General features: G+C 40.9%; 2 protein-coding genes across 3 annotated transcripts; both read right to left on the bottom strand.

The window, feature by feature from the left end:
* Positions 1 to 11560: 11560 nt before the first annotated feature.
* Positions 11561 to 46817, bottom strand: NDNF (neuron derived neurotrophic factor). 2 transcript variants are annotated; one of them, XM_081208118.1, is made up of 4 exons: positions 46330 to 46817; positions 17257 to 17451; positions 14933 to 15057; positions 11561 to 14101 (listed from the first exon to the last, which is right to left on the bottom strand). In XM_081208118.1, the coding sequence occupies exons 2-4, from the start codon at positions 17448 to 17450 to the stop codon at positions 12708 to 12710; spliced, it is 1713 nt and encodes a 570-aa protein (XP_081064244.1). In that variant the 5' UTR covers position 17451; positions 46330 to 46817; the 3' UTR covers positions 11561 to 12707. The 2 variants fall into 2 exon arrangements, with proteins under 2 accessions (XP_081064244.1, XP_081064243.1); XM_081208117.1 differs by lacking the exon at positions 46330 to 46817 and adding an exon at positions 45010 to 45089.
* A 15844-nt stretch (positions 46818 to 62661) lies between these two features.
* On the bottom strand, positions 62662 to 127449 carry TNIP3 (TNFAIP3 interacting protein 3). Its single transcript, XM_081208153.1, has 13 exons — positions 127390 to 127449; positions 112270 to 112372; positions 103199 to 103276; positions 102655 to 102729; positions 101070 to 101135; positions 99018 to 99149; positions 95346 to 95453; positions 89966 to 90085; positions 85083 to 85208; positions 80039 to 80092; positions 79219 to 79377; positions 75363 to 75423; positions 62662 to 64057 (listed from the first exon to the last, which is right to left on the bottom strand). Exons 1-13 carry the CDS (start codon positions 127419 to 127421, stop codon positions 63978 to 63980), a joined length of 1194 nt encoding a protein of 397 aa, XP_081064279.1. The 5' UTR covers positions 127422 to 127449; the 3' UTR covers positions 62662 to 63977.
* Positions 127450 to 135858: the final 8409 nt, after the last annotated feature.

Below are 135858 nucleotides of genomic sequence, written 5' to 3'. Positions count from 1 at the left end.
TAAAAAATAATCTATGGCTGGCTTAAAGAAGGAAATATAAAGATTCTTTTGTGGCAGATTGGCACTCTTTTACTGTTTATGCAAACAAAGATGAAATACAAAGACCTCTCCTAGCAGCACACAACACTTTCTGGCTGCTATGAATATTGTGGACTTAATTCTGATACTTCCTGGTGGGTTGTACTGACAGATTAATGGTTTTTACTTTAGACTTTCCTTGCCTCATCTACAAGATGAAGAGAGGGTTGTTCTGTACTGTGAAACGTGTGTTAATAATAATAAAATCTTTTAAAAATAAAAAACCATAACCAAAAGGCAACAATGGGACTGCAAAAAAGAAAGAGACAATGAATTGATTGGATATATAGGAGGGAAAGCCAAGAGAGGTTGGGGGGGGGGGAGAGAAGAGAAAAAGAGAAGGAGAGGGGGCCAAGTGTGAGAAAAAGAAGTACCAGAAAGAAAGAGAAGTTGGTTCCAGTAAATGGATTTTGTTGAAACTACATAGTTTTCCCCCAGGATTACCCTCTCCCCTCAAAAACCAAGAGCAAGACTACATCTGTCTCCATTGACTGAACCATAAAAATCAGAAATCCAGTAGCACAAAAACATGAATGGGGGACATGAATCCTTTTGGATCCTCATGAGGATCCTTTTGGACCCTGAAGAGATCTCCTCAAAATCACCAACAACACATAAGTCAGCTCTCTGTCTACAGATGTATCCTGGGACTTGTTGGTGGCTTTTTTGTCAACTTATGTAAAAATTATGAAGGTCTGTGCCTTGGATCAATGTTTTTGTGGTTTGGGAGCCCAGCCGGCCTGGCCAATGGTCAAGGATGATGGGAGCTGTTGTCCAAACCATCTGGTTGGCACTAGATTGGGAAAGGGGATGAGGAGTAGCAGCTTGAACAAAACATATCACTTATCAAGTCTAAAATGATGCAATTATGTTAGATCTAAATTTAAAACATGCCTATTTGCAATGCTTCTTGAGAAAATGTTGGCCTCATGAAGAGAATGTGGACTGATGCACTGGAAAATCTGGCAGAGTCTTCTTTGGAAGGGGAAATGTAATTGTGCCAAATGTAACTGTCTGCTAGAGTTATTAATATTTCACTCCTCCTATTAGCATGAGTGCTACATCCAGGTGTGTGCCATGAATTAAACATTTACCTTTAGGAGCAATTGGCCTCATCTTTATTGTTAATAGCTCATGCAGACATATGGCTTATAGCTTGAGCAAAAACACTCAAGACATGGTGTTCAAAATCTACCCCAAAGCGAAAGTCTGCTTTGGCAACTTTCACAGCAGCTACATCACGTTTGTTGAGACCTTTATGAAAATCACTGTTCATGCTCTGATTTATGAAAACTCACCATTTCACCTCACCAAGGCCAAATGAAAGGAAGTGTTAGCCTGTCGGCCGAATAATCCATTTAACCCATTGCTGGCTTCCCGTTCTTATTAATAAACGACAAATTCCTTAACTGTTCTTAAATTCCTTTGCAGCAGTGCAGACCACATGGACACAGCTACTTGCAAAGTTTTTGGCTAAGGGCTTCTCTTGGTCACTGTGCAATGCCGAGGAGTAATGATGAATGCCAAATAGGATCAATTTCATGAAGATTATTTCAGAATGGCAAGCTTTTGAAGCAAAGTTTATAGGCTTCAAACTCCAAAGAAGATGAGTTGCATAGTCAAAAATTAATCTGCGTACTAATAAAACACACACATACACACCCTTTCAGACATATGTACTGTTACAGGATTTAATAGGGTTGTAGGCAGATGCCTGTGGCCTCTTTGAAAGGGGAGTTTCTGCTTATTTCATTTGCAGGAGAAGAAACAGTTTTTGGCATCGAGGTTTCTTTTCAAACAGTTAAAGAGAACACTTGAAGAAAGTAACCATCAAAGCAGCCACAACACTGCAAGGAAAGGAACATTGCATGTGCTACCCATGCCCTGTTCAATGCTATGAAAGACTCCAGCAGCAGTGATTCTAAGACTGAGAGTCTACTTGTTACATTTAATATGTAGCCTGTATGTGAGGGGTTTTTAAACTCAAAAGAAAGCAGTGGGGTCCCCCACTCTGGATCATAAGAATATAAGGAGATGGGCTGTATCAGAGCCCAAGCCCATGACTGTATTTTTCACACTAAAAGATGCACCAGACCATAAGGCACACCTAGTTTTTGGAGGAGGAAAACAAGGAAAAAAATATTCTGAATCCCAGAAGCCAGAACTGCAAGAGGGATCTGGCTTCTGGGATAGCCTCTTGCTGTCCTGGCTTCTGGGATAGCCGTGCGAAGCCTCTTCAGGGCAGCGGGATGAAGGCTCCCCCTGCCTGGAAGAGGCTGTGTACGGCTAAGGCAGAAGCCAGGACAGCAAGCGGGGCTCGTTCCTCCTCCCGCTTTGCAGGAGAGGTGCTTTGCTGAAGGGGCGCTGGGCAGCGCCATTTGTTCCATAAGACACACTCACATTTCCCCTTACTTTTTAGGAGAAATAAAGTGCGTCTTATGGAGTGAAAAATACGGTAAGCACATTCTTACAGTGGCCAAACAGAGGCTCATAGGAAGTCCAAAAGCAGGATATGACCACAAAAGTACACAGCCTCCCCATCCCACATTGGTGGTGGGTTGCAGGAGGCTGACCAGTGACAGTGCTAAGGAACACATTTTGAGACATGGCTGGGGCATCCCATTTCGCCCCTTGATGTGAAACAGGAAGTGAAGCCTTGCTCTGCCGCTGTCACTACTTCTGCCACCACCTATCTGCTGCCGCTGCATGCCCTGCCACATCCACTGCTAGCAGAGAAGCACCACCACCACTGGCACCAATTATGGGCAAGATTATGCCGATTTAGGGTGAGATCTCACCCAAAATGGACACCGTCTTGCACAAAATTGGTGCTGAAGGCAGAGGTGCTTCTCTGCTGATGGTGGAGGCAGCAGGTCAGGCAGGGTACCTGGGGACATGCTACCTGCGGCAACAGCCTCACCTTGCCTACCGGCTGGGAGGGATCTGATCTGAGGCTCTTTTGAGGGTTTGTGAACAGCATAGTAAGTTTGCCAGCATAGTAAGTTTCTGGGTCAAACTCTGTTGTGATCAACCATCACCATTCTTTTTAAATATTTTTGTAATTACAAAATTACACAAAACCCATTAAAATATGCAAATAGTGAACGAGCACCTTTGACACATGTGTAATAAATCAGTATATATTAGTTGAATTAATATTACTACACAGAAAAGGCTTAATTTCATCTTGAAATGTGTTGTTATTAACAACAATATTAATTTTATTAATAATAATGTCTTGCCATTGAGAGGTATTTCAAACATTACTTAGATGCAGTAGAAAAATCTCCATTTAAAAAAATTAATTAAAGGGGATTTTCTAACGTCAATCTTTAAGTGACTCTTACCATTTTTAGAAATACAATGTATGGTTCTTGAACATTCAAGCTTGGGGATTTGAACTCAATTGCATAACTTAATGCCCTGCTAAGTAGCGACTCCTTAAAAGAAGCATGACTGAATGTTTAAGACCCAGAAATAACATCTCCCCAGACTCATTACAATGCAGTTGAGAGAGGCTGGAAACAGATGGTATTTGTGTTTATTCTATTGTTTTCTCAATTGCCCATTACAAGCTTCTAAAAAGCAGAAGAAAAGTGAAATCCAGTCATTTTGTTTCACAAGAAGGGGTGCGGAGAGAGGCTGAATGACACACCCATTGGCCTATAACACATATGACCCAAAGGAGAAAGAGGTGTGGCTTATAATAACAGCGTCTTAATTCCCAAATAGCCATAGGTATAAATCTTTCCCATATCTATTTATTATTTTTTGTCATGGAAAGAAAAAGAGCACTCATGTGAAAGAATAGCAAAAGCAGAAGAAATAGGAATGTATCCCTATCATCACCAGGGCTAACCCAAAATAATTTTGCTGCCTCAGGAGTAGCAGAACATTGTTCCTCCCTTTCCTCATCTCAAGGTGCCCAGTTACCAAAGCCTGTCAAGTTATTTTGGCACTTGGGACAGAAAATCTTCCAAGCGCCTCTTCCCCTTCCCCTGCAGACAAAAATACACTAATCATAAATCAAATAGTTAGCAATTTGCTCTATTCTTGTGATATAATCAGATGCCTGAGGAGGTTGCCTTGCTCTGTCCCAGGGCCTGTCCAAGACATTTTGCGGCCTGAAGCAAAGGAGGATGGCCATTCCTATTCCATGAATCGAAGCTGACTCACACAACTAGCAGTTGAATTTTATTCAACATTGGTGATGCAATCAGAGGTGTATGAAGTGGGGGGTGGAGGGGGCGGGCTGCCCCGGATGCCACTCTGGGGTGTGTGTGACAAGATGGCCCCCGCCTCCCCCCAGCTGTGCAGTCAGTATGGGCGCCTCTTGCATGGCGACCGTACAGGCTGCCGCACATGCGCACTCCGTACGGGATGCCGCGCGTGCGTCACTGGGTGGTTAACTCCCCTTGGCATCCCGCCCCAGGTGCTGGAGAGGGTTCCTCCATCACTGGATGCAATAACATCTTCTATCATACCTAAGGCAGCAAGTTGGTTTGTGGCCTTGGCCCAGTATACCTGAAGGAGCATCTCCACCCCCATTGCTCAGCCAGGACACTGAGGTCTTTCTCTGAGGGTCTTCTGCTGGTTTTCTCACTGTGAGAAGCAAAGTTACAGGGAACCAGGCAGAGGGTATTTTCGGTAGTGGCGCCCACCTTGTGGAATACTCTCCCTTCAGATGTCAAGGAGATAAAGAATTACACAACTTTTAGAAGATACCTGAAGGCAGCTCTGTATCAGGAGGTTTTTAATGCTTGATGTTTCTATTATGTTTTTAGATATGCTGTAAGCCACCCAGAGTGGCTGGGAATTATTATTATTATTATTAGGCCAGTAATGCCATGTGGCTTACATAGCTGCACCTTCCAACAGAGGGAAATGGCCAGGGGACCTTAGGAAGAGCAGTCAGGGGGATGGCAGCTGTTGACCCCCCCCCCCAGCATTTGCCAGTCCATCTGGGCAGTGTCACCTCACTTTGCCTCAAGGAAAAGCCTGCTCTGTCCAGTCAAAGGGAAGCCCTGTCCTCCATGAGTGGTGATTATAGCCATTAGGGATATTGGGGGGAATTGTTCATTACTTAATATCAACGAGCCACTATATTTAGTGGCAGTCCCATAGCTGAGTAACACATGCTGTAGCTCTAATACATGCTAGAATTCCACTTCCTTTCTTGCAGCACGTAAATGGTTTATAGTTATCTATAAAGTCCCACAAAGTTTGGCTATCTCCTTCCTCCTCTGTCTTTTTCAATTGGTGAGTCCTTAAGCAGATTGCAAAAGTGCTTCATGGACTTACACAGTTTCTTAAATCCATCTATTTCTCTCATTCGAGTTCTTTGTATGACTATCAGTCCTTTGCACCAGATGCATTAAAGTCAAGTCTTCAGAATTTGTTTGACATTATTGGAGTTTTATAAAAGCAATGGTTTTTTCCTCGAATCCTGGACGTCAAAAGGACGTCAATACAAGTTGCTTGCGCAACTCTGGGCTAAATGCAGCCATACACATAGCCGTGGATAGATGATGCATACTTGAAATGTGGAATGACAATCTGGGACCAAAATATTTTATTATTTCATGCAAAGCATGAATTTGCAACACAAGCTGGACTGACACTGGATGTTTATAAACCACTTTAAAGACTGCTTTGTGGAGGAAGCTGAATAGTTTCCAAGTTGTCCCACTTGTTAACCGAAGCAGACATTTGCTTTTGTCCCAAGCTATTAAATGTCCTGTAAAATCTGTGTTGTAGCCAAAGAAGAGTAATGAAAGGCTTTTCGCAAGAACAATAATAAACATTAGAATACTTGGGGGGGGGGGAATTGTAGGAATAGGAGGAAAAATAGTAAGAATCACTAGAATTAAAATGCATAGCCAAAATTGGTTGATGGTGTTGTTTACATACTAGAGCACAGAATGAAACAATAGCTAGAGAGAACAAGTAAACAGAATGAAATGTTATAGAAACAAACTTTAAAAAAATAATAATCTAAGCACTTTCTATCTATTTTTTCCTATGTTCAAATGCTGACAAACTTTTGTTCTGTATGCATGCATTCAAATGATCTAAAATAATCCCAAGCTCAATAGCCAGTTATCCTGGGGAAACCATCCCTGCCATTGACCTCCACTCTTTTGCTGTTGCTGTTCTTATGCCTTGAAAGGTCCAGGAGATGCAGCAACTGCAAAATGTAGTGGCTTGACTGCTCAATGGGGCAGAATTGCCATCACTTGCACTGGCTGCTGTTGAGCTGCAAGATGAAGTTAAAGGTACTCAAGTATTGTTTCACCTTTTATATACCCAACTGAATAAGATTGGAAAAGTGAGAAAACTGATAGAAACAGGAACTGACAAATTCATCCATCCCTACTTGGGACTTGGGATTTCATTTTATACTCAGGAATCATATTCATTTTAAACAAAGGTATTGGAATTCTAGTCAAATTGCTCAAATGGCATGCTAACCGCAAAGAGATTTCACATTCCCCAGCCCTATTTCAATATTAGCCAAAGCCTAGAAACAATATTTGAAGCAATAGCAAACATTGTGAAATTGAAGAAGTTATAAAAGAAGTTAATCCCTCAGAGGTACTCTTGTCCTTCTTAACTTTCCATAGTGGTAGATGAACCTTCTGTAAACAGCAGCACCCTGAGGCTTATCAAATATTTTCTTTGCAAGCCCCGGGAATGTCTGTATGCATTTTAACTGTGACCTCCAAGAATGCTTCCACTGTAAAACTTGGAAGAAGGAGGAAATTGAGAAGACAAATGGTGTTCAGTGGTTGTTTTGGTCACCCAGAAAGCAAATGATGGCTAGAAATAATATTTAAGAATCCAGCACATTCACAGAGATCTGCTGTTGTTGTTAAAAGCCGTGCATCTGAATAGAATGAGTAAAATATACTCATACACAATTCCGAAAGCTTTCAATGTTCTTATATAAAACTATTTATTGGAATTGAATTCCTAGATGAAATATGCGCAAATTGGGACTCACAGATCTTTTGTGACTCCCCTGCAAGCCCCACAAATGTCCCCCCACTATTGCCACAGGCCAAGCAGTGGGACCAATGACAATGCCAACATCCCCTGATGCTGCTCCACCTCCTTATGGGTCTCACTCTTGCTAACTTTCCCCCTCCAAGTGAGTAAGCAGTGGCAGGGGTGAGGAGGAGAAGCAGCGGTCTCTAGTCACCATTCCCTCGCCTTCTGGGTGGAGCTGCATATTGGGCACCAAACAGCAAGGGCAAGTGAATGGAGAGCAGCAACAGTGAGGAGAAGGAGGTGCAGATACATGGAGAGGGGGACCCGAAGAGCATTTTCTTAAGGGCACACCAATACCTACTGGGATTTGACACTTAACCATGTCCTGCACGTTTACGCAGCCACAACACGCTTGGTAATAACATCCGAGTTCTTGGTAACCTAATTTGGTAGAGAAATTGCATTATTTTAGGGAGGACCTTGGCAAAAACACATACTTTCATTGCCAAATGTTGCTATCAGCATATTTTGATGTAGAAGAAGTGCTGTTTGGGATTACTCTTATTAAATAGTGATGAATTATACACAGATGAAATATATTGACTCCTGCTGTTTGTGATGCTCACTGTATAAGGATGCTTAAGATATATTAATTATGGAATTGCTTACAGTTTTTTCTGTGATGACTCATTGTGACAGGATTACTTATTGATTGATGTTCATGGAGATGTTACTTACAATACAGCAACTAAAAAAATGGGGACAGATAAATTAATGGGTGATTAGTTGCATTAGTATATTAAGAATGATTCCAATATATTTGATTTACAGGTTAATTTGAACTATACATCTTCAAATAGGGTACTGAATCACACCTGAATTTCATTTTTCCATATTAATAGTCCCTCCCTTTTAATGACTGCCTTGCATTTTAACAAATAAAATATTAATTGACAGATTTTCCCAGAAATGAAATATTGCGCTGGAAAATCAGGGCTGGAAAAATGTGATTGCTCAACAGTAGAAACTGGATTAAGATTATTGCCTTGTTCTCCCTTAACAAATTAAAGTTATCATGATATTGAGGCTAAAGTGTTGGGTGTAGATCAAGGAAGTGGGTCTAGATTTTTGTTTAACCATGAAGTTTACCATGTAACTTTGGGTCAGTAATTCTTTATCAGCTTAACGTACGTAATAAGAGTACTATGAGGATTAAATGAAATGAACTTTTAAGGACTTGTCCAGGCAACCTGTTCATTCAACATTTACAGTATCTGGATTTGCTTGCACAAAGCTTACACAATAGTTAGACTATGTCCAGTCTTTATTGAGCATTCATTCTGATTTGTTTGCTGGGAGGCTGGGAGACAATTAGCATTCATCTTGCTTGGGTTGTGAGATGTTTATAAGCCTTCCATTAATCATTTGCTTATCCCACACTTTTAAATGCATTTCCCTGTCACTTTCTAAGCTGCAAAAATTCTACACTTTTTTTTTTTAGTGGATTTCTTGTGCTAGGACAACAAAACACTTCAATTGACTTTGTGCAAACCTAAAGTTCTGGTATGCAAGTGAGCCCTTCCCACAAAATAGTAAGTCTAGAGGCAACCTCAGGCAAAGATTGCAACATAAATGAGATTGAGTGCGACCCCATGCATGTCTGCTCAGACATATGTCCTATTGACACACACACACACACACACACACACACACACACGATAGCAACCTAAATATGCACACAAAAGGGAACTGCCTTGAAAGACCCTTTTTATTGCCAAAAAGGTGCATACTTCACCACTGCTAGTTCCATCAGAGCCAAGCGTTCATGATTCTTGGTCAATTGTCCAACCTTCACACTATCTCATCACTAAATAACTACAGATATGAAGAAAAAGCAGACATTTGCACTACTGCGCTATGGTCAGCTATAAATATTAGAAGTTCTGCCAAGTTATATAAAAGGAAACTCAGAGAAAACTTGGAGGATCTCCCATCACATGTGTTGGATTCAGTACAAATATTTGCTGTGGGGAAAACAACCTATTGATCTATGGTAATGATTTTTGAACTACAACAAATGAAGTAATGATGCCATTATTAATCTATATATGATCAAAACTGCTTTCATAACCATCCTTATGCTTTTCTAATTCATGGGCCGTTTTCTCTTATACACATAAAACTTGAAAATGTAAGGCTGCAGATAAGCTTTTCTCAACCCAGTGCCCTCAGTGTTTTGGCAATAGCAGATGCAAGGTTGGGTGTTCTGGCACTCACCTGAACTTAAGCTGGTCATGTCACTGCTGCTTACGGGGAGGTGGCAAGGTCAGTGCGGACCACTGCGTTGGTTCTGCCAGGTTGTTTGCACTGTACCAACCTTGCCAACTGGAGCTGCTCATAGTCTCTATTCTTTTCATTTGCAGTAATTGCTACTGGTTTCATTTCATTTGCAGTAATTGATATTAGCTGGGGAGGGCAATGCTGTTCACTCATGCCTTGGAAGCTGGAATGTGCATATGAATAGGTGCATGTAGCCCCCTCCATTAGTCATAACACCACCAAGACATGGGCACTAAGCCGTGAACAAGGTGGAGCGGTGGAGAGGACATTGGCTGAACCATACTGTACCTGAGGAACAGACTCAAGCAACTAACAGACAGGAACTAACTGTGTAGACCTATATTTGTCAATGGAAACCACTGTGACTTCTGAATTCATCTAAGTTTGTGGCTATCATTGCATCTTGCGCTAGGGAAGTCCATCGTTTGATTATGTGTGTTTGTCAAGTCAAAGGTAACCAAATGTGAAACCGACCTGTTCCTGCCTTATGTGCTGTGGATTGTAGAAACTGATTCATTTTAACCACACCAGTCCGAACCCCACAGCACATGTTGTAAGCCATGTGAAACCATCCTCCCAAGAAAATTGTAGTGCCTTGAAACTCTCAGCAGCAAGATTGCTTAATAAAAACTGTTTAAACGTCACAGTCATTTCCCTTTTATTTGAAAAGTGCCCTATTGACCATTATAAGCTTTATAGAAACAGCATGTCACATCCTGGCTGCAGTGTGTATGTTCGAACGCTGAACTCATTCCCGAAGACGAACTGGAGCATGTTCAGATACTGAGCTCATTCCCAGTGATGAAATCCATGGGTAAGACTTTGGCGCTATTAAAGTTAATGGGAAATTTGCCACCGACTTCAAGGGACTGGAATTCCATTTACATGATTCTAGTATTTACACCAGATGTCACACATGATAACCACAGCAGTCAGATATGATATCAACGTGATAAAGTGAAGCGCTTGCTACTTTGGCAGCAAGGGGCGATTCTAAAAACCAATATATCCTTCCTTCCCAGCAATTCATAACTGCAGCTGGAATCTAAGTTATAAGAAGGAGGCCAGCAAGGAGAAAACTCCATGCCTACTACACTTTTGAGATGTACAGTTTCAGATGACTGAAGACCACTTGTAATGGCTTGACATAACCTAGCTAGACAAGGTTTATGGTTCCCAGTGACTACAAAGTATTTATTTATTTATTTTGTATAACACCCTTCATCCGCAGATCTCAGGACGGTTCAAGAATTGCACCTTTACTTAAGTTTAGAAAGGACATTAACTATTAGGAAAAATGGTAGCGGCTCACCTTAGTCAAGATTTCTAAATTTATTTATTTCATATAATTTATACACTGCTTGATTGTGGGTGGGTGGAGGGAGGAACCCTCAGAATGGTTTACAAAGATTTTGATTTTTGCAATTTGGTATGTGGGGATGTGTTCAAGTTGCTTTGATATTTTTCTTGACTTTATGAATTTGTACCTACTCTTCTTTCCAGAACTACTTTTTGAACCCCACAATACTCAATAAAATCCCCACACTAAACCCTCCTGGATCCAAATCATAATTCATGTTATATGTCGATAAGAAATGGCGTATTTCAGCCACAGTGGAGTGCATTTAAACCAATGGAAAATAATATATAAGGTGAGCTTAATTGTCTCACTGAAATAAATGGGATTTAAAAGTGCCCAACTTTGGCACATCAAGCTCAAGTTAATTATGAAATTGTAATTGGTATGACTGAAATCTAATTAACGAGGAAACACTTGAAGGATTACAGCCCCCAAATTTGTATCTAATTTTAACTTAAATATTTCATTACTAAGAAATATATAACACATAATAGCTCCAAACTCTATTGCATTTAAGGGAAACCCGCGTATCTGAATCACAAAAGTTTGAATTAAGGTAAAGTCATCTAATTTACAAAACACACACAAAATACTCAGAAGTGCAACTTATTGAATCCAGACAATTTTTCTGCCATGTAAATGCTCCCAGGCGTCAGTCTGCAATCCTATACTCACTTACCTGGGAGTACGGTAAGTCCCAATGAGACTTAATTCTAAGTCATTTATTCTAAAATGTTTCAAAAAGCAGATGTTGGAACTATTTTTTAGAAAAATAAATGAAACCAAAAAGGGTTATGTTCCACAAACATGTTAATTTTAATCAAACTGATTTCTGTGGAAATGCAAAAAAATAAAACAGTTATAAAATGCATTTTTGCCTAACCTTCACTTGTGTATTGCATCTACAAATTGACCTTCAGAGTATAAGCCACTAGGTACAATCCAAAATTGAAAATAAAAAGACATAAATTGAATTGTGTTCAATCAAAATTGAGTTGATTATATACTCTGGATTTTGCCCAGTGTATAAGGGCAAGTAATTGTTGTGTTATTGTTGTAAGTTAAAGAAAAAAGGAATCTACCAACCCCAAACACTTTAAGCATTACTAGATTATTTTACTCCTAATACTTATACAAAATGATTGATCCTATTATTTGTAAAAGCCTCCATTTGTAAAAGCTTCCATTTTCAGGATGCTAGTAGCTGAAATAGATTTTCAGATATAAAAGTTTTACAAATTTATTAATTAATGATGCTCAAAATGCATTGGAATGGATGAGAAGGAACATATAATCTAATATTTAAATTTTATGTACAGGAATATAATGTCTGACAATTTTGTACATGAAATACATACAGTATTTAAACATTTAAAATTTACGAGATAGGAATTTACATTAGCAATAAAACTGACTTCTGCGTAGTCCAGTTAATACTTAGTTTAGATCTGTGTTTTAAGAGGGGGAAGATATTTTAATAGTTTACAATCATGGAAACATAGACATTTCAAACAAGACTTTATAAAATAATTTACATGACCCTATAGCCTACTAAGAGATAGAGGTTGTGTGGGAGTTTTGTTTCTGTGTCTGTGCATAAGAATAAGATAACTGAATGACTTTTCTTAGCCTTTGAAGTAATAAAATAATTTAGAAGCACTTCATGCAATATGGAAGCGAAAAAGGCAGTTCCTTCAATATTTCCTGCTACTTTCGTTATCTACTGAGCACTGAACTTGGACCACCAGACGCATGATAATGCAGCTGTCCGATACCAACGAAGAGCACCAGCCTCAGTCCCTTCATTTGCTCTTGTAAACATAAATATAGATGTTAATATCTTCTCTATATAGTACCAATACAGTTCACAACTCCTCTGCTGTGTAAGTAGTCAGTCCATATGCTTAATGTTCTGCTAATTTCAACATGAGAAGTGCCACTAACAGAATTTCCTTGTTTTCACAATTTTACTTTGATACTTGACGGAGTGCCCTCCATGTCCTATGACATAAACATCCAGAAGGTAGGATTTGCCAGGCTGTAGACCTTTAATTGTCTCTGTGGTAACTGCTTTTTGTAAGTTTTGGCTGTGGAAATATTTACAGAGGACTTTTTCTGATTTCTTCCTCAAGTCTGGCCCCAGGCACTGATTTTGTTCTCTTTTCTTTTGTTCCTCATTATAGTTGTCATCTACTTCCTTTCTGTATATGCAAAATTTGTTCCTTTCCTGTGTACCTAGCCATGCAACTGTGACTGAAGAACACGTGCGAAGTTTATCAAAGGCTTTAATTCGCGTGTCCTCAGGAAGAGATGGAAATGACTGTTTATTGGGCCTTGTAGTAGCCAAAATCTTCAGCATGGAAGCACCTCTTTTATTTCCTTTCAGTCGAATGAGGTATTTAGCTTTTGGCTTTCCTCTAAGTTGGAACTGACGGACGCCTTCAACATTTTGAGACAACAGAAGTTTACCATCTCTTCTGACTTGGATCTGTACAGCATCGAGGCATGAATGGACAAAAAATGTAACCTTTTGGTGTGATGAAACAGGAGCAAACCGCAAAAATTTAGAGCCTTTTCTCTTGACAAACACATCTGTAACTTTCCCATCTTTGAGATCAACTGTTTTCTGCTTAGCCTCTTCTTTGGTTCTTTCGAAAGTGCCAACATAGGCAGTACTCATATTGGTGTTGACATTCACAGCAAATATGTCAAAGTAGTACTGCGTATCAGGTTTCAGGTCAGACACAGTAAAGATGTTCTTGTTCCCAATGCATATCTTTTCAAGGTCAACTCTAGGCTTTGAATAGACCTGTCGCCCAAACTTTGATGATGACTTTAAGAAGCTGCGCTCTTTCCCAGAATTACTGTTGGATGAAAACCCAAAATGGGCAAAGTCAAAGGGGCTGAAGTCCAGACCAGGCTTGGGAGCTCTCATAAAGGCATCATCAGCACTCTGCTTAGCTTCAACAGCACAGAGGCTTTTGAAATTGTGCTCTTTATTAATGACCACACAATATTGCATAGGTTGTTTCAGTAACGAAGCTGTAGGGCTTGGTTTCCATGCCAAAGTGACAGTTGTGCGGCCAAGAGAAGTGACATCAACTCTTGGGTCGTAAGGTAGTTCAGGATATGGTTGATCTGACTCTGGAGTTGTTGTGGCGTACACTTTAAAGTGTGTGTCTTTCTCTGTTGACAGGAGTTCCAGCTGGTACAACCCAGAAGGTGAACTGGAGGACACAAAATACTCAACATCGTTTCCTCTGTAGGAGAACAGCTCTGTACCTTCTTCATTGAGAATCTGTTGTTTCTGCTGTTCAAGTGGCTCAGGTTCACCTAGAAGACACACAAAGGGATTTTTTAGGAAAGGTGGTCTCAGAGGAAACATATATGTTTAAGTACTAAAATAAATGATTGCTTGGTGGAAATTTAATCACAAAACAATATGGTTTATGGTTTGCAATCCATGCAACTTTTGAATAAGTAACACTGCAATTTTATTGCTATATTGCATTCATATATAGAAGAATAAATTACTATATTCTGCTGCTTTAGTAAGAAGACTTAAGGGCATTTAAGACTAAAGCTGAGGCTCCAATACTTTGGCCACCTCATGAGAAGAGAAGACTCCCTGGAAAAGACCCTGATGTTGGGAAAGATGGAGGGCACAAGGAGAAGGGGACAACAGAGGACGAGATGGTTGGACAGTGTTCTTGAAGCTACAAGCATGAGTTTGACCAAACTGCGGGAGGCAGTGGAAGACAGGAGTGCCTGGCGTGCTCTGGTCCATGGGGTCACGAAGAGTCGGACACGACTAAACGACTAAACAACAACAAACTTTCCTTTATTGAAGCTTAGTTCTAGGCTGGATTCATATTTAACCATCTCTCAACATTCCCATCCTTGTTCTTTTTATAAACTGCATGATGTGTGTGAGAAAGAGAGTTAGAGAGGGAGTGTGATAATCTTAATGCATTATTTTGCTATTACAAGCCCTTCTTCATATAAGCAACCATTCTATGTAGCAGAGTCTAATTTATCAAACTAATTCTAACACACAACTGGTCAGGATTCCCTTAAGGCAGTCACTGTAGATGGAAAGTAAACATTAATCACTCCAGCTGATTCATATCTCCCATAAAAACTTGAATTTTATCTGAAATTTACCTGAGCCATCTCCACTGGACTCTTCTGGAAGCTCCTGCAAACTCAGCTTCCATTCCAAAGGAGCATCACAAGGTGTTACTGTAACTGCTAAGGGTGTGTTATCTTCCTCAACTACAAAAAAAAACCTAGGGAAAGATTAACAAATCCATTAAATTTTTCACAGTGTACTTTCAGTACCTTCCAATCAAAATAAATGGATGTATATTTCACATCCTTCCATAAAGACAATCAATTAGCAAACCCTAGCATTTCATAGTTTCCTTAGGGCTTTTATTTAAAGTTTATGTTACATATCTGAGTGGGGTTGCTGAGGTTTTGGGTTGTGTTGTCAGCAGTATACTGAAGACACACAGCTCTATTTCTCCTCTACATCTGCAGTTATGGCAGTAGATGTGCTGGACTGGTGTCTGGCCTCAATAATGGCCTGGATGAGAGTCAATAAACTGAAACTCCATCCATATAAGACTCAGCCACTGTTAGTGGGTGGTTCCCTAGACTGGATGAATGGGAGACTGCTGGTTCTTGAGGGGGTTATGTTCCCTCTAAAGGAGCAGATACGTAGCTTGGGGGTGCTCCTGGACCCATTTCTGTTGCTTGAGGCCCAGGTGGCCTTGGTGGCACCAAGCGCCTTCTGTCAGATTCAGCTGGTGGCCCAACTATAGCCCTATCTGGACATGGATAGCCTAACTTCTGTGGCCTATGCTCTGGTAACTTCTAGGTTAGATTACTGCAATGCTATACACGTGGGGCTGCCTCTGAAGATGGTTTAGAACCTTCAGCTGGTGCAAAATTTGACAGCCAGGTTGCTCACTGGGGCAAGCCAAGTTGAGTATATAACATTGATCCTGGCCCAACTACACTGGCTGCCAATTAGTTTCCAGACCCAATTCAAAGCTGGTGCTGAACTATAAAGCCTTAGGCGGCCCAAGACCTCAATACCTTAATGACTGCCTCTCCCCAACCGAACCAACCTAAACCCTGCGCTTGTCACCCAAGGTCCTCCTTTGGGCCTAATTCTCAAGAAAAGGCTGTTTCTATGGTGGCTCCCCATCTGTGGAATGCCCAGTACTATCTTTACAAGTTTTTAGGCACCAGGAAAAAACATTCCTCTTTACCCAGGCCTTTTGCCATTAAACAATGACCTTTTAAAAGTGGGGTGAATGTTATAAGGATTTTTTGTATAATTGTTTTATTGTTGTTTTTTTAAAATGTGATGTAAATAATCTTTTTAATGTTGTACACTGGGTTATTTGGAGAAAGCGCAGTATATAAATTGAATAAATATGAATAAAGAAATACATATCTGGCCATACATCCGTTTCCTCAGTAGGAATTCTCTAGCTATATACACCTCATTATCATCTGACTGAGCAACTTGATATTTTCACATATCATAGTAAGCATTTATCAATATTTTGCTTTGTTCTGAAGACAACATTTCAGATTAGCAGAACCTAGTGGTATATTCATCAATAATATATTTTACTACTGAGCCAGGTTCAAAGTTGTTATATCAATTTACAAAGTCCTGAACAACTTAGGTCCAGGCACTTCAGGGATTTCTGGAACCCATATATCCCACTGAGATCATCTGCAGGAGCATTGCTGGTCATTCCCCAAGCTGGTGAGGCTCATTTGACATTTTGAGTCATCAGCCCAGGCCTATGGAATAATCTGCCAATAAAGATTCAGCAGGTGCCCTGAATCTTTTCAACTCTTAAGCACCTGCTGAAAACTTCTATTCTGCCAAGCCTGCACACAGGCAATTGAGAATACATATTTCCACAATGGTTAATTGATGCCTGCTTTTAACTTTCTATGTTTTATTGCATGTTTTATGTAGTATTGCTATAAACCACGTCAATATTTTTCTCATTATGATATAGTGGTTTATAAATATTTAAATAAATAAATAAGAAAGAAGGCCTGGAAAGGAAAAGGTCATTTCAGGCAGGACTATTGGAAAGAAACATTTGTTTAAAAAGATATTTTCCTTCAAAACTCAACACTTACTAATGGGAATCTGATTACATCTTTTGCTAGTCATTGAAATATTTGTACTTAAGTGTGGTACCTTAATAGCACCAATGTCCTTTACAATAATATTAAAACGAGATATTGCTCATATTGTGACTCTGTTTTAAAGCATATGATGTCTTTCTCCACACTATTCTTTTGAAGTTTAAGCACAGTTTCATTTCTAAGTAGAGAACTAATATTTCTATTCTCCATGCATAAACCCAAATTAAATTTAATTACAAATCCATATAGCATCTCCACCTGTAACTTCTGTCTCTCTCTGAAAATTTCATTGACCCAAATACCTTTTGGGTGTTTCTCTGAAGAGATAGCTGCTGATTTCAGCTCCATCTGGGAGAACTGATGTATCGTGGAAAAATGTTTTGTCCTGGATCTGCATCTGAAAAAGCTCTTCATCTCTAGTTGGCAGCTTCTGTGTCCAGGAGCTAAATGGTAGCAGCAGCAGAAGGTAGGACATGGAACAGTGCAGCAAGAGCATCCTAAAGCAAAATGAAAGGGATTCATTGTAAATGACAGGGCTAGTAAATATAGTTGTTGCTGTAAAAAAAGGGGGGGAGTGTTATCTCTTATGCCATAATTCAATTACGTTCAATATTTTTCTAAGTGATCCATCAAGTCAATAGTCTTTACTTGAAACTCATGTTGTTGTCGTCATATGATTGAATGAATAAAGCATTTTAAAATTTCCTGCTAGTGGTTTTCCCAACTGAGACATCTAAGGTTTAGGGTCTTAAGGAAAAGGGCTATAGAGGGGAGCACTTTGCCAGCGCCACCCGTTCCCACTGACAACAAGTTTCAGTTACTTTCTCCTGCCAGCCAGTTTTCAAGCAGGGCTGTTCAGAAGAATGGAAAGACAAGCTCATTTACAGACATGTGCAACAATATTACAGAAGATCAGAAGACGGCTAGTCTGTTGTCTATTGAGTCTTGTAATTAAACTCTATAGGAAGCCGAGAGAGAGAGAGAGAGAGAGAGAGAGAGAGAGAGAGAGAGAGAGAGAGAGAGAGAACATGTAGCTTAATTTGTACTTCATTTGCTTTGATACTATAAAAGGAGTAGTTTACAACATTCTGGTACTCTACAGTGTGTCCTCATTACAAAGTCTTTTTCCTTTGATCGTATTTCACGAAGTGTGCATTTTTCTTTCCTCAGTCACTGAATTATTCTGTATAGAACAATGATCACCGCAGGACTAGGAGCAGCAGTGTAATGTAATCTATTTTTGCTTTCTTTCAGCTATATAAACACTCATCTCTTTCTCAGAGTATCAGAAGCATCTTCTTTCCCAAGATCAGGGTTGCATGTGGTAGACATTAGGGAGTTGATTTACCATTGGTGCTAATAATGGAGGACCAAGCCCTCCATGTCTCATGTTAGAGAATTCCAGTAGAATCCCCTTATTCAATTGGACTTTCTCTGATGTAGGAAGGATTGCTGCCTCAGACATCTGTTCATAGATAATCAGCGTACTGTTTATAAGCCCAAAATAGGTTCGAGGTGTCTGAAGGATTGCTTGTTTCCATATCAGTGAATGCCAACCTATCAAGATACTTGGAGAAGGCTGTGCTCTGTGTCCCACTATTAACTGAAAATAGGCTGGTGAGTACACAGGACAGTGGCTTCTGGGTGGTGTTACTTACATGTAGATCCAGTGTGGTGTAGTGGTTCAAGTGTTGGAGTAGGACCTGGGAGGCCAGAGTTCAAATCTCCACTCAGCATGAAGTCCACTGGGTGACCTTGGGCCAGTGGCTATCTCTCAGCTTAACCTACCACACAGGGTTGTTGTGAGGGTAAATGCAGAGGGGGAGAAAATGTATGCCACTTTCAGCTCCTTGGAGGACAAGTGGGATATACTGTACAGTATATGCAATAATAAAATAAATGAAATCCTGATACAGCAACACAGTTGAAAATAAAGAACTAAAGGAAATTTGAGCATAGAGATCACAAGTCAAAATATTTGATAATTTGATTTACAAAACTCATTGAAATATGTTTTAAGTATCATTTAGGATAAATTATGACTAAAACAAGATACTTTGTTCATTAATTTTTCAGTCAGAATTTGTCTATGAATTAATCAGAACTATAGCAAATTCTCTGGTGTTCTGAATGCTTATGATGATAGTGTCCTTTCAATGAACCACTATAAGATCTTAATACAGTAATGGATATTCTGAGTCCTGGATTCCAGTGCAATTTTGTTTTAAAAATAAAGGTTACTGTATAGGGTTCTCCAGATTAAGCTTTGTTTCTCAATTTTGTTTTTTAGCCAGATCACCCACTTTATAGGCCGGCTTTTGAATCAAATTAACAACTATAAATAAGGTAGGTAGGATCTTGTTTTAATTTACTATAGCTAATTATCAGGTTATTCCTTCAGACAATAATAGCATAAGTCTTATATTAAGTCCAGTCTTGCCTGCTTATTTAGGCATAACACATAAGAAGTCACTTGGGATTTTGTTGAGTAAGTAAGCATACGCCATAGAGTGTTTATTAGGTTCTTCACTTTCTCTCACTAACATTACACATGTAAACCTGTGTATTAGTGAGTAGCCATCAGATAGAACACATTTTAAGAGTTTCCACTTTAAAGTATTACCCCCCCTTTTTTGCTGATCCCTAATTCAAAACTGCTCACTCCAATACAAAAATACTCATTATTTGATTCTAAAGTCCAGTCTCCTGTTGTTACACAATTTTTTCATGCTGAATTTCTTTTATTTTTTTTACAGCCCTTAATAATTTGCTGGCATGTACATTTCACCTAACTTTTTAAAAGAAAGTTCCTGGTTTGCAAGAAAACCAAGCTCTGAAACTTAGCCTGTGGTGTGAGAATTGGCACTTGGTCCATCATTGCAAAAAAATTGGTGGGACAGGTTTGGCCTTTTGTTTTAATTCCAATTAATCTCAGCTCTTCTTTCTTTTTAAAGCCAATGCTTAGCCCTGAAAGTTGGAAGACAACTAGGAAAATATTACCATAGAGTCTGCTTTTTGTTGTTTCTGCCTAAGCTGAAAACAAGCATGATGTTGGAGATCCTTGATCGAAACTCCCATGTGTGTCTGTGAAGGTTTAAAGCTGCTGTGGTTGTGATGGTGGTTAGGGCTCAGTAATCAAATTATTTTATGCAAATGTATTTAATTAAAACATTTATACCATTCTTCTTCCACACTCACTACACTGCAGTTCACAAGATTTAAAAACAATACAACCACATGCACTTAAAACCAGATATAAAATATGAGACCAAGTGGGAGAAACAGTAGAGGATTGTGAACAAAATCCACAGCTCCCAGCTACCACGTCCCCTTCTTTTAGTCACATTATGGGGCCCTCAATAGCCTTCTTAAAAAAATTATTCAGTGGATTCTACAGAAAAGTAAGGGGCCTGGTGTTCTTGGACCCTGTAATTCAACATCATCAGAGGGAGAGAAGAGGTAATGACACAAAAGCTCATTCATGTAACACCAAACCATATTTTAGTGTTAAAGTACAGACTGGGAGAGATACACAGCCTTTGACTCCTCCAGAATGGGAATGCTAGAATAACAAAACCATTACAGGGAATAAAATTCCCCTCTTGTACCAAGAAAGCAAAGGTAAAAGTAAAAGGTAAAGGACCCAATGCGGCAGCTTACTGCAGCTTTGTTTTTGCTTTTCCTTCTATATGTGCCAAGATTTGTATTTATTATTTTGGTGGATACAAGCCCTTACCTTGGCTGCCACCTTGCATTGGTATCCAGTAAAGATGTGAGGTCTCCTTGACTATGCTTAGTAATGATCCTTAGGCACTGGGAAGAACCTTATGAAAATAAGAGCTCTTTGACAGTTGACCAGACTTCCATGAGCAGTGGTGGAGGTTTTTAAGCAGAGGTTGGATAGCCATCTGTCAAGTATGATCCAACTGAGATTTCTGCATTGCAGGGTATTGGATTAGATGACCCCTGAGGACCCTTCCAAGGCTACAATTCCATGGTTCTATAATCCTGGCAGCTTTAAAGTGAATTTAGTTTGCTGTGGCTCTGGCAACCATATATGTTGACAGGTAACAATATCCTGATTCAAGAACACCAGTCACAAACTGATGACAGTGCCTCGTTCTCATTCTTGTACATATAATGACGATATCCTCACAGATAGCCTCATCTGCCCCAGCTGCCAGTTGCCTACTAGATTTCAGTGTGGTCTACGCTAGGAACAAAGAAAGCTGCTTATACTGACTCAGATCACTGGTCCATCTATGTCAGAATCCTCTGCACCTACTACCAGCAGCTGGCCATGATTTAAGGACCAGGGCCTCTTCTGGCCCTACCTGGAGATGCCAGGGACTAAACCTGGGATGTTCTGCATACAAAGCAGAATCGCTAAATAACATTTTACTCTCTTCTAGATGTTCAGCTTGTTTCATCATTAGAAATTTTAAATGTGCAGGGGGAGTAAAGAATTTGTTGGAACGTCATCACTGACTTGAAAGACTTGCACGTTGTTGATCCTGACTAAGTGAGAGCCAAAACAAACAGTCCAAAGTGAAAGAACAAACATCTATCTTATTTTTTTTAGGATTACAAAAGTGCCCTCTAATGGCCTTTTCTCTCTCTTTCTCACCCCGCCCCCACAAACTATTGCTTTCTAGTCGTTGTCTGTCTAATAGTACAGTATAAATCTGAGCATGAATTTGAATGTCTGGTCACACTCTGTGGTTCTGGTCTATAGGTTTTGGACAAATAGAACTGTAAGAAAAAACTGAGTAGAAAACAAAGCACATTCTCTTGATCCTGGCTAGGTGAAGCTGCAAATTTCCTACTAATGTCGGAAAGAAAGAAATCCCATGGCCACCTTTGCAAAATTCTCATTGCAATCTGCCTCATTTGCACCAAAGGACCAAAAGAAAAAAATAAAGAAAGCAGAAAAAAGCCACAAAAGTTTTACTTGACAATCTAGACAGAATACACACAGAAGCACAAACCCTGCCAGATGTAGCTCTTTCGTAAGTACAGAGTAATGCATTGCATTTATGTTTTGCATGCTACTAAGCATAGCTACATAGAAAACATAAACACACAGCAACCATTGACAGAAAATAGCAGCTAACTTCCTCCTTATAACTTTCTTATACCACACAAAGTGAATATGAACCTGCAGGGACTGCTACTTCTAGGCTTGCAATAGCAACTCTTGCTTATAAATCACCATCAGCAATCCAAAATTAGGAGCAAGCATGTTTGACTATAGCAGAAAAGACAATGATTCCATACCAGTAATCTTGGGTTTATTTTTATTTACAATACAGTGGTACCTCGGGTTACATACGCTTCAGGTTACAGACTCCACTAACCCAGAAATATTACCTCAGGTTAAGAACTTTGCTTCAGGGTGTGAACAGAAATCGTGCAGTGGCAGAAGGAGGCCCCATTAGCTAAAGTGGTGCTTCAGGTTAAGAACACTTTCAGGTTAAGAACAGACCTCCGGAACGAATTAAGTTCTTAACCCGAGGTACCACTGTATGTCCAAGTTGCATTTTAGGGTAAACATGCTCACAAGGCAGCTTCTGTACAATATTAAAATACATGAAATCAAATAACAGCAATACAAGAATCATCATACCATGGCAGGAGATAAAAGCCTAATATTAATACCAGAATAACACAGTTTAAAACCAGCAAAGCCTTAAAGACCTTATAGCTGGTGATGATTACAGCATCTTTAAGCCATCTATTAATGAAGCCAGGTTTCATAATTGAGTACCAGAAAAGACAGCTCTGAAGCCTAATGTTTTTGAGACGTGTGTAAAGCAAATATGGTCATTTGGTAGTAAACTGATGAGTGATGATCACTAGTACATATTTTTAAAATGTGCAGCTGAAAATATCCAGTGTTTTCTTTTATAGCATCTATTTACTGAAAACACAGTTTTAGTACTTTATACTTCAAACATTGTCCACAAAGCATTCCCAGTTATCTATTAGTAGGTGGAAGCACTAAAGCAAAAACATCTTGCACTATATTTTCACAAAACACAAATCCACTACTTTTTAAAGTTAACAGTTGCATCAGCCATTTTGTTCCCGAAGGAATCACGATACACACCACCTTCCAAAATTCCATAAGAAGCAGTCACCAGTGGATATGTTGCAATCCAAACCTAAGGAAACAATTCACTTTTATTTTCTGTCAATTTTTAAGTCCCTGAGACCTGTAAAAGATCTACTACAACAGCAGCAAAAGGTCTGGATTTACTTGAAGCAAATACATCTGGAATAAATAAAACTAAATGTTTAATTACAGAGAGTTGAAAGTGCATGATTGTAATTTAGTGAGGTTAATTTCAAAGAATGGCCTGCCACAGGCATTTGTATGTTGTATTTCTATAACTGGGTGGAGGGGTGTGTGCAATTTTGTATCCCTCAAATCTTATTTTTAAAATCAAAAGCACTGACTTTTATTTGAGTTACTCAGTCCCCCATTTGATAATAAATCTGCAGGATACTATTTAACTTTTGACTGTAGCCTTGAAGAAATCAAAGGGGATCATGTGAAGGTGGCAAATAATTGTTCAGACTAGACTTTAGGGACTAGGTCTTATTCCATTAAGCAACCTCTGGCTTGACAGTCTTAAACTTAATGACTTTATCTGTACAGATGCAAACTTAGACATCATTACTATAATTTAAAAGAAATACAGTTCATCTCACCATAGAGAACAAGAGTGTCACTTGTGTGTCTGCTTAGTCTGCTGTTCAGGTTACTCGCTGTTGATGGGCAAAGTAAGGTGATTAAGGCTAATCTGAGATTAAGCCCCATTAACGTCAGTGGGACTTACTTCTTATTACATATGCATAGGATTTCTTCATAAATTTGATTTAATTTTGTGTATATATTAGAACACAGGGAAGAAAGGGGAAAAAATGACTTTTAAAAAAAGTTTGACCATGTGTATAAATTATTATTACATCAAGCAATACAGTATAACTTTCTCTTTGCCCAGGACACACCTGGGACTTCTGACTCCTCACCCAGATGTGAAACATCCTTATATGTGGTGGTTATCTTTTTTTTAATTAACCAAAAAAAGTATATAATGTCTGCCCTTCCATCTGCCACTTGTATCCTGCAGAGGTGTTTGGCATGCCAACTCTAATTACTTAACTTGGTGTTCCAAAGCAGTTCTCGGTGTGCACTGGAAACATGTTGTGAGCATAAGTGCTGCATTACACACACACACACACACACACACACACACACACACACGTGTAACAGCAAGCAACTAGCTCAATTCTAAAGAGAGTTAAATTCATCCATGTGCCAAAGAAAAAAAGGACTTTTAAAGTTCAAGACTTCAGTTGACTTCAGTGCCATGTAAGCAATAAAAATATTCTACAGCTAGATGGTGAACCTGTGGCCTCCAGATGTTGCTGAACTTCCAATCAGAACATCCCTGATGACTGGCCATGATGTTCCAACATCTGGAGGGCCACAGGTTAGCCTGCCTGTAGTACAGTCCCATACGCTGTGCTTTGTACAACTTAACCTCCATTTACCCTACACTTTATTTGGTTGTTTATTCCCAACCTTGTTCCTCAGTGGGTCAGGGGCAATAACAAAGCTGGAGCCAAAAGTACACATGATTTTAAATTTGAAACTAAATGTTGACAGCCAGCCTCTTATGTTGAATCAAAAGTAAAACCAGAAAATTAATTATTCAAGCCTGTTTCTGATTTTAAGTTGTGTTATTTTTATGGGATTGCTTTGTTTTTAATTGTAAGCTGCCTTGAATGAAGCTAACATATTGGAGAGGCAAGGTATAAACTTTTGAACTAAATAGTAAATCAGAACATTGGTTCTGCAGGCCAGCACTACTGCGCTGATAAACTCTAAATTGCTCATTAATTCTTTTCACTGAAATCCAACTTGTTTCAAATTTATTAATGTATTTATTAACTAATTTTATACAGCCAACCCACAATATAAGTGGCCCGCAAAACAAATATAAAAATTAAAATACAACAGAAAATGGTTGATATCATTTGACATTAAAAACACAACTGAAACACAATTTTTAAACTAAGAGGACCATATCCTCTTAAATAACATGTTATTTAAAAGGCCTGGATAAACAAAGAAATCTTCACTTGGGACTGAAAAGGCCAGAACGATGGTGTCAGGTGAACCTCCTTTAGAAGGATGCTCCATAACTGGGGCCCTGTCTCCAGTGGTTGCCCCATACCCCTCAACTGTCCCGCTTTGAGTGGGGCATCCTGGAATTACAGAAACCATCCTGGCTTCCCACTGCATCCCAGGCACAGCCCCCAAAGACACCAGTTTTGGGGGTCATGCTCTCAAGCGAGTTACCTGGCTTCCATGAGAATGCAGCCCCCAAAAGACACACGTCCCAATTTTCCTCTGCAGCATGTTGGAGGGTATGTTACCCATCTCATGTTGTTTGGCAAGGGCATTTGGAGCAAGGATTCAGACCAGCTCCAGGTAGGGTGCAATGAAGAGTACGGTATCAGTGCAGAGCTCAGGGATGTCTCCAACTAAGTTCCTTCCGAGTAGACCCATTGAAATTAATATAGCTTAGTCATGCTCATTTGTTTCAGTGGGTCTGCTCTGAGTAGGGCTAGCATTGAATATAATGCAATTCCCCCCCCCCCAAAAATAAATAAATAAATTTCTAGATTGACATATTATAAATGTGGATGGGTGTATATTTATGTGCTACACTGTGCAATAAAATAACTGAAATTTAAGGAGTAACAATGGATACTTTGACGATTTTAGAATCTTAATATGTTCAAATACAGTATGGGTTAAATAGGACTTATTTTACAGTTTATTTCAGAACGTGTTTTCTCCTTTTGTTGAACATATTATTGCAACAACGGAAATCACATCAGCATTTCAAAGAAATATTGTAAAATAAAATACCTTAACAATTGGATTTATTTTTCTAATCCATCCATAAGTAATACCATGGGGACCTGTGCTATAGCTACTAAGAAGTTTTGTTAAGACCACTTCTGGGAACACTCAGTTTAGTTATACTGAACAAGCCAAAGGTCAAAGAAAACACCATCTGATCATCTTGAAAAGGAATAGTTAGGTTCTGAAAGGCTTTCCCCCTTTTCTTTTGATGGCAATGTGTGTTGTGTTTTCAGTTTTAGCACTATATTAGAGCACCCCATTTACCTCACTAGCCAGGTGGCACAGGTGCATTTTATCTCAAAGTAGATTCAACAGCCAGTCTTTTTATTTAAACTTAGATTTGTCTCATTCATTTAATAAGTGGTGTGTGTGCCTCTGGATGATCCAATTTCAAGAGCAGAGCGGGGATATGGGTAATGATTTCTAAACCCTCCCTCGCCAACCACTCATTTCCTTGAAGCCACTCTTCACAAGTCTTGTCCCATCAGAATAACTTCCAGGATTGGGCCTCTGTTGAAGGAAAAGTGAATGACATGAGGTACTCTGGGGAAGTGATATGTGAGTTGGGGAAGGGATCCAGTACCTCTCACCCTTTCCATCTCCTGTCTTCTACATGACCGTGTAGTTTAAACATGCAGAGCTGCCACCATCTAGGTTTGATCCTATCTTAAATGACACAGATTCAGCATTATTTTCGTGTTAGAAGCACTTAAAAGAATTTACAATTTAAATATGAACAAGAAACACATTGTGGCTAAAGCTATACTTTTTGGTCTTTTTGGTTACCTTGATTACCACCAGCCTCTTATCTTACTTCAACTGATCTGTTTACACAATCAATTCTGTAAACAAACTGAGTTTGTTTACCCAATTAAAGGGGTTAATCAAAGGCTGAAGTAAGATGGAAATGAGCCCTTGGATAAGCAGCTACAAAGGCACTGAAAAAGTAACAGTGGTTGTTTTTTTAAGCTGCCTACTTGTGTGTAGGTATTGCATCAGAATGCAAGGATGGATCTGGGGCACAATTTTTTTTTTTAAAATGGCTGAAATATGCAGAGGGAAAAACAACAACTAAATAATATCTCAGTGATTGCCTGCTAGCATATGATCAGGAATTCAACTATGGATGTTTTGCTGCTAAATTCTAGCACATTTTAAAAGAGTTGCTCTGTTTTCTATATATTTTCTCAAACATTTTATTTAATCTCCCAGAAAGGAAGAAGCAGAAAGATTACAAATTTTCTCCTTTATGGTTCCTACTAATAAAAGGAGTTTCAACATAACTGACTTAAAATCTCATTTTCCCTTGAGTTCCCTTTAGGTTACAGATAGACAAATCTTACAGCTTCCATTTTTGTCCTCCAGAAAAGAAAGCACATGTGAAAAAGTTTCAGAAATATGAAAAATTAAAAGTAGATTTTGCAGAAAAGATATGTGAATAGAATACTAAATTCCTGCCAGCTACTATTCATTGATTTTCTCTGAAAGTTCCTATAGGATTTCATTACAAACTATCCCCCCCCCTTAGGAGTAATGTAAGATCATGCATCAATTCCCCTATCTGCACACAGCTGGAGACCGAGAAAGAACTTCCCTGCTGAGTACCTAATAAAATGATCAAATACTATAATGTATCCTGTTATAATATACCATTGAGCACTCCCTATGTTTTGAATGTATTTTACGCAATTGTAATTAATTACAAAAAAAAATTATGTATGGAATAGAAAAAAGCTACATTTCTTTCTACACGGTAATTTAACTAAAATTTCAGAACAAATAGAACTAGAAGTGATTAAATTGTATTTAAATGGACACATATAAAACACCAAGAAAACATAAGCAGCTACAGTACCTAAAGCCTACAAATAAATAGCAAAAATGTTCAACAGCATTAAAACCATAAAACAGCATTTGTCAGCCCAAGGTAAAGGTAAAGGACCCCTGACAGTTAAGTCCAATCGCGAATGACTCTGGGGTTGCGGCACTCATCTCGCTTTATTGGCCGAGGGAGCCAATAGTCATGTGGCCAGCATGACTAAGCCGCTTCTGGCAAAAGCAGAGCAGCGCATGGAAACGGTTTTACCTTTCCGCCAGAGCGGTACCTCTTTATCTACTTGCATTTTGACGTGCTTTCAAACTGCTAGGTTGGCAGGAGCAGGGACCGAGCAATGGGAGCTCACCCCGTCACGGGGATTCGAACTGCTGACCTTCTGATCAGCAAGCCTTAGGCTCAGTGGTTTAGACCACAGCACCACCTGCATCCAAAGCCTTGCTAAAAAGGAAAGTTTTAACCTGGTGGTTAAAGGTCGTTACTGAAGATGCCTTTATAGGTTTGTTTAGGGTAGTTATTTCAATGCACAGGCAACAGCCCCCCCCCCCCATTTACGTGTGTTTCCCATGTGTGTGACCACGCATACGCACATTGCGCTGAACACAGATGTGAATTTTAAAATTGCAAAAACGGCCCGAGAAGAGCCCAGGACGGGCAAAAGGTGCCAAAACAGCGCCTAGCAATCCCGGGAGCCCTTGCATTGATGGTTGAGGCTTGTGGAGAGTCGGATTTTGAGCAATGAGGTTTGGAGGGAGTGATAATGGTGAAGTTTAGTAAATGTTGCTGGCTTTTTAAAGGGTTTTTCAAGAGTTTCCATAGTTTTTGGGATGTTTGCAGGATTTTCCTATGGTGTATCAAATCTACACAATTTCACATATGTGCGTGGTGCCTCCAAACATAACCTCCATGTAAATTGGCTGTAAGTTGCCTGTGCATTGAAAGTTGCTTCCAAGGAAATATGCTCTGAATTACAGAATCAATTAGCAACTACATTTCATATTCCAGGGTCAAAGGTCCGGAAGCAAACAATTCTCTAGACCTCGCCAAACAAATATGCACATATCAGATCTGAGTTTCTCCTATCCCAAATCCAACCTCACCAAATCAATGTCAGAGGAATTCCTAAAAGACACATTCAAACAGGACTGGGGAAAATATTGTTACAGTGCAAGATTAAGAAGTGTGCTGGCTGTATTTAGTCTGTATGCTGGCTTACTCAATCAAGTGTGCTGCTTTTATTTATTATATTAGCTCTAACCAAGCATCTCAGATTTCCTTAAATTTCTTCACCCTTTCACATCTTTCCTCATGAGGGTCTTTCAATTACAACACAATTTCTGTATAGGCTAAGTAGGCGGCTTCTGCACGCAGTGTTTCAACTGCAGTTCTTTCAAGGTATGTACCCTTCTGTTCATTTCTTGCCTGCTGTTTGATATGATGCAAGTCTTCACCTTTTTTAAAAAAATAATTTTTTATACAGTACAGTTCCTCTGCTAAATATTTGAAAGGGACAGTACATCATAGCTGCCATTATCACATGCAGATTAGGGGTGAAATCCTAACCCTGGGCTTGCTAGGATTGGTTTGATGTGGCAGATCTCTAGCTGAGTTGTATGTTTTCCTCATAGAGGAGTTTTCTTGTTTTGTACATATGTGAAATTAGGCCCCTTTTGCCCCAGTGCACATGACTTTACATTAACATAGAAGCATATTTGTCATTTTACTTCCCATTCACTCATTTTGGAGAGATCCTTCTGGAGCTCTTCACAAACCCTTTTTGTTTTAATTTTGTATAGTCCACTAACGTGGCTACTTCACTACTCGCCCCTAACTCTAGAACATTTATGAAATAAGTTGAGAAATACAAGTCCTTGGAGGACTCAATTTTTACACCCCTCAATTGGGAAAACAGTTTCCTGTTCCTTAATCCATAAAACCGCCTGTCTAATCCATAAAACAAACTGCTAAACTTTACTGAGGGGCTTTCTCAAAAGATTTTTCCAAGGCTAAGTACACAATTATTATTATGTGCATTTGATCAAATGAAAGGTTTTAAAAGTTTAGAAGCAAGCTGGAATTCTGGACAGGAAGCTGTAAGTGGCAACCATGTTACTGTGCTTTTTGATCTAATCTGAAGGCCCTTCTTTGGTGCTCCAGTTTGAGCCAGTCTAAACTTGTTTTGAACTAATCAGGGTATAATTTCACTTCACCTCCATCTGTCATTCTCTAGAACCAACCTAGCTATTAACTCTCTGAGATGTTATGGTTTCTAAACATTTCTTCTAATCATGTACAGAAAACAGTCTTATCTTGACCAAGAAATCATTTTTTGCAATGGTTTTTGTTTTTCAAAAATAATGTGTCTTGGCTATGCATAAAACGGTGCGATTAAGAGCTATCAAAATCAAATGATCAAAGGCTTTATACTTGCTTAGCTGCTTGTTCTCTGTTTATTTGTCCATGGCAGGGGAAAGGTTAGTCCTTTAGCTAGCTACTCGTGAAAAAAAGAAAGGGGGCATATAAACAGGCACATAGGTCAGCGTACCACAGATGAGTGACCATGACAACAATCTGGAAACCTTCAAATCCCCCAAACTTTTTAACGATGACTTTAAGAAAGAAGTACTAAAAGAAAACAATGTTTTGGCAGGGAGGGGGGTAATTAGTTCAAAGTTCAGGATCTTCATGCTTCTGGAGCTGTTGGGGGATTTGGAGGACATATGTAGAGACTAGGAGGTGGGAAGCCTGCTTGAGTTGCTTTCCTGTTCTTCATTATTATTTCCAGATTAAGTGGGGGTTGGAATGTACGTCAAGGGAATTCTATTTTTCAAAGGTAGAAGATAGACTGAGTTGTGTTGGGGGCCCAATTATCTGCTTCTGAGAAGCATCACGAGGCTTAGCAAAGGTTTCTCAACCATCCTTAGATGAACATTACTCATAAAGAGAAAGCACTATTACCGAAGGCATTGCACCAACAAGATGATAAAGAGGACACATATTTATTACTATTACTTTCCATGATTTTATCCAGAGGCCTTAAGCATGTCAATGGCATGTTTTCAGGTTTTTAAATATCATGCACTATATTATATAACTGATACCTTGCCAAGTAGGAATTATCTTTAGTCAAATGATTTTTCGGATTTACTTTAGAAATGTAATTAGAAAGGAATATGAGGAGACATGGGGCTCAATTAAGACATGGTGTAATCGCTGACCTCAGAGAATTTGCTTTTTACTTAAAGTAGAACGCATGAATTTATTATTGGTTCTGTTTGTCCTCAGAGCTACAAGGTACTTTTTTCTCATGGAAGAATTTGAAAGTTAAATTAAATTAAATACTATTCTGACCAAAGAGGAAGCAGTTGACACAGAAGTTTCATTAAAGACTATTAAAAACAAAAATAGAATTTTCCACTGACCTAACCATTTGTCAGAATTCCGTGTAATAAATGACATTTCAACACAGACTATGGGTTGAATCTAACATTTTAGTGGAGTTTATACAGTTCTAAGTGGGTTAAGGAGTGTATCTAATGCTGTCCATCTGTGAAAAGAATGGACTTCCACTTATGGGAAGGGATTTCATGTTCCTCTCTCCCCATTGCAGCCCCCTCCCATGCAACCCCAAAATATGCTCTGGGGGGCCTTCAATCCACAGAGCAGATTTTGAGGCTGCATGGAGGGCTACAGGAGAAAGACAGGAATGTGAAATTCCATTAACTGAGTGGAAGTCCATTTTGCTCATGCATGGACAGCTATGGATATATTGCTTAACACATTTATTCCCATGTACCGTATTTTTCGCTCTATAACACGCACCCGACCATAACACGCACGTAGTTTTTAGAGGAGGAAAATCCGTAGGCATGCCACCCGTAGGCATTCCCTCCATAACACGCACAGACATTTCCCCTTACTTTTTAGGAGGAAAAAAGTGAGTGTTATGGTGCAAAAAATACGGTAAATTCTGCCAAATTTGTCTTGATTATCTGTATCTATGTTACACAAATGTGTGCCAAGAAGTCGTGCTATAATTAATTAAGAGGAAACTTTTCTTGTTGTTTTAATGTAGTTCAGAGGCTTTGCCTCAAGTGGTACATAAATTTATTATGAGATCTTATTACCGTGTTATGAGATTTGTAAATTGAATAGATGAATGTGGATTAAGTGAATTGGCTGTATTGTTTACACAAAGAGCAGCATGGTTTCATTTTATGTTCTGTGCCAAAATAAAGGTGGAATGCGTTTCACCAACTTTTAATGCCCCGCAAAAATGAACCCACCCCTTTCAGCACCTGCTTATGAGGGGACCAGGCTAACCAGGCTGAAGCCCAATCACACTAGGATGCAAATCCAAATCTTATTTCAACTAAAACAGTCCAGGGCAATAAATCTAAATTGTGCATGTGCACAATTAGTAGAATGTAGCGGGTTTTCTACAACCATGGTTCCCCCCCCCTTTCTGATCAAATGAGTCTAAACTTACATGGCTTAAAATGGTTCCTACCATGTTTTAGGGTTATCCTTCTTTGGAGAGTCACTCATGGTTGCTCTTTACAGCCTGATGGTTTGTCTCAACAAAATGCAATCTAATTCCACAAAACTAGAGAGGTTTCTGCCTCCTTATACAAAGCTGAATGAAAAGGGGGCTCTGATTTCCAAGGAAGATCTCCTGGTTTTTACAATCCTATCACCACTGTAATTACATTCATCATTACATTCCATCCAAGGAGCTCATGCTGACATACATGGTTTTCTTCCTCCCAATTTAACCTAACAACAACCTTGTGAGGTAGGCTAAGCTAAGATACTTTGACTGCTCCAAGATGCAGCTATTCACGCACCACTTACATCTCCACCTGCTGGCAATTCCTAAGCATCGTAAGAATTCCACACCATGTATTTAAAACAGCAACTGGTGTGGGAGAAAGACTAATATTTGTGGGTACATGTCCTAACACAGGGACTTGGATTGTAAATGTGCCTTTCATAAAGAGATGGGTTTCTTCTGTTCATGGAAGGCTAGTGGATGATCCCAGGGACAGGGGTAAAAAGGTAAAGGGTAAAGGGACCCCTGACCATTAGGTCCAGTTGTGACCGACTCTGGGGTTGCGGCGCTCATCTCGCTTTACTGGCCGAGGGAGCCGGCGTACAGCTTCCGGGTCATGTGGCCAGCATGACTAAGCCGTTTCTGGTGAAGCAGAGCAGCGCATGGAAACGCCGTTTACCTTCCCACCAGAACGGTACCTATTTATCTACTTGCACTTTTACGTGCTTTTGAACTGCTAGGTTGGCAGGAGCAGGGACCGAGCAACGGGAGCTCACCCCGTCACGGGGATTTGAACCGCCGACCTTCTGATAGGCAAGTCCTAGGCTCTGTGGTTTAACTCACAGCGCCACGCGCACCCCTAAGGACAGGGGTGGAGGAGGTTAATTTTTGCTGACTGTCCCACTTCCTGCAGCCTCCTCATTGGTTGGATATTCAGAACTCTACCCACAGGATGTTCCAGCCAATGGAAGAAAACTCAGCATTATCACCACCTCAAGTCTGTAAACAGTTTAATTTGCATCAGGTTTCTAGATTTCAACAAGTCAATTTAGACAGTCTGGATGCAAACAGATTAGTGTATCTGAATTAAATAGGAAACAACAAAGCACTTTCATATTCATAACAGCATGGACATTTTGCAAAATGATTGCATAACTTAAGCCTCTATTCTAGTCTATAGTGACCTGAAACCCTGTTATTCTCAGTTATTAGAGTAGCTTATAGTGCAATACTAACTATGCCCTATTAAATTCAGTGGGGCTTACTCCCAGCTTGGTGGATTTAGAATTGAAGCTTTAGCTAATTTCAAGGGGTTTACTTGTAGCATGACTAACTAAAGTCCCACTGATTTCATTGGCCGTATTCTAAGCATTACTAAGTCTGGATCTAAACCATTCTGTTCAATTAAGGTACAGACCCTGACAATTGGAGTTTGTGGAAAGAGGAAAAAGGTTGTATTGAGTATTCAATTTTTGGCTTAATTCATAGTACTGCATTTATTTATTTATTTATTTATTTATTTATTTTTGTTGTTCATTATTATTATTTATTCTTATTGTTTTCCAAAATTTATAGGAATGCAATAATTTTCTCTTTAAATCAAATGCAAATGTAAATCAAGAAGAAGAATGCTAAATGTACATACCTGAGAACAGCTAGGCTAAGATAAAGCCGCTGAGAAGTTGGGGCTACTATGAATATCATCATTATAATGATGATGACTCGATGGCCCTTGTGGTCTCTTCCAACTCTGTGATTCTATGATGATGATGATGATCTGATAAAAAAAATGTTCCTAAACTGTTCTCAATGTTCTACTATTTAAAAATTCCAGATGGTTTAGAACACCATGCCTGTTCTTTTATTATATGACACAAAAGCGGCGGCCATACTCCCTGTTGCAGGGAAATTTCAAACATTGTTAGTTTACACAGCATGAGGAACATTCACCTATGATGTATGGCAGGGGCAGCTTAGCAGTGCAAACGGAATAGAACCTGCCTGCGTGTTTGTAAGTCTCATACTATGTGTCTGCCAGGAGCAAACAAGGGTAACCTAGAAATTGTATCCAACTCTATCACAAAGACTCAGGATAAATTATAACACAGTAAACGTGATTAAGAAGGCTATTCCTACATAGCTACCTCCTCATTTGTTTAGCTGTCTAAAAGCTTTTTTGCATAAAAAATACACAAGGCCAAACAGTCAAATTTAACTGAAAATGATAATCTATGGGACAGGCATTTCTTATCCATATTAATCTTATCAATAGCTCAGGTAGTTTAACCAAAACGACCTCATTATTATCACAAACTAACAGCAATCACAGCGCCCCTGTTCACTGTTCAGGAAGCCTAATCTATCTAATAACACACTACAGCTTTTCTTCTTCTTCATATTCATATTTGTTAGGAACAGCAGAACTTGGGAGAATGTTGACCAAAAACACTATTTTTGTTCATTTATGTTTCACTTATCTCTACTACTTATCACTACATCTTGTGTATTAAGGCCCTATCAGTTATTAGATTTTATTCACAATATGGTACGGTACTACGGTAATTCGATTAGGATAAACAGAGGTTACCACAATGCCCTTTAACTAGCAATTATCATCAATTAGCTGAATTTATTTTGAGTCCCCTGTGGGACACAGATAATCAAGGATGAGTGTGTAAGCTCCGTTAACAATTCTTCGTTAGCCATAGTGTATCCAAACACAACAAAATGAGATTCCCTGGGGAAGGAGGGCAACCTGGGTATTTTGAAACATACCATCAGCGGCTGTGTGCTCCACAGAGAAAGAAACCACACTGCCTCCAAACTGAGGCAGGAGGGAGAAAGATTAACGAGTCACACCATCTGGTAGGTGCCCAGCCATGGTCACCATCCAGGATCCATTTTCATGTAATAGCTTGTGGTTGGTGGGCACATTTTTCTAGCAACTCAGTTCTGCATGTTTATTCCCCCACAAACCTAGCAAACCTACTGTACTCCAAAAAGCTCCTTTTATTTTTCTTCAACACAAACCAAGCGCTTGCTGTTGATTACCAAACACAACTGTCCCAATCTGTACCCTACTTTGCCATCATAATGGCTTTTTTACCCCAGTTGCTCACTTGCTGTAACAATTTCATGGTAAGTACTGGCACCATTTTTTCTGTAAAAAAAGCACTGGTAATAATCCTTAGTAATAAACTCATCTGCACTTACTCATTATGGTGCATCAGGGCACTGTACTTCCTTGCACAATTGCATACTTTATGCACCTGTAGTTTGTGGTACAAGCCGGCATTTGTGTAAGAAGTTGAAAAAACTTCTGTGTAAGTTGAAAAAACTCTACCTAACAGAGTAAAAAAGCTATCTATCACCACCTTTTAGAAAAATTGAGGTGAAGTAGAAGTATCTAGATTCTTAGGAAACTTATCAATGGATAGCAAGGATTGCTGTGACCTCATTAATGAGGGATAAATAGTTAAGGATTAATAATAAATTGCTCCTGGAATTCAGCTTAAACTCAGGGAGAGACTGCCTCTTCATTGGCAAGCCAGAAGCTTCAACAAACCATACAAGTATTAAACTACCCATTGCTAATGTTTTGTTGTTGTTGTTGTTGTTTTGTACTAATGTTTGAGTACCTGAGTACATGACATTTATTTTGCCACACTTTTTAATCACTGCATTATTGTGCATGCCATTTCATTAAAAGGTAAAGGTAAAGGTACCCCTGCCCATACGGGCCAGTCTTGCCAGACTCTAGGGTTGTGCGCTCATCTCACTCTATAGGCCGGGAGTCAGCGCTGTCCGCAGAAACTTCCGGGTCATGTGGCCAGCGTGACAAGCTGCATCTGGCGAGCCAGCACAGCACACGGAATGCCGTTTACCTTCCCGCTGGTAAGCGGTCCCTATTTATCTACTTGCACCCGGAGGTGCTTTTGAACTGCTAGGTTGGCAGGCGCTGGGACCGAACGATGGATTCGAACCGCCGACCATGCGATCGGCAAGTCCTAGGCACTGAGGTTTTACCCACAGCGCCACCCGCATCCCATTTCATTAGCTGAATTAAATTGAGGCAAACCATTTACTCCAAGCGCAGGGCAAATTTATTAGTTTGTAGGACACAAGATGTTACAGTGCAAAATGGCAACGTAAAATTGAAAAACATATTCAAAGCTGTCATGTTCAATATAGAATAGTTGTACATAAGCCTGTTCTTATACAGTGTTAATCTTCTAGAGTATTATTATTATATTTATTTATATCCTGCCTTTTCCTCAGATAATATTTTTTTAGTTTAATTTTTTTAAATAATTTATGCAATAAATGTTAGGTTTTATTCTTTGTTGCCTTCTGTAAGGATGCAATATCTGAATTCCTCTGAAAGCAAGGCATCCCCATTCTTTGGTTTTGATTTCCTCCCCTGGGCAGTTCATCAATTTCAAGAGCAAATACTTCTCCCTGCAGTGAGATACCCCACTGAAGTTTTCTAAAATAATAAATCATCTTTTCTTGTTCCGTGCTACTTTCTAGTATCCTTTAGCTTACTTTGATTCCTGCCTATTACCAGAAACTAGGAGTTTAAAACTCATTAAATAGCTCTATCTGTGCATACAAAACATTCTCGTCTCAAAAAAATGCTGAAAGCAAGGAACTTCCTCCTATTCATTAAAATCTATTGGCAAAAGGTGAAAGCATCCCTTTTACTTCATCAAGACAAACGTGAAGCTTATGTGTTCTCTACACTATCAATCGCTGCTCCCGTAAATGTCCTCCAGATAATGTGGCAGGCATATTTTTCTCTTATGGCTGCAATCCTTAACTCACATTTATTCTGGTTCTATGCACATTACATTCAGAAAAAACTCCCACTGAGTTCAGTGGAGCTTTCTTCCACACTGTGTGCATACAGCTGTACTCCCAAAGCCAAACTACACGTGCCATTAAAACAAGGACTTCACTTATTCATTAGTCCTCTGTAGAATTCTTTGGGAGTTCAGGTGGCTCCACTACCTTCTGGGATTTACTGGAGTGTCTTAGTAGATAGTTATCTCCCACAGTGCCTTGTGCCCCCTGCAAATTTTGCTTATGCATTGAGATTACTTTCATGTCCATTTGACTCCTCTGATGTAAGTATTATGGATAGAAGAGGACCCTAATACATATTGTCAAAAATCACTTTTGCTTATCTCAAGTGCTCTATGAGATGTTTTGCCTCCCAGTTTCATTAAGAGCGAAAGTAATCAGACCCAACTATTCTTCCTTCTAGGTGTATGAAGGCCAAAGTACACATAACATTAGTCACATGTTTAAGCAAGCATGCTTAATCTGGCTGCCTTTATTTTGGTGGGAAAGCAGACATTGGGCCCTGGAATGTGTTCCTGACCTGGAATGTGTACCTGATGTCTCCTTCCTGGCTGGTTTTTGCCATCAAATACACTGTTTACTTCAAACAGCATCTATGAGAAAAAATAGCAGAGCGGCAGAATGCATTTTGAATATAAAAACTGGTGTGGGACCCCAATCTGAATCAGGATCGTATCCTGGATTTGGCCCTGAATCGCTTTTCCTCACTTATTCCACTCTTGGTAATAAGATGATACAGGCTAGACCCATTAAAATCAATGGGATTTGTTAATCATGGCTAACTTAAGTTCCATTGATTTCAATGTGTTTGCTTCATGATTAACAGTCAGCATCCTAACCATGTCCACTCAGAAGTAAGTCCTATTAAAAACTTACTGCCAGGCAAGTGGCATTAGGATGGTAGGCTACTTAAATGCAGAGCTTTATGAAACCTTTGACATCAATTACCCATGACAGTGTACAAGGCAGGTAAGTGTTAACTTAAGTGTAATACATGATAGGCTACATTGCAAAGTTCATCTAAACTTTTAGCGTTTTAAAAAACCAAGTAATAAAAATAATGCTCCTCAAGAGCAGGCTTGAACTTATATGTTCAACAGATAATGTATGAAAAGTATGAATTATTTCTACTTCTATATGTATCAGTAACCAATCCCATCAGCAATGACATAAAAGATAACATACAAAACAAATATAAACACATGTTTTTCAAAAAGTAGCTCCATAATAGTTTTCTGTTCATGAGATAAGTTAGAGCATACTGTTTCTATTACCTTTAGTTTTAAAACCACACACATAAAAGTTGCAAAAAGAGTGTGAACTGCTAAATATAAATTTGTTAATGAATAGATTAATTAGTAAATTCACCCTTAAAAAAAAAAAAAGCTGAGGAACGGCATGATAAATTCCTGCTTAGTAACCAAATTAAATTCAGCATCCACCAAAGTGGCAAAATTCAAGGAGAATGCTGAAAATAGCCCCTTGAAAAAGGTGGCAGAAACTTTTTTAATCTTTAAAAACTAGTGCAAAAGCTTAATGGCTCAAAATGAATGCACAGTCAAACAAGGCATGCTTTCCCCTTAAAAAACTCTACTGTAACAGAAGCTAGGGCCCAGATGTTCTGTGGTTAAAGCTGTCGCTTCATTGCATGAAGGCACCGCAGGAGTGAAACATAGCCCTAGCATTCCTTCATCTAAAATTCATTTTTTGGCTTGTTTTTCTAACAGTTTCTTAAACTGACAAGCGAAGCCTAAAAGTTTGTCTTTTATATCATCATGAAGTGTATCCTTTTACAAAATAAGATTTCTGATGATGTGTTTATTCACTATTTTTCATAACATATTTGACACATTAAAAAAAATGTAGGGGGTAGAGAATAGAGCTTTCAGAAGTCAAGGGTAAATGCTTCGACACCTTTCACATTCAAGAAGCTTCCGTGTCCAGGATCCAAACATGTTTTGCAGGGATCATGTTTAATATAACTTGTAACCGTAAGAATGTGGCAGCTTGTCCGATTGTATTTTTAAAGACAAGACTGAAAGCGTACTCTTCTATTGTCTCCCTAGACAGACGGATGCCAACAGTAACAACAACAATATCTAAAACTATATTTGATTCAGAGATATTCATCAGCCTACGGAAGATTTCCAGGGTGCCTCTAAAGTTGCCTAACAAATAAATCCAAACGTATATGTAAACTTGCCCCTTTAAATTAATGAATTTCTGTTTCCAACCACCAGACTAAAAAACCTCTGTTAACTCAACATTATTTGGAATTACTTTTAATTTAAATTTTTCACAACCTAATTTTCCAAATTAAATATTAACTTTTCAATGGTAATGCCAAGAACAACAAAAATTAGGTACTAAAATTAATTAGCAATGTCAAGTTGCCAACACCAAATCCTGAGATACACTACCGTATATAGTGCTTACATTCAAAATTGCTCTTTTCTAGTCAGTTTTCTGCATGGAACAATGTTCAAGTGTCTCCAGACACACAGTGATATGGATAAACATAATGTACATACCAAGAGTATACATAGACATACCAATCAGCAATATTATCATTATGGCAACATTTTTGGAGCCATTGTCATCAGAGGAATCGCACGCTAAACTTATCCGTGTATTATGGCAAGAATGGGCATGTTCAGAACTGGAGAAAAGCAACCAAGAAAATGCTTGCCCTAAATGATGAGCAACCCATTTCACAATGCAGTTGACACAAAGCACTAGAATTTAACCCCCTTTCGATCCTGTTCATAATCAATAGAATTTACAGAAGTTTAAATTCCCACATTCCAGTTTAACTGTGTCTGGTCATTATTATCAAAGCAGCATACAATAAGAAAAACAAAGGAAGAGATATAGATTCTAAAAACAATAAAACCTTTCCTACTATTATCATGAGATAAATTATGTGTTTCCAAGTGGTTTGGGTACTAACAGTTTGCTCTTATGTTTGTATGCTCCAGTAATAACATGTTGAGGCTGAACAAGAGCTATACCAATGCATCACAAAAATAATGTTATGCAATTGGCTTGGCAGGCAAATAGGCCTGCGTAAAATTTTAGGATGCATTTGACCTGGAGCCCTCAATGTGACCTCCATGAGCGCTGCAGCAACCTCATACATAATACTTAACACTCAACTAAGGTTTCCCTGTCCCTACCAATTTCTATTTTATTTTACAAATACTAGGTTTAGTGGGTTTGGTTCAGGGTGTATCCTTCTTTTTTTGTCTGTTTTATTTCTTGTGTGGTATGTGCAGGTGTTTTGCTTTTGCATTTTTGGAGGAGGCATGGTTCTGAGCATCCCCAGTTTTTCTTCTGCGAAACTGGCATGCTGTGGTACATACAACAGTTGCTTAGATTTCCAGCTGTGTCCCCAGGTGCCCAAAAGCTGGAGAGCTCTGATCTACACCCCCACATTGGGTCATACCAGAGTTGTAGCTCTGCGCCTTCGAACTGCCAAGCAGGGCTTACTTGTATGTAATTCTTCTTGAGTTATTTCACCAGCTCCTATTGAAAGTTGTACCTTTTCACAAGCACAATAGCATTTAGAATAGTGTTCAAAGGTCCATAGATTCTAGACCCTAAATTTGCCAAGTGCATGTCTGAACAACGAACAAGCATGCAAAAAGCACCTCTGGGGAACATGTGAAAAATTTGTTTGCACAAAAGGTCATTGTCAGCTGTACTGGCATGCAACAGACATAATGGCCATGTCCTGGATTAAAAACCTGTGTTTTTGTTTTTCCGGAAATGTAAGTGGCATAATTTAACTCAACTTCAATTTGGGACATTTTCTAATATAGTATATGCCTTATGTTGAATCAGCCCATTGGCCCATCTAGCCCAGTACTCATTACAGTGGTACCTCAGGCTACAGATGCTTCAAGTTACAGACGCTTCAGGTTACAGACTCCGCTAACCCAGAAATAGTACCTCGGGTAAAGAACTTTGCTTCAGGATGAGAATAGAAAGGCGGCAGCGCAGCAGCAGGCCCCATTAGCTAAAGTGGTACCTCAGGTTAAGAACAGTTTCAGGTTAAGAACGGACCTCCAGAATTAATTAAGTTCTTAACCCCAGGTACCACTGTACACTGACCAGCATCAGCTCCCCAAAGTTTCAGACGGGTGTCCTTCAGAGCCCTATTTACAGAAGTCAAGGACTGAACCTTAGGTCTTGTACATGCTAAAAAATGAGCTACAGCTGATAGCCCAGGAGTTATGCTGATTAGCCACTATACCTTCAACAGATGTTGTGGGACAGATTTACATCAAACCCTCATTAAATCGAAAGTAATATGGTGCATGATGCACCAGGGCAATCAAACCCTGAGGTCCATAGGGCAGAAATGCTTATCGGACTTGTTTGTTGTGTCTTGAGTTTCATTTATATCGTAATAGCTACTTACTGCATTCATCTGACTCGTGTCAGGTTTTTAAAGCATGTACACATAATTAGCTGTGCATCTTAAACAAGTTTACAGAACACCAACTTCAAGAACTGTGTGTCTGAGACTCATATCTGACTAGCTGGGAGTATTAAGAGAGAATGCAGCTCTGAGTGTGTTTAGAATCGCCTAGACACATAGTGTTATATATATAGAATAGCTGAGAGGTTTAAGATATACAAAAGGGGGAACTTCATTCAACATCATGTTGCTTGTGTGCACTCGGAGCATCTGTTACATAGCACCTAAGTCATTAAATGCTACTTCTGTGCTGCCATAAAGCTCTGGGGGGTTTTTGTGTGTGTGTTTTTAAACTCCTGTCATCTACAAACTAACATCTGCCTAACATGCATGTGACAAATTTAAACCCTCAAATTAGAAAAATATGTCTTATTATGTTGTATGCTTTACTAAGTGTACTTTTTACCCCAAACCAGTGATGAAAACACTACAGCCATCATGTTCTTCACAGAAAGCTGACATATCTATAGATGATGCCAACTATTTTCTCATATATATTTTGGAATTTGTTCAGTGTGAGAAACCATTATCTTTTGAAATATCAGAATGTCAGAATTAAGGAAAAATTGGTACGCCTCAGTATTTTAAAAACAACAGGACATACAGAAACAAAAATCTGCAAATGGTATTTCCCGTTTTAAGTTTCTGTTGGTTTTGAAATCAAAACACAAAGCAGAAAAGAGTAGCAAACATGTGCCAGCTTTTAACAATCTTACTTGCTTTGCAATCACAGAAAAACCTAGTAAGTTTCAAATCTATAAACCAGCTGTTTAACGTGTATATTTCACATCTATCTTAAGTAGACAAGAGGAGAGGAGTTAATCTTGTCAACTCTTCTGTAACTTGAATTTTTTTATTCTTTCCTATTCTGAAAATTGCTTTCCTCTTACACTGGACACACTGGTTCAAAATACTGCCTCCTCATACAATAAGAGCCTGGTAAAATCAATTCTTAGTCATTTTTACACACGGGGGGGGGGCAGTGGGGAGGGGGGAAGAGATTAGGTTTCTCCCAGTACATGAAAAGGCTGGTAGGAACTACAAATGGTAGAGTTCAATACACTACCACAAGGTGAAGTTGAGGAGGATTCCTACAGAAATTAGTGGGTGTAGGTGTAAAAGATGGAAGCAATAATCAAAAATGTTTTTGGGGGGGGCTGGACCCAGGATCCCTGATATGTCCAGATCCAGGTCCCATGAACACCTTTGAGAAAGTTGTACTTCATATTCAGCAAGGCTTGAAATGTTTCTACACCATGTACTCCAAAAGCTATTCTTTGGATGTAAAACGTTGTGTCATATACGGTCATAAACAGACTAAGAATTATTTATATTGTTGTTTGTTTATTTATTCAATTTATCTCCCACCCTTCTTCCTCAAGGAGTCCAGGGAGGCAATTACCATATACTTTATATATTTTATAGCATCCATCATTTTGACTAAGCACATCACTGAAAAGTTATTTTATGTAGTGCAAAGATCAAACTGGCAACCCAATCCTATATATGTTTATTCAGAATGGATCGTAGGATTGCAGCCTAAAACCTATGCAGACTTACATGGGAAGGAAGCACAACATCAACATACTTCTGAGTAGACATGCACTGGACTGAGCAAGACATGTGAAGATGATGTATACATAAAATCATCTATATGAGATAAAGAATCTGATACTATCAGCCTGCTGCAAATTTTTATTGCAGGTTCCCCACCAAGTTAAATTTCTGAAAATGTGAAACAACTCAGGAGAGATTAGTTTCATTAGATCTGAAATCTGTGGCACATAGCTGGATGTATGTACTAGTGAATCAGGTCCCTGGTGGAGATTCTCTGACTTGATCCCATTAGTATTACAACCCCTTTGTCTGGGGACTGACTCATAAACAAGCAAGTTCTGTACTGAGCAGAAATTATGCCATTTTGGTCCCGCCTTCCTTCTTACTGAGCATCTCAACAAAGCACAGTAAACAAATCATACAAGAGCTGTGATTTTGCAGGATCATTTCAAATGACTGTCTCATTTGTAAACATATACTTTACTCGCAGTTGCCACATGCTACTATATACTTTACTTTTGGGGGATTTTTTTTTTAAAAAAAATGGCATCGCAGGGAAGTGGCGATACCAAGAAGGGTCCCTTGACTCAATAGTCAGCTCCCTTTTTCCAGGGTGACCCACAGTGGTTGATTCAAAAGCAGCATTCTCTTTCTGTGGCATTGGCAAGGATATTGCATTTATATATAACAATAAGCTAACCAGCTTGAGGAAGGCATAATACTTTCCCACAGGAGTGTTAAATGGGTCCAGAACAAATAAACTTGTGGTGAGGGCTTTTTTTTTAGAGCAGGGATACCCTTCAATTATATGCTCTTTGAATGATAAAAAGCTGTATCTGTAAGTGATTAAGAGTTACTTTATAGTCACAGTTTCAGCTCTGTTGAAATAAATGTGTAATACAAGCCACACATATTTCATATCCATTCCACCCAGTAACATCTTTCTTGTTTTGTTCCTTTAATTGCTGTGAACTGCCAGACCCCATTGCTAGACTAATCCACTGAATTTTCCAAAAGGTGCAGTAATAAAAACAAATAAAACCATCTGGAAACACACATTTGTTTCGCTAGAATATTTTGTTAAAAATATTACTAGTTTTAGAGACTTGTGAAGAGTTTAAAAGAAACTTGCTAAGAATAATATAACATCGATCATGAGCAGTTCTTAAAGAAGGAAATCGTTCAATTACTCCCTCCCCTTTCTGATCCTCTAAACTCATCTCTAACTCCAATTGTCACTACAAAATAAAAAATAATAAAATTCCTTCCAGTAGCACCTTAGAGACCAACTAAGTTTGTTATTGGTATGAACTTTCGTGTGCATGCACACTTCTTCAGATACACTGAAACAGAAGTCACCAATTGTCACTGAAACTGGAAAAGGAAACCAAATCAATGAAGTCAATTAGGATCTTTAAGTCCTTGCAAACAACAGTTTAAACTTCAGCTAGAAAGAGCTTGCTTGAGTTTTGCTTCGGTGAAAATGTGGTGGTGATGTGGGTGGAGACAAATGCCAGAGCCCCATATCCTGCAAGTGGTTAAGCTGCAGGAAAACTTTGGAAGAGACTACAGGATCACAAGCTGGAAGAGGGAGAAAAGAAGCTATTTTTAAGTAATAGGCAGCCTCTGGGTTATTTCCAGACTTCCTCCTTTTCCTGGTCTCCCTCAGCCTCTCCCACAATTACCGTCTTCCAGAAGATCACAAGGAGAGGTTTCAGGGGTGCTGCGGCAGCAGGTAGAATAACCTAATGCTCCTTCTTTGGAGTAATGAGAGGGTCCATAACTTTGGACAGAAGGGGAGGAAAAGAGAAGGGGAACCCACGTAAGAGCCAAACTGTCATGCCATGCGAGAACAGACTTCCAACAGGAGCGCTCCTGAAAACTCATCGCGGGTGGGGAACTTCTCCTGACGCGGTTCCGCCAGCCAGGGGAGCTTTGCTCAGCCCCTCAGACGCTGCCCCTTTGGAGGGGCGACGGGGGCGAAAGGAAACCTGGTATGCAAGTCTTGTGAAGCTGCGCCGCTCCCCCGCCCTCACCCCGGCGCAAAAAAGGAAAAGAAAGAAAGTTGGCTTGATCTCAGGTTCATGCCTCTCTTTCCGCTCCAACAGCACGAAGAACCCTTCCCAAAGTAAAGAGGATAATGGGAAGATCAGACACGGGATGAAGCAGACTGGCAGCAGGCAGATTTGCCTCATCAGATGACGAGAGAGAGAGAGAGAGAGAGAGAGAGAGAGAGAGAGAGAGAGAGAGAGAGAGAGAGAGAGAGACGGGGGTGCAGAATAGTATTTGGCCAACCTGAACTTTGAAAAATCAAGGTCAAAACGCCCAGATTTTAATGGCTGGGATTGCCTTAGACATTCTTCACCTCAGATTCAGCGCGCGTGCGTGTGTGAACCAACGATCAACTCTGCTAACTGTCCCAACATTTAATATCACCATTTTAATCAATCCGGCATGAGGAGTTCTCTCGATCACTTTCATAGCAGCTACTAACTTGCATCGGATCTTGCGTTGAAATTGGGGCTCTGGGCTGTGTGTGTGTGTTAAATAGGAGAGCTGGATTTAAAAGGTGCCGAGAGGTAACTAATCCGCTTTAACTGATCTGACATCAGACAGCAAAGCAGATTCGAGGCTACTGCGCTCCAAGCATCTCTCCCCCACCTCCCGCGCGCTTTTTTCTCTGGTACGAATGCTCGACCTGGGTGCATTTTAGAGCCAAGGAGTTGGACTGTCTGGCTCCACAAACAGGTGGAGAGGGAAGTGAAGACGGGGCGGGGAAGGCAGCTTTCCAAGAGCCAGCCTGTCCCAGGATCTCTCGCAGAGGGCGCTGGATCGTAAGGCTGGGCTTGCGCGCGCAGCCTCTCCGCGAAAGAGCCCCGGGCGGCGCACAGCTGAGCTCGGCTTGTGTGGGGCAGGCTGCCCTTACCCGCTGCTCTCCTCTCTCCGAGTGTCCCCCCTCAAGTGTCCGTAGCCCGCCATCCCCCAAACCTGCTCTGCTCCCACTTAGGCTGCTCCTGTCTGAGCTCCTCAGCCCGGCGAGAGCCGAGAGCCCAGGGCGCCCCTCCATGGTGCGAAGCAGCCTCAAGCAGCGCAACGCGGAAAGCCGCGCGCGCCAACCTCTCCGCTCTCGGCTTCTGCTTACCTGAACGGCCAGCCTTGATTGGCCCGCGCCGACTTTGCTCCAAGTTCTTCGCGCGCGCTTCTGAGGCGAAGAGGCGAGGCGGGCTCTGAGGAGAACCGAGCGCGACCGGGGCTCCTCGTTGCCCGCGAAAGAGCGCGAGGAGAGGGATTTAAACTTCCCTCGAAGTCGCAGTGCTAAGAGTTCCTTCGTCCGTTCCCTTTTCCCGTTTTTCAGCGGGAAGGAGAACGGCAGGCAAAGCCCGGGCAGGTCCTTCCCATTCTTCAGGAGGAGGAGAGGAGACCAAGTCAAGAGGGGCGAGAGGCGAAATTGCCTGGCTGGAGGCTCCCTTCGCTTCTCGCACAGTTGTCTTTCTCGCGCAATGTTTTAAAAAGGAGCGAACAGCCCAGCGCCGAGAAGCTGAGGGGGATGGTGCCTGTGTGCGACTCCCTCGCTGCCTGCCCGCCTGAGTTAGGAGTGTGTTGTTCGCGCTGAATGTCACTTGAGTGCAGCCTGGGAGAGCCGCTCCCCCCATACACCCCGCCCGCTACTTTCCCTCCCTGGCCCTGCCGCCGCCGCCACACACGCGCTCTCGCGCACACACAGCGCGCGCGGGGCCACCAAGCACCAACCAGGCGCCTGGGCAACGCCAGGCAAAAGCCTATCGCGCGGCCGCCTCCCCTCCCCTCCTTCCCTAAGCCTCGCCGATTGTCCCGGAGGGAGCGCACGCGGCAGCCCACCCCTCGCGCGCGCGCTCGCTCGCTCGCTCCTCGGCGGGCTTTGCCCTCAGCCGGGGGAAAGCGGGCAGGCGGCGCAAGCGGCGGAGGGGATTCGTGATTCCTTCTCGTCTGCTGCCTGGGCTTAAACTCTCTCGGGGACGACGGTTCCCTCAGAACTGGAGAGTGGCCGGAGTCACACAGGCTGAGGCAGGTGCGGCAGAGACACACAGCCACAACCGGTCCCACACAACTCGGGGGCAGAACTTGAAAGCTGCCCTAGAGAGAAACAGGCCATTAGTCACAGGACGGCCTGCTGAGGGCAGCAGTAGCAGCAGCAGCAGCAGCTCCCTAAGTGTATCTTCATCCCCTGTTAGGGTACCTGATCCTTTTAAGGTGAGATTCCAGGGAGGAGCTTGGTGTGCATTATCGGATCTTCTACAAGTATAAAAAGTGTTCCAGTTACAGATAGGTAGCCGTGTTGGTCTGCCATAGTCAAAATAAAAAAATTCCTTCCAGTAGCACCTTAAAGACCAACTAAGTTAGTTCTTGGTATGAGCTTTCGTGTGCATGCACACTTCTTCAGATACCTATCTTTAAGGTGCTACTGGAAGGAATTTTTTTATTATAAAAAGTGTGTTTGAGCTGCTTCACGCGCTTTGGGCCACGTGGGAGTGTGGCTAATGTCAGAATGTAGAAGAGAACGTCAGGTACGTTCTAAGACTGACGTATACATTATAGTTACAGATAGGTAGCCGTGTTGGTCTGCCATAGTCAAAATAAAAAAATTCCTTCCAGTAGCACCTTAAAGACCAACTAAGTTAGTTCTTGGTATGAGCTTTCGTGTGCATGCACACTTCTTCAGATACACATTATAGATAGACATATACACACAAACCAATTAGCCACGTATATGATATCTGGACGTGTCTACAAAGATAAGAGTTCGGTCTGGTTCTGCCTCACAGTAGACTTCAGTTTCTTTCACAGCATGAGGGTTTTTGTTGTTGTTAATTACGTTCTAAACAACCATCTCAAAGCGATTTACCCATAAGATAATTTAAAACAATTTAAAACCCCAAAACAACAAATATACCTGTATGCTTAGGGTGTATATAAAGATATAAAAGCAGCATGTTAATATAATTTGAGATTTGCATTTTATATTAAGGAATAACAACTCCCAGCTTTTTTCCCAACGGTTTGTGAAAATAGCATGTTAATATAGGGGCAGATAATGGTGTCAAGGTGATTGAAAGTGGTTTGAGAGAGGCTCTGTTTTCCATGATGTTCACACTTTTTGGGGGCTTCAGACTGTGACATAAACTCCAGTCAAACCAACTTTTCTCGATTTTGAAATTATACAATAACCCACAGATCTGTTTACCAGAGGCACAGATTGCCACTCCCTTCTTAAAACAACCCTCATGTATCTGGTGATGGGGTCAGTTTTCCAAAAGACAGTACATTAAAATTTAAGTTTCATATGTGCTGGTTGGATTGTGCTGAAACCACTCTCACAGTTTCACTTATTCTCCCCTCCCCACACAGTGTGCACACTACTGGCATTATATGTTCCTAGCTTTACTACATTTTGAAATCCACTTGGAGAAGTAGCTAGGAAATTAGCATGTCGTCTAATTCTTGACACAACTGCATTGTGTGATGCAATTTTATTGTTTTCTGCTTCAGTACTACTGTGGTGTTTTCTGCCCTGGGAAGAAGGGCTGATGTAAATTTAATAATTAATAATAATAATAATTTTCAGCATTCCTCCCCATGACAATTTATAGACCAAATCTTATGATTCAAAGCATTAAAATGCCACTCTGATTCTGAAAGTTAAAAAAGAAGAGTTAAAACATAAAAAGAAATATGGTGTAAAACATGTTTTTAAAATTACATATCTGTATATATTTATCAATATGTTAAGCACCATCTATGTCTTAACATAGGCCACTGTACCTTTGGGCTTATTCTTGAGTTTCTTGAATAATCTTCTAGCATATCTGCAGCCCTGCTTTTTTCATGAAGTAGAGAAGGGTGAACAGCGGTAGTGGGGTAGTAAGTAGAATGAGATGTAGAGCGAAAAAAGTTCTTGCCTCATTTACAGTTGTGCATAATCTCCATGTGGCAACCTGGCAACCACCCAAAAGCAACAGCCCTCAATATTCATACATACCTGAAAGCGATGGAACTTCCTTCTAAGTAAAGGATCAGGCTGCAAGTCTTGCAGGACTGACCACCAGCTTTAGCATTAAATTACACTTACTAAGGCAGAATCTATTGTGAAGCATGCAGGTCCTTGTGAAACACAAGCGCAGGAGAATTTCCAGATGGATTTTGCCTGATGTCTTGATACCATGCCTCTTGGTTTACATGCAAAACATGAAAGCCAGTTTTTGTTGTTGTTTAGTTGTTTAGTCGATTAGTTGTGTCCGACTCTTCGTGACCCCATGGACCAGAGCACGCCAGGCACTTCTGTCTTCCACTGCCTCCCGCAGTTTAGTAAATAATAAAAGGTTGTGGGGGTGCAGTTTAAAATTTGGTTACTTTTTTGTTTTTACAGTAAATTTTCAGGGGGTCAGTTTTTGTTGGGACAAATTTTGACAAAAGGAGATAATTCAAGCACATGCACAAGTTTTGGAGTGCACATCCATTCAAACAAGGAATAGTATGTAGAAATTATGTCCCAAGGCCCATGTCTAAAATCAAAACCACTTTACACACAGCTCTTTCATGTCTCTTCTCACGTCCCCCAGATGAATATCTTGCTTAGCAAACAAGGTTGGTCTCTGTGTTATAGCAAATCAGATGGTACCACGGCTCAGGCTATGTGTGTCTTGGTCATTGTATCACATTTGTTTTGTTTTATTCATGCTATCATTTATAATGACAAGGAGAGTAAAAGTTCTGAGTGTCCTAACAACAATATCAATTAAATAAAAAGAAATAGTAATCTGTTTTGGCTTTTTAGAAGCAGGGAAAAGGCACTATTCATTAAAAACCCAATTCACTGTGAAGTATTTGATCCAATGCACCTTTAATGAATGTTCCAGATTTTTGTTGTGTACATATAGCACAGCACAAGTGTCACTGTCTATAACATTCAAAATGCACCAAGGCTCATTTGGAACCTAAACAAGTATTTGCAAGTTTAAGTATGAGAAAAAGCCACAGATGGGGAATTCCTCAAGATGTCTCTTACCAGAAAAGAACCAGTCTGTTGTTGCTCCTGTGGAAAATAAAATCAAACAAGCCACCACAGTAAGAGCAGCCTGAAACAATTTAAGAACACTGGCTAATTAGAAGATTATAATCTTGGGAACTCTTCCTTCTGAAGAACTGTTAATTGAAAATATCCACAACACCATCTCATCCGTGTCACACATAAAATTCCTCCTCAGAACTAAATTTTGCTGCAGTACATACAAACATATCAGAAAAGGCAGTTGGTACCTTCATCTGAGATCATGCCCACTGGTTATTGGTGTGCAAACAAACCCTTCGTGCATCCAGAATTTCACTCTCACCTGTTTCTTTCCCACCTACTTCTTTACATTTAAACCCACTTTATAACCACAACCCCCCCTGTATGAGCCTCTTGGGCTTGCCGATCAGAAGGTTGGCGGTTTGAATCCCCATGAGGGGGTGAGCTCCCGTTGCTCTGTCCCAGCTCCTGCCAACCTAGCAGTTCGAGAGCACACCAGCGCAAGTATATAAATAGGTATCACTGTGGTGGGAAGGTAAATGGTGTTTCCATGTGCTCTGGTTTCTGTCACGGTGTTCCATTGCACCAGAAATGGTTTAGTCATGCTAGCCACATGACCCGGAAAGCTGTCTGTGGACAAACACTGGCTCCCTTGACCTGAAAGTGAGATGAGTGCCACAACCCCATAGTTGCCTTTGACTGGACTTAACCATCCAGGGATCCTTTACTTTTACCTTACTTTCTGGGGCTGATGGGAGTGGTGATCCAAAACACCAAGAGAGCTATGGCTAGGTGAATGATGAGCTACAGACAGTTGACTGTAACCTGGGCAAAAGCAAATTGTGGAGAGGAACAGAATGCCCTCCCCCTTAGCAGCTTCTAGCGCATGACTGGTTGCCAGGAAGGGACCCTGAGTAAGGAGCGCTCTTGCAAAGAGGTGAGTATATGCTACCACATTTTGTTGCAGGTTCCATTTGTCTTTCCTAATCCTAAATGTAATTAATAACTTATTTATTTGCAGCCAATCTGTATTAATACTTAATAAATGCAGGCTTTGCATGGTAAACACTCCTTTTTGTTGGACACAAGGCCAGCCCTTGCTGTAGTGAAATCATAGTCTTGTAACCTTGATGATTTTTGATTGAATCAGAGCTTTAAACAGGAGAGTTTGTCGCATTACTATTGAAAAGTGCTAGCATTTGTTTTAGTGTGCCAAATCTGATTATGATGTTATAAAATTAGATCAAAGATGAATGGCTGTACAGTAAAAATCCAAAAACTGCATGTGCAAAATAATGAGAAACAGGGTTCCGTTTCCTTGCTACAAACACAATTTCTGAAGTTCTAATTATACTCTGTTGTGGGGAGAAAGGGGGAGGGGGAAAGAGTAAAACTGTGTTGTTTGGGGTTATTTAAAGATGGCTTGAAACCACTTTCACAGCCAGAACCTACACATGCTTACGCAGAAATAGACCCCACTGATTTCAGTGGGACATTTCCAAGTATGTGCATATAGGGAGGGCTGCAGCTGTGCTGTAGGACCTCTATATGTCCATTAAGAAGTTTCACTGAATTCATAGAGACTAATTCCCAGTAACCCGGGTACATGTGGATAGGGCAACAGCTTGTTTATCTGAGACTGAAATGGCTTAAGAGTTAAGCTCCTCCCAGAGGAATTGCAAGTAGGAATGTCTCTTAAAAAAATAAGAGAGTTTGTCAGATATAAGATGGGCTCCCTAGTCATATTGGGTTGAAAGGTGTACCAGTACTTTTGAAAGTGGCACATGTGCCTCCCACACACACTTAATCTGATCTGGCATGAGTGAAATTGTCACATGATCTTTACAAAAAAAGAAAAAACAAAAATCCGACATCACTTGTTTCTGAAAATGTACATAATACCTCAAATTGAATCTTTTCCCTAAAGAAATCTGAAAGCAAAGTGCCCCTGAATATATGGCTTCCTTGTGGACTTCACTTCCCCGTTAGTAACCTGCAAAATTATTTGGACATCCTGGTAGTCCCATCAGTTTTTGGAATTAAATAGAATGTCTCATGGATGGAGCTTTTCCTCGCAGTGTCATGTGGCCTTTGAGTTTTGTTTTCATGTTGGGGCTGCCCTGAAATATATACCATATTGGCCCGAATATAAGCCACACTTTCCCCCCAAATTCTGCGAAAAGTTAAAGTGTGGCTTATATTCGCGACCTTACGCCACCGGCAAAGCTTCCCTTCAGGAAGCAGCCTGGGTATTGTCTTTTTTACCCCCCCCCCCTCAATTTTAAAGGTGTGGCTTATTTGTGGGTGTGGCTTATATTCGGGCCAATACAGTAAACCAAATATTGTCAAATATCCGTCAAAATGTTTTGCCTGAATAGAACCCTCCAGATTTGCTTCCATTTTATCTTTCAGGGACAGCTACTTCACCTAACAACACTTCTTTCCAGGCGCTCACTTGCCTGCAGTTCAAACAAGCCTGCTTAACCTGGCTGCTTTTATTTTGGAGAAAAAGTAGCCATGGTGGTCCTGTTTGGAATGCATCCAGATCAGGGCTCTGTGCTGGTTTTCTTGTGGAAATTGCTCCCTTCTGGCTCCTTTCTTGAATGTGCTATTTACTGGGTGCAAGCATGGTTGTTTAAACACCTGACAAATGTCCTCATGAAAGGGAAAGAGGCTCTGTTTCTGTTCTGGGCTGGTTGGTTCATCTGCACAGCAGCTGTGAGGAGATCAACACACGCACACATTTCATAAATGCACACTGCAATGTGGCATTGGCGCCTGTGTCCCTCTTCAAGGAAGAAGGGATCTACAAGGAACGGCAGGAGGCAAGCGTTTTTGTTCGTAGTACACACTATTCACAGAGGAAACATCTGCTCTACATGACACATGAGGTCACCACAAACACATGAAGACTCAATATGCATGTATGCGCTGACATAGTTTACTTGTGTGCAATAGCAACAGCTTTGGCTGGGAATTGTTCTATACAATTCTGGCTGGCTAGCCAGTGCTCTTGGGAAAGAAGCAGCATTGCCTAGGTCAAGGACAGGGCACTGTTTTCAGCCTGACGAGTGAAAAGACTTGGTTCACATATAATAATACTTAGCTTAGGGCTGGCCCTAACCTAAGCCGACGCTCAGTCGGCTTCTAGCAGTGGACTTGAGAGAGGGTGCCACCTTGTCCTTATCAAGCAGCAAAATGTATTGGGCTGGCCCTGGCTAAGCCATGTTTAGCAAGTGACAAATTAGGTTGTTCCACGGATGATCAAGCTAACCATGGGGTGAGATGGCCAAATAAACCATGGTTAAATTTGAGTTCTGGGTTCACACATAACACTAATCCACATAGGCACCAACTCCTAGCGGCCGAGGCAGTGATTTATGTGCTCCCCTAGTATAGGGACAGCCACCAGTTATTTAATGATGAGAGAAATACTTTCTGCAAATGCCTTTATTGCTGCAGGCTTAGAACCAAGTCCTGAAAAGCAAAATCATTCCTGGTGTTCAGAGCTTCAATGGCACAGTGAAATAGTCAAGGTAAGTTGAATTTAAAACACATATATTTCTTTTTGTGTATGTGCACATGTATAATAGCATTGTGCTAGATTCTGTTCTCTTATAGGAATTCCTTATGTGGATCACCTTTGTGTGAATAAAATTACAAGCAGGAAGCTTCATTTTGCACACCTAAGCAATCTGGCAAAGTAAGGCGTTAAGAACTAATTTTATGTGGTGCAAATTCATGTATGCAGAGTGCAGAACTGACAAAAAGGCACAGGGAACAAAAGTATGACATAGTACTTGTTAGCAAATAATAAAAATACATTTTTGAGTTTGCATTTATCCAGATTCATTTCAAGCTGCTGCAATGTTATAGCTCTTTTATGTTATTTTAGCATGTATGAGGTGAGCTACCCCACTTTCTATGAGCAAAACCAGATTCTTTTTACTACTGCTGATTCACCAAGTGTGTGGAGGAGTTTCTGTTTGAATCCCACTTCCACCATGGTACATTTATTTCGAAATCTTTTTACTGCTCCCACCATATATCTATACCATCTCTTAAACTATAACCCAGTAGCTGTGGTACTGTGGTACTGTGGCCAGACAGGCCTTTATTGTTTCTTTTGGGGTTTTATACGTTTACTGTTGTTACAAATATACATTAAGTTCAACAGACAGGCTCCTGTTTCTATCCCCTGGCCCTACCTGTCTGCTGTGCCCAAGGGAAGCTTGCTACAATTAATATATTGTTGCACACCACCCCAATCTCCAAGCGGTGTGAGATTCCAGGGGTTCCAGGTGCTTACTCCTGGAACTTCTTTATCTGTGTTGTTTTAAAGGAAACCATCTTGGCTGTGAGCCCTGGAAGGCCTGCACCCTGCCTTACTGGCCCTTTCCCATCTGGCCTGGGAGTTTGGAGTGCTGACTGACTCCAGCTACAAAAGCTGACGCTGTTGAACAGATTCTTGGGCCGGAGTATTGTTTATGGGGGGTTGAGAGAGCTGTTGCTATTATTGATATTATTGTTGTATCTTTCATTATGATTTACGTGGAAATTGTTTCCATTTGGTTGTGTACTTTTTGATGTGTTTTATTTATTGTTTATGTTATGTTTGTAATTATGTAAATCTCGTCATGTTGTAAACTGCCTTGAGCGTAGTTTCAACTATGGAAAGGCGGTGTACAATTGTAAAATGATGATGATGATGATACTCAGGGTTTGTTTTTCCTTCAGAATGAGGCACAGTGGAGAATGTAGTGTCTTCATGATATGTGGCTTATTTACACATATATACAACCTGAGCCTGTGATGGAGGGGTTCACAGCATTAACATGCCAAGAGAGCCTTGTTTCTTCCATAGCCACAGCCTTGCATCTGAACAGAAACCAAACAGCATTCTGTCTCACTTGGTTTTCAGTGTGCTGCTTTGCCTCTAGCTTACATCACTGCAAACTCTCTGCTCTCAACTCCAGCTTTGTCCTTCTATCTGTTTGTGAGTTGAGGGAGTGGGCCATGCACATTTACCATTCCCCTTAATGGTCCATCTCCACTGGCGATCACCTCACTAGGAAACTAACCTGTCATATATTTTCACACTGGCTGGATCCTGGGGTTAGAAGGATCTGGGCATGTAGCTGACTTCCTTCCCTTATCTTACAACAATATAAAACTGGGTTATACTGGTGTTGGACCACTGGTCCATCTAGCCCTCACACCTATATTTTGAATGGGGGGGTGAGCGAATTCCTATGCCCCACAAATAACCCAGAGATGCATTTTAAATAAAAGCACACATTCTACTCATGTAAAAACACGCTGATTCCTGGACCATCTGCGGGCCAGATTGAGAAGGTGATTGGGCCGGATCCAGCCCCCAGGGCTTAGTTTGCCTACCCATGATCTAGCCAGTATTGTCTATTCTGATAGGCACTAGGTCTTCAAAGTATTAGGCAGAGATTTTTCTTCCCAGAACTTTTCTGGGGTGTTCTGCATGGAAAGCATAGTGCTGTCTATCTGCCACAGAGTTGTGGTTCCTCCTGTAGTTCTCCCAGATTGTTTGTTTCATACTTAGTCTGTCTACAAAGATGCAGCTTCTGATATACTGGGAACCATGTGTGTAAAAGGGCACCTGTGCACCTGATTCCTAAGGCTCAGTTTTTGCATCTAACACTTTTGAGGGGAAATGTCTAATTCCCAGCATTGGATCTGGAACTGCATGACAGGCACAGAACATTGGATAATGCTGCCAACTTGGACACCGTATGGAAAGTGGGATAATTAATGCTGCCCCTTGTTACCCTTGACAGGGTGAAAGAGTAGCCTGGAGTTAGGTTTCACACCCGTCCAAATCAGAGACCTGCATTTTCAAAGCTGACAGCATTAACAGACTTCTGAGTGGGCAGGAATGTTCAAATACATATACATTTAGCCTTGTTGAAAGGCCATTGCATATCACGGGATGAAAGAAAAGTGCAGCTGAGCCGAATAGTGACCTTAGGTTTTGTTAGGAGGGCGAATAAACAAAGCCAGGCTTCCAAATAAAAATTTTTTGCAAGATACATTTTAACATTTTCACTGTGAAAATTGGCATTTCCTTAAGAAAGAGGCCATACCTTAACTGAGTAGGTTTTCACAGAAAGTCTGTAGATCCTGAGAACAAAATACAGCCTTAATTATGGATAACATGCAATGTGAACTTCTTGACAAGCTAAAGTTAGCAAGAAACATACAAATGAAAAACAGAGCGTCGCACGCACAATGGGTGACCAGCAAGACCCTTTGAAGCCCTTGTGTTTGTTACTGAGTTTACCAGATGGCAGCACCCTTTAATATCTCTCCGAGGTGCTGACTTGCATTGCATCATTCCATCAGGGAACTGAAGCAACTGTTATTTTGATTTCTTTTTGCAGATTTTTCACATGATAATTTCACTTTTGTGTCAAAATGCCACAAACACTGAGATTGCCTGTAACGGCTGAAAGAAACTTAGAAGAGTTTGTTTTTAGGAAAAGAAACTTTTATAATATTTGTGTTTTCAGCTTTGTATTTAATGTGGTATACAGGCATTTGTTAATAAGTACTTAAGAGAAGGGCCAGGCTGTTTACTGGTAATATTCTCTGATCTGCACTGAGTGGGATTTTTCCAGCCATACCACCCATGTTGATAATTGCAGTTATCTTGGGTAAACTGTTATAAGAATAATTATGAATCACCAATTCACTCACAAGTATCATGGTGGTGTGCAATGAAATAATGAAAACATAGTAAAATTATAAGTTCCCAAAATACAGAAGAAATGACGAACACTGAATCAAGTTAATTCTGTAAAAACACTTGTGGAAATGACCATGAGAATTGTAGGTGCCTCTCTGATTTCAATAGCAACAGGGGCCCCAAAGCCTTAGATAGCATAGAGATTAAATGGATATTATCAGGTAAGTTTAGATAAATTTATGATACATTAACATGTTTGTATAGTTACATAGGCTACGAATGGGGTCTGAAATAGGAGTTTCAGAGGAGGCAAAAAATAGTTGTAAGAGAAAGTATACACCACCAGGGAACTTGGAAAGATATATGGTGTCCGTGGTGTGTCAGCATCTGTGGAAAAAGCTGACAGGCAGGCCTAAAAGTCATTCAGCTCTAAACCTTGTTTTCTTTGCCACACTTGAAGGTTTTATTAGCTTTCTGTCAGACGCTGCAGGTTTAAGGCTGAGGGCTTTGCCCTCCCTGCAAATTATACATTTTCCTCTCTCACCCATTAAGCAAGCGGTCTGACTTCTGTCAACTTTCATAATTAAGGTGTTTTTAACTCCTTTACATCTGTGATGCATAAAGAAGGGGGGGACTTTCAATGAAAAAAAAATGACCTCTGGAAACGTTCAGCAAAACTGAAACCCATACAAAATAGAGATTAAAGAATCAAGAAAGTTTGAAAATGTCACTTAAGAGTGTGACAAATTATTTATTTTTTCAGACCCTAAACTTTAAAGTAAGCAGCGCTGGCTGCAGAAAACCGACATCACAGACATGTGATCAAAAACTGCTCAGTTCCATATAGGAGAGGGACATGTTCTTTGAGAACCCAACCTGAAAATTTCAGCAGTTGATTTAGACAGCATCATTTAAAACAACACCTCCATCTAGTGGCTTTATAACAAAAAAAAGTTAATAAATTCTTACATAGGCTTTCCTGAGTGTTTTCACCCATGGACCTCCCTCATACATAGTGTCCTATCACCTGATCATTGTTCACTAGAAAATAAAAAGTAGAAGAGAGGCTTTTGTAATGCAGTGTTCTGGTCAGTGTAGTTTGCAGTCCTGTTACAAACTAAGGCAAAGTTACACATAATGTTAAATGTGGGTCCTTGCATCTAATGTAGGAATGGGCAAATCTTCCAATTACTGTTTCTCTCAGTTTTGAATTTCTTTTTTGTCTTAAGTTCAATTTTCCATATTTGCACTTTTTTAAAAAATCAGCATTTATAGTGGAAATATATGCGAATATACATGTTAGTATGCAGTTTTGCCTGATATTTTCCTAATATCTGTACACTTGCCCCAATGTATGCATTTCTCTACACATTACTCAACGTTGCAAAATTCAGAGAAGGTCCATGTCTCATGTTCCATTACCTCCAGATATAATTCAGATCAATAAGGTTTTCATGACTGTTTGGTTTTGGAGAACCTTTATCTTTACACTCAACAGCCACATCACCAAAAGGGAGGCCACTGGTGCCTGATTTTCAAAAAATATTATAATTTCTAACCTATCTTTTATGAAAAACTCCCTGATTTTATAAATAAAAAAGCAATGACAAACCTAGACAGCATCTTAAAAAGCAAAGACATCACCTTGCCAACAAAGGTCCATATACTTAAAGCTATGGTTTTCCCAGCAGTGATGCATGGAAGTCAGAGCTGGACCATAAAGAAGGCTGATCGCCAAAGAATTGATGCTTTTGAATTATGGTGCTGGAGGAGACTCTTGAGAGTCCCATGGACTGCAAGAAGATCAAACCTCTCCATTCTTAAGGAAATCAGCCCTGAGTGCTCACTGGAAGGACAGATCCTGAAGCTGAGGCTCCAATACTTTGGCCACCTCATGAGAAGAGAAGACTCCCTGGAAAAGACCCTGATGTTGGGAAAGATGGAGGGCACAAGGAGAAGGGGATGACAGAGGACGAGATGGTTGGACAGTCTTCTTGAAGCTACTAACATGAGTTTGACCAAATTGCGGGAGGCAGTGGAAGACAGGAGTGCCTGGCGTGTTCTGGTCCATGGGGTCACGAAGAGTCAGACACGACTAAACGACTAAATAACACAGATCTGGGCCCTTGAAGGTAACCACTGTATAGGCAAACAACAACAACTGAACTTTTTGGATTTAACATAAGACATCAGGAATTGGGGGGGGGGGGTCTGTTTCTGCAATAGGCCACTAGCCCAGACATTTTTATAGACACCACTGGAATTGCTACTTTTAGTTTATATCGTTATAGTTTGGGTGTTGATTTTTAAAAAAATATACACTCCTTTCAACAATATTATCTGCCATATTAGCAGGTTATTCTAATGTCAGAGCAAAATGCACACCAGCATGCTTCCAAAATGGCCCTCCCCTACTAGCTGGAGAAAATTACACCAGCACAATCGCTTTTTACAATACTTAGTAAGAGAGCAATTGGAAGTGTTTGAGAAACCTGGTCCATATTTTCAGTACCTCATAACTTTATTTCATATTGCAACAGACAGCTTTCATAAAGAAAAGGTGCTTTGCCACAAATTATACTTGTTCACACCCTTAAGCCAGGAGCAAATATAAAAACAGCTAGAATCACTTCATTCCCCACCCCCTCCCTTACTGATTCCATGTTTCACAATGTGGTCTCTTGGCCAGATATACAGCCCTGAAAGCAGGAGCACCTGTGGGTTCCCTGTTTATAGAGCAGGTGAAAGCAGCCCAGAGCAGGCAATGGATGCTGTGAAGGGGAAAAGTTGACCAGCAAGCCATTGGTTCATATTGGGAAAATGATTTACTGTAATTATTAAGAAGACTTTGTGATGCTAGTGACGTTTGTTGAATTAAGGTCACGTCCTCACCATACCATTGGAAACCATACCTGGCCTTTTCCAAAGTATCCTGGGAAATGTAGTTTAAGGGTGCTGAGAATTGTAGCTCTGCTGAGGGGTAAACTACAGTTCCCAGGCTTACTTGGTGGTAGAAGCCATGATTGTTAAAGTGCTCTAAATGCATGGTGTGGGTGTGGCCAAGGAGTCTGGTGACTAAAGTTGTCCCTCCACTGACACAAGGCACTTTGATCCTCCAAAGGGTTCCATCAGTGAAATTGGGAAGGAGGCAGTTTTTGCTGATGCCCATCTCTCCTGAACCCCGCATCTCTAGGGGTTTAGAGGACCTCTCAGCACAAGGTAAGAGGTGGTGTGGGAGACGGCTAGATCAAAAATTATTCCAGCAGTGGAGAGACACCACTGGATGCAACCATATAGATGGAGTTGCTATAAATTTATAAACGAAGGTAAAAACTGGATCCTTAATTGCTAAAAGTGTTCCTGCAGCAACTAGAAATGACCTATTATGTTTGGTGTACAGTTACTTTAAAAAAGAGAGTATGTTGTCTTGAAAAACAAACAAACACAAATATGGCAAACTGTGTTCATTAATGCAACCTAGTGCCCTCCAGATGTTGTGGACAGAAACTCCCACCAGTTGTAGTCTGGAGGGTACCAGGATTGGCAAATATAGGAAAGTAGGAAGCCACCTTCTGTGGAGTCAGACCATTGGTTCACCTTGCTCAGTATTATACACACTGACTTGGCATCAGCTCTCTAAGGTTTTAGGCAGATGTCCTTCCCAGCCCACCTTGGAGATGCCAGGGGTTGAATTTGGGAGATGCTGTGCCACTAAGCTATACCTTTCCCCTAAGAAGTCCTTAAACATGTTCTGCCATGGCTACATTACTTTAGCTGTAGAGCTAAAACTAAATATACTTAATGCATTATTCCTTAATGGAGGGTTGTGTTTGTGTGTGTGTGTGCGCGTGTGTAGCTCTCCCCTCCCACCCCCACTGATGACTCCAATCTCACCAGTTTCTCACAATTTGTCTCACTAGGATTTAGGTGACTAAATATTTGCGGGTCAGATGTTTGGCAGCAAAACATTAAAAGGCAGGTGCTGACACTAAGAAAAGAAAAGCACCCTGAGGCTGCAAAAATGCCTGCATTTCTCCTCCCCTCCCCTTTTTACTCCAAGTAGCTGGCATATATTCATCTCTGTTTTCATGAACTCTAATGATAATGAGTTAAGCTTCACAAATGGAAGACGAAACCCTCATAATTAGTTGAGCTGAAGTGTTGAAAGGAATGAAATGGGGTTTGTTGGCTCTAACATTGGATACACAGAGGCCTGTCTGTTTGGTGCATTCACGACAATCCTGAGTCTGGGGTGCTCTTCCCACAAACACTGGTCACCTGCTGAGAGCCTGAATTGAATTAGGTTACATTATAATTGGATTTTCCTAAGGCTCTGCATTAGCATTTTCCATGATCTCACCCTTATTAGCCAAATCACTAATCAGGAATAGCACAGTTACACTGCCTGCTAGTTAAATTATCTGCTGCTATAGTAGCTATTTAAGCCAACTTCCAACCCATGCATAGAGACCAATCTTTCCCATCTTCCTTTAGAGGGAATTCACATTATTCTCTCACGGCTGAAAATGCAATGTGGTTTTGACTTCCACAAATATATTTTAAATATATATATATACTTTGGAGAATTGTAAGTTTTAAGGCTTGTTGTACAGGTTCCATTATACGGTGTGATAGGGTCAGGGTGATTTGTCTCCTTGATATATGAATGTAAAAATGAAGCTGTTCAGGGAATTGGTTTAATTGCAAAAAAATCCATAACCATGAATTGTATTCCATTGTGGCTCAAATACTTAACACACCTAATCCTTTAAGATTATTCTTTTAATGCTACCATCTCCATCCATTAACTGGAAATCAAATGACTTTTTAAAAAAATATTAAAGCGGCAATTATGTCAGTACATAATACACAGGGAAAGTAGATGTGTCTTCCACAACTGACTGACAAGTCTACTATAGGGCGCTTGGTGTGTAGTGGTTACACTGAGAGCCAGTGTGGTGTAGTGGTTAAGAGCGGTAGTCTTGTAATCTGGGGAACCGGGTTCGCGTCTCCGCTCCTCCACATGCAGCTGCTGGGTGACCTTGGGCCAGTCACACTTCTCTGAAGTCTCTCAGCCCCACTCACCTCACAGAGTGTTTGTTGTGGGGGAGGAAGGGAAAGGAGATTGTTAGCCGCTTTGAGACTCCTGAAGCGTAGTGAAAGGCGGGATATCAAATCCAAACTCTTCTTCTTCTTCTTCTTGGTGGAGTCTAGAAGGATATTGCTGTATAAAGTTAGATACAGACATACAGAAATTCCTGATTTGATAAGATGGTCCAATGGCTATCTGGCCAATACAGTGTCTGAGACCAACTAAGCTCTGATAGAATCCTGCAAGGACTACCCCAGTAGGAGAAGGAAAGGTAATGCTCTAAGCAGGTTAAAATCTGAAGTATTTTCTCAAACATCTGCCATGCTTATTTCTTTCACATTTTAAAATGCAATTACATTTAGGGGCATTACATTTGTTCTCAAATTGTATGTCAGGGGAAGTTATGTTTAATGTTATTAAAATGGGTAAAGCAAAGCCAAGCCACAATCGCAGCACCCAGTTTTGTATGCTTAAGTCACATTTAAACCATTGCAGGGGTTAAACTTGCCAAACTCTGTTCTGGCCTTAATCTTCAGCTCAAAATATTACAGTAATTCTAGAAATATTTCATTTACACATATGTGCATATACACATATCACCGATATGGTTTTAATTCTGTATCATACATTCAGATTTCCATCTGTATTCAGTGTAAATGCAAGCAAGTTCAGGATGCATGTGCTTTCGTGTGTTCTCTTTTTTTTTACCATAGATTTTAATTCTGGCAATAGAAGACAAGTTATTATTGAGTATTTAGATTGCAATATTGAACCTTACAAGTAGCTATACTGATATGGATGAGACTGTTCGGAATAATTGGCTTGAGGACACAGCAAGTATTGTCACAATCAATACAGCCCAACACGACTACTGACCAATATAAACGGTTGATGGATTGCTACTGACCCACCAAATCAATTGCTGCCCAATAGCCCTCTAAGGTGGCCCAGCAGGACTTCTATGAAACACATTTGTTCTTCTGTCTGCAAAGGGTTGCCTAAGTACAGAGACTGTTAATCCTCCAAAGCAAAGCAACAGTGCGTGTCTGGTTGGCTACGCTTGAAGTGGTGGATCACACACTGTGCAAGCCAGTTTAGCAGACTAATGTACTCAAAGAGATGCACTGTAGAATTCAGAATGGCAACGAGATGATTCTTAAACTAAAAATGGGGATTGAGACGCAGCCTGACCGAATAGTAGTAAAACCAAATAGAAACACTTGCTGCTGCAGCCAGTGAGGCAGGTTGCTCACAAAAATGCTGGATTGCCATGTGGTGGCCGTAGAATCTTACAGTGAGTAGGAAGTTTAAGGGTCATCTGCTCTGATTCCCTAGCTCAGGGCAGGAATCGGACTATTAAAGCAGATCTACAACATAGAGGGCGACATAGAAAAAAGAACCGCCACTTGCTTTACTTTTAGGCACTGAGTGACAGTGAAGTGGGGGGGGGGGGTACTACAGTCAACCCTGACCAAATACAGGGTTATAGACCACACAGTAAGCTCCATGTGGATGGGACAAACATCCTATTAGCCACATTTTATATGCACAACTCTGCTTGCAATACCTCACAGCTCCTCTGGTGCCCAGAGGTAAGGTCAGAATTGCCCTCTCCTAGATCCGCATACAGACGTTTTGCCTTGCAAACCACCATAACACCACTCACTTGCACATTTCCTAAAACCCTTCAGACATTTATTTATAATTGAACAGTTGCAACTGGTTTGGTACAGTCTATTTTAAAAGAAAGGTGTGGGGGCGGGGCGGGGCGGGGCGGGGAGAAAGTCTTTCCACGACAACAACTATAGCTGGAAGTGAATCTGTCTCTTTGCCACAGTCATAGAAATCTCCCATTGTGTGTATGTTATATAATGGTATATCATATAAAACAGAGTGCAATAGGACAAGAAAATGTAACGGCAGTTACAGGCGATGTCAGGATGGCTCTTTGTCTTTGCTTTGGTTCATTCTCTTCGTATAGTACAAGTGGGGACCTTCGTTTTCTGAGGAGGCATCTATGAATAAATGGATACAAATGTGAAAGAAAATTAGACATCTTCAGTTCTCCAGCTTCACTGTCTTAATAAGTATACCCTGAGCTGAAATTTTTTTCCCAGGACTAAAAAATATTTAAAAACTAATATTATGCTATAACAACAATAGGAATCATTAATATTCTAAAATAAACCAAAAAGAGAAACAAGGGCACATTGGCTCGAATCCAGACTAAGTCAATCATGAAATGAAAAAGCAAAGTCTCAAAATGGAGCATATTGGTTAGTTTAAAGCCCAAAGCATCTTGGGTCAAGAGACCAGTTTCTTCAGAAAAACGCCAACAGCCTTACATGCTAAATAGGCTTCTTGTACTGGTGCCTTCACCCCCTCCTCTTCTCAGTATGTGATACATTAGACAGTTGGGAGCAGAGTTAATCCTGTGCTAGAAACTCAGAAATCTCTTTTATAATCCTGGTTGGATTGTCCATTTATTTCACATATTGTGGCTGCTTATATCAGCCAAGGATGAGGAAACACTGCCATAAAGGAATAATATCCCACAGCCATGTCACACAAGCAAAATGGATCTGTGCAATGCAAGCCATTGGTGGCAGTTTGCCAGGCTTCTATTGACAGAGGCGGAAAAGGAAACACTAAATAACCTATGGCATTTTTAAGGTGAATAACAGTTACAAAAGTACAGTGCCAGGTTAGCATACAAACAAAACCTATGGCCTATCCAAACCACATTCAAAGCGAGAATTGGAATGGGATAATTAGTGAATCAATACTGTACATTCACATTGCTCCTCCTGTCCAGAGGTATTTAACTAATTCCTCTGGGCTGTTGCAGACAGACCACTAGTCACATTGCATGACTTGCTCACTTGCATTCTGGAGACTTCAATCATTGTGTAGATGGTTAAGTAGACACCTTACGTGCCATTGCTGCTGAACTTGTAAAAGAGCAGTACAAATGCAGGGGGCAGACACAAAAGAGACAAGGAACGGAAAGGTAGAGCTGAAAAGGGGGTTCTATGGGATATAGAAGTAAAGTATGGGATACAGAAAGAGAAAACAGAGGGGCAATGTAGACTGAGGTGCAGAGAGAAGCATGGTGCTGCAGAGACAGAAAGTGATTGAGGGGAGGGGAGCAGATGGGGGAGGGAGGAAACACAAGCACAACACATGGGAGAGATAAATAACACTTCCAGGCTGTCACTATTTTGGCATTTGATTCAAAAAACATACCAGGAAAATTTAGGTTGCATAATTGAAGTTGATTAGGCACTCTTGTGCAAAAACCCTCCCACTTTCCCCCAGAATCGAACTTTTTGCAGTGAGGAATGAGGTCGTGGGAGAGCATTGAAAAATGTGGGATAACAATGGCTTGATGCAACAACGTATACACTCCCCACAAACAAATGGTAACAAATGCTCAATAAACATGACATCTGGATGTGACCAAAGACATGGTGAGCTCTATGGAGTACAGAGGAAGAAGAAAGATAGTGATCACGTCTTTTAAGAAAGGGAGAGCACAGAAGAGGAAAGGTTAAAAGAGAAATGGGTACAGAGAATCCAGTAGTGACACAGAGACAGAAGGGGAAGCAAACTGTGAGGAAAGAACCAGGAGGATTGAAAAATGGCTTTTCATCTAAAGTAGTGATGCAACCTTCCTGAGTTAATAGAAATGTAAAAGTGATTGAGTTGTGTGTGCCCCTAGTATAGAGAGAGTTATCAGTTATTTAATGATGAGAGAAATACATTTTGCAAATACTCAAGAGACCCTCTTGCATTTATTGCTTCAGGCTTAGAACCAAGTCCTGAAAAGCAAAATTATTCCTAGGGCTGTATTCAGAGCTTTAACAGCACAGCTCTCATTTAGTTAAAGACAGTTGAAGACTTTGTTGTTGTTTAGTCGTTTAGTCATGTCCAACTCTTCGTGACCCCATGGACCAGAGCACGCCAGGCACTCCTGTCTTCCACTGCCTCCCGCAGTTTGGTCAAACTCATGCCGGTAGCTTCGAGAACACTATCCAACCATCTCGTCCTCTGTCGTCCCCTTCTCCTTGTGCCCTCAATCTTTCCCAACATCAGGGTCTTTTCCAGGGAGTCTTCTCTTCTCATGAGGTGGCCAAAGTATTGGAGCCTCAGCTTCATGACCTGTCCTTCCAGTGAGTTGAAGACTAGAGTACTGCATATATGGATTCCTTGGCCCTCAGAGTATCTGGTTTCACTTGAACCCAGTTGGTACTGGCTTATTTTGAAGTATCTTTTTAAGAGAGTAGGACTGGGAAGGGAGGATTGGCACAGGATCACAGCTGCAAGTGAAGGTACAGCTCCCATGCTAAAAACATCTACCATGAATTAGGGCTCATTGAATTCAGTGGGACTTGCTTGAAAAAAATGTTTAGGATATTAGGATCAGGCTTCAACTGTGGAGGGGAGAAGAATTTAAATATTCAGTTCAATTCACATTTAAAAGTGATCCTACCAAAAAACTGGAAAAAAAACCAAAATTGACATTCGATCTACAGTATCCCTAGCTGCAACAAATCTTTGTTGCTGTCCTCAGATCCAGATACATTTGGAACACTAGCAAAGTGAGAAACAGATGAGAGAACAATGGGGAAAAGGCTAGTCTTTACTTAAGCAGCAATTGCAACTGTTTCAATTTAAAAGGTTAAGCAAATCAAACACTCACAACTTCAACTCTTTCAAGGTTGTGGCATCTATATTAGTGAACAAATAGCATGGAACTAATTTTGTATCCCCTCTCCAGATAATGGATGAGAAGGCAAAGATTTTCCATATGTTAAATGAATGCCTCATGAAATCAACGGGGGAAAATACAGCCCATTAACATCTGGGAATTTGAAGTATATTACTAGAATACCAGGATTACCAATGCCATATGCAATTTCAATGCAAACCAGAGAAAGACGTGTTCGTATAAAGATGCTTTGATATCTTCCCTAGGCATCCTCATACCAGATAATCATTATACTTGAAACTTTTTACAGTCACCTTGACCATTAACTGTTAAACAGGAAATTAATAAATCTTAGCACATTCAACTCCGAAGGCTGCTTTTCTGAAACCATACTACTGTTTAAACTGGGGGTGCTGTTGTTATTTTTTATTGTTGAGCTTCCTTTTTGAGGCACTTCCATCAGCAAAACTATGACTCTTACATCAAGGCTATTTCTGAATGAAAAAAAGTGTGGTATTCAAGGAAGTACAGTTTTAAACACATAGGTGGAATAAAAGTAGATTTAGCAGTGGAAAAGATAATGGATTTAAGTATCAAGCAAGCCTTTTTGTGTTGTTTACTCATTCACTAATGGTTGTTTTTAAACTATTTTGATTCAAAGGGTCTGATCATGGGTTTCTTGTCTCTGGAATAGTATCTAGGAGGAGATAAGGTGTGAGATCAGGGCATGTGCAATTCCTCTCTGGCTCTGGATGGCCACCTCAGGCAGAAATGGATACCTGAGCTGGGAGATAGTTCCTGAGTTTATCTGAAAATCTACTTACCCCATTACATTGAACTATCTTTGGTTTTACTTATTTATATTTATATCTCACCTCTTTTTCCATAATGATATTAAAGGTAGTGCACCTAGGATTCCCAGGTGGTCTCTCATCCAGGTATGGACCAGACCAAGACTTGCTTTAGCTTCAAGGAAGCAGACAACGTCACATGCCCTCATGACCTGGGGACTTCCAAAGTCAAGGATATCCCACAGACAGCTGTCTTTGCCCCCAACACCATGAGGAGAGTGATGGTCAAGAAAAGCAGTGTGCAAAGCTAAGGCCAAAGCCTAATCTTCCTTTGGATTAAAACCTGGTGGCTAAGCAAGAATTGTGTCTACCCTTTGTACGGGGGGTACATACAATCCAAGTCATTTTGCTGCCCAGAAGAACAACAAGGTGGCACCTTCTTTCCATTCCACATACAGAAAACTGATCACACTGGCAGCTCAGTCTTTCTTTGACAGTGGTGATGAGACAGCAGCACCTGACAGCAGCAAGCAAGCTGAGTGAGTTCAAGGCAAGCCACACAGAGCTGTGTGTCCTATCTTCTAACACCTTCTAGCATCTGCTGCCTGAGGCAGTGGCCTCTCTCTGCCTAACAAGAATGCCATCCCTGGGTGCTACCAAGTAAGAGACTGTTTTGAAACCACAGTGACTTGAAGCATATGCCCCTGAAATTTGGTGTTGGCTCTTCTTCGAGGTACCTTTCACCCACTTCTGGTTCAAAGTACAGCAATAAATCAGTATGGAGTACGTAGCTCTACTATGGCCACAGCATAATGAAAGCTGCCATCATAACTAATGATGTCAAGGGATAGATCAAGTCTCCCTCCACTGTCTATTAGGAGCTTGGCATTCATCTTGATTCTTTTTACAGAAGCTGCTGGGAGGCTGTGCCTAATGAGACTAGAAAACTAATTAGTCCCAGCTAAGTTTAATGAAAATCAGGAGGGTAAGATAGGAGTGCATTGCAACTCTATTGTTGTAGGTTAGATAATGTACAAAGAGCCTCATCAGCTTTCCTGCAACCTAACTTCAATAGCAGATGTGCTGGAAGGGGATGCTTGTGCTTTATCAGAGGCATCCAATGTGGCCTTTGAAATCTCTTTAATCCCTGCCACAAATTTGCACCAACCCTATGATAATCTATGGGCAATCCTCCCACCCCTTCTTTTTGCTTTCACATCCTGAATATCCTTCCTATACTGCATTGTGACTTTTCTCTTGCACCAATACATCAGTGGCAGTATCTGCTGTTGCCCTAGGACACATGTAGACCCTATCTCTGGAACTAGGAAGAGAAGTGTTTTTATTGCTTACAACACCAGGAATTGTATTTTCCTGCCATGGCTCAACAATAAAATATGTGACCAGATTTGGTGCCCTGTGATCAAACTTTATTGGCTCTTCTTGGATGCACTATATTTATTTTGAAGGAAGATCCTGTTGGATTATGTTGATCTTCCATTCTTCACCTCAACTTAACAAAAGAAAAATCAAAATTCTTTTACTGAACTTTGAATCAGAATTCACGTGTGGAAATAAATATGTGCACATGTATATTATATTATGCAATCCAGCTATGGAACCAAAGTTTTCTGGTAAGAGGACAGCTGGAGTGAACTTTAAAGGTCCCGCTACACACTTGAAATAATACATTTGCAATGTCAGAACTGCTCCTTAGCTCTTCTGATTTCCCCCATTTGTATTCCCACTCCTAACTCACTAGGCTTGTATAGGCAAAATAAGTCACAAACGCCCTTGAAAAGATGTGTTTAGAGGAGAGATTAGTGGTATCCCTTCATCTGCGCACTGTGAGCTATATACTAGCCTTAAATAATAAAAAAATGACACATAGTCAAATATTTAGCAATAAGACACCCAGTCATTGAATTAAGGTTTTCATGGAATAACTGTGGTTCCCAAATACAAGTGCTGGGGGAACCAATCTTATTGTATGCCCCCCACTAAATGGACTTTTGGAAGCAAAACTGACATTGCTTGCCAGAATCACAAGTATGCAAAGAAAGCCCTGAGCAATAAAACCTCTTTCCCAGAGAATTATTATTTTTTTTATTAAAAGTAGGTTCAGGGAAAAGCTCCAGCCCAATTTTTAAGCTGTCTCGTCAATTTTGCACAGTTGGAAAAGGAAGGAAATCATACTATCCCACCTGCCAAAATAAGCTGACACTCATAACACTAGTTGGAATTCTCTTGTCCTTTGTTCCTGAATCCTTTGCCTCCTCCCCCAAAAAGGAAGCCATTGTCAAGGAAGGGTGATCACTAGCTAGACTAAAAGAAAGCCAGTTAACTTTTAGATCTGGTACCCAGCAAAATATATGTGCAGAAAGGATAATACAGGCTAAGGAAAGAGTGGGTGAGAGGTATAAGTAAGCATGAATCAATAGAAACCACACTTATGATACCAGTATCCTCTTGCCCTTTGTTTGAACCCACCTCTCTCACCCACAAACAGATCCCATAGATCTTTCTCCACATTTCTCTATTTTTCAGCTGCATAGGCAGCACACATTTAAAACACAATACTTCCCCCAGAGAATCCTGGGAACCATAGCTTGTCAAGGGTGCTGAGAACTGTAGCTTTGTGGGTCCCAGAATTATTGGGGGGAAGCCATGTACTTCAGATGTGTAGCATGTAAGGTAAAGGTAAAGGGACCCCTGACCATTAGGTCCAGTCGTGACCGACGCTGGGGTTGCGGCGCTCATCTCGCTTTATTAGCCGAGGGAGCTGGCGTACAGCTTCCGGGTCATGTGGCCAGCATGACTAAGCCGCTTCTGGCGAACCAGAGCAGCACATGGAAACGCCGTTTACCTTCCTGCCGGAGCGGTACCTATTTATCTACTTGCACTTTGACGTGCTTTCGAACTGCTAGGTGGGCATGAGATGGACCGAACAAAGGGAGCTCACTCTGCCATGGGGATTCGAACCGCCAACCTTCTGATCGGCAAGTCCTAGGCTCTGTGGTTTAACCCACAGCGCCACCCACGTCCCTGAGTGTAGCATGTATGCGGCCTTTATTTCACACACCGTTGCAGGAAAGATGGAAGACAACAAGTAGGGAAACCTCTTTCAACATATCTAGATTTCCTGTTCAAAATCTCCCCCCTAACCCTGCCTGGTGAATAAGAACACCCTACTATTTGCTAATAAAATAAATAGTAAAAGAATGGAAAAATATACAATGTCCAGACACTCCCATGATTGCTATGGAAGGCAGCCAGTTCCTAGCAGCTGTGTGCAAAGTCTGTCTAGGCTGTAGGGATCAGAAGGGAGTGACACAGACACCCTGTCCACCCCATCCTAGCCACCAGGATGTGCCTGGGGTTGTCTCTTTATGATGCAGTAGCCTAAAGTAGGAAGGCAGGAGGAAGATGAAGGGAATGGACCAGGGAGAGCACTTTTATGGCTTGCATTCATCAGCATGCCTTAAAAGAGCCCCCATAGCATGACACTGTCTGCTACCCAAAGCCATGGAAATGCCTTTGAGTTAATATCCTGCATATGTGTAGGGCAGCAAGTGGATAGCATGCATCATTAGAGAAGAGGAGGAAATAATGGTGCTTAAAAAAAAGAACTTTTAAGTGGTTGTTAAATTGCCTCCATAGCCTAAAGCTGGAGACAGCTAATGCTCACTCCTACACTTTCTGCTGGGAGGATGTGTACTGTATTTAATTTCTGGATTTTATTAAAACACTTGTTTCGAGTGGGCCATGAGCTGAGTACATGGATAACTACTGATAATATCTTAACATGAAACCTTAGCTTGACTGTTCCTGCCTCGCTAGCCACCATCCTGATCCGAGTTTTGCTGCCTCTCCCTGCCCAAATGAGTAGTGCAGAGAGTCAAAATACCTCTTTAGCCACAGCAATTGTCACTGTGGAACAGTAATAAACCTTGATACATGCATGTATAACACACACACACACACACACACACACACACACACACACACTTCTTTCAAATCATGTTCCTCATATTCCTAGCATTTTTTTGAAGTCTGCCCCCTTGTGTGCTTCTGATAAGAAAACAGAATATGCATCAAAACCTGAGTTTAGACGCCTCAGTGATTATACTGCTCAAGGAGAGCAGTAGAGATGAAGATTAAATTTGATTTAAACTGTTGTGTAGAGGGGAAAGAACTGCTGCCTTATTCACTCAGGCAGCATTTACCACCAATATGCTGCATATGAGCATTCAGGTGTTTCTTTCAAAAAGGATTTAAGAACAAACTTTTGGAAATCATGCAAAATTAATGACTGACAGTAGGCAGCACATGTTGCCTCTTTTCATACATTGTGATCAGCTGCTGGCTTCGTGCTGTAGTTTGTAGTCCATTATTAAACAGTTTCCAAGATCAGTTGCAACAGGAAACTGTGGTTTGCCAAATGCAATTAGTTTTCTCTTGCATTGCATAAGAGGAGTGTGTGAGGAGGGGTGCAAATGCACGAGACCTTGTGGGGTTAAACCTTTCCTTCCCAACTTATTCCCAGTGAAATTCACCTCCCCCAAAGCTGATAATACTGCAAGAATCACCTCATCTTGTATACATTAACCTGGACTCTGCAATCGTAATAGAATAATAAAACTGTAGAGCTGGAAGGGACCACAAGGGTCATCTAGTCCAACCCCCTGAAATTCAGGAATCTTTGGCACAATTTAGGGCTCGAACCCACGACCCTGAGATTAAGAGTCTCATGCTCTACCAGCTGAGCTATCCCAGGATAATAATAGCCACCTGAGATTCCTCCATGAGAGATCCAGAGAGTGGTAACACAAGAACAGGCCTTTTCTGCAGTTGCTCCCCATTTGTGGAATGTTCTCTCTAGGGAGATTCAGCTGGAACCTTCATTATACATCTTTAGATACCCAGTGAAAACTTTCCTCTTCTATGCCCTTTTAAATGTGTCTGGGGGGCGGGGTTATTGTTTTGTTTTGTTTTGTTCTTGCTCTTGTTTTTATTATGTATTTTCTGGTTTTATTTTGTATTTTTATGCTGTGAACTGCCCTGATATCCTCGGATGAAGGATGGTATAAAAATTTAATAAGTAATAATAAATAAATAATAGTAGTACCTCCAGGAGGAAAATTCAAATGGTACCAGTGAAACCATCCTCTCAGAAACTAATAGCAGCGTCGAGAGGTAGGGAGTGAGACTACAGTAGGGGAGAAAAGGAAAGTTCTGATCCTGTTCATCCTCTGCACCTGCTAATGTAATTTCCAATGAACTATTTTAAATACTAAGTGAAACGTTTAGTGTATTGTGGCCCTGAAAAGTTGCTGAATCTAGGTTGTTCCCTTTTCCAAATCAGAACTCCTTGTTTACTTCTAACTAAGCCCTTTTCCTCACCCCTTTGGATTGTTCACAACTTGGTTCATCTCTGTATGCCAGAGATAACAATTCTAAGGGGGCTTTCAAAGGGAGGCTTAATATTGCAAATGGATTGTTCGTGTATTGCGAATGGCTTTTTGGCAACAGAGTGTTATTGTTTTAAAATGCTGGGTTTTTAATGGACAGGGCAAATCTGGATTAAATTGGGGGAGGGAGGATATACAAGTTGCCATTTTGCTGTCAATGTTGTGAAAAACTTGCATGCATTAGGATCACAGATTCCACAATAACTACCCTTCTATAAGTACACCTTTTTACTTTGTCACTTATTCCAAGATTTTCTCCCCTTTCTTCAGGCTCTCATTTGCAGATTGAACATGTAAACAAATCAAAACATCGAAGGAAATTTCATGCACTTTCCAAATGCCTTTTCCCAAAGCTGAAGATTGCTTTTCCTTGTCAAAGTCATGTGTTTCCCCGGGGACAGCTGGCCCCCCAAACCACAACAACTTTATAAACTGAAGCTTTTAAGCACTTAAAGGCTTCAATGCATGCAGCCAGCCAACTTGATCTCCTAGGTTAGCTGGCTCAGCAAGGCTAAGCTTTACGCTCTCAAGTTATTAAGTACTTATAAGGGCTGCAGAGTTTTCATATGGAGAGCTTACCAAGCAATCTTATGGCTAACCAATTCATGGCTTGTAAGGAGCTTTAGTTCTAAGAACAACAGGCAGTTTTCTGGATATCTCATGCTTCATTTGTGAAACGATCTGCAAGGGACTGTTGTAAAATTCTGAGCAAGTGGGACTCATCAAAATACATTTGCACAAGGTCACAGAAGGGTTTGGAAGTGCATAAAATTTCACTTTCCACACATTGGGGTATTGCACCGACATCCTTTCCATGACAGTCTGTGCCCCTATAAGGAATCGCGCTCCAGTATGTTTTAGCCATGCAGTCTTCACAATTGGATTTCCATTATCAAAGTGAGAGATCTGGCAAACCTAAGGCTATCTAATGTCTGCAGTACAAAATTGTGCATGGCTCTAATCCCATCTTCTCTCCCCATTTGCTGTCCTATAAGCAACTCAAAATAAATGCCTCTTGCGCCTTCTAGTAAGGAACCTACTTTTGCAATTCTCAGACCGGAAGTCCACCGGAGTCCACCGGAAGAATCTTGCTCATGGTGAGCATGTTCAATCTGCAAATGGTGAGCACGTTCAATCTGCAAATGAGACCCACTCCATCTGAACCTGGAATCCATGCTGATTAGGATTTTTTTTATCAGTTAATGCGCAACTAGCCCATGTTAACTGTTAATATTCCATGTTGAAAGAGCCTGAATTCTTGTTTAAGAATGTAAGTGGTTCCTGTATAAGATCGAACTCCACCTAATTCAGTATTCCTTGCAAGCATCCCAGCAACCACCAAGCATTAGCTGGCCCACCATAAAGTGGCCAAGGGTTTATTGGTGGACCAAATTCTACTTCTGTCCACCTCTACCATACAGCCTCTGAAACAAAAACATTTTCCTTCTCCAGGGGTGCTTACAACAAACAGGAAAGAATAGGAAAGGAATGTGCAAACAGAGAGGAAAATGTATTAAGATAGTGTGCAAATGCTTCAGAACTAATTGTACTGTTACTTGACAGACAAACAAACAAACAAACAAATTAAGTTGCCCAGCAGCTTCAGGTTAGCCTAAGAGAAGCCAGAGTTTTCTAGGGAAAACATATTCCTATTCTATAAGGTTGAGCTGAGGCTGAACCAGCTACGCACTTGAAAATGTGGCAAATAGAATTGGGTAAGATATATTGGAAAGTGTTTTGGAGGACCCTCAGATATGACATCATCCGTGGGTCCCTTAAACCTGAAGAGTTGAGGTGTGTGGACTAATAATTATCTTGCATGGCCTTTGAACGTATTTGGTGTGAAGACAGAATGGTGGCAGTGTTAAGGTAGCAAAGTCTTAGCTAGATTTGACGTCAGCCACTGTCCTCTCTACTGGCTGTAGGAGAGGCCCACAGTGGCTAGACTGAGCTCCTTAGAGACCATATATTAGATGCATCATTTGCTCAACTGTCAACCAAGTTATGAATGGAGGACTGCAATTCCAATGTCCTTCATTTTTCTTAGGTGTTCAGTAAGGGATTTATATGATTCTTTAAGGCATGTTAGATGTTTTAAAGTAGCTTGGCAATACCAAAAGCTTACACAAATGCATTATATTTAGAATTCACAGCCTTGGCTGCATGCATGTATTGTAGTTGTACAAAATAGAGCTGTATACAAATCACACACTGGGTACTTATGAAAGTTTACTACTGATCAACGAGAGAGAGAGAGAGAGAGAGAGAGAGAGAGAGAGAGAGAGAGAGAGAGACCCCATTAAAAAGAAACTCTTAAAAAGTGTGTTCAGTACAGCTGTTGCCTTACCATTTGCCTTGTGCGGCACATCTGGCGGAAACCGGTCGGGAACATACCATTGATAGTCTGGCTGCGCAGAACAATAAAACATTATTACAGCAATATGGACTTCATAGACACTTCAAACAAAAGCATAGCAGCATGGTAAATATAATTATACTGTGAAGCCTTTCATTAGTCATACCAAAGTAATTTACCCCCAAAATCTCCTTCTTATTTTGATCAAATAATTTTTTTCCTGATTAAGTTCTTCAGCTGTTTTTTTTCTTTTTCTTTTTATTGCTGTGTCTTTTGGATGGTGAGCACAATATTAAAGAGTTGTGTGAAACCTCCTAGATCCCACAAATCAAAACAAACTTTATTAACATTAACAAACCAGATTTCCGAGAGCCTCATGAACCTTGAAAAAGAGCAGGAGAAGACAGGGTGAGATGGAATGCACCTGATTCTATCATAAACAGTTAGGTCTCTAACTACAGTCAATGTCAGCTGTTAAGAGGCTAAGAGAAACCTGGCGTGCATCAACATGACAGGTGAATGTGTTCCAAAGGGAACTTGTTCGCAGTTTGCTAGGATTCTTTTAAAACCCTGGTGACCTCACAAAACAGAATTCTAATCTCCCACTCTAATGGCAGCAGGTCAGCATTTGAACTTTAAAATGATATTTTGGGGTGGAGGAAATATTATTATAAGGGAAAAAATAGCTTTTTACAAAAACATGCAACATTTCAATCAAATTCTTATAGATTTTGACAGTCAGCTCCTAATTACAAAACTGGAATAATTTTCGTAAGGCAGATTTTCAAAATTAAAAATAAGAATAATACAACATGCCAGTTGAAATGTCACCTTAGTGCTCCAGTAGTTCAAGGGTTGGGGGACCTGCAGCCCTCTAGATGCTGCTGAATAAATTACTCTCATCCCAATGGCCATGCTGACTAGGGCTGATGGCCTGTGGGTAAAGGGCGGTATATAAGTTCAATAATTTTTTATTTATTTTTAAAATGAGAGTTGGTGGTCCCACAATATCTGGAGGGACACAAGTTCCCTACTCCTGCTATACTGAGCATCTGAAAAAAGAATGGAAAACTGATGTTATTGGGATTATATTTTTAATATTCTGTTTACAGAAGAAAGTCATTATTGCAGTTGATCCTTCCTCTACACTTCCTTATCCAAATCATTTAATCCAAATTGTAAATCACCCTGCTCTTCTTTAGTTCACAGGCCAGGGAAACCCTGTGTTGATGCTTATGTCTCCAAAGCTTGATGTAGGCCTTGATGCATCTCACACACAAAGTTTCTCCTATGCAGAAAACTTCTTTTGAGATGGGGTAGGCAGAATGATCCTGGTTGCTTAACCATGGTTAGGCAATCAAGAGCAGGCCACAAAAGGCCCACCTCTCTCTCTTATGGAACACCAGTTTCCTCTCAGGTTCTAACTATTGTAAACTATTACACCTGAAGTGGTGTTACTTTTGTGGTTATGGAAGGCGAGAGCTCCAGAACATGAAACAATGGTTTAAATGTGGTTTCAGTTCCCGGATGGAGAAGCAACCACAATTAGGTAACACTGCTGCAGATATAATGGTTAATGTAACTGGGTTGTTGATGTAATACTTAAGTGACTGGGAGTTTTATGACCTGGTTCAAATGCAATACCATAGTATTATGTGCATAAGCCTTCTCCCCATTTCTCCAGCACACTCACAATAGGGAGATCAGAAGCATCCGCTTCCATGTTTAGATACCTGCAGGTTGTCATTTCATCTGGGAACTGGGAAGGAATCACAGTTAATTTTAACTATGGATATCTAAACAAGCCAGAAACCAGGGTTTGATATTTCTTTGGACAAGCCATAATTTAAACAAATCACTGCTTTTCCCAGAACGAATGCTCCATAAACAGGTTGTCTGGAGGAGACCTTATTGAGATGTTTTACAAGGAGAAAAAATGGAGTCAAATCCAACCTTGCTTTTTGGATCTTTGCACGGGCATGGAGAAGTGGTCACACCTACATGGCGAACCACTGAATTCCAGCAGCTTGCTATCAAATAAACCATGTTACACAAGCACCTTAAACTTAATTTTAAAAAGGGTATTATATAACAGGGCTAGATGGCCCAATTGTCTAACTTGGTTTGTACTATAAATTATATTAAATATCTTATCTCTTAACTTTTTATTTTAAGCCTCTACCCAAAGACGTCAGGGCATGGATGGGATAAATATTCAATGAAACATGCAAAACACTCCCTAGTAAAATAAGCCATACTCAACTACAAACATATGATGTATTCTCAGAGACCCAAACAACAACATGTGAACACTACTGCAAGGCAGTTAACATAATTTTCACAATTATGATCTTGAAAGTATTCCAAAGGATAAAGAGACATGATTCAAAATCAGACTAAACAAAAGATTTCTCGGATGATTGAAAAGTAAACAGCAAGTGTGAGTTAGGGGAGAAAAGGAGTAGAAAGTAAAAATATAACGAAGTATCTGTACTATATTCCATACGCTGAGCCTACACACTCACTCAATTCTAACACTTTTCACATTTGATGACAAATAGCTTGGGAATTATTATTTTTTAAAAAACAAAAACCTGCTGGAGCCAGCTACACTTATATAAGAAAACAATCACAAAAGAACTTGGGAATAGATTTCAAAACAACCAATCAGGAAAGGACTCCACCCTTCCAGCAGTCTTCTAAAGGAAGGCAAAATTTATAAACCCCCAGGATGCATTGCACAGCTAGAAACCCAGATGGTGAAAGCTCTAGGACAGCGGCCAAAATTAATTGGGCCTCAGTTTTAAACTTTAGTGAGAAACTCCTTCCCCCCCACAAGCTCATATAAGAGAAGAGAAACAGAAGGAAAAATACTTAAACAAAAGCTCTGCTTATCTATGGCTCTTTCCTTGTTTTATCTAAGCTTAAGTATGTGTGGTCCTTGGCAGGTTCCATTCACTTCCATAGTGGCTTATGCAAGAGATTGTCCTGGAGAAATAAGATAATGACAACTCCATCCACGTTGCGTTCTTCACCATAATGTGAAGGAATGCAATTGTGGCAACCCGCTTGATCAACCATTATTCCCCTAGCAGGAGCCTCAGTCTCAGCACAGTGTAGCAGTCAAATCTAATGTGTGTCTTGCCCTTGCAAGGCAAGGTGGTGTACAACTGCTAGGGTTATTATACACTGACAGCTTATGTGCAACTGTATGAGTTACAATGCTACTTTTGCCAACATCACTTTAGGTACTAGCCTATAAAAATAATTAAAACTATTTCCGGCAAAACCCAGTTATCAGTCCAACTCAAAGCAAAGTTATTCAGAGCCCATATGAAGACCTGAACTGATGGGGTCTCAGGATAGAATTCCACAAATTGATGTGGGGTCAACCCTATAGCTCTCACTGAAGGACACACAATCAGGTCCTCAGGAGCTGAACTCAAAGGAGAGGCAGGTTTGTATTCAACCAGTGTGGCCCCAACTCATTAATGGTTTTAAAGATTATTACTTGGATGTGGGCCCTAAAGCATACCAAGAATGGAGTAAAATATATTTTGTTCTGGTCAGAGAGAGAAAATAGAGGGTGCTTTTTTAAAAAAAAATACTCTGCAGGAGATGTGAGCTATTTGAAAGATGATGGGAATATGTACATTATGAGTTACAAAAACAATTATTTGAGGAAAAAGAGAAAGAGAAAAATTGAAATGACAAGGCAAGAAAGAGAGGCGAGTGTTTACATTTCACAGTGCACACATTATTCTACTCCTGCAGAATCCTTGCATTTGTAATTGTACAATGTTGGTTTCCACTTTGTGAAACAAAGGCAGGCAGAAGTATTACTTACTGGGCACCGCTGCTTTCTGTGAATGCTGCACGAGGCCAATTTTATTTGAGGTTCAGGGTAAGGGTGAAGTAACCCACAGTTCCTGCAACTAAAACATGCAGGAACAAACATCTGGTGTGGGAAGCCATGTTTTTCTGTAAGTGCTTGGAGGTCTCTTGCCTATACAAAAATTGAAATAATAAATAAATACATAAATACATAAATAAATAAACTTCCCAATTAAAGTAGCAACATCTTAGTATTTCCTGTACTCCTGGTTTGATACTGCAATGTACAGCTGGTGCCTTTCTATTCAGGTAGTTGCATCCTTAGTTCTAAGTAAGCAACACAAAACTGATAACAAGTTTGCCAGTAGTGGAACTACAGCCTTCTGCACAATGAAACATTAAAATTCAGCAGAAGAAAAGACAGAAATTATCTAACCTGGATGCATTAAGCACAAAAAACCCTATTTGCCTAAATTTGCTTAATCAACATAATCTGTTTTGGATGGTCATAGTGAGGGATAAGGCCATTCCCTGTACTGGAAATTGTATGGAGTCCACCTTTAGCTTAGAGATTTCACCAGATATTGTCCACTTAACATGCAACTCTGTCAAAGCAGCCAAAATAGTTGGAACCTTTAAACTTCAACAAAAAATTAGCTTCAACTTAGGGCCATATTTTGCACTTTGCCTCTATTTGCACAAAATCATGGCATGCACTGAGTCCTATAGACAAATTATTTGTTCATCACAGTAGCAAAATTAGTTCGGTTGGATTGCAACTGTGTGTCATTTGAGCCTCCTAGAAAAAAGAATATCTGAAGTACAACACACACCTGTTGCTTTACTTGCTTCTCAAGTAGTTCCCTTTCTTCCTGGCAGTCTTTAACCTGTGTAGGGGAAATTAATTTCATATTGAAAAAGTGCATGCATGCATGCCTAGAAGTATGTTATCAAAAAGCAATTGCTGAAATCAAGAACTCTCATGCCCCCTTGTGGAAGCTTGGTGAGCTAAGTTAACAGGTTAATCAGGCGACAATTGTTTTATGCTCCAAAGTCAAAGGCGAGGGAAACAGTGAGGGAAATTGTTTTGGGTCATGCCAACAGAACATCTCTTGCTTGTTAAGGCCAAAGCCCTCATTCATGAGAAGGCACGGGGGGGGGGGGGCGGCGGCACAAATTATGCCAGCCATTGCCAGCAACTGGACTTGTTGACAACATATTTATTTTTACAGTCCGGTCTGAATTCACTTGATGAAGATTAGGCTAAATTATATATATATATATATATATATATATATATATATATATATATATATATATATATATATATGTAGGTTTTGGTGTCTTCGGGTGTCTTCCCGTGTAAGAGTTGGGGTGTCTAGGCGACGTTTCGACGAGGTCTCACTCGTCATCTTCAGGCTGGTGCTTTCGGCTTCTTGTTACTGGAACAGAGCAGGATCTCAGTGTTTGGGTTCCTATAAATACTGTTGAGGGGGTGTGGTGTATAGCCTCCAACGTTCTGGGCAGAGAGGAAGTTCCCAGGTTAGTGTGCCTTTTCTTCTTTTGTTCATTAATTACTTGAGGGATATCTTGAGAGATTTCTTGAGTGATATTTTGGTTACCATTTAGGAGGGTCATTAGGTGTGAATTAGTTGCTAAAGCTTTCGTGTCTTGACCTCTTGAGCTTGTGAAGAGTTTTTCTGAGAAGATGGCTGTACTGCACTTAGTTGTGCTCTGGCTTGGCTTCGTGTATAGGGGCGAGCTGTGGTTTTGTATATATATGGGGGATCTAAACCTAAAGGGCAGTTAAATCATAGTGCAAGTTGCCCCAGAATGCCATGGGTCTCCTTTACAAATAGTTCTAGGAAATAGTTGCACAAGGATTGGTTGGGTATCCTGTATTAGTTCACAGAACTGGCCAATAACATTTTGTTGTTCGCTCTATGGTCCCATATTAAGCTTCCTCGCATCATTACAACCCGTTTCACTTGCCACTCCCTCTTCATTTGAGACACCTGACAAGTGAGGAATTACATTTTGATCTTTCCTTTCCAATTCCTGCAAGAAAAGTTGACCCGAAAAGCCCCAAACAAACCTGATAACTGCATTTATGTATTACTTATATAACAGTTAAGCATGTCAAATCACACTATATGATCTCTACAACGATAATATAAGGCACCATGGCTGCAGAAGGATAAAATGCTTAATGAGCAAGGATGCAAGATGGAGGTAGAAAATAACAGAGTGGAACCACAAGGCGACATCGACTTAGTGATTGGCACAAGCACACTTTTGATTTATTTAACCAAATTAACATACCACTTGATTGCTAGAAAACCCTTAAGCCATTTACAAAAATAAAAATAACATAATTGATTAAAAATATATATTTATAAACAAGTATTTAAAAATATTCAAAAGATGATGAAAATCAACACAGACAAATCATATGCAACTTCTGCATGTCTTGGTAGGCTTGTCATTGAAATTCTACTCAATATTGATCCAGCATAGATTCCAATGTATAGTTAGCAAAGTAAAAACTTAGCAGAGTAAAAACCAGAGACTATTGTATTTAATCCAGCAGAGCTTTATTGCTACTGAAGGCAAATGAACATAATGGTCACAAATGCAATACATTCAGGATTGGCACTGTCTATAAGAAATCCAGTTGCAGCAGACTTAACTTAAACTTACAATAACTTATAATAAGTCTAAACCTTAACACTATACATACTATGTACAGAACTCCACACCAGAAGGAAAGAGAGGCAGACAGGCAAAGTGAAACCCAGGCTCCTTCTGGCCCTACTTTTATAGTCAGCATGACCATGACAGAAAAGATAACAAAGCCAGTCTAAGCCAGCGTTTCTGAAGGTATAACCTAAACATCATAAACCTTCTGCTTATCTCTTTCACACAGAGAAGCTTCCAGAACCCTCTTGAATCAAGTAGAATAGGAAAGATCTCTACACATCAGATCAATACTTTCTGTGCTAAGAAATGTAAACTGACAAGGCTTACCTAAACAAAAATGTTTAAAGAAGGCACCAAAAAGAATACTGGGAAGGTGGCCGTCTTATGTCAATAGATAGGGAGTTCCAAAGGATATGGTGATGCCACATTAAAGGTATTGTGTGGCACTTGTAACAGTGACAGTTATGCAGACTGTAGTGACTGAGCAGGCGCCTATGGGTAAGGTGATCCTGCAAGTAAGCTGCTCCCCAGCTGTCAAGGGATTTATATACTAATAGTAACACCTTGAACTTGGCCCAGTAGCCAATGGGCAACCAGTGCTGATCTCTGAGCAGAGGTGTAATATGCAGACTGGGTCTCACTCCTGCCAGCAGCTGTGCTGCGGCATTCGGCACTAACGGCACTAACTTCCAGAGTTCCGGCAAGGGAAGCCCCACAGAAAATACGTTGCAGTACAGTGGTGCCTCGCAAGACGAAATTAATTCGTTCCGCAAATCTCTTCGTCTAGCGGTTTTTTCGTCTTGCGATGCACGGTTTCCCATAGGAATGCATTGAAAATCAATTAATGCGTTCCTAGGGAAACCGCCTTCAGACCAGGTCCAGGGACAGTCTGTCCCCGGACCTCTTCTGAAGGCTGGGGGGGGGACAAGGGCTTTTCTTCCCACCCCCAGCATTTTAAAAAACCCCGGGACAGCGGAGGACTTCTCCACTGTCCGGGCGATCTTAAAATGCTGGCGGGCGGCATTTTAAAATCGCCCCGGACAGCGGAGGCGATTTAAAGCGATTTAAAAGCCCCTGGGAAGGCAGGCAGGGGGGACAAAGACTTTTGCCCCCGCCAGCCTTCAGAAGAGGTCCTGGACCTCTTCTGAAGGCGGGCGGGGGGCGAAAGTCTTTGCTCCCCCCCCCCGCCTGCCTTCAAAAGGTGTCCCCGCGGCGGCAGGAGGTGTCCCCTGCCCCCCGCCCGGCTTCGGAGCACCGCGAGAAGCGATCTCCCCACAGCCCCTTGCTGCAAAAGACGTCTGGGGGAAGCGGGGAAGAAGCGCTTCGCTTCCCGCTGCCCCCGGACGTCTTTTGCAGCAAGGGGCTGCAGGGAGATCACTATCTCCCTGCAGCCCCTTGCTTCAGAAGAGGTTCGGGGGCAGCGGGAAGCGAAGCACTTCGCTTCCCGCTTCCCCCGGACGTCTTTTGCAGCAAGGGGCTGCAGGGAGATCGCTATCTCCCCCCAGCCCCTTGCTTCAGAAGAGGTTCGGGGGCAGCGGGAAGCGAAGCGCTTCGCTTCCCCGCTTCCCCCGGACGTCTTTTGCAGCAAGGGGCTGCAGGGAGATCGCTATCTCCCCCCAGCCCCTTGCTTCAGAAGAGGTCCGGGGGCAGCGGGAAGCGAAGCGCTTCGCTTCCCCGCTTCCCCCGGACGTCTTTTGCAGCAAGGGGCTGCAGGGAGATCGCTATCTCCCCCCAGCCCCTTGCTTCAAAAGAGAAGACCTGCTGTCCCCGGGGCAAGCTTCGTTTTGCGAAGCAAGCCCATAGGGAAATTCGTCTTGCGAGGCAACTCGAAAACCAAAAAACCTTTCGTTTTGCGAGTTTTTCGTCTCGCGAGGCGTTCGTCTTGCGGGGTACCACTGTAATCCTATTTTGTCAACAATGCCTAGACCGATGTGGTCAAGCTCTCCTGGTCCAGGAACAGTTGTAGCTGCCACATAAGTCAGAGCTGGTAAAGGGCACTTCTAGCCACTGATACTACCTGGCCCTCCAGCAACAGAGCTGGATCCAGAAGCACACTCAACCTTCATACCTGCTCCTTCAGGAGGAGTGCAATCCTGTCGGGTGCAGGCAGTTGACTGATTTCTTGGGCACAGAGACCACTCATCCACAGTGCCCCCATCTTGCCAGGATTCAAATTCAGCTTATCATGTTTCCTCGCTAGCACTTCAAGGATACAAGGGCCTAACCTAATGAGATCCTAGCAGTACAAGGATTTCAACTTAGTCTTCCGAAATCTATTCATGGGTTGACTGTCACTTATAGCTCTTTAGGTGCAGATGATTAGCGGAGCAATCCTATGCGATATTTATATAGTAAATTGCTTCAGGATACCTTCTGGGACTTGGGTGGCGCTGTGGGTTAAACCACAGAGCCTAGGGCTTGCCGATCAGAAGGTTGGCAGTTCAAATCCCCATGACGGGGTGAGCTCCCATTGCTCAGTCTCTGCTTCTGCCCACCTAGCAGTTCGAAAGCACATCAAAATGCAAGTAAATAAATAGGTACCACTCTGGCAGGAAGGTAAACGGCGTTTCCATGCACTACTCTGGTTCGCCAGAAGCAGCTTAGTCATGCTGGCCACATGACCCGGAAGCTGTACGCCAGCTCCCTTGGCCAATAAAGTGAGATGAGCGCCGCAACCCCAGAGTCGTCCGCGACTGGACCTAATGGTCAGGGGTCCCTTTACTCTGTTTACTCTGTTGTATGCAAATAGAGCTTAGGCAAGCATATATAAGATGCAGCCTTAGTTGCGCAAATCATACAGAATAGCCAGAAAATGTTATTCTGCTTAATTCCCTTGAAACTATCTGGGATCAGAAACAAGAGATCAAAAAAAAACAACTTTGGTGCTTGTTACAAAATATTTCATGAGGCACTGCATTTTTCACAAGTCACTCCATTTAGTTAGTGTGTGTGTACAGTATTTGTGTGTGTTCAGGGTGTGGGTTTCAAATTATTCCTCATTTCATCACCAACATTACTCCAGAATGATTTCATCCCAGATGGTGACCTCATATAAAATCTGTGTCAATTAACGTAAGCCAGAATAGAACGGAAGCCAGAATTGGGTTGAATGGAAAGCGAGAAAATAAGGAGGAAATGCACATGTTTTGGCAATGATACATTTGTTTTTATTCATACCTGAGAATTTAGGGTGTCCAACTGAGACTGTATTCTCTCATTAATTCTCAGCAGTGCTTCTTTTTCTTCGTTAAGTCTCTCTCTATCAGATCTTTCCTTTTTAAAGTCTTCTTCATATATCTGAACCTACAAATGAGGATAATGTAATATATATTCAGTAGAGGTAATGCCCCAAATCTTAATTTTATAAAAGGTACAAAATAGGCAAGTCTATCCATTTACATGAAAAATGCTTTAAAAGGAAATGTCATGGTGGGTTCTGACATTTTAGTAATTAAAAAAAGTTATTTGTTCTCACAAACCTTCCCCTCTAATTTATTTATTGAATTTATATACCGCCCTATACCCAGAGATCTCACAGAATTTTACATGATTTTTATATTCGGTGTGGATATAAGAATTAATATTCAAAGAATCCATAATCACATAATTAATAACAATTAACAATCACAGAAAGATTATAGGGATTTCTGGCTTCAATTTGGTATTTTCCTATAAATTCCCTCTACTTACACAGGCTTTTAGTTCCATCCATCAAACAAAATTAAATGGTAATATACAAAGCAATCATGTACTTTTACTCAGAAGTAAGCCTCAGTGTGTTCAATGGAGCTTACTCCCAGGTAAACATGCATACAACTACAGGCTAATTCTCAGCTCTGGAGAGAGAGAAAAAGCTACTTTCCAGGACAAAGGGTTTTGGCAACTTCAAGCAGGCATGATTAGAAAATGTTTAGCAATTCAAATGACTATATTCCATTGATAAGTAATTAGTGTAAAATTTCAACTCATTTGGTGCAATTTGAATTCCATTTATGTCAATAGTAAATCACCCTTTAATTTTAGTATTCCAGGACTACACTTATTGTTTCATATATCAAGAGCAGAAAGGCTTTGATTTTTTTAAAAAGGAAAAACACAACACATCTTTAAATAACTCTGGATGGAACAAGAACAACAGCACATTGGAGAATGAGATTCTATTAAAAAAACTATCTATGCCCAACTGTGGCAAATATTTTACAAAATGTATGATTATAAGAGAGACAACTGTGGCTTGAGACAATTGCTGTCAATTTATCAGATTACACACTCACTTGCTATATATACACACTGTGTTAAGCTACACCAACTTAGGTGGCAATCTCTGAGACAGTCCAGGGCAGAGGTGGGCAAAAGATAGATTGGAACTAGATTGTTTTATCTTTGGGTTATTTGCAGTAGATTGACAAGGGTTTCCAACACCTAATTATTTAACAAGAAATTTACTTTTCCCACTCAAATAAGGTTGCTGGAATGAAGAAAGCTAGCCAGATGTGGATTTGTTTGTTAGAGGAGTGTGGGTTCAGCTCATTTCTGGTACTGAAAACAAAGTCCTATGCTTAGACTTCACTAGGAGTCGCCCTGTTCTTTTATTCTGTCTGTTGCATCTTTCCCACATAGCTATTGCTGAAGTTCCAGTAAAAAAAGAAAGCAGATTCAACAAGTCTGAAGACAGCCATGCCTGGCCCAGCACCCTCCTTTCTCCTCCCTCAAAAAACTTTCTTAGAGCAGCTGCTCTGTTTGTGCCAAGAACTGGTGGCAGAGAAGAATACACGGGGGGGGGGGGGGAGTAGGCTATATGCTGAGACCCTTCAAACCCCTGGACCCAGCAAGTGTTAAAATATAAGCCAAGGCTACTTTCCTGGTGAGGTGATCGCCTGGGAGATGGGCCATTAAGGGGAACAAAGGAAGTGGATCTGTGTGAGATGGTAAATGGGTGTGGTCCCCCAGGTCCAGGTAGTTAGAAGGACAGAGTTGAGAGCAGAGTTTGGAGAGGTGTGAACTAGAAGCAAAGCAACAAACTAGGAACAGAGAGAGATGGGGAGACAGAGCAATGTTTCATTTCTGGTTGAATCCAAGGTTACAGCTATGGGAGAAACGGGTGCTAATGCTATGAATCTCTCCATCATAGACTCAGGTTGTATATGTGTAAATGAATCATATATCCTAAAGATACATTCTCCACTGTGCCTCATTCTGAAGGAAACACAAACCCTGGAAAAGCGCCCGGATCGCCTGGAATCTTGCACTGCTCAAAGATAGGTCTACTGTTTACTTCGCTTCAGACTGTGGCTGAAAATGGGCTTCCTCACCCCTCCAAACCTGTGTTTCTTGTAAAGTGTTCCATTATGCAATGAAGGGTTCTGTCTCCTTGTAGTTGAAAGCAGAGGTTTTCAACTTTTTTTGAGTCCATGGCTCCCTTGACCAACTACATTTTTTCTGTGAGAGGGCATCATAGGAGGGAGGGAAAGAAAGAGGGACAGAGGCAAGTATTGCCCTGACCATCATTCAAGGCACCCCAGGGTACACTGGTTGAAAATCACTGGTTTAAAGGATTACAGGGGACTTGCCATTTCCCGCATTATTGGCAGGGCTGGGTGGGTGTTGGTGTTGGTTGACACAATTCCTCCTGCTATTTATTTAATGGAAGTTATATGCTACTTGATTGTAATAAAACTTCCAAACCGTTTACCAGAAATATTCAATACAATAGTTAAAACCAAGTTATTAAAAATTTTAAATAATAATAATAATAAAAATCATCAGTAAACCAAAAAGAGATTAAAAGATGACGATGTCTATGCATCTGGATAGGCTTGCATCAGTCATGATCTTTCCCCCCATGAGTATGTACTTGTAAGGAGCAAATCACTGACAGCTAGTGCATGAGTAAGTCAGGAAGACTTCAATTAAAAATCATTATGAACAACCACTTACTGGAAATGCTGATAAGTGATAACGCACCAGTGACTGTAGTCACTGGATTATCAACCCCATGAGTCATGCAGTCTATCCTGCACATTCCCAGGGAATTCTACTTGATGTGCTCAGAATCCCAGAGTTTAGAAATGCCATTTTCGGAACCTTATAGCCAAAGTTAGTCAATTCTGAATTTCAACCACAAAACAGAGACAGTGCATCCCTTACAGAGCTACCATTCCCAGCACCCTTAACAAAATACAATTCCCAGGATTCTTTGAGAGGAGAAATTTGTGCTGTGAATTGCTTTAAAAGTATAGTATTGATGTAGCTTAGGACTCCTTGGCGCTGCTGATTCATGGTTCTTCCACATTAATTCTGGAAGCAAATTAGAACTGTAGTTTCACACAGGACTGTATACTCCTGTATTCAGCAATCCTGCAATGTCCCATTGCAGATGGAAAAGTACTCAGGCACTACTGAAGTGTTAATGCAGCCTTAAAGGGAGATCAAAAACACATTTATCCAGAAGCACTTGCTTTAACCGAACCTACTCCCTAGAATAGTGTTCTTGCTCAGGAATAGAGATGCAATTGCAGTATCTGCTTTGTTTTAAAATCACCACCAACCTGGTATTTAAAAAGAGGTGAGGGTAACAGGGAAGACATTGCATAAATCACATTGGCAATAACTTCTCAAATTATTTGTAATAATTGAACGAAGAAATGACTACAGTGTGGAAGCAATTCAGGGCTGGCGAAGCCATAAAGCAAGTAGATAATCTGCTCTAGATGTTTAATTGATACTGATCAGCCAGTGGGCATACGCTATCTGCTTTTTCACACAGCTGGCTTCCATCCTGGTTCTCTTTGGGAAAGAGTAGAGTCCTTTGTGTTTGGCTAAGCTTCCTCTATTTTTGAGTCTTGGGGAATGGTTGTGACCTCTCCTACCCTTTCCATACAAACAGACACGATAAGGTAGGAGGAGGAGGGATGGGGCAGGTCCATGGACTCTGCTGTTGGTTCCCCTTATTATATCGTCCCCACAACCCTTATTATAATTACTGCAATCCTAAGACATGAAGGAGGCTTAGAAAACTAAAGGAGGTGGCGCAAAATGTCCTTATAACATGGAATTGGAACCTTCTGTCCTCCAATATGCAGTGTGAACTCCACAGCATCTCAACGGATGCATAAAATGAAATGATACAAAAAAAGACTCTAGATTTAAGTGCCCTCTGAAGTATAGGGGGAAGGGGGGAGAGGGAATGATATCCTCTGTTTTATTGTGTGTACAATCCATTATTGAACAATCAAATTCAAGGCTTTACCCTTCCACATGTGGCATGCATTACATGAGAGTAAAATCTGGCTCAGCCCTTCAAACGTGACAGGAACAAGTATTTTAGTCCACGGGCCTTCCCATCCTACACATTTGTATTTCAGCAACTGACTCTAACAGTGTCCAGAATGACAGACTTTAAACCTAAGGTTAACTGGAAAGTAACATAATTTTAAACGGATGGGTTCCTGTCTAAAAGGAAACCGGGAAGGGGGGGGGGAGAGAGAGAGACAGAGAGAGAGAGAGAGGTAGCAGCACATCTTTTCCTGAGGTTCTGCAACACTGATTAAATCAATCTTCCATTCCACAGATAATGGAGTTTATTAGAGCCAGTTGGGGACACTTTATATGCTTTTAATTTATCTGTCCACTTAGAATATTGAACTAAAGAAAAGTCTTGCACTAAGAAGAACATGATTCATGAGCAACGTGTAGTCTCACAAAAATGGGGAAAAGGCACATGGCTTCTTGATTATCCACTTCCATCGGTGTCATTTGATAGATGAGTTGAGTAGGAGTATTGCAACTAAAATAGCAGTATGAAAACAAAACGTAAATATAGATCAACCAGTTGGGGAGGATGTGTGAGCTGATCTAGCTGTTTATTATTGAAGTTTTCTAGTATAAATGGTAGTGCTACATCTGAAAACCAGACTTTATACTGAAAATGCCAACCTTCATTTATAATGTTTCCGAGCTCATCGTGGAATTCATGCACAGAATGAAATGTTCATGTTAAAACCAAGGAGTTCTACCTTTAGAATTAAATGAATTACAATGCTACTGCAATCCATTTATACCTGTTGCCTGAGAACTTCCATTTGCATTTTCATCTCTTCATGGTTGCAGTTCATATCCTGGGCATTTACAGGAGTCACATGCAAGGGGGCACTTTGATTTTTCAGGGCATCCTGAAGCGCCTGTAGCCAAAAAGGAAGAAAAGAAAAAAAGTACTTTACACATGGAGTTCACTACATAAAAATCATTGCTTTTTAAGCAGTACAATCCACATTAGCCTTTCTAACTAACATATTTATAATCCCTAGTAAAGGTTGGGGAATCTGCGTTGCAAGAGGAGTTCTCAAACTGGGGGACAGCCCCCCCATTCCTTGGAGGTGCAAAGACACCTGAAGAGAAAATGATATCTTGAATAAAGTGGCAGCTTCCACCATCCCCAACACACACAGCAAAGATATGTGTGCATCTGTGGGATCAATCCCCACCCCCAGTCCCATTATCCCAACCTAAAGGTGGTAGAATATTTAAGCACATTTATGCCACTTTAATAACTATGGCTTCCCCCAAAGAATTCTGTGACGTGTAGTTTACTCTTCAGAGAGCTATATTTTCCAGGATTCTTTGGAGGGAAAATCATGTATGCTAGTTTTTTGAGGGAGTCAAATACCTCATTTTCCAGCTTTTTAAAAAACTTGGTGTTAGATTAGTATTATTACCACAGTCCAAAGACTCCCACCAGGCTGCATTCAACTGCGTATTAGAATTTCAGCACGTTTGCCTGCAGAGCCCTTTATTGTGGTTGGGCTGGTCATGGCAGTGGAGCCCACACAACAAGGGAGTCCTATGGTGCAGTCCTATGCATGTTTACCTATGTGCAAGTCCCACTGTGTTCAATGGGACTTTCCTCCCAGTAAGTGTGTTTGGGATTGCACCCTCCATTGAGAAGGGCAAATGTTAAAAGGTTGAGAAACACTTTCGTGAGAATTTCCCCTACTAAGCACACCCTTCTATGCAATATTGGCTAAAGATTAGGCTTTAAATATGAACTAAATTGAATTTCTCCTCATCCCTATTTAGGATTGCTCTGTATTTAGAGAAGCTTTTATTTGATTTTAAAACTGGTCATAGCAGAATGCCCTGAACCAAGAAAAATCAGCAATGTGAAGTACATACATCTGCCCCTGATATGCTGACTTTAACTGATAAATAGAACACTGTGTAATTCTTTATAGCAACTATAAAAGAAAATAACTCTTACATACATATGGCCAGCATATTATATCATTAAAATCACATTAGGCAACAGTCCTATTCAGGCTGCACTTCCCTAGGTGTAAGCCCCATTGAACACACAGGACATCTGAGTGAACATGGTTAGGATTGTGCTCTAAGTTATCAGAAAACCAAACTCCTAGTCCTAGCTGGGCAGATGAGGCTCATCAACCTGGAAAGGTAGCCCATCTAGGAGAAGGAAAACTGATCTGAAACCTCTGCTGCCTTGCAGGATATCTTCAGAAGAGTAAACCCTACACAAACCTGGAGTGGGTGGTGCTTGTACGCCTCCTCCCAACAATTCCTGCAGCTAAGGTGGTGCCAAACATATTGCTCTGTTTTCCTTTTGACCACATCAGTGAGGCCAAGAGCAGGGTCTTGTCATCTGGGCAGCCCAGGGCCTCCATACACACTGCCCAGGTTTTTGTGCCCTGAATAGGTCCTGCAGCGCTGCTAACACAGCAGTTTAACTTCACCCCTGGATATATACTCCATTGCCTCTTGAGACAGACAGATGCCGACGCAGTGCAGTCCTAACTATCTAATTCCTCAAAATTAGGAGTAACTTAGAAACTGATAGCTTTTAATAAGGCATATTATTGTAGCTAATCACAAATGAGAGGAGGGCTGGAACTAAGGCAAAAAAAAACAACACCCTTACATTCTAACAAACTCAAAGTGCATTTACATTTAAGAGTTCCTCTAATTGGTTCCAAATCGTAACCTGACTTCAATATTTTTTGTTAACCATGCAGTAAATGTGCACGAGATCTCATTTGGCTTTTCTTGTTACCATGTGGCTTACACCTGTGAAGATGACAATACATTTGCGTGCTGTATTCAAGGCTCTCTTATCCAAAGATGACCTTATGTCATTTTTTCTTCTTGATGAGGGTTGTTTCCCCCACTTCCAGATCTCTCTTTTGCCATATGTTAAGCCTCCTTGCCAAGGGACGTGGGTGGAGCTGTGGTCTAAACCACAGAGCCTAGGGCTTGCCGATCAGAAGGTCGGCAGTTCGAATCCCCACGACAGGGTGAGCTCCCGTTGCTCAGTCCCTGCTCCTGCCAACCTAGCAGTTCGAAAGCAAGTCAAAGTGCAAGTAGATAAATAGGTACCATTCCGGCAGGAAGGTAAACAGTGTTTCTGTGCACTGCTCTGGTTCACCAGAAGCAGCTTAGTCATGCTGGCCTCATGACCTGGAAGCTGTCTGCAGACAAAACACCGGCTCTCTCGGCCAGTAAAGCAAGATGAGCGCCGCAACCCCAGAGTCATCTGGAACTGGACCTAACAGTCAGGGGTCCCTTTAACTTTTTAAGTCTCCTTGCCATTTGAAACATGTAATTCTTTCAGCACAATCCTGGACATCTATTTGGGAATCAGTGGGCCAGGTAAGTGTGCACAGGATTGCACATCAAGAAGTACATATAAACTTACCGGGAAGTACAAATAAACAGACATGTATAGGATTGTGCTATAAATGTATCAGTTGCCCTATGGATTCTTGCAGACATGTTTATATATCCATATAAACATAATTTTATTGTAACACTGAGTAAGTTCCTATAGCACTTCTTTAGTCAGTCACTGTAGTGGTTAGAGTCTTAAAAATTTGTAAAACCAATAAAAAATTTTATAAAAAAAAAATGAAGTGATCATATCCATAGGTAAACATCTGGGTGGAGAGGAGGCATTTAAGCTGTAAATGCTGAGGTGTTTTCTATAACTTTCCACTAGTGTGCAATGAAAAATACTGTTGGCAGTTTTGCCACCCTCAGATTCTCACAATTTATGTCATGACTCAAAAATCTTGGGTTGTAAATAACAACAATATGCTTCCTGAAAGTCATTATTTATTTGCATGCTAGCCTATGACATTTCATTTTGTTTCTCCACCTGTAATTAATTGCAGGATTCAAGTGGACCAGAGCTAACGTTTTTATTTTAATGACAGTGTATTTTTTTATGCTTGAAGTTTTGTGTTTTGTCGCTCAGCTTAAAGCTAGATAGAACTATTTTTCAGAGAAATGTGTTTCCTCAGGAAGTGTTCGTGGTTTACCAGGAGATAGGGCTAAAAGGAAATACTCTCATTGCTTTATGTAACCTCTCTTGGTGGAAATATGCTTTATGCCTCTCCAGCAATGGCCTCTATTCTTCTTTTGCAACATTTTAGAAGCTGGCTATACACCTGGAGTATCCAGCCAGGGCTGGTTTGTGTGCAAAAGCTCGGTGTGGATCTGCATGTACAAACAGCTGCTGCTTGTATGATTTTCCTTTCCCTACTCCAAGAACTGGGGTGTGATGCATAGCCCCTGTTGAATACTTTAATTCTGCCTATCATAGTTTCAAGATGGGGGGGTTGGATTTATTATTCCTGCTTTCCCTTCCCCAAACAACTTATTCTTGGTGTTCCGAGTATCTAAGTGGGTTACATGCACCTAGTTCCAGCTGCTTAAGATGCAGAGATTTGGATCCAGGCCATATTCTCCAAATAATCAAGAGAGACATACATCATCCCATTTCTCTTGTACATGAGAGAGAAAGGGTGGAAGAGACACAGGCAGGGGGAGACCATCATTTTGGCACACAGCCTCTTGAGTACAAGGCAAAAACGTACAGATAAACTATAACATACATGGGGGGCTTGCAACAAAATGTTGCAGCACTGAGTGTTCCTGTTCAGTATTCCAGTCCATATTATTTATTCCCTCACCATGCCCTAGTTTTCTGTTTGTTTTCACCCTTTCAGCAGTCATCCCACACTCCTCTTCCCTTTGGGCTTAAAAAAATTATCTGTATACTTCAAGTATACAGATAATCAGCCTCTTGTGAGAGCGCACCACCATTTGATTGCATAAGGACGGGAGTTCAGAGAACTGAGATGACTGTTAGTAGATGTGATATGATATAAACTATAAATCAGAATTTGTGGCATTCAGAAAGTAAACATAAAAAGTAGGAGCTAAGGAGATTTAGTTGCACTTTACCAAAAAGCTACAATAGGCGGCAATGTCTGGAAGGCCACAGATTCCCTACTTCTACTCTAAGATATTTACAGCATTTGTTGCATCATGCAAAATCAGTTAGAACATAAAAAGATCAGATGGATCAGCCTCTCTGAGGGGCTGAGAACATCTTGCAGCTCAGGGACCACATTCCCTTCCAGTGACTGCATGCCAGCGGTGGTCAGGGCCAGAGCCAAAAGTGGATGGGCATGACTCCTACCTTCGTTCAGTAGGCAACATTCCAGCCACACAGAAGCCACAGGTTTCTACACACACAAACACACCTTACATCTCTCCATCCCTCATCAAGGTGAGTACAATTCAAGGAAACAATACAGCCAGGCACAAGGACGCAAGGAGAATGTGGAGCATAGCCAGAGAGAAGTGTGGGGAGAGGAGACATGGTCTGGACAGTGTCCCAAGAGCCAGATATAGTGGGCAAGGGAGTTGCATTTTGGAGGTTCCCCATCTCCCCCAAACTTAAGTCCAGCATTCTGTCTCACAGAAGCCAACCAGATGTCCATGGGAACCCACAAGCAAATGCATTAGCACAACAGCTCTCTCCTGTTTGTGTGCCCCAGCATTCACATCAAGTGTGAAGCAGGGAAGTGCAGTGCAAATGGTGTTTCCTCAGAGTAAACATGCAATAATGTAGGTTGTTGTTATAATAGTCTTCACGTCACTTAGAGTGAAGGTGGGACAAACTACAAACTTGGTTCAAACATGTTTCCCCCTACCAAAAAAATACCCTCTTCCTGACCTGGTTTCTCCTTAAAAATCTCATACACAAATGCACAGCTGCTATTTGCCACTGAAGGTGTGACTTACTAAAAACAGCAGCTGAGGGAGCAAATAGCATTAGGGATCATTTTCAGTGGGGTACTGGTCTAGCCCCCATTCTGGACCAGCAGCATAATAAGGATCGGGGCCTGCATGGCTGTGTTTCTTTTAAAATAAAGACAGTCACCTTAAGCATGCTCTTTGCAAATAATGTTTTCGTGTAATTTTATTAACTTGTGTTCTCAGAAGCTATTAGTGCAGCAGGTGACAAAAAGAATGCTCACCAACTTTACAAACAGTAGCTGCCAACTGGATAAACTTCTTTATCTGAGCAGGTAAAGATTTCAAAGCAAAGAGATCAATATTCTGAAACAAGAATATCCTTACCTTGTTAAGCCGACATATTTCACGTTCATAATGAATCTTTTTTGTATTTGCTAAGGAGGCTTCTTCTTTCAGAAGTCTATTCTCTTCCTTTAGGATTGTTTTGTCTCTCTGGAATGTAAAAACACATAGATTGTTGATAAAGTGCAGATGGTTGCATTTTTTCTTGGTCTGACAGATGTGCTGTATTTTTTTTTATTATTCCAAGGAAGCGTGCCAAACTTCTCGGAAAGAAAACAGCAGCAAAACTGATGGATAGCTCATCCCAGATACACTAAAGTCTGATGAAATTCTATTGACTACCTTTTGGGCTCTCATGTGGCACATATAGGTCATAAAACTGCATGAGGTAGCTGAAGAAATATAGAGCTTACCCCTTCACATCTATAAATACCACCCTGAAGGCCTTGTTGTTGGGCGATGTGTCTGTCAAGGAGGCAGCAGAGGTCATGGTAGGAGCACTAGAGTAGCCCCACAATCCCCAGCCAAAGGAATGACTTCTTGGGGGGGGTTAATTGTATTTTATATTGAATTTGTTCCACCCTACAGTTTCAAAGCAGACAGCACTTACTGGGGGGGGGGCGGGACAAAGCAGGAGGAGATCCCCCCAGATTTATTTGAAATATTTCTGGCCACCCTTCATCATATGATTCCAGGGTAGGTTACAACATAATTAAAACAAGAACAATTCCAGACACAAAGTCCAGACAGTTAAGAGGAAGTAAAAACAGAGCATGAAAAGTTATGGGTGAATCTCACAAGTGGCTCTTCCCCAATTGTCTGCCCTTTCATGACACCAAAAATCCGCTGCTTGGGGTGGACCCCTCATTTTGCCTAATGGTAAAACTGGCTGTGCTTCAACGATAGCTTAGCCTAAGACTTTATCCAACCTGAAATGTAAACGGAATACTTCAGTTGTCTCAAAAGTCAACAGACTTCCGAGGTCAAGAGCTATAAATAAATGAAACTAACAGTCTTAGTCACTCCAGTGATACCTGCCTAACATCAAATGTGCCAGATTCTATAAGAAAAAGGGTAGTTTCACTCTGTCTGAAGGACCAATCATCTGCTAGAAAATAGATTAATAATTTGTTTTTGAAAACCAGAAAAGAGGAAGATACATTTAGATGAAGTTAGGTCAAAGGTCCGTATAATTAAAGCTATGGTTTTCCCAGTAGTGATGTATGTAAGTGAGAGCTGGACCATAAAGAAGGCTGATCGCCGAAGAATTGATGCTTTTGAATTATGGTGCTGGAGGAGACTCTTGAGAGTCCCATGGACTGCAAGAAGATCCAACCTATCCATTCTTAAGGAAATAAGCCCTGAGTGCTCACTGGAAGGACAGATCGTGAAGCTGAGACTCCAATACTTTGACCACCTCATGAGAAGAGAAGACTCCCTGGAAAAGACCCTGATGTTGGGAAAGATGGAGGGCACAAGGAGAAGGGGACGACAGAGGACGAGATGGTTGGATAGTGTTCTCAAAGCTACCAGCATGAGTTTGACCAAACTGTGGGAGGCAGTGGAAGACAGGAGTGCCTGGCGTACTCTGGTTCATGGGGTCACGAAGAGTCGGACACGACTAAACAACAAGATCATTTGTCTATATAGCCCAGTATTGCCAACTCTGGCCGACAGTGGCTTTTCAGTGTCTCAGGCAAGGGTTCTTTCCCATCATGTGCAACTTGATTTATTTTCTTACATTTATTTTCTCTTTTTCTTTCATCATGCAACCCAAGTTAACATACATGTGATTACCATGTCACCTGTCCAAGACACTGACTAGACCCAGATCTGCTTAGCTTCAGCAAGGAGATGGTTTCATGTGCCTTCAGACCACACTTGAAATAATAGAGACTAAATCTGGAACCTTCCATATACAAAGTGTGTACTCCATCAATGGACCATGATCCCTCCTAAGGCCACTGATAAATGGCTTCTCCATTGCAAATGCTTTTTCTACCTCTACTTAGTCAAAATTTTAGCATGCAGATTAGATTTTTTTATATTCTAATATTTTAATTTCACATATTTCTGAATTTATGGCCCTTGGGGAGTTATGGAGAACCCTGTTGGATCAGACCAAAGGTCCATCTAGTGCAGCATTCTGTTTGCATATGCTTATGGGAAGCGCATAAGCAGGACATGAGCACAATAGCTCTCTGATATTGGCCTACAAAAGCCTCCATATGTTTGGTTCTATGCTACTTAGAAAGCATTGGGGGGGGGAATCAGTGAGATTGCCTGTCCAGCAAAAATTCCCAGGACGTACAGAACAACTTAACATCTCCCTACTACTCCAGGATGAAAACCCAGATGTCACATACTCAGTTGCTAGATTTTGCACTCCATGATGGATATTCACTGAAGGATAGTTTGTGTCACAAACCAGACCTAAATTGAGGGCCCATATTGCAAGACCTGTACTCTCTTAAGTTTTACTTCTTATAGTTGTTTTAACTGCATGTCTATTAGTCCTTATGCTCTTACAGTTGTTTTAACTGCATGTTTTTTGTTTTTTATTTTTCTTAGCTCTTATCTGTTTATTATCAGGTTTTATTCATCCATTATCAGTGTTTAATCTCGCATTTTATTCACATGTTTTATCCTATGCTTGTTTCTTTGTCCTTATTGGCTCTTACAATTATCTGTTTAATTCCTAACCACTACTTTAGTATATGTTTTTCCTATGCTGGTCTGTGACCGTAATAAAGTTCATTATTCTTCTTCTTTGGTGAGATTGCAAAGCTCCTGTTATTAAAGAGTTGGTTGAAACTGTACCCAAGTGATAGCTCAACGTATATAAATGCATTGCTGTTGGCATTTTTCTGTCTTGAGAGACAATGGAGTGCTCCTCCAGGGATGAGGTCTGGAGAATCACAGCACCTGCTGTGGCTGCAGAGACTTGTAACTGTTTTCTCCTGAATTGTTTTTGCTGCATTGGCAGCACCAAAGTGACCTCTCTGGGGTCCAGGCCTGGGCAGTGCATATGGAGATCTGCCTCTCGGCCTCGCTGATGAGGTCCAAAGGAAAACAGGGCAATACATTTGTCACCAGCTTGGCTGCAGGGATTGCCAAAAGAAGGCATACAAAACACCATCCAACTGCCTTAGGGACTCCACTCCAGACTTAGAATCATAGAATCATAGAATCATAGAATCATAGAATCATAGAATCGTAGAGTTGGAAGAGACCACAAGGGCCATCGAGTCCAACCCCCTGCCAAGCAGGAAACACCATCAGAGCACTCCTGACATATGGTTGTCAAGCCTCTGCTTAAAGACCTCCACAGAAGGAGACTCCACCACACTCCTTGGCAGCAAATTCCACTGTCGAACAGCTCTTACTGTCAGGAAGTTCTTCCTAATTGTGTAGGGTTTACTCCTTAGCATTTTCTTCTACCAAAGAAAGGTAGTGGGTATGGATTTTTCCTCAGGGTTTACCCCCGAAACCTTTCTCATTAATGAGTATAGATGCATATATATAAATGCACATATAACATCTACAGAAGCATTTGTTCTCTTTTTCTTTGTCTAAGAGCATCACAAACTGTCAGCTAGATAACTTTTCTACTTTTTCAGTCATTTTTGAACTGCAAACACAACTTTAACTTAGACCGATGAATACTAAAATCCCCACCCCCACCCTGGTAAGAGTAAAACAACAGTTTCCTACCATTTCCTGTAGGAGGCTGTTTGAGGCCAGGGCTTCCAGCCTTCTACACTCCTGCTGCATTTGGTGCCTTTCTTTTTCCAGTTCCTTGACAGTCTTCTGCATTGTTTCCAGTTGTGCTTTCACATCTGTGACCTGCAATGTGACACAAGGATAACTGAGGTAAGATAGATCCCTTTCTTTCACCAGGATGCAGTGGCCGGGCAACACAATGGTCAACGTGGGAATGCAGGGACCACCACATGCTGTAAGATACATTTCAGGACAAATCTGTATGACTAAGCTTATGAGATTTAGAAGTCAAAAGCTGCTGAGCCTCTGAAGCTTGTGATGAGCTGTCCCATGGGGAATGATAAACCTATATAGAAAGGGGGGGGGGAGTTAGCTGTGCTGCATGAGGGGAAATCCCTGATCTAAATCTTACTTCAGGTAACTAAAAAAAGAAAAAGACAAGTCACTGATTCTAATCTTCAGACACTGGCCCACATTCCTATTGGTTATATAAAGTTAATATTAGCCAACCTTACAGGACTGTTCTACAGTGGTACCTCAGGTTAAGTTCCGGAGGTCCGTACTTAACCTGAAACTGTTCTTAACCTGAAGCACCAGTTTAGCTAATGGGGCCTCCTGTTGCCGCCGCACCGCCGGAGCACGATTTCTGTTCTTATCCTGAAGCAAAGTTCTTAACCTGAAGCACTATTTCTGGGTTAGCGGAGTCTGTAACCTGAAGCGTATGTAACCTGAAGCGTATGTAACCTGAAGCGTATGTAACCCGAGGTACCACTGTACAGATTATTGAAATGCTGTGTGCAGAGTACTTTTAAAACTTGCTAGATCACAGCTTACTAGTATTATTTTTATGTTCTAAAACACTAACCTTTTCAGACCCAGAACTCAGCTTCACCCAACTTAAACAAAGGACTAGAGCAAAGATAACCTCCTGAGCTCACAACCCCATTCATAAGCAGCAAACATTTTGGGGACGGAAATTTGGGTGGATGGGACAGCTCAGCATTAACAGCAGTATCATGGTCTTCTCTTTCTCATTACCTTTGGCAACAGCTGCAAGGCTAGCACTTTCCTTCCATAGGTCCCATTGCCATTTTCTTTTCTCCAAACTACCTGAACCTAGCATCATTTGGAGTGGCCATTTTACTGTAGTAGCCACCATCTTTTACCCCACAGTGCTCCAGGGCAACGCCAAATCCATCTGGAGCCCCTCTTGGGTGTTAAGATCAGCAGAGGCTCAGGGTGGTGGAGGCTCTGCGGCAGTCCCTAAATTGTAAAACTCACACCTCACCAAAAATGCATCTGACATCTTCACCATACAGTTTTCATTATCTGCTGAAGGTGCACATGCGATAGCAAAGGGAGTGGGGAAAGAAGACCACCACAATTAATGGTAAACAGTGCCATCTCTGAATTTCACTCCCTAACCCAGGCATAGGCAAACATCGGCCATCCAGATGCTTGGGATGACAATTCCCATCATCCCTAGCTAACAGGACCAGTGGTCAGGGATGATGGGAATTGTAGTCCCAAACATCTGGAGGGCTGGAGTTTGCCTATGCCTGCCCTAACCTGTGGTATAGTGGTTAAAAACGGTAGACTCATAATCTGGTGAACCGGGTTCGCGTCTCCGCTCCTCCACATGCAGCTGTTGGGTGACCTTGGGCCAATCACACTTCTTTGAAGTCTCTCAGCCTCACTCACCTCACAGAGTGTTTGTTGTGGGGGAGGAAGGGAAAGGAGATTGTTGGCCACTTTGAGACTCCTTAGGGTAGTGATAAAGCGGGATATCAAATCCAAACTCTTCTTCTTCTTCTTTGGTCATCAGAATTCACTATCCTCTCCAAAAGACTGCAGCAATCATCACCTCAAACCTACATCAAATGCACTTGCTAGGTTTTCAAAACCAGTATAAGTTTTTGTTCCTTGCCCAGCCTTTCTGCTACTCTACATTCCCCTTCTCAAAAATGAGACAAGACAAAACAAAACAAATTAAAAGTATAGAAAGGTAGCCTCCAGTTCTGTCACACTTAAATAGAAATTTACCTTTTTTCCATACTGCTGTTTCATTCGCCTGAACTGTTGATCCCATTGATTGTTCACTGCCAGCAGCTGAAATTATTAACTAATTGTGTTAGGTACATTATTTATTCTCACATTACAAGTGTGAAACCTGCAGTGGTCTTATATTTTAACCTTGGAACTGGCATATCATTTTAGAGATTTCATTTGCCTTATTTCCTGATTCTCAGAACAGGAATAGTGATAAAACATAAATATTTTAAATTTTAATTTAACCAAACACAAGTAATGCTCAATCAGCCATCAAATTCTTGCCTGAGAAAAAAAATTCAGAAGAAACAGAGGACGGGACTTTGGTAGATTCTTAAATGTGGGAAGTCTCAAAGCTGCTCTGAGCTGTGACCTACAGGGCCTTCCCCAACACTGGTATATCCTGAGATATGCAAGAGTCATTGGAAGAATGTGGCTTCTAAAGCATGGAAGCCTCAGGTCATTTAAAGTTTTATTGATTATATCTGCTTCCAACCTCTTAACTACACTACTTACAGCTGTTTTGTATTACTATCAAAACACTTACAATAAGATTTTGTCCCGTTTGCCTTGCATGATATATAAAGCATAGGAATGAATGCTAGGGCAAGATGAATTGGTAGTGGCAGCTGAGTCAGGCATAATAATAATAATAATAATAATAATAATAATAATAATAATAATAATAATTTATTATTTATACCCCGCCCATCTGGCTGGGTTTCCCCAGCCACTCTGGGCGGCTTCCAAAAGAATATTAAAATACTGTGATACATTAATGCTGTGGAAATGCAAATGTCAAACACAATACTTTCTGCAGGGAATTCTAAGATGAGCAGACTTCCCTCACAGCTCTGAAAGTTCACTTAGTTCACAGCAGCATGAAATGTGCTTCTTTCCCATCCTTTATATCATGTAAGCATTCCAGACAGGATAGCCCCTTACAACACACTACCAAGAAAAAGGGCAAAAGAGGTCACAGATTTGCATAATATTTGCATATACTAATTTATATGTATACATGAAAATTTAGAGGGAAAATATCAATAGACATACATTACAATACATCATAGTGGGGAGACCTAGTGAACTGTGTGCCTGCTCATTCTGCCTTTTAGGTGATGTCAATAGGTAACTTCAAGGCACAATTTCCTTCTTAAGTCTCTATGTTTAAACCAGACTTGGACCACACAATACTTCAAATAGATGGCTACTTCAAACAGACAACTGTACAGGTGGATATATGCCACCTTGATTCCAAAATCTTTTTTGTCAACATGTGAGGCCAAACCTATTGGTCATAATGTGTAAGGAAAGTCCAGCTGAGCTCAAAGCTGCTTCAAAGACCAGGTTTTATTATGGCATCTATATCTGATACATTTTACATGTACATATAAACATGAACCATAATTATGCACACAATTTTCAACCACATGCATGATGCAATTCATGCATAGGAGAAGCAAGATTAGCCACGGTTTCCTCCAGAAAGATTAATGAATAAATTTACAACCCAAAACTCCAAGTGAACAACCCATTGCAGTGCATCAGCTTGTCCAAAAAAATGCTTAAAAATTACCTCTTGCCTCTGTTTTTCCAATGATATAATCTGTTGTTCCAGTACACCTATTGGCATCTTCTTTGTCAATATATCCTATGAAAAGAAAAGAAAACATATGTATATTGGGTACTGTTTCAGTGTATATTAGGAGCCCCCTGAAAAATATGACTTAAGCAACTATATGTTTCCAGAGTTCACAGCAATAATAGATTTATAATATTATATACTTTTTGTATCTTACATTAACAAAGAACAATCTTTGAAAAAAGAAAAAGAAAAAGAAAAAGACTTTGATTTCATTGTCAATAGTTAATTATTATTTTTAATCTTATTGTAGCAGGAGCTTGTGCATCTTTTCATAGCAGGAAGATGAAAAAGTTCTACATACATGACAAAGAAGCAGAGAAATCGGGGTGCCTTTAAGACAGTACCCTAGGCAACCTCTAGGTTAGAGTACTGCAACAATTACAGCCCAATACAAGATACAGTATTACTGGTCCTAGCACAAAATGAAAAGTCCAATTGCCGCAGACACATATGTCCAGCCAGTGCACTCCTTTACCTCTGGCAGGCTGCCTGAAGTTCTCTTCTCATCCTCCATGCCCACCTGCATCTGTCGGGTGTTGTGTTCACTAAAGGCCTTTAAAGCAGATGAAGGAAAACAAGTCACATACGTGGTGTGGGAGAATTCATTCAAGACAAGAAGAAGGCCACTAAGACTTCACAAAAGCATCACAGAAAATGCATCCATGTCTTTCTCTCTGTGTGTGGAATACAGCAAGTGATGGAACTTGTATTTGAATCCTTCGCAGACTAGGGGGCTTCCCAAAATGTCTCAAGTTATGTAGCTTATGATTCAGGTGAAAAGATAGCCGGCTGTTTCTTCTGGTATGTAAACTGCAGCTTCCTTGTTGTCACCCAGCTGTTCTCTGGGAGGGGAAGCTGTACAGACAAGAAAAGGGGAGTAAACTGACTAGGTCACACACCCCTCCCTCCTGCCACTGATAAGCATTTCCTCTTGGATCTCCCCCCCCCCCCCCAGTGTCCTTGCACGTTCAGAGAACTTTTCAGATGGGATGTTAAGACATACTGTATATTTGCCCATGACAGGGAAAAAAGTGAGTCATGGTTTATGTAAAATATGAGCAATGCTTCCAAAAACAATCGGGAAGGAAATGTCCGACATAACGAACAGTATGTACCATGTAGCACAAAATCTATACAAACTGGGTGTGCATATTTTTTTTGCCCCAGTTAAACATGCATAAACATATTCTGCCTCTTCAAACATTTGCTGGCTAGTAATAAAGTAGTGAGTTCACAAGGAAATAAATCAAGGTGTGTGTTCCTATTAAGACTGAATATCACAGAATTCTGATTTTCTCATTACACTAGTAGCAAGTGGTTGGCAATAATTTCAAGTCACATATAATTGTTAAAGTAATTAGAAAGCTCTGGGTTTTAGTATAGTTGGTTTTTACATTCCTGTTGTTGTCGTTGCATAAAGGGTGGGAATCAGAGGATTCAAATGAAGTATAAAGCCTTAAATCTACAGGGGTGGGGTAGGGAAATTATGATTGGTAGGTTCAGGGTGTGATGTCAGAGTTGGCCCATGGCAGGGAAAAGAGATAAGGATCAGACCCCCTGGGCCAAAATTGTTTCCTACCAGACACAAACAACTGAAGGTATTTTCAACAAGTTTTTCCACCAGGGTGAAAAGGTCTTTGTCCTAGGCGTTCATTTTCTTTCTTTTTTAAAAAATGCCTTTAGTTTTCTTTCTATTTATATACTTTCAATATAGCTGTTTTTTATGGCATATCTGTAAATCACCTGGGGCACAGGTAAAAGGTGATTCATAAATAAATTAATGATAACAACATCAAAAACTTGGTGGAGGGCAAAAATGATGTATCAAAAATGAATGGAGCTTGAAAATATATGAGTTTGGTATTGGATATTGATAATTTTTCAAAAGGCCTGTTCTCAATTCATTTCACTTATTATCATGCATTATTTTTAAGCACCAACATATAATATATTAAAATGTAAACCATGCTTTGAGAAATACCACACCTTTATAGGCAACCTGACCACTCATTTGGTTACTGTATTGATGAAATAATGGACTTTTCTGCATCTGAATCCCAGACATCTGCATGACAACTTAATGATTAAACAGTGATTTTACTTTAGAAACTAATGTTTAAGTCAAAACTTCCTATAAACAAGTAAGTGCAGTTCAAATCAGAGCAACATTAAACCTTTAAATATTCAAGAATGAATTTCCCCATTTTGGTTGGCCCACATTCAGTCCTATACATTTTGGCTATTACTCGGTACACACACCCTTCACTTTTAGTATCCTTGTCTGGCTCAGTTTACCTCAGTTACCTCACAGTCAAATTCTACATTTTCAAATCATTGTATGTTCCTTCTTCATGGCAGCCTTCGATACGACCTGAAACCTATATAGCACCTAACTCAGGCTGTTTACATACTATACCTTTAAAGCACATTTGAATCACCTTTTTCCCCTCACAGAATTCTGGGCACTGTAGTTTATAAAGGGTTGCTGTGAATTATAACTCTGTGGGGGGTAAACAACAGTGCCCAGAATTCTTTGGGGGAAAGAATGTGCACATTAAAGGTACAGTGTATGCACAACCTAACCCTCACCAGAGTTTCTGCTACGTCGTCACACACTCCATCCTTAGACTATGTTTAAATGCAGACTCCATGTCTTCACCACTCACCAGCATATTTCCTCCTCTTCCTCTCCCAGTTGCCATCCTTCCTCCTTTTTACCATATAGCTTGATAAAGGGCTATGGAGAATTTGAATGTTTGCACATTGTTTTGTGACATTTTGGTTCACCTAATAAAGTGTTGCCCTGATATAGATTTTGAATTGAAAGTCAGTTTTGGTTTCTCCCTGCTGTTACCTAGGTAGGTTTAACAGACAGGAAACTGAAAAGGTAGAATACAGATAAAGAAAGCTGTGGTAATACTTTGACTTCTATGGTATAACGTGAACAGAAACCTCCTTCGTGGGCGTGTTATATTGCGAAGTATATATAGTTCTTCACACATTTAAAATTGCACATCGCTGAAGGTGGGTGGGTTGTCAAAAGTGTGAATTGAGTAACAAGCATTGTGGACTGTACATAAATTCATTCATCCATTCAAAACTTTTACACCCAATGCTTCAACACAAAGTTTGCCCAGGAAAAGTATGTGCTGGATTTTAGGTCTTTTCTTATCATCTCTGCATAAGTAAGTATCTGAGGAATCCCCATCAAATCTACATTTATCTCCCTCTAAACCAAAATAATGAAACAAAGCTGTGAAACATGGCCCATTCATCATTGCCTTCCATGTTAGTTAGCATAACTAAAAGAATTACAAAACAGATGTGATTTAGTCGGTATGTGCAATGTAAGATTGCAAAGTATGTCAAGAATGAGAGGTAGAGGAAAGAAAGGAAAAAGCATGTTCATGCTATCCAGACAATGCATGACAGGAAATTCCACCTTAGGAAACAAAGCAGGAAGACTGGACGTATAAGGTAAAAATATGTAAATGTTTGCAATGAAGTGCAGTGACACTCTTTACTCAGAAAGGAGGAGTGGCATGGAATGCACTGGAACAGCAAGAACATATCAAATTAAAGTGCAAACGAATGCTCAAAGTGTTTCTTCAACTTTACAGTATTTGCATAAACTGTCAGAAGCGGTTTCGTCATGCTGACCACATGACCCAGAAAGCTGCTTGTGGACAAACGCCGGCTCGCTTGGCCTGAAGCGAGAGGAGCACCATACCCCATAGTTGCCTTTCACTGGACTTAACCATCCAGGGGTCATTTACCTTTATCTTTTATCTTAGTATTTATTTAATACTTTTCCTGAATTCTCAAAGTATTTCCACATCTATTATCTCTTTAATGTTTACCATGACCCCATAATGTAGGTCTAACATTATTTCCTCCATCTTAATTTGCAGACGCAGGATATCTCAGAATATTTGCCATTGTTTTCCTGCAGCAGCAGCAGCATTTATAATATTGGAGTGACCAAAAATGTATTATTCAACCTACCCTAGCATTTTGTAGGAAGTTGCACTGAAAATAGAAGATATGAGGAAGGTGCCCCTCTGGTCTGCTCAGCTCTGGCCTGGACTGGTGTTACACAGAGTACCCAGGTACAGAAGAACTATGATCTAATACATCCAGGTCTGGTCCACCCAGTTCCCCCAACCAGGTCTCAGTTATACAGACCAGCATGCATGGAGCAACATGCCCTTATTATGTACCAACCTAGAATTCAATAACAACAACACCAGGCCACTGGGCACAATGGATGAACCTCCAGTGATACCAGAAGTGGGAAGAAAATCAAATGTGGATATTGGTGAAAATAAAATAAAAAATGCATTATATTAGGGGAAACTGCCTTGCAAAAAAATGTGCACCTTGGGCAATGTGTAACAAAAATTTCACACAAAAATACTGAGAAATTTTCATGAGATTTGTTTTGAAAGAAATTTCCAAAGTAGAAATGTGGAAAACTGAACTTAAGACTGGGGAAATTAAAAATAGAGAGAAACAAAATTGACAGATTTACCCATCCCTAGTTGTAGCGATATCCTTCCTTTTTAAAAAAATCTGAAGAATGTTTTTTTTTATTTGAGCCAGAATAGTTTCCGCTCTGTTAAGAAACATATGTAACAACTATATCCACTGCTGCACATCACGCAAATAACCTTTTTACATTTTATTTTTGGCTCTTTCTAGGAGTACACAAGGATGTGGAATGGCTACTCACGCAGTGCTCAATATAGTTGAAAACCTTCATAAATCTTCTTCTGGCAGTTTTCAGATCATTGACCTAGGAGGACATTTCCACCCTCTCTGACCAAATTCATATGAAACACAACCAGCCACATCAAAGTATTCAGAGAACTCATTTTATAATTTATGTTCCCTTTTAAGATTCCTTCCTAAAGTACAGACACTATGTTCCAAGCAAAACCCATGATCTTCAGACACTTTTCATATGGGCGCCCAAGTTCTTCTCTGTCTCCTTTCATCTCTGCAAGCTGGGCTCTGCCTTTCATTATCATTTTTGCATTGCATCCCTTCCATTTCCAGGATTTCTCAAGTCTTTCTCTTCCTTGGGCTGTATTCCTTTCTGGTGAAGAATCTGCATTTTTATAGCTGACTTTTGCATACCCTTGTCCTAAGGCAGTACTGAACTGAAATATGTTGATCATTTGAAGCAAAGTGAGAGGGTGATTTCCCCCTCCCCCCACTAGCTTGGAAGAGAGATGGCCATCTAGTGGCTCACAAATGACATTTAAGTTCCCCAAAGGAAACCCAACAAGCTTAAAACAGCACACTACCATGTCCCCTGTCTCACCGTTACCTGCTCAGCTTCAGATTCAGTGACCAGCTTCTAAGGCTCTTTCTGAACATGGTTTCAACAGTTATGTTGGTGTTAACTTTAGCCATCATATTTCTAGGCATCTTAAGACGCTGGCGCATGGTGCCAAAAAGGCGCATTTGTGGAACTGTTTAGAATCAAACCAGTAATTCATCCTAGCCAGCGTCGCCTCTCAACTGTCAGTATTTTGTGGGCAGGATGCAATCACCCACCAAAAAATGTGTGTGCAATTCAAGTGGATGAAGGTTGACCAGTGCAACGTAGCTGCTGTTTTAAAAATTGCATTTTTTGTAGTTAGGGAAAGGGGAAATGCATTTAAAAGAGTAGGATAAATGAGTGACTGATGGGAAGACATATAACATATGCACAAGTGAGTCAGGATGAAGGTTCAGTAAAGGGTGGGCATTGAATAATCCCCATGTACGATGTGTGCAAGCAAATCAAGATGAATCAAGGTCATCTGGAGGAGCCCCAGGATTCCAGAATATTCTCATTGAAAGCTGGTCTGCCCATATCTTCTACTGGACTAAGAGGATACAAGAAACTCTTGGAAAAGGAATTATGTTTTTGGCCTGCTTTGGATGCAACCATATCCTTATGGATGTGGGGAGGTGTATCAGCCTGTACAGCCAGTGTGGTGTAGTGGTTAAGAGTGGTGGACTCGTAATCTGGTGAATTGGGTTTGCATCTCCGCTCCTCCACATGCAGCTGCTGGGTGACCTTGGGCCAGTCACACTTCTCTGAAGTCTCTCAGCCCCACTCATCTCACAGAGTGTTTGTTGTGGGGGAGGAAGGGAAAGGAGAATGTTAGCCGCTTTGAGACTCCTTGGGGTAGTGATAAAGTGGGATATCAAATCCAAGCTCTTCTACATTGTTATCTTCTAAAGTTTCAAGATTTATCATCTAATGTTTCTAACATTCCATGCACACAGACAAATAAGATACCTGAAAAGCCTTAACAGCATATGTCAGGAATCAAACATCATATGAGAACAAATGTGCTTTTCTATTAGAGGAGCTTTCCAATAGAGTTTGCTTGTGTATGTCTTGGAGGGAAACAAAGCTGACAGCATTTATCTTGTTCTCATAAGGATTGATAGCTGAATCTTCTCTTCAAGTTATACAGTGGGCTTAATTTAAGGATAATTAAGATCACTACACCCCAAGAAAGGACTAGGATATCGCAACACACTGTAATGAAAAACCATTACAGATGCAATTACTGGTGCATGAAGCAGATGTTCACAGTCTCATTAGCTTCTCACAGCAGATCACAGTCATGTGGTACCTTTTAAGCCTAGTTTTATTTTCCCTGTGAAGATCTCCTGGTTTGTATAAAAAAGGGGGAAGGAAGCAGAGGGAATTTGTTTACACATAAGTCCTGAAAACAGCTTTGAAAGAGCCTTTGGGTTACAAGATGTCAGTTTATGGGATGTCATCTGAATTCTCTGCTTCAGAAATTGTAAACATTATAGAAAGGCATGCAGACCCACTGTGCTCCCAAATGGGTTTGCGAAAAAGGGCCTCAGATGAAAATCAAGAAGACTCAGATAAACACTCCAGGATCCCACCCTCAAAAACATGCATCAAATCGTGTGATTCACCTGCCTTCTGAGGGAAATTGAAGGCAGCCAGGTATTTTTGTTCAGGCAGAAGGCAGTACAGGTTTGGTTTGGTTTGGTTTGGTTTGGTTCCCCCACCCCCAAAAAATATAATATGCTGTTAACTTCTTTTGAAGCAGATAGGAAGTGTGTTGCTATATAAAATTTGATCTAAGTGAACTTCAAGCACACAGGGCATAGCACATAACTTTTGCAATCTATTAAACACTTTCCCCCATATATATTTTTACTGGATTATATTCTTCCCCTCCCCACCTATTTTGCATTTCAGTTTATACGAGTTATAAATAAACTGGCCTCTGTTTAACTTCACATTTCTTCACTCTAATCTCTTCTGCTTTTTTAATATCTGAGGACTGAATGTGCAATTTTCAGTTCTTTCTGAGTTTAAAGTGATGCCTGAGGATGTTCAGCATATAACTGGCCCAATTTATATATCCTAGATTAATATGCAATCTGGAGCACAGCTCTCCTTCATTTGTCATACTAGTACTTCCTGAATACTGTGTCACAATAAAACCATTTTTAAACATGTGCACTGTATTTAAAAAATACATATTTTTGGTTTAGATGGATGCAAAAATTCATAATATAGGCTAAAATATGTATTTAGGTTAAAACATTTTGGATTAGACCATTGGCCTGATCCAGCAAGTCTTCTTCTGTTCTTATGTAAAAGCTTGTCTCCTTGTTTACTTTATGTGTATATGTTTTTGCCTCAAACATAAGCATTGTTTCTTTTTAGAGTGAAGTACATTAAAATTTGCCTTTAATTAAAAAAGAACACTTAAAATAAACAGAAGATAGTAACAACAACCACTTTGTACCACCAGAGGGATAAGAAGCGACCCAGCTGCATCAATAGCAGACAGGGGTAAATAGATACAGAAGGGAATCAAGGAACAATTATTCATTTCTTTATCTAAATATTTATGTCCCACATTTCAACCTCCAAGGTGGGTCATGACATCAATTCATAGAAATGAAGCAAGCAAGCAAACAAACAAACAAACAAACAAAGCTAAATTTCTCCTCTCCAAGCCAAAGAAATGGGGGTGAGGGTGGAGAAATAAACTAAACCAAAGCTGTGGCAGTACAAAAAGGGACGAGCATTTATCTAATCCATTTTTATCCCAAACTTCAGGACACTTTGCCCTTCACAACAACCCTATAAAATTGAGCTGAGAGATAAAGGCTGGCTTAGGTTTGTTCACTTAGCAAGCTTCATGGTTGAGTGGAGATTTGAACCCAGGGCTCCCTGATCCTAGGGCTCTCTCAAATGACCTCTTTATTACACTTTCGTCCTGATTTGCTTCCACTAAGTTTGAGTGGCATACAAATGACTGCTCTCTGGGCAAAATAGCTGCTGTTTCCCTTCTCTTCTACAATTCCATTTAAAAAGAGTTACCTGAGAACCACTGAGAAGAGACATGAGAAAAGTAACATTGTGAAATGTTCAAGTATGTAACAGCATTTTAGTAATTTTGTTGCCTTGAAGATCTTTAGGGGAAAGTGCCATGTTTTTTTAAAAAAATACTTTCTACGTACTAGCAATATGTTGCTTCTTATTCAAAATATCATACATGCTCCATGTACAGTGGTACCTCGGGTTAAGTACTTAATTCGTTCCGGAGGTCCATTCTTAACCTGAAACTGTACTTAACCTGAAGCACCACTTTAGCTAATGGGGCCTCCCGTGGCTGCTGCCGCGCCGCCGGAGCACGATTTCTGTTCTCATCCTAAAGCAAAGTTCTTAACCTGAAGCAATATTTCTGGGTTAGTGGAGTCTGTAACCTGAAGCGTATGTAACCTGAGGTACCACTGTATTGGTTTTTCAAGTTTCTGGAACCACTGGGCTCTTTTTCTTCTGGGTGAGAGGTAGGAATACATGTGGTGTTGTTTATGTGTCTAAGACAGAGATGGGGAACCCATGGACCTTCAGATGTTGCTGGATTACATCTCCCAAACCCTGTATCATTCACCAAGCTGGCTGGGGCTGATGAAAATCAGGGTACAACATCTGGAGGGCGACAATCTCCCCACCCCTGATCCATGGGATAAGGTCATACTTTTGCAGTGATGAGACCAATAACTGCATCACCTATTCAGCCAGAGTGCCAAGATGAATAACCTTTATTCCAAGAAGAACGCCAAGCCACACCTGAGACCTCCCTTCCTGTCTGCCACAGGAGGGAGAGAAATTGTGCAGGTGCCACATACCTCAAAAACAGAGAACAGAACAAGATGACCCAGCATTGCCACCATTCCTAAAAATATGAAATACCAGTGGGATAACAATCTTGCCATCAGTGACACAGCTTTGTTAATTTTGAATCTCTGGTTTTTATCATAGGCAAATGAGTAGCATAAAACTGATGTATCACTGCCCCACGTGAACACTTTCATACAAGTGTTTCCCCTAAAATCAGGAAGCAACTACAGAGGGGAGATATAATGAAGTGTTTGTTCCCATCATATAAGCAATAAAGGAAGTTGTATACAACGGCACAGTACAAGTCGTGATGATTAAAAGCAGCCTGTCAAGAATGACAAAGTGGAAAGAAAGTTGCTTACGTTCAGGGGATGTGAGCTGCTCTCCAGCTTCTTACAGGACTCCCAAGCACCACTCTTCCCTATCAGAATCCTTATTTCATCATCAAGCTCTGTGCTGTCGCATCTAGTTAAGGAAGAGGAAAAAACACTTTATCTTCTAAAACTGACATATATGTATCAAGTATAGAAATGCTACTCTTTACTAATAATCCATGATATTTTCAATCATCAGTGCTATTTGCTAAATCTTATTTTTGGATTTTCATCCAGCTCCAAAAAGCTAATCTGCTAGGTAAAAGAAGAGCAACTCTGAAAAGCTCACCCGTTAATTAAAAGATGACCTTTTCTAGGAGAAATATGTAAATTAGGGTGTATAAAAAGAGAACAAGGGGGAGGAAAGACTAAAAGCTCCTTCCTGGCCTTATTACTAAGGCCAGGAATATCATGAATGCTTTTGTTTTTAAAATGCATATAAACTATTACTAAACTGAATTAAAATGTTTATTAAAATATTCACTAAAAAGGAATAAACATATATAAGTATTGTAAGTTTTCTGTTTTGGTGTATTTTATTTTTCTGTTAAAATTTTGGCAAATATACCCACAGGTATATATAAACACACTTGGATAAGAACTGCTTTCCAGCTTCTGTAAGTGCAGACTGATTTGCTATAAAATTGTTTTGAAAGAGATGGCTATGGAAGCAGCTGGTGTTGCTGGCTCTTGAAATTATTAACAAAATATCTGGAACCTGGGATACAATCCACGACGGGACCAGCAATGGAGCAAGGAGTAAAACCAAAGTTTCAATCCGTTTTATGAGATGGAAGTCTAGGGGCAGAAACCAGCCCCAAAGTTGTCTGTTCACCTCTGTTTGAGAGAAAAGAAACCAGGCTTTTAAAATCTTCCCCACCTTAATTGGAAACCCTAGGAAGAACTAAAGCACAGCGAGGAGATGTGTGGAGGCTGTTGGTGTGAAGTTGCTTCTTCTAAATGTGTGCTCCTAAATTATCCCCTGAACAATCAATGTGCTAATTATTTTCAGGGGATATCACTGAAGTTTTTAATCAAAGTAGTTCAGAGTACAAATTTACCCAGCTCATACGGGTAAATATTAAGAGGGCAGTGCATTTTATGCATGTATTATTAAGTGAAATATTAGATTGTGCTCAACTGACAATTATTTCAGTGGTATGACCAGTAAAACTACATTCTGGCGTGTAACAAGTACCAGAGTCTAAAAAGCTGGATGTGGCTTCAGAGGAAAAGCAAGGCAATCTGCAGAATGTGGCTACAGGAGGAAAAGGGGGAAACCAATCCAATCCCTTCCCATCACCTGGGGCTGATTCATGCCTGAAAGGTTGAGGAAGGTGACAAAATAAAATTCAGATTAGAGAAAAAGATTTGAACCTGGGTTTCTGAAGCCAACGCTCTCTGCAATGTATTGCAATTCACTGGCAGTGCACTGTGAATACCTCTCTGTCATGAAAGTTACAGCTCAGTCACACACAGAGAGATGTGGCACTCATCTACCGTTTTAACGTAACTTGACTTGACTAATAAAATTGCATGCCTGGGAACACTGCAAAAATAAATTGCAAGATAAACTTCAGAAACATGTGTTTTAAGATCCCAGAGGTTATATGTTTTGTGACTCACTTTTTTATTCGTTAATTAGGATTTTTACATGACTCTCAACATGAGCCAGGAGTACAGTCATCGTCGCTACTCTCTTATCCATGTCCATCAGGAGCATGTGGTTCAACTTCGCACAGCTTGTCAGCATGCCTAATGCACAAAATGTAATTCTCCTGCACAGTATCGTGTACTGTGCTGCATTAAGTAGGCCTGATGACATTTGGAAGCAGTCAGAGGTTAAATTATGAAAGCAGTCACTCAGCTGAGATAAGACTGAACTGAACATTGTTTACATAATGAGTGAGCACAATTTGTAGACTGGCACCTTAATCATACAGATTTTTTAAAAATAAGCAATCCCTGATTATTTCCAACCTGTAGGTAGAATGGGAACACAGGAGCTTATGCAATGAAATGGCTAGGGCTGCTGGCAGGGAAGTTTTTGAGTCCTCAAATCTTGCTTCAGTAATTCTGGTGTAGAGGTTAGAGTGTTGGACTAGGGCCACGGCCAGGGCAACCCAAGTTCAAATCCTCACTCAGCCATGAAGCTTGGAAGGCGAAATTGAGCCTCTCAGATGAGCTTCCATTATGTAGTTGTTTTGAGGATAAAATGGAGGGTGAGGAATCATGCTGCCTTGAGCTCCATCGAGGAAAGGCAGGATGTAAATGTAGTAAATAAATAATTTGGTAGCCATAACCAAGCTGCTTCTAGCCTCAGTTCCTGATCTGCAATGTGGGTACAATAATACTGACCTACATGACAGGAGTGTTGTATTATTTCTGATATAATATAAATGAGGTGAAATTATTTTCACCCAGTTTGGTGTGTCCTATTTCATTTCACTTCATTTAGAATAGACAGAGTGAAATAGATGTAATAGTTCATGCCAACAGAAATTGAGTCAATATCTTTAAAAACAAGGGTGGTATGAGCATGGTCAGAGAAACCTCGAAGGTCTGAAGTTTTAACAACATAAAGGGGATCCCCACTCCCAGAGATAGAATAATAATAATAATAATAATAATAATAATAATAATAATAATAATTATTATTATTATTATTATTATTATTATTATTATTATTATTATTATTATTATTATTTGTACCCCGCCCATCTGGCTGGGTTTCCCCAGCCACTCTGGGCGGCTTCCATAGAAACCAAAAAACACTAAAATATCATACATTAAAAATTTCCCTGAACAGGGCTGCCTTAAGATGTCTTCTGAATGTCAGGTAGTTGTTTATCGTTTTGACATCTGATGGGAGGGCGTTCCACAGGGCGGGTGCCACTACCGAGAAGGCCCTCTGCCTGGTTCCCTGTAGCTTTGCTTCTCGCAATGAGGGAACTGCCAGAAGGCCCTTGGCGCTGGACCTCAGCGTCCGGGCAGAACGATGGGGGTGGAGACGCTCCTTCAGGTATACTAGCCCAATGAAAACAGAATGTTCAGGAGCCATTGAGTATCAATTGGGAAACAACCATTGTGGAATGTTGTGCCATGTGTATGTTTGAAGTGCTCGGTTTGGATTGGGGGGAATGCCTGGCTGGAATCCTAAACAGGAGTACCTACTATTCTTAGGAGTATACACAACAATATTTTGTTGCAGGCTCCACTTGTTTATTCTAGCTTTTTCTAGATTCAGTAAAAAGGTAAAGGGACCCCTGACCATTAGGTCCAGTCGTGACCAACTCTGGGGTTGCGGCGCTCATCTCGCTTTATTGGCCAAGGGAGCCGGCGTACAGCTTCCGAGTCATGTGGCCAGCATGACTAAGCTGCTTCTGGTGAACCAGAGCAGCGCATGGAAACGCCGTCAACCTTCCTGCCGGAGTGGTACCTATTTATCTACTTGCACTTTGACATGCTTTCGAACTGCTAGGTTGACAGGAGCAGGGACCGAGCTCACCCCGTCACAGGGATTCAAACCGCCGACCTTCTGATCGGCAAGTCCTAGGCTCTGTTGTTTAACCCACAGCGCCACCCACGTCCCTTCTAGGTTCAGTACCCTACCTTAAAAGGACAGGCCTAGGCCAAGACAAAATGCACATCTTTTGGCAAAACAAAGCAAAATAACAGGCCAGTGCCTGAAAACTGTGCATGCCCACCTATCTTTCAACAGGAGCAAGCAACTCCACTACGAATATGTGGACATTCCCAGATAAAAACAATCAGTAACAAAGAGGAGCAATTTGGGGTAGGGCACATAAATTGCACCAACAAAGACTGAAGAAAGGACAAGTTATGAGATGAGATTGCAATATCACTGAAGTCTAGAGGACTGGGCATATGTCACAGAGGAAGGCCAGCATTTTAAAGGGCCATGTCCTTTCATGTGATCACTCCTGGGGAGGGGATGTGTAGCTAAGAACTTTTTCACCCAATCTGAAAGAATGATTAAAAAGGCTTTCTCGATAAAGGAGATTGGAGTCCAGTTTGCAAGTAGGGATGACACTTCATTTACTTTCCTGATTACTTAATTTAACAGGTGCAAGCCAGGAAATTCTCACTCTGCCTTGTAAAGGTTTGAATTACGTAACACCTTCTCAACCAGGAAATATTCCTTTCCTTTTCCAGGTAACATTTTAAGGACTTCTGCCTTAGCAAATATACATGTAAATCATTTCCTTTAACAGACAGTCCTGAACTTTTTGAATCATGTCAGAACCACCAGCAAAACAATGTGTGGGGCACAATGGCTTGAACACAGTTTTCTAACATGGAACAAAAATAGGAGAAAATCCTACTATACTGGCTGCAGCTGTTGTCCAAATCTCTGGCAGGTAAAAGATTTCTGATGGGTGATCTAAAGAGATACCTGAGAGACCAATGGATCTGTTAGAACCACTACTGCCTATGCTGCCTATGTGCTGCTCTCCCAGAGACCTCTTTTTTTACACAGAGAAAACCAGTGACCTAGACATGCAACACATTTTTAATTACAACTTAAAATATTTTAAAGCTGCTTTTCTGGGCAAATGTCCATCCAAAGTAACTTAAGCTAAAAATAAATAAATCATAAAGATAAGAAGAATACATTTTTTTAAAAAAAAAAACCTTATAACTAGTAATCTGCAACTCTCCCATTAAAAAAAAAATTACAAAAGAACATAATTCTGACCATCACCCACCTAAGAAATATCAGCCCTGGAAGGTCAGTTGAGGGGAAAAAGTTATCGAAAAAGCTTTTGTAAAAAAGCTTTCTAAGAAAACTACAGTTGCTTGCACCATTCCATGTTTCGGTAAATAAGATCAATTCAGATAACACTTTTTTCTGCAGGGAAGGTACTTCCTTGTAGGAAGCAACACAAAGGCTACATATAGATAGCCACAGCTGACTACCAGGCATATAGTTTTTATACTGTTAGCTATGCAGAAACATTTTCTGAGCAAGTAACAGAACATGTGTGAAGCTATTCTTAGTCTCTAAGTTTTATTTAATGAAATGTACAGTGGTTCCTCGGGTTACAAACACCTCGGGTTACAGACTCCGCTAACCCAGAAGTAGTACCTCGGGTTAAGAACTTTACCTCAGGATGAGAACAGAAATCGCGCAGCGGCGGCGCGACAGCAGCAGGAGGCCCTATTAGCTAAAGCGGTACCTCAGGGTAAGAACAGTTTCAGGTTAAGAACGGACCTGTGGAACAAATTAAGATCGTAACCACAAGTACCACTGTATATGTAAAAACAGTACCGCAGTACTTATTTTTAAAGTCTAGAGCAGTGTTTCCCAAACGTTTTTGGGCAACGGCACACCTGTTTACCGGAAAAAAATCTCGCGGCACACCACCATTAAAGCCCCGCCCCGTGACGTCAGCGCGCAGCGTCACGCCGGGAGGGACGCACAAAAGTGAAAGTTTTTTTCCTCCCCCTTGCCGGGGTGGGAGGAGGCAGCAGAGCGAGGGACTGAGGGACGGCGGCAGCTGAGGCGGCGGTGGCTGTTGTGGTGGTGGCGGCGATAGCGGGCGGAGGAGGGGGCGGCGGCGGGAGTTGCTGCTGCTGTTGTTGCTGCTGCTGCCCGGACATGCCGGCCTCCTCCTCCTCCGCTGTCTCGCGCTCCTCCCTTTTGCGCGCGCTGCCCCGCCGCTCGGCACCACCACCGCGGAGCCGCCCCCGGCTCGACGCGGATCCTCGCCGCCGCCGCCTCTCGCCGCCCGACTCGCCCGCCTCCCTCCCACGGCACACCAGCCGATGTCTCACGGCACAGTAGTGTGCCGCGGAACACCGGTTGGGAAACACTGGTCTAGAGGGCACTCACAATTTAGTCAGGAAAGAGCTTTACCTAAACAACCAAACTATTATTTAGTGGTGAATTCAAAAACAAAAGTATTTGCCTCTCAGTTGCTGTCAGCAGATTTCTGCTTCATTATGTTTGTGACTAGATAACCAAACTCTATATTCATCACAAAAAAATCAAAGATGGTGTCTGTCTGGGGATATGAGAACATATTTTTTTCTAAAGGCAGGGGCCTGACTTTCAGTGCAATTGAAAATATTTCTTAAAAGCCTTTGGACAATTGTGCACTATTTGAGTTGCAACTTTTTTCTAGCTGGGCTCCTCTGCTTTCAACAGCTGCATGACTAGTCAAAAATTTATAGGTGAAGCTTCTCTCAAATGCAGTTATTACAGTAAGCTTCACCTCTTACTTTGTGCTTGTTAAGCAACCGTTAGTTTCAAACACTGGAATTGCAAGGTTGGGTGGAACAAAACTACCTAGCATTTTCTATTTTGAAAAAATCAGTCATGAAAGAGAGGAACTTTGGAAGTGATTGTCACCCCAAAACCAAACAAGTCTGGGGTTTTTTTCTAACATCCCAATCTTATGCATGCTTATCTGCATGTTCATATGTTTCCAAATGGGATCAGTAGTCCTCATGCATACAGGTTTTTGGAAAATCCATATAGCACCATTGACATCAGAATACCAGCCTGCATTTTTCACTCATTTAATCTGAATTTTTAAATTCAATCTCCACCTTCTCCGGGCAGGTCTGGGACATACTCCTTGCCCAAAACCCTGAAGAATCATAGAATTGAGGAGTTGGAAGGTAACCTGAGGGTCATGTAGTCCAACCCTCTGCAATGTAGGAGCCGCTGTCAATCAATGTAGACAGTCAATGCTGGTGCCAGACTATTCTGTGCCCTGGGCAAGGCTAACTACTTGCAGACACACACACACACACACACACACCCCCCTCAAAAAATTCTAATGTATGAATTACTTCCCAAAAAAATGATACAACTTTTTCAAAATATACAATAAAAGTAAAATATTATCTTTACTATATAACAAAAAACTAATATGTATAAAAATGGGCTCCTCAAAGGTCAGTACTGTACTCCTCTGAGGTCTGCATCATAGGTGGCTGTTTTAAATGGCCTAATCAGAGCACCAGCCCTGTAATAATAATAATAATAATAATAATAATAATAATAATTATTATTATTATTATTATTATTATTATTATTATTATTATTATTATTATTATTTATTTGTACCCTGCCCATCTGGCTGGGTTTCCCCAGCCACTCTGGGCGGCTTCCAACAAAGATTAAAAATACATTAAAATGTTACACATTAAAAACTTCCCTGAACAGGGCTGCCTTCAGATGTCTTCTAAATGTCAGGTAGTTGTTGTTCTCTTTGACATCTGGTGGGAGGGTGTTCCACAAAGCAAGCGCCACTACTGTGAAGGTCCTCTGGCTGGTTCCCTGTAGCTTTGCTTCTCACAGTGAGGGAACCGCCAGAAGGCCCTTGGCGCTGGACCTCAGCATCCGGGCAGAATGATGGGGGTGGAGATGCTCCTTCAGGTATACTGGGCCGAGGCCTTTTAGAGTTTTAAAGGTCAACACCAACACTTTGAATTGTGCTCGGAAACATATTGGGAGCCAATGTAGGTCTTTCAAAACCGGTGTTATGTGGTCTCGGCGGCCATCCCCAGTCACCAGTCTAGTTGCCGCATTCTGGATTAGTTGTAGTTTCTGGGTCACCTTCAAAGGTAGCCCCATGTAGAGCACATTGCAGTAGTCCAAGCAGGAGATAACTAGAGCATGCACCACTCTGGCGAGACAGTCCGTGGGCAGGTAGGGTCTCAGCCTGCATACCAGATGGAGCTGGTAGACAGCTGCCCTGGACACAGACAGTACAGAGCTAGATGGACCAACAGACTGACTTGGAATAACACAGCTTCCTACGTTGCTGTGTGCCCTTGTCCGAGAGAAATGTGAAAAGTTAAGGAAAAATTAAAATATTGCAACTGACCCATTTGCTAGGTCTCAACATTTACAGTAATGAGTGGATATTTTGGAGCACTCTAAGTCCCTGTGACTGCGTCACAAGTGCAGGGGAAAGCCTGCCTGCCTGCCTGCCTGCCACATGGTGCTTTTTGTCAGGTGCAGAGGAAGTGCCACGGCACCCTGTGTAGGTCAGAGCTAGTAAAGGTGCAAAAAAATATTTTTTAAAAAAATTATATTCTTTGGTAATTCTTCACAGAACTCTAGCCCAATGGTTGCCATCAATTTGATTTGAACTGATTTAATAATGAATTGATTTTAGAATGCTGTATTATTTTACTGCTGTTAGCCGCTCTGAGCCCAGCTTCAGCTTGGGAGGGCAGGATATAAATAAATTATTATTATTATTATTATTATTATTATTATTATTATTATTATTATTATTAATCCAGTGCAAATGTATACAGATGAATGTCCCACTGAGATCAATGGGCTTACTTGGACATGTATTTGCAAATATATTAGAAATCTCTTCAGTGACTCGTCTGCGAGTGAATTTGAGGATGTTCTGGCAATGGCACAGAAGACAAGTGACCAGTTTCTTACATCTGGGAGGTCACAAGTCTTAGCTCTCAGCTGCTTAGAAAGGCCAGCACAACAAGCAATAAAACAACGCAGGCCACTGCTACTGCTGCCAGGTGCATACATTGGCTGTCTTTATCAACAAGAAAGGTAACAGGAAATGTTATTGCCAGGAGTGATACAGATTTTTATTCGCTGAAAATATTATAAATCTGAATTAAGAAGTTTGTCCATTTTATAAAACATGCACGTCACAGTGTGTACACAGTTCCACTCTAGGAAGGTCATTTCCCACAGTGGCTGCTTATTAAAGTTGCAACCTCCATCTGAGTAATACTGTTACAACCTGACATTATCACTTCAGGCAAAGGCAGGCATCTGGGTACAGCCCTACCTCCACCTGAGTGAGTGTGTGCTTGCCTGCACGGAGAAACGTGTGAACTGGAATCTAAACCTCAGATCTGCACTGAGATAAGAAGAGTTGACAGCAACATTGCAAGAGAAGTGGCAAGAGTATCCAGGGGTGTATAACTGAAGTTACATTTCAAACTGCTACACCTCAAAGGTGCAGCTGTGTGACTGAACCAAAGAAACAATGACATTTGCCTGCAGATTAATGGCAAAATAGAATGTTTATCTTTAGCTACCCAAACAACCTAAATTCATCTGTGAAGATTGCTGAGTGCAGAAAATCTTGCAAGTACTCTGGTTAAAGCCAACAGACTTCCACCTACCTTTAGTCCCAAACTGAAAAAATGGACAGTTTATTTTTGTTTTACAATATGAGTCACTTCTCTCTCTCTCTCTCTCTCTCTCTCTCTCTCTCTCTCTCTCTCTCTCTCGTTCCCCACCCTTGTTTTCTCTCTAGCTTTCTCCTCCTCCCAAAAACAAATAGGAACAAGTTGAGTATAGTGCTGCTGCTACTAACATAACCCACCTTAATTTAGAGAACACAACCTAATTGTAATTGTAACCATAAACATAACATACCCATGATTTGAAGTGCAATGGACTAAGTTATCTTTATAGATTTCTCCCCACCACTTAGTTTTGATAACATCCTTAAGGCAGAGAACGATTGCTAACTGTATTTGGACTGTGCCCCCTGCCAGGACTTAACTGGTGACATGACTCATCTGGGGTTAGCTTCAATATCAATTTTCAAAGCAAAGTTTAAATCTGGAACATATTAAGTAAGAATATAGGGAGGGGTGTAATAATAATAATAATAATAATAATAATAATAATAATAATAATAATAATAAAGCACTCTGGGCAGCTTCCAACAAATTATAAAACAACAGTAACCATTGAGTTACTTTACCATGGGGTAAATATGCAGAGGTCCTACATGCCTAGGATAAGGGTAAAGGGTTTCCACATGAGAGAATGAGCCCTAGCACGTCCTTCTAGAATCTGACCACTGCTCTCAATATCCACTTTTATCCCCTGGTTCCTGGGAAGACAAAATGGAGGTAGACTGTATATACCATCTTACACACTCTGGGGAAAAGGTGGGATATACTGTAAATGGAGCTTGGTTGCATATAGACAGCACTGTTCAAATTGGAAATGGGAAAAACTTGTTCTGCGCCATCCTTGTGATCAGCTCACTCATGAAGTACCACAAGGTTTAATGATGAAAAAGGGCTTCTAAAGAGGGCATACAGCCTTACCCACCCTAACTGTCTCTCATCTTGAGAGGAAATTAATTCCAGAGACAAGGGGCCTGACACATGCTTTTGTCACCGTGGGTGGGTATTTCAGGCAAAGGATTATTGAAGCTGTTATTACAGTGGTGGTGGTGGGACATAGAACAAAACAGATCTGTGGTTGCCTGCCTTGAAGAATTGTAAGCCATTCTAGTCCAACCCCTTGTTTGAGACAGGAAATCCAGAACTAAAGCTTCCTCAACAGATGGCTATTCAGCCTGCTTGAAGCCATCCAGTAGCAGGAAGTTCACCCGCCACCTCCCTAGGTGATTGCTTCCAATCTTGGACTGCTCTTTCCATCAAAAAGTTGGTCCTAGTGTTCAACCAACATCAACCCTCCTGTAATGTAAGCCCTTTGGGGCTACGTCCTACTATACCTTTAAAGCGCATTCTAAGCACATTCTCTCCCTCTAAGAATTCTGGACACGGTAGCTTCTTAAGGGTTTCTAGGAATTGTAACTCTGTGAGACATAAACTACAGTGCCAATAATTATTGCAAGGAAGGAATGTGTACACAGCCTAGGTCTACTCCTGTCTACTAGAGCAGCAGAGAACACCTGTGTCTGTGTTACTGATTTTCTTAGAACTGACCAAATATTGTTGATAGTCCTGTGATGTGTCTCCATGGAAGCTAAAATGACCCAAGAAGCTAGGTGATGGTCAGAGAAGATGGCTGATCCAGATCTCCTGCTTCCAATCCAGCCAGGGAGAGGGGACAAGGTGCTTCTATGGCTGTGAATACTCCATACATTTAAAACCCACCCCTCCACACACACACACAAAGAATCCTGGGAACTATAGTTTATTAAGGGTGCTGTGAATTGTAGCTCTGTGAGGGGTGAAGTACAGTTACCACAATTCTTAAACACAGGATATACTTTAAATTATTGTGTGTACTCAGCCCTTCTGGAAGGAAACAGACTGCAGTTTGAGAGAGGCGGATAAATACAAAGAGCTGTATTTTGGAATCTGTAAGCTAACAGCATTTTTGGGTGCTAGCTGTTTTAGTAGCCTTTGGCTGGATGTCAAAGCTTCTAGGCTGTGTTCCTCCACCTAGACTCAACCTGTATAGGCGTAAACAAGTGCAAATGCTGTAAATATCCATAAGCTTCCAGTGGCCTCCTTGGAAAGGAAACCAAATGCTGTACCCCTAGAACTTCTCACTGCTTGGAGAAGTAGGGTGAGCACGACAATGAAGAATGTGATCTGCACAACAAAGAGAAAATAAGTGCAGGTTTCATTCAATCCTGTTTCAACCCTATAAACGCCTCCATGCTTCTGTTCCCCTTATGAAAAAAGGAATGATGCTTTTAAAGAACAGTTAATCATCAGCAGCTGTTTAGCTGTGAAATGACACATTTGGAATAGAACAGTGCTGTTAATATGGACTGAACCAGTTGTTTCCTAATAGGTAAAGGTACCCCTGCCCGTACGGGCCAGTCTTGCCAGACTCTAGGGTTGTGCGCTCATCTCACTCTATAGGCCGGGGGCCAGCGCTGTCCGCAGACACTTCCGGGTCACGTGGCCAGCGTGACAAGCTGCATCTGGCGAGCCAGCGCAGCACACGGAATGCCGTTTACCTTCCCGCTGGTAAGCGGTCCCTATTTATCTACTTGCACCCGGGGGAGCTTTCGAACCGCTAGGTTGGCAGGTGCTGGGACCGAACAACGGGAGCGCACCCCGCCGCGGGGATTTGAACCGCTGACCATGCGATCGGCAAGTCCTAGGCGCTGAGGTTTTACCCACAGCGCCACTCGCGTCCCTAATAGCTTTCCTAATAGCTTCAGCTTAATTTTCAAGAGCCATATGACTAACAACAAAAGAAAACATGCTCTTCATGGAAATATATGGTTTCCATAGCCTAAATTCTGTTTATGCCCTGGTAACCTCTATGTTAGATTACTGCAATGTGTTATACGTGGGGCTGCTGATGGTTCAGAAAATTCAGCTGGTGCGGAATTCAGTGGCCTATTTCCTTGCCAGTTTGAGCATATAGCACCAATCCTGGCACAGCTGTACTAGCTGCCAGTTAGTTTCCAGGCCCAATTCAAAGTTCTGGTTTTGCCCTATAAAGCTTTAAACAGCTCAGGACCGCAATACCCCAAGGACCGCCTCTCTCCATATGAACCCACCTGGACCCTGCAATCATCATTTGAAGCCTTCCTTTGTGTGCCTTCATCACAAAAGGTCTGGAGGGCGGCAACACAAGAACAAGCCTTTTCTGTAGTGGCTCCTTGTTTGTGGAATGCTCTCCCCAGGGAAACGTTCTTGGTGCCTTCATTACATGTCTTTGGGCACCGGGCAAAAACATGCTTCCTCTCCCAGGCCTTTAGCCAATTAAACCACCTATGGCCTTTTTAACTGTGGGGAAGGGGCTATTGATTTTGTTGGTTACTATGTTGTTGTTTTTTGTGGTTTTTATAATCTAAACTGCCCTGTGATCCTCAGATGAAAGGTGGTATAGAAAATAATAATAATAATAATAATAATAATAATAATAATAATAATAATAATAGATAATGGTAGGAGCCAAAGAGCTTTTCCCCCTGCTGTGGCCTGGGGCAGTGGCAAATAACCAAGGTGTATTGGATTCTGAGACACTGAGAGCTGCATTTTTCCAGCCAAAAGGAGTAGCCTTCATTTGTGCACATTTGCTCAGTACATGCCGACTGTTGCTATAGCTGCTGTGGCTCCTGCCGTCTAAAGGAACTATGCATAGAAGAGCAAGAAAAGGACTACATTGGACTACTTTGAGGCTGGGAGATCATAAGAGATGACAGGCTAGAACAGTGTTTCCCAACCGGTGTTCCGCGGCACAGTAGTGTGCCGTGGAACTTTGCCTTGTGTTCCGTGGAGGCGGGCGAGTCGGGCGGTGAGAGGCGGGGCGGCGGCGGCGAGCACACGCGGGACGGCGAGCGAGCGAGCTCCCACATCCCATCACCGCTCGCTACTTGGCCTGCGCATCCGCTCGCTACTGGGCCTGCCCCAGGAGGTGGGGTTGCGGGCATCACGCCCTTCCCCACGTGAGCGGGGAATCCCATCCGCCCCCACGTGAGCGGGGAATCCCATCTCAGCCCCCGCGAGAGCAGGGGAATCCCATCCGGCCACGCCTCCTGGCCAGCCAATCGGCTGGCTGGAGGGGGCGTGGCTTGCCTTGAGATTTTTTTCATGAAACAAGTGTGCCTTTGCCCAAAAAAGGTTGGGAAACACTGGGCTAGAATACACAGGATTAATATAGATGGCGGCTAGTGTCCTGTGTGCACCACTTTCCCAAAACAGCAGTGAAGTGCAATGAATGCAGAGTTAATGGGAAGGTGTATGCAGTCTAAGCCTTGACCTTTATCTGAAGTTTCTACAGGAGTGGTGATAGTTCACACCACGGTAGGGAGATTCCTGCATTGTGGCCTGGAAGGACTCTTCCTTCTTGATGTCTCTTGTTTTTATCAGTTTTAGAAGCTATTTTTAATCTTCTCTGGCTGACCTTCGCTGGAATATGTTGAGTTTATTCTGAAACCATTTTTCTGAAATATTTTTCTAGATTTTTTAAAAAATAAATAAATGGATATTAATACATGTTCTTGGAGTGAGTTTATATCTCCATCACAACTTAAGGCAATGCAACCTAGAACAGTTTTCTTCTTCCTGGTGATACTTTAGAGGCAGGGCACATGTTCACAATACCACCTAACTAAATTTAATATCAGAGTGACATTTGTTATTTCTAGCAGGGGTGATAATTTCACAATAACATGAATGTTGCCTCTCTTAGTTTTATTTTTTTTATTGTATATTTTTTAAATTAATAATGTGGTGGTTGGTGCCTTGACTGCTGTATTAGCAGAAAGGCATGGTAAATCATTCTAATAAAATAATAAACATAAATAAACATAATTTCTTGCCTTTTTATTATCTGTTCTACAGAATTATGACTATTATGACTAAAATAGTCATAATTCACAGTGAATAAGCCAGTCAGAAACAACTGTGCCCAACCAAAATAATTACCTCTTGCTCTCATCTTAAGCTACAAAACGAATTATGAATGTTTCCTGAAAGTCTTCTTGAGAGGTGCTAACTGATGCGGGCTGAATTTTGCCAGGCCAATGAGGCGTTACGTATTTAGGAGTGTGGAAAAATCGAATCACTAATGCAGATATCTAAACAAGCAAATTTTTGACCAAACTGAGGGAGGCAGTGGAAGACAGGAGTGCCTGGCGTGCTCTGGTCCATGGGGTCACAAAGAGTCAGACACGACTAAACGACTAAACGACATCAACAAACAAGCAAATTAGAGCTGCTTCAGATCTCCATATATGATGAAAGGTGTCAGGGAAGAGAATCTGTTCACAGATAATGGAAAACTAAGATGGAGGGGGAACCCAAAAAGTGATCTAAGAAGTGCTTCTGTTCTAGTGATTTGAAGCTGCAGTCCTCAAATGAAGAACCCCCTGCTATGAAGTCACCTTGACAATTGGTTCAAATCTCACATGCCCATGCATCTCAAACATATAATCTGATGAACATCACTTAGGCTGTAATTCTGCACAAAGCTATTTTGGAATAAAATCCCACTGAGTTCAGTGGAGGCTAACACCAAGAAAACTTGCCCGGGGTCAGGCTACATGTCACTTCAAATGTGAATAGACAGGATTAAGCACATTGGCGCACGTGCTTTGTGCACTGCAGTCTCAGAAGCTGATAAATCAGGAACTGGTGTCTTTCAATCACACCCTTACATTAGTTTTGTTTCTCTTTTAATACACTGATAGATTGTGCAGAATCCATCCACTTCTTAGCACCTGTTGCAGTTAATCTAGTTTCACTAGCATCTGATAGCTCAGGCTTTAGAATATTTGCCAGCTTGAGCCATAATAGAATGCTTACTATTTTTTTAAAAAAAAGATAGAGCAGTTTCAGTTTATTTGAGGTATCACAAGTCTTCACCAAAAAGCGGAGTAAAATGTGCAGAACTGTTAATACCTTTCTGAATCCGATGGATGACCAGTATTCATATCAAGAAACTTCCAAGAGCCTTCCTGGTCACTCTAATAATTAAAAAAAGAGGGGAGAGGATTTACTTACTTACTTACTTACTTACTTACTTACTTACTTACTTACTTTCTATACTTACTTCTATATCATCTGAGAATCGCATGGTGGTTTACAATATAAAAACACAAAAAGTATCTAACATAGTAATAAACAGAAACACTACCCCCAACACAGTTTAAAAGTTCATATATTGTTTAATTAGTCCAAGGCCTGCTGCCTAACAATATATAATGCTGGCACCAAGCGAGCCTCTCCAGGGAGTGCATTCTACAAATGGGGAGCCACCACAGAAAAGGCCCATTCTTGTGTTGCCACCCTTTGGACTTCTCACCGGGGCAGGGGACAAATGAAGAAGGGCCCCCAATGATGATTGCAGGATCTGTGTTGGTTCACATAGGGAGAGGCAGTCCTTGAGTTATTGCAGTCCTGAACCATTTAAGCCTTTATAGGTCAAAACCAGCACTTTGAATTGGGTCCAGAAACTAATCGGCAGCCAGGCCATTATTGGTGTTATATGCTCAAACTGTCTTGCCCTGGTGAGCAACCTGAGATTAGTGCTAACGTTAAAAAGACATAGGTACAGGTAGGTAGACATGTTGGTCTGCCATAGTTGAAACAAAATAAAAAAAATTTCCTTCCAGTAGCACCTTAGAGACCAACTAAGTTTGTTATTGGTATATGAAGAAGTGTGCGTGCACAGAAAAGTTCATACCAATAACATACTTAGTTGGTCTCTAAAGTGCTACTGGAAGGATTTTTTTTATTTTGTTAGAAAGACATCGTTTTTTTTCAAGGTTTTTTGCAGGACTTTAAAAATCAAAGAAGAAGACAAAAGGGTAATCCTGCTACTGCCACAATAACAACTAGATCACAAGATTGTTAGTAAGATGCACATATACTTTTCAAGCCAGAATAACTCTTCTATACAGGGTTCGGCTTTTAAAGTCTTCCTGTGCATGTCTAAAGTACATCTTGTCTGGTCTTCTTATCCTACAGGCGCATTTGACGTGAACACCGTCTCGTCCCCAGTCAGGAATATTGCCTTGAAAGTTTAGTGCAAAATCACATTAAATTGCACCACTTCTCAATCAAAACAGTGATGAAAGTAACTGGCATTAAAAATGTGTGATGAGGGGATAATACAGTTGTAATCTTTTTCTACCTTCTTGCGACATGATTTTGTACTGCACTGAGGGAGAGAACCTTCTGCTCCTCCATCCCCATTCATTCCTGGGGATTCAAATAGGGGCAGCCACCTTGGGATCTGTGCCATGCTGCCTGGCCAGCCCGGCTGCCTCCCACCACATAATGAGACCCACCATTGCCTTTCTTCCTAGATCAAGCCATGGAGAGATGAAGCAGAAGGCCTTGGTAGAACTGCCTCGGCTAAAGCATTGCACAAAATGTAAAGAAGAGAGAGAACAGAGGCCAGAATTACTAAAGTTGTGTGCGCTCCCCAAAACAACACAACAGAAAGTAAGTTGTGTCACCACCATTGCCATGAAAAGGATGAGGGATAGTAGAGGTGGTGGTGGGGGAGGGGAAAGATGAATGCATGGGGATTTGCCTTGGACCCCACTCTGGAATGGCCCTGGTATCACTTTATATTTGCACACCTTGCTATTTTTATGATTTGAAAACCACTTTGTTTTGTTTTTATTTTGCAATATTTACATACTGCTTGATTGAAAGTAAATAATAATAATAATAATAATAATAATAATAATAATAATATGATTGATAAAAGACAGTTAAAAATGAGATATTGAAAAAGCATTCAAAAGACAGTGAAAATAAACAGTATGCAAAAGTAGAGATTATAATACACGTCAGCATTCTACGTGTCTGGATAGTGTTGCCTACACACACAAAATGTCTTATGCATGCATGAAAAGAATACAGTGAAGGAACGTGGTTGATGCCAATAGGCAGGGCGTTCCGGAGTTTAGTGCTGCCACACTAAATGTGGCATTTTATTACAAATGCAGAAGAAGTATTATGTGGCAGCTCCCTGTCAGTTCCAAAGATCCAAGTGGTCAAGTGGGCCATACGCAGGTTAAGGGGATGTGTGCTTGTGCAGCACACTGGCTAAAATAATCAGAAAGTTCCCCATTCAAATTCTGCCTCCTTCTCCAGCTATAAAGCAAACCACTCAGCATCACCCGACATTATTATATGGGCATAATTCTACATACATACCTTAATTATTGTTAGTAAAGATTACTGATATACTGTTCGTGAAGTTCTCAGACCCCAGGATAGTCCTTGCCTCACATGTAATAGGGAGCTGATTTTAGCTACATTAAAATGTGCAAAGGTTTAAAACAATTTTCTGGTGAAGTACTGAAAACTATGTTTAAAATCTTTTTATCAAGCAGACAAAAAGAAATGACAGCTGACTTCCTTGAGAATATGACTTATGAGAAATGCCACACAATTTAGCCAAAAAATCCAGCATGAAGTTTTTAAAATTACATACTACCTAATAAGTGTAGCAACCAAAAACAAAAACCACATTACTGACATTTTTACTATATTATTATTAATAATAAACCATTATTGTTATTTGTTTAAAAGCGACAAATGAAGAGCCTCAGTCAACAAACAATCTGAACTGTTTGGATTTCAGCTAATTAAAACTTAGGGGCTCAACTGATTTCTGCTAGTGTAATGGTTTATTGAACAAAATATAGTCAACTTGCTTATCCTCCTAACTCATCTCCAGCAGGTATTACACGTGTTTTATGATGCAGTTTTAAGCACACTCTCTTTGCAGTCAATTATGTTTATATGAGCGCAAATACCTTCCAAGTTAATGGCCATAATCAAATACAGAGCGAAGCTGCAATTTTCTGAACACAGTTGGTCTTACGTCTAAGTAAAGACCTATAGAACTGGAACTATGGCTCCAATGGTTTAAGGCTACAATTTGACACCCACTTACCTGAGAGTAATCCCCACTGAACCCAATAGGTTTTACTTCAGAGTTGGTATACATAGGATTTAACAACAAGTGCACCTAACTCTGTATTTGATTATGGTTTATATGTTTGGGATAATCGTTATACTTTTGTTTTGTTTGATCTTAAAAACTGTCTACACGACAGCTTCTACAGAGATGCATATCTGCTGATATTCCTTGACCATATTCATCCATAGGTCTGAAGAGAGAAGAAAAGAGAAGAAACTGAAAATCTAGCTAATAAGTAACTCACAAACAAAATGAAACAATACCTTATCAGGACCAACCAATGATCAGAAAATGATGCATGGATTTTTGAGTGCTGCATTTTTCAAACTAAAATATATAAGTAGTTTTTGTAAAGGTGCATATTTTTTTAAAAAAATGAAAGCAATTATTTAAAAACTTGAAAAACTGTGTAAACTATGTATCTAAGCAGAACTGAAGTAAAGAAAAAAGAAATCTTCAGGTACTCACCATAGTCAAGATACTCACTGGTGCTACGATACATTAACCACAGCCTTAATCACAGGACAAAGTGCTTTGATGAGATACATATATATCTCAAAAGGTCACGTTCAGGGAAATCCATTTCTAAAATATCCACAGTTGAAAGACCGCTTAATCATATTGCACAGAAGCACAACCTACATAGTTCAAACTGAAAGTACTCAAAATGAAAGAGCACAGAGGATTCCCTCTCGTTCTTCTGCCTACCGTGGAACAGAAGCAAAACATTACTCCCACATCAAGTGGAGGGAACACCGTGGGAGAGTCCCCTACCATGGAAAAAGGTTGCATCAACGCCCCCACTCCAGAAATGGTACGGTACCCAAATATTGATCTTGAAGTGGCGCTGTTTACTGTAAAGTTGAATAAGTCACACTGTCATTTCGTGAAATGAACACAAGGCTGGGTTTCATCTGATTAATGATTTGTCGAAATGCTGTATTCTACCATTCATTCACATAGGATTTTTAACACCCATAATATGACACTATAGGGATGCAGGTGGCGCTGTGGGTTAAACCACAGAGCCTAGGACTTGCCCATCAGAAGGTCAGCAGTTCGAGTCCCCGCAACGGGGTGAGCTCCCATTGCTTGGTCCCTGCTCCTGCCAACCTAGCAGTTCGAAATCACGTCAAAGTGCAAGTAGATAAATAGGTACCACTCTGGCAGGAAGGTAAACACCGTTTCCATGCGCTGCTCTGGTTCGCCAGAAGCGGCTTAGTCATGCTGGCCACATGACCCGGAAGCTGTACGCCGGCTCCCTCGGCCAATAAAGCGAGATGAGCACCGCAACCCCAGAGTAGGTCATGACTGGACCTAATGGTCAGGGGTCCCTTTACCTTTATGACACTATAGGCAGCACTTGACAGTTTATTTAAAAGTTTCTGAAGGGAAAAGTAGAGGGTGGTTGGTAACTTTTGAACTAGGGACTGGGTATGGGTGGGTTATTCTTTTTCTTCTTTATGCATGTGTCTGTTGTTGTTTTTTCAGTTCTTCGTTAAAAAACCCCATGTCCAGTCATGATAGAGACTAACCTGCAAAATACCTGGATCAATTACAGAAATCTCATTCAGTGATAATAAGTGAAATAAACACACTCATAAGAACCACTTCATGAACATTTGATCACCACTGTATTGTGTAATAGGAGATAATTGTAATTTCCAGTGCCTGAGTAGACATGTTGGATTGCTTTGTTAGATGATGCACGTCCTTCAAGTCTCTAAAGCCTGTGTGAAGCATTTACAAAAGAAGAGGTGCAAAAAGGAAAACAGAAATAGGCTTTGATCAAGCCACTGGATTGTTTTTGAATTATTACTCAATGAGTTTCAAGGGTCAAACCATACTGTTCCACAATACCTGTAAGTGGCTATTCATTACGAAACAGATGACCTTTCCCTCACAGCAAAACCAAGAGACCACCCTACCCAACAAAGAAGTCAGGAAGGAAGTGGAGTCGCCTTTAAGAGCAGAACGGAGAAGGGAAATCCTCAAGTTGTGGGAGGAAAATATGAGCTCTCTAACAGGTTTCCTTTGTACTTCGCTACGTATCACCACACTTTTGTTACACAGAACAAACTAATTGGACAATAAAGCATTACATTATTTCTCATACATAACCAAGCCACTTAGAGAGAGACAGAGCAAAAATTGGATTTCTGCCATCCAAATTGTTTTACTGTCCGCTGAAGACATATTTGTTTAGGAATTTCCATTGGGGAATAATAAGGAAATGAGTTAGAGAAAATTTAATATAATTTTGAAGACAACAGCTTACAATAGTTGATCCCAAGTGCCTTGTAAATGGGTTAGGCTGCAATGCTATGCATATTTACCTGGGAGTAAGCCCCAACAAGCTTAATTGGATTTAATTCTGAGTAGAACTGTCTAGGATCATGCTGTTAATTAGCAGTTGACATGTTGCAATGGGAGTGGGGGGAATCCTCTATGAGGAAGAGAGGGAAACTGGAAAGTCACATAGATATTTGCTCATTTATTTGGAACTAGAGTTAAAACCAGTTTGAGAACTATATCTTCCAGGAAGGAACTTGGAGAGAAAGATTTTTTTTTTCCACCTTGAGAGAGTTTCAAGATTTCTCTCTGGGAATGTAATAAAGCAAAAGCTTTGACAGCACACTTTTGGACATTGGGGGGGTGGTGTGTGGGGAGTCTGGAAAGAGATCCATTATTCAAGAAAAAGCATCTCCTGTTTCTCAGCATAAGTGATGATACACAAGCTCAGCAGGTAGTGTACAATATACTTCTTAACAGGCATGTTCTATTTACAAGCATTTTTACCTTGCTCTTCCAGTAGTACTCTTTCACCCATGGTGGCTAACAATATGTACAAAAAAATACAAAAAATTAGGCACACAAAAATTAATACAATAAAGGGTGGGGATATAGCAGATAAAAGGAAAATAAAAACAGATGGTAGATAACAGTAACTTTAAAATGCACTGACACTCCATTATCCTAAAACAAAAATGTAATCAACTGGCAGCTAAAGGTCAATCCAGTTTGTCACTAGCCAATCTAGATGCCAAAACTGAGAAGCTACTTACATAAAAAAACAAAAAAGCCCACTGCATCCAGGAGACCATTTAAGAAGACAAATCTTCAGTACAGGCAAATATCTTTCCCGAGTAGCCCAAGGCCACAGCTGTAACTTCTCTGTGCACCCATGTTTTATTGCATACTTAAAAACCTGCAATCTTAGATCAATTTGCAGTCATTTTCAGAACTGAAGAAGTATATATCTTTAATATGGGGAGAAGAGATTCTTTTTCAGTATAAGTTATTAGCTCTGTATTCTTCATTACTGAGAGCTGCCATTATTTTTTGCAGGTTAGCCTTTCAAGCCTGCTCCATCTCAGGTGAGAATGTAGGACAGGGATGGAGAAACCCATGGACATGCAGATGTTCCTGGACCACAACTCCCATTGTCCCTGGACATTGACTGTGCTGCCTGAGGCTGATGGGCATTGGATTGTGACAGCGTGGTGCTAACAATGCCAAGATTGCGGGTTCGATCCCTGTGTTGGCCAATTTCAACAAGCTGAAGGAGCTACTGGGTGTGATCCCGTGGTCAGAAATACTCAATGAGAAGGGAGTCCAAGAAGAATGGGAGTTTCTAAAAGAAGAAATACTGAAGGCCCAAATACCAACAAGAAAGAATACCAACAAGAAAGAAAAGTAGGAGGCATCTAAGGAAACAGGTGTGGCTGCATGAGGAGCTTACAGGTGAACTGAGAGTTAAGAAGGGCATGTATAAGAAATAGAAGAAAGGGGGAAATCACAAAGGAGTATACCTGAGTAGGCAACAGTTGCATGGGGAAAGTCAGACTGGCTAAAGCCCAGAATGAGCTCAGGCTTGCAAGAGAGGTTAAAAATAATAATTAAGATTATGACTAAACATTCGGAAAAACTTTCTGACAGTAAGAGCTGTTCAGCAGTGGAACAGACTCCCACGAGAGGTGATGGACGCTCCTTCCTTGGAGGTTTTTAAACAGAGGTTGGGTGGCCATCTCTCATGGATGCTTTAGCTGAAATTCCAGCATTGCAGTTGGGTCCCTACCATTCCCAACTTAGATTCTATGATCTCTGATGTGCTAACTGGCAACCCCATCCCGCCACCCCCACCCCTAAAACCCTGCTTGGCTTGCTTCTGAGCCTTCAATATGCAGAAATCAGCCGGTGAATGAAAGCAACTATTGTACAGTACTTGCTGCAGATCAAGCTGCTGCAGTGACATCATGATTAGTATTGTGCCATGCAGTATTATGCTTCAAGTTGTTATAGAAAGAGAGCTGTTCCCGCCAATAATAAGCTTCACATCTCATTTCTATGGGACTCATAGATAGATATGGAGATGGTCCTATAGAAAGGAGTGAGGAACCTTTATACCCAGCCCTCAGGAGTCTCCCAGGGTCTGCTGCTCTCCTCAGGCCATGCCTTCACCATCATTGAGTGCTTTTACCTGCCTGGAATGTATCTTTGAACTGCGCCAATGCCTCTCACTTGCCCGGTTGGAGATACTGTGTGGGGGTATAGAAAGCTTTGATGTTTCCATGCAGGGGCAAACTTGGGTAATCTTTCATAATGTGGTATCCTGTGTGAGGCCAAAATGTGGTGCCCCAAAATGGATCTTCTCAATTATGGATCTTCTCAATTTTGAGCCCCCTTGGCTCAGTGCCCTTTGCAGGGGAACTTCCTGCAGTGCCCTAAATCAGGCATTGTTTGTATGGTTAGAATATAGCCTACTGTACAAAGGTAAGAGTCACATCTGTCACTCTGCTCACTTTTGCCTCTCACATGTGGCCACCAAAAGGTTGCTTGTCAGGGAATGAAACCTCTCACCTTCCTCTAAGGATACAGTGGACGCTCGGGTTGTGAACATGATCTGTGCGGGAAGCACGTTCCCATGGGAAGCAGTGTCCACAACCCACAGCGCCATGTCTGCACACACGCGGGTTGCAATTCAGTGCTTCTGCACATGCGCAAGGCGCGATTTAGCTCTTCTGCGCATGCACAAGTGCCAAAACCCGGAAGTAGCCCGTTCCAGTACTTCCGGGTTCGGTGCAATGTGCAACCTGAAATCACACAACCCGAAGCGTCTGTAACCTGAGGTACATCCAGAAAAACAGTTCCCCTTTCCTTATTTTTTACTCATCTCCCTTGCATCCCTTGCGAGACTCCTTTATATTTAAAAGCTGTGCATTTCACAGGAATTTGCAATAATTCCCAAATCTGTATTTCTATACTGGGGAAAGGACAGCTGTTACATTTCTGCCTGTCTTTCAGTCATGGAAGTCCTTCCAGAAAAAAGATGGAGCGTCTCTTGCCCTCCTGATGCACTTTAGTACTACTAGCCAGGCACGACCAAGTCCTACTTTCTGTTTCAATTTAACATGCTTCACTGAAGG

Source organism: Podarcis bocagei (genome assembly GCF_964188305.1).
Source record: "Podarcis bocagei genome assembly, chromosome: 9".
NCBI lineage: Eukaryota > Metazoa > Chordata > Lepidosauria > Squamata > Lacertidae > Podarcis > Podarcis bocagei.
Note: the sequence above shows the minus strand (reverse complement) of the source record. Positions and strands in the feature narration are given on the sequence as shown.

Coding starts and splice junctions, on each gene's coding strand:
- TNIP3 (XM_081208153.1), bottom strand. CDS start 127,421: ATGAATACTGGTCATCCATCGGATTCAGAAAG. Junction 103,277..112,269: donor GCAGCTCACATCCCCTGAAC/GTAAGCAACTTT, acceptor TCTGCTTTAAAG/GCCTTTAGTGAACACAACAC. Junction 101,136..102,654: donor TGGAAAAACAGAGGCAAGAG/GTAATTTTTAAG, acceptor TAATAATTTCAG/CTGCTGGCAGTGAACAATCA.
- NDNF (XM_081208117.1), bottom strand. CDS start 45,074: ATGAGTTTTCAGGAGCGCTCCTGTTGGAAGTCTGTTCTCGCATGGCAT. Junction 17,452..45,009: donor CATGACAGTTTGGCTCTTAC/GTGGGTTCCCCT, acceptor ATTTTGCTTTAG/GATGCTCTTGCTGCACTGTT. Junction 14,102..14,932: donor GTCCAGTGGAGATGGCTCAG/GTAAATTTCAGA, acceptor TGTGTCTTCTAG/GTGAACCTGAGCCACTTGAA.